The 144,179-nt window shown below is 35.3% G+C and overlaps 11 protein-coding genes across 22 annotated transcripts in view; 4 read left to right on the top strand and 7 right to left on the bottom strand.

Annotated features, from left to right (window-relative positions):
* Positions 1–1,134, bottom strand: part of LOC131939854 (glucose dehydrogenase [FAD, quinone]) — a 23,912-nt gene extending 22,778 nt beyond the window's left edge. The window contains exon 1 of the mRNA XM_059298360.1: positions 831–1,134. Within this exon, the coding sequence (XP_059154343.1) occupies positions 831–960 (130 nt within the window). The 5' untranslated portion in view covers positions 961–1,134. The remainder of the gene's footprint in view (positions 1–830) is intronic.
* An 8,701-nt stretch (positions 1,135–9,835) lies between these two features.
* On the bottom strand, positions 9,836–22,507 carry LOC131939866 (small ribosomal subunit protein mS31). Its single transcript, XM_059298386.1, has 10 exons — positions 22,316–22,507; positions 18,004–18,174; positions 17,506–17,667; positions 16,946–16,977; positions 13,222–13,261; positions 12,472–12,524; positions 12,287–12,311; positions 12,057–12,133; positions 11,451–11,606; positions 9,836–10,169 (listed from the first exon to the last, which is right to left on the bottom strand). Exons 1-10 carry the CDS (start codon positions 22,366–22,368, stop codon positions 9,910–9,912), a joined length of 1,029 nt encoding a protein of 342 aa, XP_059154369.1. The 5' UTR covers positions 22,369–22,507; the 3' UTR covers positions 9,836–9,909.
* A 3,040-nt stretch (positions 22,508–25,547) lies between these two features.
* Positions 25,548–28,553, top strand: LOC131939853 (toll-like receptor 4). The gene has a single exon (XM_059298359.1). It carries the CDS (start codon positions 25,548–25,550, stop codon positions 28,551–28,553), a length of 3,006 nt encoding a protein of 1,001 aa, XP_059154342.1.
* A 3,360-nt stretch (positions 28,554–31,913) lies between these two features.
* LOC131939851 (toll-like receptor 4) lies at positions 31,914–35,495 on the bottom strand. The gene is made up of 3 exons (XM_059298358.1): positions 35,425–35,495; positions 33,965–34,863; positions 31,914–33,826 (listed from the first exon to the last, which is right to left on the bottom strand). The coding sequence occupies exons 1-3, from the start codon at positions 35,463–35,465 to the stop codon at positions 31,914–31,916; spliced, it is 2,853 nt and encodes a 950-aa protein (XP_059154341.1). The 5' UTR covers positions 35,466–35,495.
* A 20,530-nt stretch (positions 35,496–56,025) lies between these two features.
* LOC131939855 (toll-like receptor 4) lies at positions 56,026–59,366 on the bottom strand. Its single transcript, XM_059298361.1, has 2 exons — positions 59,252–59,366; positions 56,026–59,026 (listed from the first exon to the last, which is right to left on the bottom strand). Exons 1-2 carry the CDS (start codon positions 59,290–59,292, stop codon positions 56,032–56,034), a joined length of 3,036 nt encoding a protein of 1,011 aa, XP_059154344.1. The 5' UTR covers positions 59,293–59,366; the 3' UTR covers positions 56,026–56,031.
* A 3,708-nt stretch (positions 59,367–63,074) lies between these two features.
* On the bottom strand, positions 63,075–80,551 carry LOC131939857 (AT-rich interactive domain-containing protein 2). Of its 4 annotated transcripts, XM_059298364.1 has the most exons (22): positions 79,755–80,551; positions 76,585–76,678; positions 76,189–76,286; positions 75,727–75,878; positions 75,303–75,521; positions 74,554–74,621; positions 74,239–74,311; positions 74,039–74,118; positions 73,874–73,950; positions 73,637–73,718; positions 73,438–73,534; positions 73,049–73,258; positions 72,661–72,828; positions 72,335–72,488; positions 72,106–72,240; positions 71,866–71,996; positions 70,433–70,573; positions 67,282–70,348; positions 66,857–66,992; positions 66,581–66,757; positions 66,313–66,404; positions 63,075–65,156 (listed from the first exon to the last, which is right to left on the bottom strand). In XM_059298364.1, the coding sequence occupies exons 1-22, from the start codon at positions 79,862–79,864 to the stop codon at positions 65,036–65,038; spliced, it is 5,682 nt and encodes a 1,893-aa protein (XP_059154347.1). In that variant the 5' UTR covers positions 79,865–80,551; the 3' UTR covers positions 63,075–65,035. The 4 variants fall into 4 exon arrangements, with proteins under 4 accessions (XP_059154347.1, XP_059154346.1, XP_059154348.1 ...); XM_059298363.1 differs by having other exon boundaries at positions 67,282–70,573; XM_059298365.1 differs by lacking the exon at positions 70,433–70,573 and having other exon boundaries at positions 67,282–70,432.
* Positions 80,552–80,679: 128 nt separating this feature from the next.
* Positions 80,680–96,767, top strand: LOC131939860 (periodic tryptophan protein 1 homolog). The gene is made up of 16 exons (XM_059298374.1): positions 80,680–80,698; positions 85,308–85,436; positions 86,137–86,186; positions 86,421–86,665; positions 87,704–87,786; positions 88,172–88,268; positions 88,620–88,727; positions 88,840–88,970; positions 89,461–89,525; positions 89,878–89,974; positions 90,100–90,161; positions 90,823–90,934; positions 95,262–95,352; positions 95,502–95,623; positions 95,912–96,014; positions 96,349–96,767. The coding sequence occupies exons 2-16, from the start codon at positions 85,359–85,361 to the stop codon at positions 96,621–96,623; spliced, it is 1,719 nt and encodes a 572-aa protein (XP_059154357.1). The 5' UTR covers positions 80,680–80,698; positions 85,308–85,358; the 3' UTR covers positions 96,624–96,767.
* Positions 96,768–97,447: 680 nt separating this feature from the next.
* Positions 97,448–102,931, bottom strand: LOC131939862 (hsp90 co-chaperone Cdc37-like). Its single transcript, XM_059298382.1, has 11 exons — positions 102,758–102,931; positions 101,828–101,961; positions 101,439–101,490; positions 100,924–101,028; positions 100,730–100,780; positions 100,530–100,592; positions 99,951–100,109; positions 99,661–99,776; positions 99,208–99,328; positions 98,790–98,858; positions 97,448–98,631 (listed from the first exon to the last, which is right to left on the bottom strand). Exons 1-11 carry the CDS (start codon positions 102,794–102,796, stop codon positions 98,434–98,436), a joined length of 1,107 nt encoding a protein of 368 aa, XP_059154365.1. The 5' UTR covers positions 102,797–102,931; the 3' UTR covers positions 97,448–98,433.
* Positions 102,932–103,349: 418 nt separating this feature from the next.
* LOC131939863 (GDP-L-fucose synthase) lies at positions 103,350–109,660 on the top strand. Its single transcript, XM_059298383.1, has 10 exons — positions 103,350–103,501; positions 105,849–105,996; positions 106,693–106,807; positions 106,984–107,112; positions 107,246–107,319; positions 107,451–107,584; positions 107,677–107,808; positions 107,931–108,010; positions 108,276–108,375; positions 108,488–109,660. Exons 2-10 carry the CDS (start codon positions 105,860–105,862, stop codon positions 108,541–108,543), a joined length of 957 nt encoding a protein of 318 aa, XP_059154366.1. The 5' UTR covers positions 103,350–103,501; positions 105,849–105,859; the 3' UTR covers positions 108,544–109,660.
* Positions 109,661–110,026: 366 nt separating this feature from the next.
* On the bottom strand, positions 110,027–118,678 carry LOC131939861 (isobutyryl-CoA dehydrogenase, mitochondrial). 6 transcript variants are annotated; one of them, XM_059298377.1, is made up of 13 exons: positions 118,456–118,483; positions 117,680–117,857; positions 114,624–114,758; positions 114,104–114,204; positions 113,628–113,797; positions 113,347–113,456; positions 112,967–113,043; positions 112,654–112,791; positions 111,972–112,107; positions 111,124–111,221; positions 110,840–110,992; positions 110,387–110,489; positions 110,027–110,189 (listed from the first exon to the last, which is right to left on the bottom strand). In XM_059298377.1, the coding sequence occupies exons 3-13, from the start codon at positions 114,730–114,732 to the stop codon at positions 110,134–110,136; spliced, it is 1,251 nt and encodes a 416-aa protein (XP_059154360.1). In that variant the 5' UTR covers positions 114,733–114,758; positions 117,680–117,857; positions 118,456–118,483; the 3' UTR covers positions 110,027–110,133. The 6 variants fall into 6 exon arrangements, with proteins under 6 accessions (XP_059154360.1, XP_059154358.1, XP_059154361.1 ...); XM_059298375.1 differs by lacking the exon at positions 118,456–118,483 and adding an exon at positions 118,260–118,445; XM_059298378.1 differs by lacking the exons at positions 117,680–117,857; positions 118,456–118,483 and adding an exon at positions 118,554–118,678.
* On the top strand, positions 118,576–133,623 carry LOC131939859 (zinc finger protein 271-like). 4 transcript variants are annotated; one of them, XM_059298372.1, is made up of 2 exons: positions 118,576–118,615; positions 130,803–133,623. In XM_059298372.1, the coding sequence occupies exon 2, from the start codon at positions 130,822–130,824 to the stop codon at positions 133,306–133,308; it is 2,487 nt and encodes an 828-aa protein (XP_059154355.1). In that variant the 5' UTR covers positions 118,576–118,615; positions 130,803–130,821; the 3' UTR covers positions 133,309–133,623. The 4 variants fall into 4 exon arrangements, with proteins under 4 accessions (XP_059154355.1, XP_059154353.1, XP_059154356.1 ...); XM_059298370.1 differs by having other exon boundaries at positions 118,583–118,722; XM_059298373.1 differs by lacking the exon at positions 118,576–118,615 and adding an exon at positions 125,036–128,851.
* Positions 133,624–144,179: the final 10,556 nt, after the last annotated feature.

Below are 144,179 nucleotides of genomic sequence, written 5' to 3'. Positions count from 1 at the left end.
TGGATGTCAGAAAAAAAACTTGCCATATCTGAGAAAAATCGGTAAAGCGGTCAAAACTGACCAGTCGTATTTCCCTATATAATCATTGTAATTTATGTAAAAACGGGGTATTTCAACAAAAGATTTTAGGGTACTTAACCTCTGTACATCTGGCTGATTTTTTGCATGGACTCTAAGCCCTGGTTGAGGGCTAAAAAATGACCGCAAGTGAAATTCTTCTGATATCATTTATATATTATAAACAAAATTGCCGATGACGTCAATGCTGCAGTACTTACTGACGTCATAGCTGCTGTACTTACTGACGTCATAGCTGCTGTACTTACTGACGTCATAGCTGCTGTACTTACTGACGTCATAGCTGCTGTACTTACTGACGTCATAGCTGCAGTACTTACTGACGTCATAGCTGCTGTACTTACTGACGTCATAGCTGCTGTACTTACTGACGTCATAGCTGCTGTACTTACTGACGTCATAGCTGCCGTACTTACTGACGTCATAGCGGCTGTACTTACTGACGTCATAGCTGCAGTACTTACTGACGTCATAGCTGCTGTACTTACTGACGTCATAGCTGCTGTACTTACTGACGTCATAGCTGCTGTACTTACTGACGTCATAGCTGCTGTACTTACTGACGTCATAGCTGTTGTACTTACTGACGACATAGCTGCTGTACTTACTGACGACATAGCTGCTGTACTTACTGACGTCATAGCTGCTGTACTTACTGACGTCATAGCTGCTGTACTTACTGACGTCATAGCTGCTGTACTTACTGACGTCATAGCTGCTGTACTTACTGACGTCATAGCTGCTGTACTTACTGACGATGTAATCATAGCTGGAGTTCATCTTCCCCGCCAGCCCAGCTCCCGGCTCCGGCTCCCCATTGAGGTACGTGTACAGCACATAGGCCACCACTCCGACCTGCACAGCCGTCAGAAGGTTGAACATGGCGTCACTCTCTGACACTCTGTAGTACTCACTTCGACACTCCTAGTACACACTTCGACACTCCTAGTACACACTTCGACACTCCTAGTACACACTTCGACACTCCTAGCACACACTCCGACACTCTGGCTACACACTTGAAGCTTTGTCGTGTCAACAAGAAAGGAACATATGACAGGCTGAGTTGCCAGATAAAAAAACTGGATTTCTAACTAAGAGTTGTGGATTTTTTTCCATTGAATTTGTTTATCCAAAATAAGTGGGTCAAGGTCTAGTGTCAAAGATAGTGGGGAAAATAAAAGGCAAATACTTTTACGTGGTAGACTATATAGATGTGTTGTACAGAGGGGTTGTTAGAGCGTAAAGCTGTACATGGTGCTGTTAGAGAGTAAAGCTGTACATGGTGCTGTTAGAGAGTAAAGCTGTACATGGTGCTGTTAGAGAGTAAAGCTGTACATGGTGCTGTTAGAGAGTAAAGCTGTACATGGGGCTGTGAAAGCATGAAGCTGTACCCTCTACTTTGTATTATTGTAATGCACGGTGTTGTAAACGAAGGGAACGACCTCAACCTGGTGTGAAAAAGACCTACAAGAAGACCTACTCATTGTAATGTAAACAAGAGGATCTACTCAACCCTAGTCAAACGGTGCCGTAATAGGCCTACATCATCTTTAGACGGGGCAATAACTCTTATAGATATAAAGACGGGGAGGTAACTTTTGAGGTTGTAATATAAACTAGAGCGTGAATCCACTTTACACAATTACATGGAGCTGATGAACTGAATTAAAGCTGTGAATAAAACGCCAGAACATGTTTAATTGATCTAAAATTGTCAGGCATCAAGCGCCTTTGTTTGTTTTTGTTTTGTTTTTTATACGGGGGAGTAGTCACTTTACATAACAATCATACAAGTAAAATACATCTATCAAATAGTAAGACAATATCTAGGTATTATCCAATCAATAAGTCAAGTATTAAAACGGAAAAAAAAACTAAAACGATCCCGTCTAAAGTTAAGCCATCTAAAATGTCTGTCCAAAAGCTAAAACTAGCCTATAAAACAAAAAGTAACGAAACAAAAAAAATCTCGATCACCATGTCTAGTCTGTCTGCTACTTACTGTAAGACAAGATTAGCCGTGTCGTTATACTTCTAATCTTATTTATTCCTGCTCTACTTCAGTATCACTGTGTCATTGTAGATTTACATTTTTTTTAAGGAATACAAATTTGAGCATACACTATCATGTGGTTTTTTTTTTCATGTCAGCACATTTTTCATACAAACGTGCGTTTCAAATTTACAACAAAAAATGCTTTAAGACTTGGTTAAATGTGCGGTTGTGTTTAACCTAGGACTGTATAGTGTCATTAATAGGCCCTCCATAGATGACGTCAGTTTGGTCAAGTTTTGAACCCCCCCCCCAACCACCCCACCCCCAAATCCTTATTGCTATTTGGTAACAAAGAGGGCCGCTGCCCCATAACTTAGTTCATAACACCGCCTTGTCCACAACACACCACCCCCACACCCACACCCTCCCCCACCGCTCATTCAATACCCATCATTCTTAACGAAAAAAAAATTTAACCCCCCCCCCCCCCTCATCGTTATGTTCAAGAAATACAAAAATACCACATTGTTTTTCTTGAACACTAGGCATGCTGCCCAGCTTCGCGTAGGCTTTCGAAAACATTGAGAATTTGAATTCTTAATTAATTCGCCCATATGTGACGCCGGTCAGTCGAGGTCAGTTTTGAACCCCTCATCGTAGACTTTTCGGCCAACCGGCCCCCGTGTTCTGTCGCCCCAAAGCAAGATCCTGTCAAATTTGAAGCGCCTGCGGCGCCGGGAAGTGCCCTGTCGGGAACCCGACAACTTGGCTTTATATATTATAGAGATTAGCAAATTGCATAGATAAACAAAGATTTCAATAAAGTAATTAAGGCCTGAAATAATTTAGTATAGAAATTTATTATTTGAATAGATTCTAGATCTAGGTAGGGTCTACATCTCTGTAAGTCTAGTTTTTCCGTAGATCTAGATCATCTAGATCTAGAATCTCTAGATCTAGATGATCTAGAATCTCTAGATCTAGAATCTCTAGATCTAGAATCCAGATAGATGAAATATTTTTTTTTAAGTTTAGGCCGAGAAAATCGTATTGTAAACATTTCATAGCGTACATAGCTCGAAATCATATTTAAATGAAATTATTATTTATTATTATTCTAAACTCGGAAGATGACGTCATCAGTTTCGTGCTCTTTTTTAGTGTAAACAATAAGCGACGTCATTGTTAAATGCGTTCTTGTCCCAAGTTTAAACACTTTTCCGGTTGCATTGAACATATGCAAAACGTCATCGTTTTCGTCTGGGAAATTCCTCCCCTCAAAATGCGTCTCATTAATCCAACTCAAGTCAACAATCATATTCAGAGCTTTTTTTTTTTTTACCTCGTCGATAATTTGTGATGAGCCATATTTTCAACTCTCGACATATGCCCGAGGCCTGATTTAAACAAATAAATTATTTAGTCACCGTATGATGGGCTATAAAGGGAAGTAACCTAATCGTGTAGCAATTACCTCCCCTGACCGCGCGTGTCAATGGCCGTCAAGCAGGAACTAAAACTTGTCAACAACTCTTGGACTCGCTTCATATTTATATAGGCTACACGTGTTTGGAGGTCGTCCATGAATGACGTCACGCACCACCAGAGGACCTATCACACTGACCCCTCCTCGGATACATCTCGTGACTATATGTATAGCGCCTATATCCACGTATCATCACCTTTTCCCGTCTGTGCCCATGAGGCTGATAAAGTAGATTTCATCTGTTTCAATCACCTCGGAATACAGAGGATAGTGTGCTCAGCCCAGCCGCCTATGTTTCCCTAACGTTAGACAGGTACCCATCAGAGCTGAGTGAACTCAGGGACGTCATACGTACTGGAGCCCGAGATCCGAACTCAAGATTTTCGCGGTAGCAGTTTAGCGCTATACCGCTCAGCCACACCGAGGATGCGACATCAAAATTATCCCCATTCTCATTCATGTGTATGAATAGGCCTAATATAATTGTAAAATAAAATCTAATAATGAGCGAAGAATTTTATGTCTTATGGTTTTGCCGTAACAAAAGTGTTTACACAACGCTACAGTTAGTCACGGTTCAGATTTATTTTTATTGTGAATAAAATGACTTGTATTGCACCAACAAAATAAAAACCCCACACAAACTATATCTTTAGTTCTCAGATACGGAAACCACTCCTAACACCTAACCAATCTGAAATCCACATGATGGACTTCTAATATATTATTACTCAGAGGCGTAGCGAGGGGGCGGGGGGTGCGGACCGCACCGGGTGACGCCATTTAGAGGGGTGACACCAAGGCAAAAAATAGCAAAATATATAGAGAAAAACTTGAGGGGGGGTGCAAATCGAAAACTTGAAAGTTTGTCCTCGGGAAGGGTCGCTACGCCTCTGGGGGTGACACCATTAAGTGCCGCACCGGGTGACACCCGACCTCGCTACGCCACTGTTATTACTATATAACTGGAAATGTTTGTCTTGGAATGATTCCAATGCTAGAAAATGAAAATACAAATAAGTACAGAAGTGTAACAGCTAGTTAGCATAGCAACCTTCCACCCCCATGACATGGTATCGTCCAACCAAAGTTCGTGGCCAGGTTTCATCCCATGTACTTCTCGGCTGTGAAAAGCTGTGAAAATTTGGTTCGAGGCTGCGAAACGAACATAACTTGCGAGATGGGAGGTTGAGATCTGTGTGGCACGGGGGGGAATGAGGGCAGATCTATTTCAAATTTCACGCAGATGATCTAAGAAATTGGCTCGTTATCTAGTTGGTTATTCGTCTGCTCGCTCTTTGCGTCTGCTAAATTTTGTCGTGGTTTTTTTGTTTACTTTACCAACCGGCATACTCTTTTTGTTCTTACACAAGTAAGCTTGAGTATTACTCTTCCAAGTCAAAATTCTGTCGTTACTTTGGTCAAATGAAAATGTGTCTGTAAACATAAGCCCTGTTTGATGCAATATCCGCGCAATAAGGTTATCGGAATCCAAAAGTTGAATTTTACACGACTGGGCATAAAGGGAGGTAAATGCCAGTGAATGGTAAAATTTGAAAACTAAGCACCCAAGGCTGTACCGCTCAATTAACCAAAATAAATTACCATTAGAACATTAAAAAAAATAATCTAATGAAACTATTACACCGGGAATTTTTCCTGGCGGCCCTCTGAGATTTTTCCCTGTGTCCCTGCGGCCTAGTCCATCCCCCGGTATTAAGGATCTGCAGAGATGTATTCAGGGTTTTGAGTAAGTGAAATAACTAATTTTTTTTTCACCTCAGACACGTAATTTATAGCGTCAGTTGTGTGTTCGCTTTAGTATTACAGTTTTCATCACCGGCTTGTGAGGACTTATACAGATTTACAATAGTAATATTTCTTTCTTACTTGTAGCCTACTTTCATTCATTTAAGATGATTTACTTATACATAGATCTAATACAAAACGTCTAAATATAAAGAAAAAATTAAAAATTTAAAAATTAAAAAAAAACAACCTGAAACTGAAAATGCAAATGTGTCATTAAATGATGATTCAATGGATTTCTTTTCCTCGGCGTGGTGGGCTGAGGGGACGGGGGGCGGGAGAGGGTGGAATTCGGGTTTTTAAGTAGAGCTGAAATAAATTTGGGATTACAGAGAATTAAAATGATACAAATTTTAAGCAATCGGAAAAGTTTAATTATTACAATGAGACACGTCAAAGCAAACACTCTTCCCTTTCAAACATCTATATCTATACAGTCCTCAAACAATTTTTTTTAATTAATTTAATTGTTTTTGCTCAATATAAAGCAATTGTAATCTTCAGATGCAGGTGCCGATGCCAATACAGCTAAAGCTACTGCGGCCCCTTCCATATTTAAACACAATGTTATGAAAGTATGGCGATCGGATGACTCGAGTAAAAAATTATACATATATATATATATATATATATATATATATATATATATATATATATATATATATATATATATATATATATATATATATAGTTTAAAAAACATTCCAGTTGTTGTTTTCAAACACAGTAAAAACATTTTGACTTTGTGACCTCCCTTGTCCAGAATGTCAAGATATATTTTAGAGGACTAAAAAAAACTGTTGAAATTCTATCACCGTAAAGTGAAACTTGTAATTTAGCCCAACTGACAAAAACTGACCTACTTTTATGTTGTCTGATGAGAGAAAGTGACAAAACGTCAGCCACCGGAAATGGGGCTCCATTGTTTTATTTGATTTTTTTTTATTTTTTTTATTTTATTTTCCACCGTGCGATCATTAAAAAGAATAAAAGAGTGATTGGTCGTCTGTTTTGGTGTCTAGCGGTGTCAACAATAGCATCAAACGGGTTAGATTCTCAAACCGGAGTTTGAATAGTTTAGAAATTATTTCGCAGTCGCACTGAAAATTTTAAGATTTTTTTTTAAAATGTGATTATGTATAGGTTTTTTTTATCTCTTGTACAAAGCATTGAATGTGTTTGTTGCTATTGATAGTGTACGGCTTCTTAGAAGTTGAAATTGACAAAAAAACGTTTTATATCAATGTCAGAAATAACTGTAATGTCCAGCTCAACCAGTCTGCCCTTTCTGGTTGCCTTTGGATACCACGGGAATCTTTGTTGCCAAGTATTTGCATAAAACAATTTGATTTCGTTTATCATAGAACTTCTATCATTATATATATATGTATATATGTTACGGTCAAAGCCCGAAGTCGGCCAATGCTAGGATTGGCCGGCCAATCCGCGCATTGGCCAATATCGCCTCCCATAGGTCGCCATATATATATATATATACTAGCCGTCCCGGCCAGGCCCTGCTCTGGCTTCTGTGAAAAACCTTTCTGTTAAAGACCATTACCTGTGTGTTTAGTAATCATCATAAACCCGGCATTGCCCACCCAAACCACAACCAACCAAAACCAAAACAACAAAACGCAAACATAATGCTAACACAATTACAAATACAAACGAAAACAAAAACTTAACAACAAACACAACCACACCCACAAACACCAATACAAACACAAAGAAAAAACAAACAAAAAAGCAAACGAAAACAAAAACCTAACAACAAACCCAACCACAAACACCAATACCAACAAAAAAAAAATCAACGAAAAAAGCAAACGAAAACAAACCAAATCCAAATGCAAAACCAACCAAAAACACAAATACAAACCCAAACAAAAAAAACACAAACAAAAACGAAAAAAGAAAGAACAAAAACGAACCAAATTAAAACGCAACCACTAACGCAAACCCACCTAAACACAAAGAAAACACTAACGCGAACATAAACGCCCGGGGCGGAATCACCTGTTTTAGCTTAATGAACGACTATAGTACCCCAACTTATTCACAGTCTTTTGCACTCACTTAAACGAACGCGCCTGTTTCAATTTAATAAACAATTTTAATACTCCAAGCTTATCCGTAAAATACCTACAACATTTGCACTTGATCAATCCCCGCTAATTATGTAATTATTTTTTTTCCCAACACCAAAACAAAGTAATTAAAAAGTAAATTATTTTCACGGAATGCAATGGTTTTATAAAGGGAAGTAATTGTGTTTTTCCTAATTTATCAAAGGGAAGTAAGTGCTATAGGACTAAATAAAGACATAATTAGAATTTTTGTAAAAGATGATATTTTTTTAAAACTTGTGTTGAATGAACATGCCGACAATTATTACTATAATTTGAAAAATGAAAATTATTTCCCAACACTTTCAATGGTAATTTTTTAGCTCATAAATTTAGACAAATGCGCACGCTAATTTTCTAACACTTAAATTCGTACAATTCCAACGACATACAAATGCATTACATACAGAACTGAGCTTTATATATTAGATATATATATATATATGAAAATAAATTCAATCCTAGCAAAATAGAATTAATTATAATCAATTCAAATAAAAAAATAGTACTAATATACTTTGCTCATTTTAAAGACGATAACTTATCACAGAACTTTTTTTTTTTTACGATGGACTGATCTTATGCCACACGAGTTTGTGTATGCTTCATGTGAGATAGAGCAGAAATGGCCACTGATCAACAAAGGTGAACAACCTTGAAAGAGCTAGACACCACCTATGTAAACTCCACGCCAGACATACCTTTCTATCAACTTATCCAGAGGTGACTTCTGGATTTTTGAGAGTACACGGAAGTCTTATCGGAAAAATAGTTCCAACACCAAAGCCTTTAAGTTAAAGGTTAATATATAACAACAAAAAACCACCGTAGCGAATATTTATGTTCAACTTTGCCAGCACTTAAGGGAAGCAGAAATGTTCATCTTTTATTCATTGTGTGTTACGTGCGTGAATTACATCCTCCAGTGCATTGATCTTTTAGGACCTGCTATTCTATATTAGAAGCACATTTGTGATTCATTCCGTAGGGGGTGCTTTCTTTCGGGAAAAAAATGCGCCCCTGAGTATTTACCCCTCCCCTCTTCAACTCCATAGTGCCGAAAATCTGGTTTTCTGCGTATTTTCATTAATTTTTCACTACAATCCACTTCTTATTTCTCTCATAAAGCTGAAACATTAAACCAAAATATAATCATAAACACACCCTAAAACTCAGACTAAAAGCTAAATGTAAAAAGGAACAAAGTAGGCATACAGAAGTTTTCAGCTAAACCTAGCTAGCAGCCATGTTATGCTGGTATTCAACCTACAAAGGGAAACAACCCATTATTATTATTTTGGGGCCAAATTGGCCTGGTTTTGTTGTCTACCCTGGGAAGGAGGGAAGGAAACAACGCAATAGTGTGACGTAGTACTTTGTAAGGTCAAAATTAGACAAAATAAGCATGACGTTATTTACGGACGACAAGTTTTGTTTTTCCAATCTACCCAAGTAAATTATCCATGGTGTCAGCCGTTTATCGATGATCGGTGAAATTAGCATTATTATAAATGTGTTTCCCCCTCCCCACTATCTTTTCTGTTTTTTTTTGTTGTTGTCTGGCATCAACATCTTGATTTAATCATTTGCGGAGCTCCCCTATGGAGCAGAGAGCTGCAATCACACACTTCCACCGGACTCAATTTTGGCTGCGGATGTTAAGGTGAGTAAAGTCAGTTCTAATGTAGGTGTCAGAAATTATTTTTTGTACATTTTTTGAAAAAGACGTATTTGTTTATTCAATAATTTTATCAAAAAGTGAATTGCAATCCAATTACTTTAAATAGTGATTTACTTTTTAAGTGGGAAAACAATTAGGCCTGTTCTCTGTGTATGTGTTTGTGTTGGATTCCAAAGATTGAGTATGTGCCATGTACTTAAACACTAAAACATGGCTTTTAAGGGTGTCGGGAAAAAAAAGTTAAAAACTGAAGTTTAAAACGTCATAACTTGCTTACTACCTGAGATATATTAACAAATTTGGTAACCACACTAAAGATGTATTAACAAATTCAGTATCCACTTTCCAAGAATTCAGAGTTCGTTGATATAACGACATTATGAAGAGCTGGGACAGTTTCTTAAAAATTGGTTTTAGTTTCAAGGTAGATAAATCGTGAAAATAATCTCATCATATTATTTAAAGGTTACCTTAAAATTTAAACGTAAATGGTAACTGATTGTTGTCAAAGATTGTAAAACAGTTTCATATATTTCCAAGTTGATCTGTCATGTGTTATCTCGACAGTATGTCATGTGACAGCAAGTTGGTTCTGCCAGTCTTTATGACAGTATACTAAAGACTGTCACATAAAAAAAAAACCAACACTCACATAGTGAAACCAACAGAATGATGATACATCTTTAATGTTTACAATGACACAACAACGTATAAAACACCAGTGAAATCATGCCAGTTTCCCTTCTTCCTTCAGCACCCCCAGCTCCCCTATGCAGCCCTTGAGTATGTCCTGTTTCTCAGCAAAATACTTCTCATACCAGCGTATGTGTTCCAGCTTCTCTGGCACTGTGATGTATGGGTTGAGGCTCAGACCCAGGGTGACCAGTTCCATGAACTTCCTCACTGGCCCCTTGTCTGGGAACTTGGACAAGTGCTGGTTCAGGAATATGTGGTCATGGAACTTGTATTTGCGTTCTTCATGGAAGTCTGAAAGTGATGGCGGTATGGTTTACTAACAGAGTTAAAGACAAATAATTTTTAAAATTTAGTTTTTAACTATTTTGTGCAATGTTTTCTCTAATGTTTAAACACAATATAACTCCACAGTAAAAGAACTGCTTAATGTTTAAAAGACACCAGATGAAGAAATAACCTGAATATTTTAAAGACAATTTTGCTCTAACAAGACAATTTTCCCATTGTATAGACCTAATGATATTCCTTCTATATAAACCTGACAATATTCCCTCTACACATCCCTGACAATATTCCCTCTATACAGACTTGAAAATATTCCCTCTATACACTTGACAATATTCCCTCTATACAGACTTGAAAATATTCCCTCTATACACTTGACAATATTCCCTCTATACAGAATTGACAATATTCCCTCTATACAGAATTGACAATATTCCCTCTATACAGACGACAATATTCCCTCTATACACTTGACAATATTCCCTCTATACAGAATTGACAATATTCCCTCTATACAGACGACAATATTCCCTCTATACACTTGACAATATTCCCTCTATACAGAATTGACAATGTCCCCTCTATACACCTGACAATATTCCCTCTATACAGACTTGAAAATATTCTGTCTATATAGACTTGACAATATTGCCTCTACACAGACAGTATAAACCTGACAATATTCCCTCTATACAGACTTGACAATATTCCCTGTATACAGACACTATAGACCTGACAATATTCCCTCTATAAAGACGACAATATTCCCTCTATACAGACCTGACAATATTCCCTCTATACAGACAGTATAAACCTGACAATATTCCCTCTATACAGACCTGACAATATTCCCTCTATACAGACGTGACAATATTCCCTCTATGCACTTGACAATATTCCCTCTATACAGACTTGACAATATTCCCTGTATACAGACACTATAGACCTGACAATATTCCCTCTATAAAGACGACAATATTCCCTCTATACAGACTTGACAATATTCCCTCTATACAGACACTATAGACCTGACAATATTCCCTCTATACAGGCTTGACAATATTCCCTCTACACAGACAGTATAAACCTGACAATATTCCCTCTATGCACTTGACAATATTCCCTCTATACAGGCTTGACAATATTCCCTCTATATAGACTTGACAATATTCCCTCTACACAGACAGTATAAACCTGACAATATTCCCTCTATACAGACTTGACAATATCCCCTCTATACACTTGACAATATTCCCTCTATACAGACAGTGTAGACCTGAGACCCACCTGCTTCATTATCTATGGGGAACGTCCAGAGCTTGCCTTCTTTGGTCCACTGAATCATTTCCTCAAAATGGTTTCTAGGAAGAGGTGCCTGAATTTTCCTCAGGTTTTCTTCATCAACCTGAGCCCACAGATCCTTGGCTGGTTTTGGCTCCTCCACTAAAAAATAAATTCTCATTTAATTCATTCACACACTTTCCAGGTTTACCTGAGCAAAAGGAAGCTTTCTCAAAAAAAAAAGGGGGAAGCTATTTAAAAAAAAAAAAAAAAACATTTTTGCACAAATAAATGACTAAAAATGTACAACACTTTTATCTAGCTCATCTACTCCAGTATCAGTTCTATTTTAAAAAAAAGTAATCACATGGATTCCTTCTGTCGTGTCAAATCATTGAAATTTCAGAATAATGTGTGATTTTCTCATTAAGTTGACAAGACAAACTATGTGGTAGGAACACCCTAGGACCATTGTGAAAAATTTAAGTTAAAAATGTATCAGTAGGCCTACAGTATAGCCCTAATTTTATGAATGTAGTAAAAGCATCAGTTTGAGTTCTGATCATCAGATAAAGTTTAAAAACTTCAGTTTAATCTGGACCCAAGACTTACCTTGTGATTTTATTTTTTCAGCATTGAATATTCCAAGTCTAGGTGCATTTTTCAACGAAGGTAAGTTCTCATTCAACCTAAAATCAATACAACAATTGATACAGTATTATAAGCAACTATTTATGAAATATCTACAAAAGTTAGAGCTTCCTGTGAAGGTAACTCTCTGGTTTATCAAAGGGTATTCAAAATATATTGGGGGGAAAAAGTAAAATATACTTCAAACTAACCTGGATAATCTTTTCCTGTAAGTAACTGAAAAAAAACCCCAATGAAAGTTTTTTACAAATGTATGTACAACCCCAGGTTGTGTTTAAAATACTACTCAAAAAAATGTCCACTATTTCAGGATGTTTCATTTATACAAAATTTTAAACAAGAAAAAAGTTTTACACAATCAAGTATTGTAACTCACCATTGGAAACAACACTAGAAGGCAGAATCTCCATGCTCCCATCCCTTGTCCTCCTTAATTGAGAAAAGAGAATTTTTTGTTTAATGTGTCATGGCATTTGAAAACAGCAGGACCTACATCAACTAGAGCATAAACTAAACAAACTCAACCACTACAGCAGGACCTACATTAACTAGAGCATAAATAAAAAAAAACTCAGCCACTACAGCAGGACCTACATCAACTTGAACATAAACTAAACAAAGCGACTACACAGGACCTACATCAACTAGAGCATAAACTAAACAAACTCAACCACTACAGTAGGACCTACATCAACTAGAGCATAAACTAAACAAAGCCAGCCACTACAGCAGGACCTACATCAACTAGAGCATAAACTAAACAAACTCAACCACTACAGTAGGACCTACATCAATTAGAGCATAAACTAAACAAAGCCAGCCACTACATCAGGACCTACATCAACTAGAGCATAAACTAAACAAAGCCACTACAACAGGACCTACATCAACTAGAGCATAAACTAAACAAAACCACTACAGCAGGACCTACATCAACTAGAGCATAAACTAAACAAACTCAGCCACTACAGCAGGACCTACATCAACTAGAGCATAAACTAAACAAACTCAGCCACTACATCAAGTCACTACAGGGAGCAGAACCTCACCACCCAGAAGAGGACCTGAAGTAACTCACCCACTATAGATTCTACCTATAACCAGGTGAACTTGTTAGTGATCTTACCTGTACATAGGTGATCTGCTCCCAGCTGGTTGGGTAAACCCTGCAGAAAAGAGAACCTTATTAATATATTAAATTGCAGAATTACAGTAAGTTGTCTGAACAAAAACAAACCTGAATGCACAAATCGTATAATTAAAAAATCTCTTACACTTTGAAATTACTCTAGGACTAGTTGTATGACTAGCAAGGACTAGACCAAGGTTTATGACTAGTAAGGACGAGACCAGGGGCGTTTGACAAGCAAGGACTAGACCAGGGGTGTATGACTGCAGTGACAAGGACTAGATCAGGGGTGTATGACTGCATTGACAAGGACTAGACCAGGGGTGTATGACTGCAGTGACAAGGACTAGACCAGGGGTGTATGACTGCAGTGACATGGACTAGACCAGGGGTGTATGACTGCATTGACAACGACTAGACCAGGAGTGTATGACTGCTGTGACAAGGACTAGACCAGGGGTGTATGACAAGCAAGGACTAGACCAGGGGTGTATGACTGCTGTGACAAGGACTAGATCAGGGGTGTATGACAAGCAAGGATTAGACCAGGGGTGTATGACTGCTGTGACAAGGACTAGACCAGGGGTGTATGACTGCAGTGACAAGGACTAGACCAGGGGTGTATGACAAGCAAGGACTAGACCAGGGGTGTATGACTGCAGTGACAACGACTAGACCAGGAGTGTATGACTTCTGTGACAAGGACTAGACCAGGGGTGTATGACAAGCAAGGACTAGACCAGGGGTGTATGACTGCAGTGACAACGACTAGACCAGGAGTGTATGACTTCTGTGACAAGGACTAGACCAGGGGTGTATGACTGCTGTGACAACGACTAGACCAGGGGTGTATGACTGCAGTGACAACGACTAGACCAGGGGTGTATGACTGCTGTGACAACGACTAGACCAGGGGTGTATGACTGCAGTGACAAGGACTAGACCAGGGGTGTATGACTGCAGTGACAACGACTAGACCAGGAGTGTATGACTGCAGTGACAACGACTAGACCAGGGGTGTATGACTGCAGTGACAAGGACTAGACCAGGAGTGTATGACTGCTGTGACAAGGACTAGACCAGGGGTGTATGACTGCAGTGACAAGGACTAGACCAGGGGTGTACGACTAGCAAGGACTAGACCAGGGGTGTATGACAAGCAAGGACTAGACCAGGGGTGTATGACTGCAGTGACAACGACTAGACCAGGGGTGTACGACTAGCAAGGACTAGACCAGGGGTGTATGACTGCAGTGACAAGGACTAGACCAGGGGTGTATGACTGCAGTGACAACGACTAGACCAGGGGTGTATGACTGCTGTGACAAGGACTAGACCAGGGGTGTATGACTAGCAAGGATTAGACCAGGGGTGTATGACTGCTGTGACAAGGACTAGACGGGTGTATGACTGCAGTGACAAGGACTAGACCAGGGGTGTACGACTAGCAAGGACTAGACCAGGGGTGTACGACTAGCAAGGACTAGACCAGGGGTGTATGACTGCTGTGACAAGGACTAGATCAGGGGTGTATGACTAGCAAGGACTAGACCAGGGGTGTATGACTGCTGTGACAAGGACTAGATCAGGGGTGTATGACAAGCAAGGATTAGACCAGGGGTGTATGACTGCTGTGACAAGGACTAGACCAGGGGTGTATGACTGCAGTGACAAGGACTAGACCAGGGGTGTATGACAAGCAAGGACTAGACCAGGGGTGTATGACTGCTGTGACAAGGACTAGACCAGGGGTGTACGACTAGCAAGGACTAGACCAGGGGTGTATGACTGCAGTGACAAGGACTAGACCAGGGGTGTACGACTAGCAAGGACTAGACCAGGGGTGTATGACAAGCAAGGACTAGACCAGGGGTGTATGACTGCAGTGACAACGACTAGACCAGGGGTGTATGACTGCTGTGACAAGGACTAGACGGGTGTATGACTGCAGTGACAAGGACTAGACCAGGGGTGTACGACTAGCAAGGACTAGACCAGGGGTGTATGACTAGCAAGGACTAGACCAGGGGTGTATGACTGCTGTGACAAGGACTAGATCAGGGGTGTATGACAAGCAAGGATTAGACCAGGGGTGTATGACTGCTGTGACAAGGACTAGACCAGGGGTGTATGACTGCAGTGACAAGGACTAGACCAGGGGTGTATGACAAGCAAGGACTAGACCAGGGGTGTATGACTGCAGTGACAAGGACTAGATCAGGGGTGTATGACTGCATTGACAAGGACTAGACCAGGGGTGTATGACTGCAGTGACAAGGACTAGATCAGGGGTGTATGACAAGCAAGGATTAGACCAGGGGTGTATGACTGCTGTGACAAGGACTAGACCAGGGGTGTATGACTGCAGTGACAAGGACTAGACCAGGGGTGTACGACTAGCAAGGACTAGACCAGGGGTGTATGACAAGCAAGGACTAGACCAGGGGTGTATGACTGCAGTGACAACGACTAGACCAGGAGTGTATGACTGCAGTGACAACGACTAGACCAGGGGTGTATGACTGCTGTGACAAGGACTAGACCAGGGGTGTATGACTGCAGTGACAACGACTAGACCAGGAGTGTATGACTGCTGTGACAAGGACTAGACCAGGGGTGTATGACTGCAGTGACAAGGACTAGACCAGGGGTGTACGACTAGCAAGGACTAGACCAGGGGTGTATGACTAGCAAGGACTAGACCAGGGGTGTATGACTGCTGTGACAAGGACTAGATCAGGGGTGTATGACAAGCAAGGATTAGACCAGGGGTGTATGACTGCTGTGACAAGGACTAGACCAGGGGTGTATGACTGCAGTGACAAGGACTAGACCAGGGGTGTATGACAAGCAAGGACTAGACCAGGGGTGTATGACTGCAGTGACAACGACTAGACCAGGAGTGTATGACTTCTGTGACAAGGACTAGACCAGGGGTGTATGACAAGCAAGGACTAGACCAGGGGTGTATGACTGCTGTGACAAGGACTAGACCAGGAGTGTATGACTGCTGTGACAAGGACTAGACCAGGGGTGTATGACTGCAGTGACAAGGACTAGACCAGGGGTGTACGACTAGCAAGGACTAGACCAGGGGTGTATGACTAGCAAGGACTAGACCAGGGGTGTATGACTGCAGTGACAAGGACTAGACCAGGGGTGTACGACTAGCAAGGACTAGACCAGGGGTGTATGACTGCTGTGACAAGGACTAGACCAGGGGTGTATGACTGCAGTGACAAGGACTAGACCAGGGGTGTATGACTGCTGTGACAAGGACTAGACCAGGAGTGTACGACTAGCAAGGACTAGACCAGGGGTGTATGACTAGCAAGGACTAGACCAGGGGTGTATGACTGCTGTGACAAGGACTAGACCAGGGGTGTATAACTGCTGTGATCCAAGATTATGAACAAATTAATTGAAGCATATGCCTCAATTTGGGTTGGCATGGAAAAGTGATAGAGTACGCAACCACTAGCCTAAAACTCTCCTGTCTGGTGCCTTGAGCCCACCAAGCTAAAGTCAGGGAAAGTAAAGATGGCTGGGCATAAAAATGACTTTACTGTTTCTTTATTATATGCTAAGATAATACAAACAAGCAAAAACTACATCTGCCTCAGGTCTATAACTATAAGAGTGCCTTCACTTTGACCTATTTATACCCCCCTCCCCTCATCTAAAATTGTGAAATGAGAAAGCAAATACTATTTGTACTTACCTCTTCCAACTTTCATGGTAGAAAGCAGGTTGCTGAAAAGATAAGAGAATTTCTCTGTACTGTATACAGTCATTAGGTGATGGTTTTGTTAATTTATCATTAGTTCATGTCTGCTGTCAGCTTATGATTGGCTTCCTGCTGGTTGCTAAAAGCTATTTAGGTAACTGACATTTAGGCAATCAGTATTTAGTCATGTGACTTAGGAAAGTTGCCCATCTCTACTATTTATAATGACCTAATATAAAAAGAATGGATCAGAGTGCTCTGATGATAGAGCACATGGCTGCTAACCCAAAAGTCTCCAGTTCAGATCCCTGGCTGAAGTCCATCCTAGAGTCAAGCAAGCTTTGATGGTTACCTGACTCATGTTAAGGAAAGTAAATGTGGCTAGGCATAGTGCTGCCCACACTATCCCTTCATATGCAGAGATCACAAAAATAGGTTGAACTCTATTTCTACCGCATGGATTCAAATATAAAAAGCAATTTTGTTAAAGAAACTAGAAGTTCCTCCTTCCTATACAGTGCAAAAATTCAAGAAAAACATAAAAAATGAATTACTTGACTTGTTGATTTTCCTGCTCCTGTTCATCAGGGCTGGCACTGGGCTGGGTGGACTGGAGGCGTGACAGCAGCTCCTCAGCTGTCCTGGTCCAGTCACGTGAGAATGACTTAGCTGCGGCCTCAGCTGCCATTTTCAGCTCCTCACTCACATGGACTTTCCTGCAACAGCACAGCATGCAAGTTCACATTGTCAGCATTAAGGGAATTCATTACATTAATACATTTACAATGTTTAATCAAATTCTACTTTAGATTACTGTAATAAATTACCAATCTTTAATTTGATTTAATGAGTACATGTTAAACAAACACACACAAACTTTGTTTTCTACTATGAAAGGGAGGATGACTATAGAGACAAAAGGCTACTTCACCAGCTCAATCACTTAACTCCCCTTTGCTGATGAAAATGCAATAACAAAAGGGCACAGATCTTTTTATTTCTTTTAAAAATAAAGCCTGTACTCTTGAAAGGTTAAAAACTGAAATTCTTACTTCTTATCTGAATTTGTATCCTCATTTTTCTTCAGAAGCTTAGCAGGGGTTTGCTTGGTAGGGGGTACTTTGCTTGATGGCTTCTTGATTTCTTTTTTCTCAGCTGAAATCTTTTTCTCTCTATCCTCAGTAATACATGTTGTGTGAAACAGCCTGAATGATGCTAGTATACTGAAAGATTAATAACACAATGATGATAAGTGCTATCACTAATAAAAATGTACCAGTTTCTTAACTATATGAGTAAAAATTTAAAGTTAAAGAGAAATTGTGCAGTTTAAAAATAATTAAATTGGTTTGGCTTCAAGAAAGCTTTCGAAGAATGGCCTGGTACACCTTGAGCCACCATGAGGAAAAGCTATGTTAATAATAATATAACAAAAGTAATCCAAAAACCAAGCAACAAGGGAAGTTTACTTTAAGAATGGTAAGCCTATAAAGATAGCAGACATAAGATCTACCATTGAACCATGACGTCCTCTAAGAGTACTAAGACAATATGGAAAGATAAAAACATAAACATCTACACACAAAAATCAGGCTGCTGTATTCCTGAATACAGACAGTTATACTTGCCAATCCTAAACACTTACATCAGAACTTAAAAATAAAAATCAAGTATAGGAAATTATGTGTTACAGAAAATTACTAGAAATTTCATATGTAAAAAAACAAGGTAATGGTGTTTGACAAGATCCAAAGATCAACTGGTGAACATGATCACTTGCTGACAATACATTTTAAAGATGAAAGATCAAATGGAACAGATATGTCCCAAGGTTCACTAGCAAAAACTTTAGTTGTTTAGGGACACTGCCAGGTATATGAAAAGAGGCAGAAAATATAAAAGTAAAAGATTTAATAATAATAACAGAACTGTTAAACTTCTAGTAATAATCTAGTGCTCCTAACAGCTAGTGAGAGACAGTTCAGTTTCAGGTGTCAGTCTAGAGCAGTGGTTCCCAACCTTTTTCGAGTGGCGACCCCCTTTTATAAAAAGTAAGTGACCCGCAACCCCCATAGAATTAAAAAGCCAAAATTAGTATGGAAATTAATAAGCACTAAAATAAGATTTTCTAGTAGACTTTCAATATGAACTACTCTTGATAACTGTTTTAATAGCATGAGTAAAATTGCACACTATTCACTAAACCTTCGTGGTTAAGTTTTTAATTTTAAAACATTTTGTTAACGCCAACCTATGTCATTATAATTATCTTAATTTTGTTTTTAATCGAAGAATAGTGTTGAAAATATATTCTCGAAAAGTCAATCAATTTTACGTTTGGGTATGAATGGTGAATACTACACCAAAATTGTGCCTGCAGTTTTTCATCTTGCTCGAAATCATTCTGCAAATCAAAGAATTCATTTTGTAATTCATCGGGAATGCTGGCAACATCAAGGGAAGAAGAGAATGGGTAATGCGTAAATGCAGATTCTTCTTTTTTCAGAAAAATAGCCATGCAGTTCGTTTTCAAGAGATTCAAGATGCCCAGAAATCGCTTCTTTCAAAATTTTAATTATCTCACAATCAGATTCATCTACCACACAGCAGAGTTTCTCAAATTTACAATATTTCCACGATTTGGTTTCTTTACCAATTTTGCAGCTTTGATAAAAATGCCCCGAGATTATCATGGAAAGTTATAATATTCGTTCATTTTCCCTGAAGCTTAAGGTTAAGCTTATCTTGATGTTCGAACACATCTGCTTGGTATGATACTCTCTCCAACCACTCTATGTCGTTTTAAGTATACCAAAAAGTCTTCTTTCCTTTGCACTCCCAAGAACAATTTGATTTCAGATTTCAATTCAAAAACACAATTTACAACATTTCGTTTGACAGCCAGCGTACTGTAGTGTAGAAGAGCAGAACCTCGTGATCTATATTAAAGTTTTTGCTCAGTTCTTTGAAGGCTCCAGATTTTATATAATTTACGACTTATACTAGCAATGGACGCTTGGTGTCGATTGGATAGGGCAGTGGTTAGGGAGCCTAATCTTTTCTGTTTTCTGAAAGCCCGATTTTGAGCTAAACATAGATAGCGCACCATCCGTACAAAACCCCACAGCCGTTTTAACCCATTTTAATCATCCAGTTTTTAAAAAAGGTATTTATTTTCTCCATGCTATCTTCACAAAATAGCGACTCTTCTTTGCTATCATCCGCATGAATATAGACACAGACCAGCAACTGCAACACGAACTCACGTCTGTTGATTTATTAACTTGAAAAGCAAACAATGGTGAAAGCTTAATTTCGATAAAAATGTGTTATTTAACATTTACGTACATGCAGCGTTTGATGAGATTTTCTCCTATTTTTTTTTTTTTTTTTTTTGCTTGGCATTTTCTATCGCGACTTTATTTGATGCTTGAACTAATGCTGGTGAAAACTTCCTGTTCGATCAAGTTTCTGGCGTTTGCAACTAGCTTCTTACCGACGAAAGAACTCCATATCTTTTTGGTGTGTTCCGGTGAAGATTTCATAGATTCGTGACTGAGAACAACTTTGTAAAGTGCGATTTGTTTCTTCTCTATTACATTTCCAGTGTTGTTAATGAAGTCGAATTTCAAAAATTCTTCTAAATATTTATGTTTTGTTTCAAATTACTAAAGTTTAGTATACCAGTTGGCGACCCCCCCAGAAAGAGCTTCGCGACCCCCAGGGAGGTCGCGACCCCCAGGTTGGGAACCCGTGGTCTAGAGATTACTAGATCTAGAGAATCTTGAAAGATCTAGAAATCTAGATTAGGGTTGTCAGTATCGGCAGAGTTCGCGGTAAACACATGACCCAAAATCTCCCATTACTTTCTGAAACCGGACGCACGAGATTTGGTTTTGCATACTAATAAGTTTTTAATTTATGGTAATTAATTAAGTTTAAAAGGTCATTTCCTAATGTTAAATGAAAAGTAGAATGGTTTTCCAGTTGTTTTGATGGCTTAGCGATCTGATTGCATGCTGTCTCTGCTTTGGTCTTACCGCTGTATAAAGGTTAACTTCAAATGCGTTAAAAACGCGATTTTTGAAGTTTCCTCTTAGATAATGAAAGTTTCCAAAGCAGATACATCCCATTTTTATAGAAATGATATTTATTTTTGGATATTTCTACTTTGACATTAGTAAATACTCATTTGAAAGTAGTCACCGTAAGTAGGTCACGTTGCCCCCATTGATGCCAATGTTATATTTCTTCATCCCGATCTGCCGGCTTTTAGTTTTGATACACTGACAACAGTATTCTTATGTAATGTACAAACAAATCTCCTACTTGTTGTTTTAAAAATATTTTAATATACCTGTCTTTCATTTTTTCAACTATGGTTCTAGTTTTGCTTGAAGTAAAATTTTGCTGAGTCAGACATAGGTTACCTGTCTGTTGCTAGAATACACTACACTAGCTATGTGCTAACTGTAATTTTAAGTTTTCAAGTTCTACTTACCCTTACTTATAGTTATATTTATATGCTGAAAATCAGAATTCATACACAATACACACATAAAAACATTGAACAGATAATTTCAGTTCACTTTTAACAAAATGGCTTAAAGATGGACTCTACTTCACCTGTCCAAAATAATAAGGCAATTATATGCACATTACAGTGTTCAAGTCATTTACTTTAGATTGCTAACTATGTAGTTCTTTCATTCACTGTATTTATATAAAGCACTGCTTTAGAAACATTTTCATATTTGCGCAGCACAGTTTTATAACAAAATGGCTTAAAGATGGACTCTACTTCACCTGCCAAAAATAATGGGGCAGTTATATGCACATTACAGTGTTCAAGTCATTTACTTTAGATTGCTAACTATGTAGTTCTTTCATTCACTGTAAAACATTGCTTTAGAAACATTTTCATATTTGCGCAGCACAGTTTTTTTGGGGTTATGGAAGGAAGCCAACACAAAAATATGCTTCTGTATTATTTTTATTCATTTCAACAGCATATACAAGTTCTATATATCATTCTAGCTAAACTCTGCAAATATGAACAAAATACAACTGCAAGTAAAATAACTATGCTCAATTTAATTTTATTCAGGCATACCATGACTTGTCACAATTGGCCAATGCAAAAGTAAGGGCATTCCACCCCTCACAAAAAAATTCGCAAAAAAAAAACTATTTGAGGTAGACAGAAAATCTTTTTTGTTTTGTTTTCATATAGTTGAGCTCTACAAGAATATGTAGGTAATTGTTATTTATTTTTATATGATGATTAGTGTTTTTTTACCAAAATCCCTACTAAGAGTAAGAGTAAGTAGAATCTATGAATATGAATCATTGAATGTTTCTTACCGGCCAGTTTCCTTGTGAGATGTAGTTAACGCTTGCAATAAACTTCGATGCATGCTTATTTGCTAGATCTAGAAGTCTAGATCCAGATCTAAATCTAGATCTAATTCTAATTATATTTCTAGATCTAGAATTATGATGTTGACTTCGCTACTGCAAAGTCAAACCTTTGATAACATATTATCTTTACTTTGTACTTTTCCCATCTAATTTTCCCATCGAACTGCTAGATCTAGAATCTACTTATTGATGGCAAAATAGCAGAACATTGATGCGCTCTAAGTTGTTTCACGCTAAAAAATAAAATAAAAGAAACTGTACTGTAGATCTATATTGTCTTATTGTATAAGTCTTAAACTCTTTATGTCGACATATCGGAAAATGTTGAAAATAAGGTTTATATTATAAGGCCAACTAAATGATCCAACTTGCTTTAGGTATCACAGTGTTTCTTTCAGACATTTTTCTCTGGGGGAGGAGTACTTGAAATAATCAGGGGGCGGACGCTGGTTTAAACTAGGCCATATATAGATAGTGATATAAATTATATTTGTTTCTGGGGGTTGGTAGACGTACTGAGGGGGTGGGGGTGAAAGAAATGCCTGAAAGAGACTCTGGCTTTGCGTGGTCGGGTGTCATGTCGTATCTATTTCCCAACGTAACTAACACCTACCGGTGTCTGAAAGTTTTGAAATGTTTTCGGAGAAACTTAGATTCGGCCCAGAGAAACGAGAAAATTCGGCAGAAAACACTCAAAACTGCTACGAAAAACTGACCTCCAAAAAAAAAAATTGCAACGACATATTGGCTCTAACATACAGAGTTTCTTCCAAGCGTCTCTTCGGGGGGCAGAGCCCCCCCCCCCCCCGAATGAGATGGAATTTATATAGTAAACATATACTTTTACAAAAATCTTGTTAGTAAAACGTTTTCATGCATTTTTAAAATATTTTTGTAAGTGCAGGGATTAATGTGTACAGAGTTTCTTCCAGGCATCTCTTCGGGGGGCGCAGCCCCCCCCCCCCCCCGAAAAAATTTTACAGCCCCCCAAACGAAATGAAATTTATATAATTTATATAGAAAATATATACTTTTAACAGTGTCCGCCACCCCCCCCCCCCCCCGAAGAAAGTCTACCGCCCCCCCCCCCCCCGGAGAAAAAGGTCTGGAAGAAACACTGCTACGGGGTATGGCAACTCGGGACTTAGACATTATTTTAAATCCATTTTTAATTACTTAAACTTTTTATAATAGAATAGAATCTCGTAAACAAGTTAATAAAAAGTCTAGTGACAATTTAAGCGCAATTTCCTTATGTTATCCATAACATTTTTTAATTTTTTGTGACCGAACGAAAGGATATTTTTGAAAACTTTCATCGGCAATATTTTTCTAAATTATGGCAGGAATAACCTATATCAACGGTAGGCCTACACGATGCTCAGTTTAAACAAGTAGACGTTAGCTCTCACTAGCGACTGCCTGAGCCGGTGTGATTGGTTTGGAACTTCACCGCTTCGCTTCTTCTAGTGGTGAAACGCGAAGGGATGAGGGTGGTAGAAATATTTGTATATTCTTAGTAATCTTAGCCAATACAAATTAGAAGAAATTATTTTTTTTGTGACCGAACAAAAGGATATTTTTGAAAACTTTCTTCGGCAATATTGTTCTAAATTATGACAGGAATCGATTGGTAAATGTTTCAAGTCGCTAAGTGGTCTGGTTGCCGAGATATGGGCCAAAAACTGCATTTTTTTGAGTTTTTTTTGGCTTTTCCGGGAAATCCAGGAAGGAATTCCGGGAATTTTTTTGGCCCACAATCATCCTCGGAACTTGCTTAACATATTTGCTTCGGAACTAGTCCTCGATATTGCTTCGTTGAGGAGGAGATACGACTTAAAGCTGCGGTAAAGCTGCGGACACGCATCTATTCATTCATTCATTCATTCATCCATCCATCCATCCATCCATCCAGAAATGACGAGTTAATAATCGCAATTGTCCGTATTGAAATTGCGCTAAAAAAAATAATTGCACACCAAGTGAACGCCAAATAAAATGTGCATAATACTGCGGGATATTAGTTATAAATTCACATGCGTTTTTTTTTGTTTTTTTTTTTTTGAGAAATCGGAAATAGCGTAAAATACTACTTCCGGTCGACAGAAATTACTCAAAAAACTTGAAAAAAAAAGATAGAGAATTAGAACTTTTACTTACATGTGAAATTTCATTTATCTATCTCAAATAGTACTTAAGTTAAAGGCTTTTGAAAAATTCAAAGTAGAAAAGTTCCATTTCCGGTTATCGGAAATCGCTCAAAAGTTGATACGGATCTACGATTTTGATATAATACTTATATATATGAAATTTTATCAACCTAGCTGTAACGGTACTCAAGTTATCGTGTTTACACACACACAGACAGACACACAGACATACGGAAAAGATTGCAAAATTATGTTTTTCCGTATCATTGAGGTGTAAAACGTCGAGATTTGTAAAAATCTCGATTTTTTTTGCACGATTACAAGACTTTCTCTATACTTTGTATATACCAGAAAGTAAAAAATAATAAAGAATAAAGACACACATCTGTTGACTAACAGAGCAATATTTGTTTGACTAGCGTTAAGTCAAAGTGTCTGACTGATCTTTGACAGTTTCGAAGGAAGTTCGTACTTAAGTACAAAGCATAAAGAAAGCAGCTTTTAGAAACTAGGGGGTATTACTTCGCAAAAATAGCTGGATAGTTTTATGTCTATTTGAACTTTTTTTAAAGATGGGAGTGAGCTCATCTAAACTTTCTCATATGTTCGCAGTTCGCATAAAACTAATGGTTAGGTTGGCACATTCAGTGGAATCGAACTACTGATGTGGTAGGTAAGTTTGTGACAAAACCACTTGTTTTATAGAAAGGGGTGGGGGGTCTTGAATGTGCAGCTCTATGGGAATTTCTTTTTAACTTTCAACTTTCGAAATATTTTTGAGAAACAGATAATAATTTCCGTTTACATTAAAGGTAAAAATTAATGGAAAAAAAATTAAACGGCACATTATTCAGTTAGATATAAACAAAGCATAAAGAGATTTTGTGTGCATATACCAACATATTTTGTAAAAAGTTAATTGGTTGTTTTTGTTTGTTTGTTTTTTTGCAATATGGTAACATGAGCTAATCTTTTTTAATCATTATTTGGATGCTGAAATGTTTTTAACGTTTATCTCCAGCAAAATGTATAACGTTTTTATGCTGTTATTGTTGATGATCAATCATTGTCGCTCACACGATGGCGTACATAGATACAAACATCTGAAAGACACATTTTTGGAAGATGGCGGCCGCACTGAGAACGTCACTACACTTGGAGATTACGACTCCTCAGAACATAAGACACACAGTGATTTTGTTGTTCGGGATGAGTATATCTGCGGAGTGTGTAGCTGTTGGGAGGAAAAATCTACCTCTAACACTCACATAAGCGCAAACTGCGAACACAAATGGCTGAAAGCATTTCCAAAAGGACTTCCTGTTGGTTTATGGTCTTTGCATTTGTCTAACAATAAAATTCTACCGTTATCCACCTCGCGTTTTCAAAGTTTTCCCAACTTGACGTACGTGTTCATGTCTTCCGGAACACTGAGCAACGTAACGTATGATGATACAGTTTCCAATATGACATCACAAATGTTACATTTAGACTTGTCGGCCAACTGGTTAAAATTGATTGAAGATGGCTGCTTTAGACTAATGACAAAGCTGAAAACACTTTTGCTAAACAAAAACAAATTGGGGCGGATCACCAACTACACGCTTCAAGGTCTTTCAGAACTAAGACGTTTAGACGTGTCGAAAAACTGGCTTCAACACATAGAGAGCGGCGCATTCCGGCACACAACACGGCTGACGTTCTTAAGCCTGAACTTAAACGGCCATCTTGATAACTCCTGGAACTTTCTACCACCAGCATTGGTTGCACCCTTGCAGGAACTGAAAGTCCTAGGTCTGATGCGCGTGGCGAGGGATGAAATAACTTACCCAAACAAGGCTTTGGCCACGCTGACCAATCTGGAGGAACTGTACATCGATGGCCTGAGAAATAGTGTAAAATTTGGTCCGGAACTTCAAAAACTACGTAACTTAACTCGCATCCATATTGGCGGAGGAGTTCACTGTTCGTTAAAAAACATCAGTTCAACGTTTTTTCAAAACATTCCTAACATAAAACACTTATATATTACCCATTGCCGACTTATGAATATTAGCTTGACAGTTTATTCCAAGTTAAATCTGACGTTGTTGTCGCTGGATAATTTAGTCAACTACGATCTCTACACGGCGTTCGATGACTTGAGAGCACTTCAGTATTCGGGTCTCAGAACTCTCCATCTCACCCATCTGTATCACTCCACTTATCCGTGTCGTTATCTCAACGCGGCACAAGCCAAATATATAAGAAACATCGCACTCGAAGAACTTGATCTCTCATCAAACAGACTGGCTCTGTTAGGTGATGATTTCTTACAACTACTGCCGAGAACCTTGAAGAAACTTGTTTTAAGAGAAAATCAGCTCTCTTTGATAAGTTTAATTCTTAACCGCACTGACTACCTGGAGAATCTGATAACCCTTGACCTTTCTACACAAAACACCAATGCTCCATGGAAAGGGCCTGAACAGTTAGAGAAATGTTTAGTGTCGCGGTTAGACTCTTCAACTTCTTCAGAAGGTCGCTTCCAGAACTTTGAAATAGTAAAACAAAATTTCAATGCAAGTTCTCCAAGTGAAACTGCTGGTGTTGATGTAAAAAAATGTTTTAAGCTTTTCACCCAAGCAAGCCTCAGTTTGACCACAGCATACGATGTGAATGAACCGCCTTTCAAAATTCCACCAAGCCTTCAAGTTCTTAATGCGTCCCAGTACAGCAGTTTCGGAACCATTTTATTTATTAACCGCCTTGATCCGAACAACAGCCTCACAGACATTGATTTTTCTGAAAGTTTCCTGACAACTTGGGGACAAGGTCTACTACCCACAACTTTTCAGAGAATTAATTTAAGCAATAATTTCTGCAAGCACATAAATCCTCACTTTTTTCCTGAAAATAATTCCGTAAAATTCCTTGACCTTTCGGACAACTCACTGGGATCAGATTTTGCGGTAGACATCAACGGCACAATTTTCTCGACCCTGACAAACGCCATTGAATTGGACATTTCTCGTAACCTGATTTACAAACTCTCTCGACAATTCTTTCGTGGCCTGAAGCATCTCGTCTCTCTGAGACTCTCAGAAAACAAACTCCAGACACTCAACTCGTCGTTTGCCCACATGAAACATCTCCGCCTTCTTGACCTCAGTAAAAACTCCATTGTTTGGATTGACAAGAGAGTTCGTGATGAACTAGATGAAATTGGCGAGACGCTTTCGATAGACTTGACCTCTAACCCCTTGTCCTGCACGTGCTCTTCCCTCGAGCAGATAGTTTGGATGATGAAGACGAAGATAACGTTGTTAAACGAAGATTATCTTCATTGCACATTCGACGACGGCGTTGACAGACCGATAGGAAACCTCCAGAAGCGAGTTCAGTCCGTCCAGAGAATGTGCGCCTCAAAAGCTTTAGTCATTGTGGTTTGTGTTGCTCTAATCTGCTTGCTTGGCACCGTGGCGGGATTTGTCGTCATCTACCGCAACAGATGGAAGCTCCGTTACATCAGGAACATCGCTGTGGCTAAACTGGTTGGGTTTGAACCAAAGCGCGCTAACGAGGAAGGCTTTCGTTTCGATGCTTATATTTTGTACACAGAAACCACACGTAACTTTGTGCTCAATGATTGCCTTAGAGAGCTAGAAGAGAAAAGGGGACATAAGCTCTGTATCGCAGACCGCAATTTTCTGCCTGGAACCCTCATCATCTCCGATATCGTCAGCGCCGTTCAAAACAGTTCAAAAACCGTGCCGGTCTCCGAGCCAGGCTTCTACGCGGATGACGAATATTCGGAATACTCGGTCAAGATGGCGATCATGGAGGAGGTATTCAAAACGAGGCAGGTTCTGCACGTGATTGTACTGGAACCAACACCGGCAGACGACATGCCTGTCGATTTACTTGTGGCTATGAAAAGAAATAGCTACACGGAGTTTCCACCAGCGGATGAAAGAAATGAAGAATTACTGGAGCATTTCTGGGACCAGCTTTCCCTGGCGATAGGCCACACGGCAAACAATCGGCAATAATTCCGACCTATATATATATATATATATATATATATATATATATATATATATATATATATATATATATATATATATATATATATATGAGAATATATATATATGAGAATATATATATATGAGAATATAGGTCTGGTTAAATTTCTATTTCTTTACTGTAATTTAAATAGTAGTATATTATATTATATTTAAAGTAAATCATTTTTTTCCCTTTTATTGCATTATTACATGAAAGCTTTTTATTAAAACGTTGTTTAAGCATTTTTTTTATTTAAGTTATATTTCGAAAGAATAAATACTTCAATGAAAATTTTTTAAAATAGGCTCGGGTAAAAAAATTTTTTTTTTAGAGAGCAGACCATTTTTTTTTCTACAGCTTTATTAAGGTGCAACTGAATATGCATTTCCAGCAAAAAAAAATTTAACTGTAGATCTTCAAACTAATTTGCTATGAATTTTCAAATTTTGAATCCAGTAAAAACACTAAATTTTTTTAGAGTTTTGGGGCATTAAATCTAGTGTTTTTGACGGACACACTATTTGAAAATTCATATTTCAATTAGTTTTAAGATCTTCACTTTAAATTTTTAGCTGAGTACCCCAAAATATGGTAGAAGATTATGAATTCATTCTTTGTTGGACCTAAAATGGAATATTTTATGAATGGTGGAAAGTCTACGAAGAGGTTAATTTTTCAATTTGGCCGCCGTTGTCATAGTTACCAAAAAAATTTACAAATGCAAATTCGGATGTATTTTTAAAAAAGATGTAGAGAAAAAAAAGTTGTTTTTTTTTTTTTTTTTTTACCGGCGCCTTCCCCCTTAACGTCTTAACGACACAGTTGCTTGTTCATTCGACTTCAACAATGTCCATGTCTTTGTTTTGGTAGTGGTAGACCTTGTAATGGATGTGTCATTATAGAGTTAGATCATGGAGTGGATATGATTTGTCATAGAGGTAGATCTTGTAGTGGTCAAATGTCATTATTAAGGTAGATCTTGTTTTGGACATATGTCATTATTAAAGTAGTTCTTGTAGTGTATGTAGGTCATTTTTAAGGTAGATCTTGTACTGAACATATGTCATTATTAAAGTAGATCTTGTGGTGGGCATGTGTCATTATTAAGGTAGATCTTGTAGTGGATATAGGTCATTATTAATGTAGATTTTGTGGTGGATATTATATGTCATTATAGATTTAGACCTTGTAAGGGATATTATTATGGTGTCATTATAGATGTAAATAGAGTAGTGTAGGTTGTGTTCCTTTGGTTTCAAGAATGCAGCGTACTAATTTATGGGATTATCAATTAGCAAGAAACACATTGTTTTAGCATAAACTCTTAAAATTTAAAACTGAAATCGTCCCAGGAATCAATCTTCTTATGAGAGATTTGTTTTTTTTTTTCAAATTTAAATTTCGAATCACTAAAAGTATCTAGAAATTAGATAAGCGTTTTATATTTGCTAAGTGTGTTCGTTTTTATTTTTATGTCATCTAGGGGTTTGCTGTGCCGCCGAACACCGGGGGGGGGTGGGCCAAGGGGATACCGGGTCAGTGCCATGAACGGTGCTGTTATAGACCTAGCAGTGCACACTTTTCCATGTTCCCTTCCTTCATGCCCGTTGGCGTAGACATGAACTTTTCAATTCCGTTCCACCAAGCCTAGTCGCGAGAATTTCCATCAAATTAGGGGTTATGTTTGGAAACACAAAGTATCATTGATATTTCACTTATTTAAAAGAGTTAGTCGACAATTCTTTCGGGTTGATGCGGATCAAACAGTTTAGTCAAATTAAATAAATAAATAATGTGTGAAGTTGGCTGATGATTATTCGGGCATTCATAGAATGAAAAGGTCTGCCTGAAAACTAGGTCTACAATTTATAGCCCGACTCGTATATTTATACTGAGTACATGGTTTCTCATATCGCTTCATGATGAGACTCTAGTCTTGGAGATCTTAGAAGATTGTGTGAGACCATCCTCTAAACAATTTGAATCCGGGTTCAAGTCTGTAGAACTTCCCTGAGTCCTGCCAGCTCTAATGGGTACCTAACTCACATTAAGTTGTGATGTTTTAGCTTATACTAAAAAAATTTAAAAGTTTTATGTACAATTAAAATTATACTTGCAATTTAATGTTTTGTTATTAATGTTTTTGCTCTAATTGTAAAATGTAATATTTGAAGTGACCCGTCAGTTTGTAGGTTTGGATGGGAAAATGCACAATTAAAATTATACTTGCAATTTAATCTTTTTGTTACAATTGTAAAATGTAATATGTGAAGTGACCCGTCAGTTTGTAGATTTGGATGGGAAACTGCACAATTAAAATTAAAGTCACAAGCCCAGCTTACTTTTTTCCCCTCGCCTCTAGGATACAGTCCACCCATGTTGGTATCAGTTACTCGAAGACCCCCATTGAAAGATTCCAAAAACTTTATTCTATTACATTGCATTATGCTGGGCATAAGGATTTCAAGTAAAATATATACATACAATCCATACACAGAATCAGAGGCGTAGCTACCCCTCCCGGCGCCTAGGACAAACTTTCAATATGGCGCCTCCCCCCCCCCCCCATATATTTTTTATTTGTATAATTCAAAACTGCAACTAAAATGAGCTTTTAATTTCTCTCCAACCCATTTTGGCGCCCATAGGATCGACGCCCGGGGACATATGTGCCCACCCGCCCCCACACACCCCCACACCCCGTCGCTACGCGTCTGTACAGAATCCAACACAAGGTAGTGTCTTAGTTTTTTTAAACCTTATATGATATAATTTTTTCGTTTTTACTTCCCGTTCACACCTTGAAAAATTATGATACCCTATGGATCTCCAAAACACAAATCTAACAGATTGATAATATCCTTCGAAGTGCACATGTCTCGTTGTACAAATACACGCAAGCTACTGGGACTCAGAGATTATGTCCAAACTGTAGTTGGAAGAAATGAGTTACAATTTACATACATTTAGAATTTCCTTTAAGCTTTTCGCCGTCACGCTTCCCCGAGCATGTCCACCGCTCCATTCGGGAAAAATAGAAAGCATTTAGTTGATGTCAGAAATGCATATATTATACAAGCTCTCCCCCAAGAATTTTCTAGTGCTTCCCTCGGAGAAAAATGTCTGAAACCCTGAACACATTCAAATGTAATCACACCAATTGCTAGTAAGCAAAAATAATCAATTTCTCACAGAAAGTATTAACATCCACATAAAGATTAAGATTCTTATTTCTACTTCAATGAGCCTATTTTTGTGGGTAACCCACATTTTTCCGAGATAATAAAAAACGTGAAACTCTAGTTATATGAAAGGGGGGGGGGTGGCATTTGCAAATTTGGAGGCTAGTTGTTTGCCGTGTGGCCTATCGCCAGTGAAAGCTGGTCCCAGAAATGCTCCAGTATTTCTTCGTTTCTTTCATCCGCTGGGGGAAACTCCGTGTAGCTATTTCTTTTCATGGCTACAAGTAAATCTACAGGCATATCCTCTGCTGGTGTTGGTTCAAGTACTAGCACGTGCAGAACCTGCCTCGTTTTGAACACCTCCTCCATGATCGCCATCTTGACCGAGTATTCCGAATATTCGTCATCCGCGTAGAAGCCTGGCTCGGAGACCGGCACGGTTTTTGAACTGTTTTGAACGGCGCTGACGATATCGGAGATGATGAGGGTTCCAGGCAGAAAATTGCGGTCTGCGATACAGAGCTTATGTCCCCTTTTCTGTTCTAGCTCTCTAAGGCAATCATTGACCACAAAGTTACGTGTGGTTTCTGTGTACAAAATATAAGCATCGAAACGAAAGCCTTCCTCGTTAGCGCCGTTTGGTTCAAACCCAACCAGTTTAGCCACAGCGATGTTCCTGATGTAACGGAGCTTCCATCTGTTGCGGTAGATGACGACAAATCCCGCCACGGTGCCAAGCAAGCAGATTAGAGCAACACAAACCACAATGACTAAAGCTTTTGAGGCGCACATTCTCTGGAGGGACTGAACTCGCTTCTGGAGGTTTCCTATCGGTCTGTCAACGCCGTCGTCGAATGTGCAATAAAGGTAGTCTTCGTTTAACAATGTTATCTTCGTCTTCATCATCCAAACTATCTGCTCCAAGGAAGAGCACGTGCAGGACAAGGGGTTAGAGGTCAAGTCTATCGAAAGCTTCTCGCCAATTCCATCTAGTTCATCACGAACTCTCTTGTCAATCCAAACAATGGAGTTTTTACTGAGGTCAAGAAGGCGGAGATGTTTCATGTGGGCAAATGACGAGTTGAGTGTCTGGAGTTTGTTTTCTGAGAGTCTCAGAGAGACGAGATGCTTCAGGCCACGAAAGAATTGTCGAGAGAGTTTGTAAATCAGGTTACGAGAAATGTCCAATTCAACGGCGTTTGTCAGGGTCGAAAAAAGGGTGCCGTTGACGTCTGCTGCAAAATCTGAACCCAAAGAGTTGTCTGATAGGTCAAGGAATCTTACTGAATTATTTTTGGGGAAAAATTGAGGTTTTATGTGCTTGCAGAAATTTTTGCTTAATTTAACTATTTGAATAGTTGCAGGTAGAAAACCATGTCCCCAGGTTGTTAGGAGACTATCAGAAAGATCAATTTCCCTCAGGCTATTTTTCAGATGGCGAATTAATATAACGGTTCCAAAACTGCTGTACTGGGAGGCATTAAGAACTTGAAGGCTTGATGGAATTTTGAGTAGGGGGACATTCACGTCGTATGTTGAGGTCAAACTGAAGCTTGTTGGCATTAAAGGTTTAGCACATATTTCAACATCACTAACTGCGGGACTAGTAGAAGAACTTGCATTGAATTTTGGTTTTTCTATTTCAAAGCTCTGGGTGCGTTCTTCCGAATAACTTGTTGAGTGTAAAACAGCCAACGTGTTTTGCTCAGAGAGATCAAGGTTTATCAAATTATGCAAGTTGACAATGTTGTTTAAATTGAAACCTTTTAATGTAAGCTGGTTTTGTCTCAACACAAGCTTCTTCAGCGAGGTCGGCAGAAGTTGCAGAAAATCTTCGCCTAACAGAGCAAGTCTATTAAATGACAGGTCAAGTTCATCGAGTGCGATGTTTCTTATATATTTGGCTTGTGCCGCGTTGAGATAACGACATGGATAAGTGTATTGATACAAATGGATGAAGTTGAGAGATTTAAGTGACGAATACTGAAGCCCTTGTAAGTCATCAAAAGCTGTGTACAGATCGTAGTTATCCAAAAACATAAGAGACAACAACGTGAGATTTAACTTTGAATAAGCTGTAAAATCAACACGCATGACTTTACAGCTGTAAATGTATAAATACTTTACGTAAGGGATGTTTTGGAAAAAAGTCGAACTGATGTTTTTTAACGAACAATGTGTCCCCCCACCTATATAGAGATGAGTTAAGTTACGTAATGTTTGTAACTGGGGTCCAAACTCCACGTCATTTCCCAGACCGTCAATGTAGAGCTGCTCCAGGTTAGTCAACATTCCCAAAGCCTTGTTCGGATAATTGAGCTCGCCACGGGCTATGTACTGAAGATCGATTACTTTCAACTCTCTTAAAGGCTCGAACAAATCTGGTGGTAAAACCTTCCAGGTGTAACCGTACACAATGTTGTGGCTTAGGTTTAAGAATGTCAGATGTGTTGTGTGTTGGAATGCGCCGTACTCGATGTATTTAATATTGTTGGTCGACACATCTAAGCGCGTTAGTTCTGTAAGACCCTGAAGTGTGTTGTTGGTGATCCTATCCAATTTGTTTTTGTTCAGTAAAAGTGTTCTGAGTTTTGGCAATAACTTGAAGCAGCCATCTTTAATGGATTGAATATTGTTTACGGACAGATCAACGAGTAGCAATGATGATGTCACATTGTGTACGGGTGTGTTACTAGTTACTTTATTAATTTCACAGTAAGACATAACAACATGCTCCATTTTCTGATAATATAGAATGTCAGACGTGGACAGTGAATTAATTTTATTGTACGATAAACGCAGAGACCACAAATCAACTGGAAGTTCTGCAGGAATTGCATGCAAGCTTTTGTTTTCACAGTTAGCGATGAGGTGGTCCTGTGAAGCTGGGTTTTCCTTAGAGCAGTTGCACACCCCACAGATAAACTCGTTGTGGTTGATGGCTGAAGAAACCTGGGCCTGATTAATTTCATCCCCGGGCAGCACTGTCTTACTAGCAGCTTTAATGTGGTCTACATTTTCTCTGGCGTGTATAAGCGGCTGGCTCCCAGCCTTGACCTTGTACGAATGGACACTGTTCACATCAGTCATCAATGCAAAGACTGGTAGAATGCTGAGGAGATAAGAGATAAACATATGTGCGTGTGAACATGAGTGTCTATTTATAATGCAAACAAAACGGTGAACTTTAACGAAGTTTGCTGAAAATAACGCCCAAGCCCTCAGACGAGGATTTAAACAATATAAAAAATGTATAAAATATTGTGAACAGTGACACATTCATGCAATCTAAAATCTGCTGACACAAAGAAATGCTTGAACCCAACTTGCCTGTTGTCACAAAGGTAATATTTGCTTAAATCTAACTGGTCTATATCTACAATTTGTTGACGGCTAGGTTGTATAACAAATACTTAGTTAAAATGAACATTTAAATAAAACAATGTTTACACCAACAAGAGCGCAATATTCACCACACACATCATGTTAAGTGAAGTACCCTTTCAAACCATCAAGGTCCATGGAGCAGGTGACCTCGGATAGTATGGGAAGAACTTTGCCTTATTTTCTAACGGGTGTAATCAGGGACGTGATGCGGGTTCGAAGTCGAGAAGTTCAGGTTAGCAGGGGTTTGCTCTACCATCCGACCACGCCGTCCCACAATAGGACTTACCCCAGAATCCAAAACCTAGCCTTCCAGGAGCACATAGACATGACTATGGCATATATTGTTGTTGAACACTTCCAAACGTAAAACAGCAATGCCTGCTGTGTTGATCTGTTTTCACGTTAGATTTAGAGGAAACGACTCACGCGGCTAAAAACGTAGCTTATCTTGAAAGTATTTCGTAGATTTGTCACCCAGATGTAGATACTGAGGCAGATAATAGCTAGGCACTATGTCTGACTGTTCAAACTTTCGATTTAACACAGGAAATCTTAATACATACTTGCCTTTGTTAGTCGATTACGTAATCCGCTACATATAGGGAAACAGTATTGTATGCATCGTTATCAGCGGCGGAACTAGAAAAAAGAGCAACTCGCAAAATAAAAATATGGCGAGAGATAGATTTGTTGAGCAACCGATTCTTTTACGCAATACTTTATTTTTAACTTAAATTATAAGAAGTTATATAATTGTGACATGAAATCTCCTAACTACGCGATTCTTATTTTTTTACAAGCTTTTATGTAACATGCTTTCTCTGTCCGTCTGTATTTCTATCTGTCTGTTGTCATGAATCAAAACTGCCGAGTAAAATTTCGATCACTTTTAGAAGTGAACGGAAGTAGTAATTTACGCTATTTCCGATTTCTCAAAAAAAAAACGCATGTAAATTTATAAAGTGCTCAGTACTATTCCGCACTATCATATACAAATTTTTAGTCGTTTACTTGATGCGCAATTCTTTTTTCTACGAGATTCTATTCTATTTTTAAAAATTTAAGTAATTAAAAATAGATTAAAAATCATGTGTATATCCCGAGTTGCTATCCCCCTTTTTTTACTTTCTCGTATATACGAAGTATAGAGAAGTGTCTTGCAATAGTGCAAAAAAAATCGAGATTTTTGCAAATCTCGCTGTTTTACAGCTCCCTGAGTCGGAAAAACATATTATTGCTATATTGTCCGTATGTCTGTGTGTATGTGTGTGTGTGTGTGTGTCTAAGATTATATTCTCTTTTAAAAAATTTAAGTATTTAAAATAGATTAAAAATCAATTCTATATCCCGAGTTGCCATCCCCTGTTGTTTCATATAAGAATATTCGAGAAAGTTTAGGAGAGATTACTCCCGTTTTTTTTTTATCATATATGACTGAGAGCGAGAAACTATAGAAGAGAAGAAAAACGTTACATTTGGTGTCAGCGAAAACGTTACATTTTCTATTGGATCTATTAGATACTTTTTCCAGTAGCGTAGCCAGGATCGTCTCATGGGGGTTGGGGAGGGTTAAATTTTTTCCATTATTACCTATAATATAAGTGGGCTGGTAGTGTGTCCGTCCTTCCTTCCTTCCTACCGTCATCGATATAGATTTTGGAACCATAAAAGTAAACATCGCACCATGCAGTGCTTTTCAGTGCATCGGATTGCCTTATGATAAGTTAAAGAGTAGGGTTTGTTTATAAAACGTTTAAATGTATTTTACAGTTGCCACTGTTTTTACTCTTTCGCATAACGTCAAGAAAATATTAAATACACTCACCCTGCTAAAACATATTAAAAGGATCAATGTCAAATATCATTTTCGTTTAGACTCTCAGAAAAAGTGGATACATTTTAATAACATAATAACAGTAGGGTAGAAAAATCTAATTAATTAAACTATTTTTTTCTAATTTTGACAAGGGAGGTAATTTAAAAATAAATTCAACTCACGCTAAAAATGTGAATGCAAAATCTCCAAGACGGAATAATTGTTGGAATAATATAATTATGCAAAATGTAAATGAAAATCATGCAGACGTGTAAGAGTAAATTATTGTTGGAATATTATAATTAGCATTTATTGATTTATTTATTTTATTCACTGAATGTACTGTTTACTAATTATAATTTTTAATCAACTATTCCCCATTATTATATAAAGTCATCACGTTCATTAGGTGCATAATGGTTTTAGTCATGAAACTTTATTGTAAATTTTAAAAAGTACTGAGAAAAATGCATGAATTTATAAAGTGCAATATGGTCGGTAAAACACGGATATTCTAAATACTGCCTTTTATTTATTTTATACACTGAACGTACTGTTTACTCATTATTATTCTATCTTTCGGTTTGCGGACAAGCTAGGGGTTTTATAGCAGAGGCGTAGCGAGGGGGTGGGGGGCTGGGTGGGACATATGTCCCCGGGCGCCGACCTTAGGGGGCGCCAAAATGGGTTTGAAAAACAAATAGAAATTTTCGGTGGGGGTTGCAAATCGAAAGTTTGAGGGCGGGGGGGGGGGGGGGGAATTGTAAATCAAAAGTTTGAGGGCGGGGTGCAAACCGAAAGTCTGAGGGGGGTGCAAATCGAAAGTTTAAGGGGTGGGGTGGAAATTGAAAGTTTGAGGGGAGGGGGTGCAAATCGGAAGTTTGAAGGCGGTGCAAATCGAAAGTTTGTCCCCGGACGCCGGGAAGAGTCGCTACGCCTCTTTTTATAGTCATTCACTGAGTCAGACGCGCCTGCCTGCGCTCGGAAAGGGCGCGATTTGGTGCTAAGGGCTAGACTGTGAGCAATATGCCTTTATAATTGCATTTAAATTGTGTTTATGTTATGAGTGTTGTGTTTGTTTTTTCGTTTGTGTTTTTTTTTTACGTTCGTTTGCGTTGTGTTTAGTTTTGTTCTGTTCCCAAGTTAGTACATTTAAAAAAGATTTACCGTGGCGGGGCACGGGTATGCAGCTAGTATATATTTAAAATTTTTTCATATATTTTTTATATAACAATAAGCGTTGGTATGTCACTCAGTGTTTCTTCCAGACTTTTTTCTCCGGGAGGGCACTTGAAATCTTCGGGGGGGGGGGGGTGGTAAACTTTCTTCGGGGGGGCGGACACTGTTAAAAGTATATATTTTCTATATAAATTATATAAATTTCATTTCGTTCGGGGGGGGGGGTAAAAAAATTTCGGGCCCCCCCCCCCCCGAAGAGATGCCTGGAAGAAACTCTAGTGTCACTTCCAGTGCACTTTGACTATAGAAATAGAGAAGTTTGTGACAAAAATGACAAACACATAAAGGCTAAAAGACATAAAAATATGCTTAATGAGAATATGATATTAAATTATCAAATTCTTATAATTTTTGAAAAATCGGTAATGGAGCAAAGTACCCATTCCGGCTACCGGAAATCGCAAAAAAGTTGATAGAAATCTATCTCTAGGAACTATAACATAGGCATATATGAAATTTCCTCGACTTAATTGAAGCGGTACTCAAGGTATCTGTATTTTAGAGGCCAGAAATGGAGTAAATTACCACTTCCTGATATCGGAGGCAGAGGCGTAGCGAGGGGAGGTGCGGACTGCACCGGGTGACACCATTTAGGAAGGTGACACCAAGGCAAATAAAATACTTAAAAAAAAACTTTTTAAAAAACCACGTTTTCCTTGTGGACTAAAAAGTAGAAAATAAATTTTCATACATTTGATGACAAAAAAACGTGGGTACGTTCACCATCAAATTTCCCGACCCATCTGCCCGACCCACGTTTTTTGTCATCAAATGTATGAAAATTTATTTTCTACTTTTTAGTCCACAAGAAAAACGTGTTTTTTTTTTAAGTTTTTTTTAAGTATTTTATTTTCTCCTTTTTAGTCCGTTGCTACACATGAAAAACGTGGTTTTTAAAAAAGTTTTTTATATAGTTTATTTTCTACTTTATCTAATGACTTGATTGGGGCCGAAGTAACTGTGTCAATAGGCCTCCAGTCTTGTCGCTATCTTTAGAAATCATGTCCTCAATTTTATGGTCCTTAGGGCGTAATTAAATTAAGCTAATTACGGTCTCTAATTGCTAGTTTTTATGATTGCATCTGAAATTGTTAGGCAAAAGTAGCCTGCATGCCAAATTTCAGATCTATAGAGCAATCAGAAGTGGGCTAATTTTCGATGTCAATTTTAACAACAAACACACGCGAAGCTGAGTTAATAAAAACGTGTTAAAAATAGCAAAATATATAGAGAAAAATTTGAGGGGGGGGTGCAAATCGAAAATTTGAAAGTTTGTCCCCGGGAAGGGTCGCTACGCCTCTCGGGGGTGACACCATTGAGTGTCGCACCGGGTGACACCCGAACTCGCTACGCCACTGATCGGAGGTTACTCAAAAGTAAAATGTAATCCAATCATAAGATGTTATACTTATATATGAAATTTCGTCTAATTAACTTCAACGGTAATCAACTGTTCAGAAACCGGAAGTAAAAAAGGTAATACTTCCTTTAAACACTTTAAACGATACATTTTTTTAAAAAACATTCCTATAAGTTTTGAGTCATTTAGACTTCATGCTCTAAACCAAGGGTCTCCAAACTGCGGTCCGCGGGCCGGATTCGGCCCGCAAGGTCCTCTCATCAGGCCCGCGGAGATCTTTTTGTCCACGGAAAAAAATGTCTGTTAGAGGTGGCTGAGGAACTTTGCCCAAAAAATTCAAAACTATTTGAAAATGTAGCTGTGGGTGCAAATACCTTTGCTCACCGTGTTGCAGGCATTGGTGAAAACATCGTGACTCAAATAGCGAAAAATGCAAGCACGTTTCACTATTTTTACAAGCTTTTATTTAACTTGCTTCCTCGTCGGTCTGTCTGTCTGTCTGTCTGTCTAGATCGAAACGGCCGTGCGAAATTGCAGGCACTTCTAACTAACAGATACGGTTTGTAATTGGTACGTGGGTCCAGACATGAAGACATCGTGACATTCAATTTGACTTAATTGGTCGCCTAATTAATTTTTTATGAATTAATTAAAATTTGGACCGAATTAGTAGGCAGTTCTATCCACACGCGTCATCACGGCCGTGTTGGGCGTGGATTAAAAGCGTGGGCCGCTATAATAATATTAATAAGTATTTAAACAAGCGGTCCACACCTTTAATTATAGTGATGTATAAAATATAAATATAATATATTTAAAGAAAGTATTTATATATAAATATATAAAGTAACCGCAGATTAATTATATTTTTAAAAATTATTTTATATTTAATAAAAATTGTATTATTTTCTTCTTTTTAGTGCATTTATAAAAGCTTGTAATTATAAACGTTTTTATGTATTTATTATTTAATTGCAATGGATGAATCGCTGGACAGCTGTTCCACCTCTCAACTGCTTGTGTTCATTAGGGGTGTGGATGAAGACATAAATTTAAAATTAACACAAGAGCTGGCTTCCCTACATAATATGTATGGCACTGTTACCGGAGAGGATATATTGAATGAGTTAAAGAAAACATTTGCTGATTATAACTTGGACAGAACTAACCTCAGTTACCTAACTGTTTGTGGGGAAAAGTACATAAGTGGCATAAAGAAAGGCTTGGTTGGACAAGCGAATGAAAAAATATTCTACAACCAATGCTCCTGCACTCTATTATTCATCAGCAAGCTTTCAGTGCTAAATATATGGACATTAGCAGAGTACTGAATCCTGTGGTGAAGATGGCGAATTTAATAAGGTCACATGGGCTCAACCATAGATATAGAATACGTGAAGAATAATTTGAGAGTAAACTTGGACCTCTAATGTGTTTCTTTCAGACTTTTTTTCTCTGGGGGGGGGGGGGCGGCACTTGAAATTTGTATATATTTCAATATATACAAGTGATCTTTGATAGTCAATGCGGCCCTCGGTCTGAAAAGTTTGGAGACCCCCTGGTCTAAACTGATGCCATTAGTCAAAACACTTAAAACATTGGTCTTTATTGACATTAGCATAAAAGTTTCAAGTGTTGAAGATTATGAGTTTCGCAAGCGATTCCTGATGTATCATCGTTTAGAGAATGGTCCCTTACAACATTCAATATACAGAGGCGTAGCGACCACTTCTGGGGCGGGTGAAATATCATTTCTGCGCCCCACCCATATAGCTACATGTATTGGTGTGTATATGTCGCTTCCCCAGAACCAGTATGCTCTGACTATTGTTACTTTCTCGTATACAGACTATAGAGGAAGTCTTGTAATCGTGCACAAAAATCACATTAAATTTTGACAGTTTTCACCGTTTTACACCTCTCAACTTCTTCACGCACGGAGTATACGGGGTTTATTTTAATAGGGCAAAAAATTATAAATCCAGAATAACAAAATTTTGGCGTTTTATGCGTATTCGAGTCGGAAAAACTGTGTGTAAACACGATAACTTGAGTACCGTTACAGCTAGGTTGATGAAATTTCATATATAAATATTATATCAAGTTTGTAGTTCTGTGTCAACTTTTCAGCTATTTCCAATAAACGGAAGTAGGACTTATTCTACTTTTTGTTTTTTTAAAGACTATAACTTGAGTACTGTTTTATATGGATAAACGAAATTTCACATATAAGTAAAAGATCTAATTTTTTGCCTTCTGTCAAATTTTGAGTAATTTTCGTTGACCGGATGTAGTAATTTAACCCTTTATCTACTGACGGTACTTATAAGTACCACTTTAATTAAGCGCCTGTATTATTTTTAATTTAAGACGAATTTTAAAAATTATTGATGTATTTGATAGTATGATCTCCCTTGAGTCACAGGTAGGTGGAGGGAACGATGTTTTTTGAAAATTTATGGTGTGGCGCCATTTTCAATCTCTACCTGTATCGGTAGTTCACAATTGTTCTGTACATATCTCACATGTGTTCCTGATTTCCCTTTGTTTAACCTTATTCTTCACGTTTTCAACACCGAATATTTTTTATTGGCATCTTCAATAGTCAGGCAAATGTATTTAATTTCTAGTTATACAATTTTTATCAAATTGTCTTTTTAATAGATCGATGTTTACAAGTGGACTTATAAGTACCGTCAGGGCACACGGACATGTTTTTAGGATTTCTTGGAAATTGCTGATTTTTTTATGTGGATTGACATAAATATTATTTTGATAATTAATTATCGAAATGTACTTAAAAACATATATTTATGCATTTATAAGAAGGTTAGCATAGGGTTTTCCGCAGAAATATTGTAATTAATTGCAGATTTCTACTAGTAATAACAAGAATAGAGATGGCAGTTGCAGGCTCGTTTACTAGGTTTAGTATACATTATTTGTATACCAAAATCTAGTTCTAGAAGTAAGATTTGTAAGTTATATTTGTTGCAAAAAACTGTCTTGCATACAATAGCTAGCGTGTACGTAATGTACACATGTAGACTAGTAATAGTCTATACATCTGCATGTAGTATAGATCGTTTTGTAATTTTGAATCAGTAAACACAAAACAGTAGGCCACTACGGCTCTTCCATACACATTGAGCTCACTTCTATTTATGAACTTTACAATGTAGTGTAGACTTGTCATAACATTCTAGTAGGCTACAATTAGTAGTAGTGTACTGAATGAATAGGCTTTCGTTTTCAAAATATGTGTTTATGCGGCTCATTGTATTGGCTATTGGAAGCCTCTAGCAAAAGCAGGTTCAGTCCGGCAACTGTCACCACACCAGAAAGACGACAGACAAGAATGTCTAAGGAATGAGGAATGAGGGAGCATGACATGTCGGCACCTTTTGCTGTGTTTCAGGTCTAAGATGTGTTCCGATAGAAAATCCATTAAGAATCGTACTCAAAATATACTTTTGTGCTGGGTTTATGTGTGAAAATTACAAAAAAATGATTGTTATAATGATTGCCATGTTATTATTAAATAAGTTGTATCGTTTTTTCCTGTTTTGTAAATTTTTTTAATTTTTGGAAAAAATGTCCTACATTCCTGACGGTACTTATAAGTACCAATACATGTTTGGGCCCTTAAAAATGTATGAAACAAAATTTCCTTCGACCTATGCTTTAAATGTGCCAAAAGCAATTTGATAACACATTGTTTAAGAAAAAATATCATTCGGAACATAATTCCGTAAATAAAGGGTTAAGCTATTTCCGATTTCTCAAAAAACGAAAATGAATGTATAAAGTACTAATAACATGCCGCACTATTATACACAGATTGTTTGGCGTTCATTTGGTGCGCAATTCTTTTTTTTTCTACGAGATTCTATTTTAAAAAGTTTAAGTAATCAATATTGATTAAAAATCATGTCTATATCCCGCGTTGCCGGTCCCCGTATTGTTATATAAGAATATTCGAGAACGTTTATGGGAGATCACTCCCGGTTTATTTTTTTAAATGTTCAAAATTGAACTTAAAAGTTTTGTTTTTCTTAAACATTTTTATATAAAGCACTAAGTAAAATAGAATTGTTGTGTAATAATTGTCATTGAATATTTGTACCATTTTTTTACCAAACATAATATTATGGAGAAAATCAAGGCAGGAGCCTATGACAGGGCAAATAAGAAGGAAAGGGACACACGCTGCGAAAGGCTCATCCAAATGTGACACGCCAAGCGCTTGAGTGGTGGAACCCCCAGGGAAAGCGGAAAAGAGGGCGCCCAAGACAGACCTGGAGGCGGAGTCTTCTTGAAGAACTGAAGCCAACAGGGATGTCTTGGGAGACGGCAAAATTAATAGCCGGGGATTGGATGAAATTGAATGAAATGGTGGAAGCCTTATGTTCCATAAGGAGCAAAGAGGACTAAGTAAGTAGGTAAGTAATAATTTTTACCACGAAATATTGGTAGATGTAGCACATAATGGTCTATACATATTACAGAGCTACTAAAATTGTTCACTAAATGTAATCAGGAATGTCCTCCGGCGCCCCGACAGGGGGCAATTTAGCGGTCCGGGCTCCCACTAGAACACTGTGCCGCCTACTATATTCTCAAACGTCAACACTTGCATTTAGACATTTATTTGGAAATTGTATATATTCTCAAAATCCAGACAGCGTCTGTTGTATAATAATTAATAAACACACAACTCACTGTCCTTTACAGATGTTTTTCACAAAAGCTTGTACAATGCCTGAACTGGATAGCTAATTTGGATATAATTTTAATTATACATAAAAACACATTAATGTATTTATTGAATTTATAAACCAAAATATTACGACTTAACTGTCTGAAACGGGCTGAAACTATACATATATATACATATATATGTTACGGTCAAAGCCCGAAGTGCGGCCAAAGCGCGGATTGGCCGGCCAATGCGCGCATTGGCCGGCTCTCTTGGCCAAAGCCCGAAGAACTTTGCATTCAGATCGTATTTCGTACATTGGCCGGCCAATGTGCGCACTGGCCGGGATGTCCTGGCCAATGTTCTATCTAGGTTAAGTTGTGATGGCGTTTTCATTATTCTGGGTGTGGTTTCATTGTGAGTAACGTATTGTTTAGCTCTTGTTTGTATAGCATTCTATATGCAAGGCGACATGGATCAAAACGGCCGTCAGACCATGAGACAGACATAGCAGATGGCTGTCAAAAGAAAAAAATGTAAATCCATGTTAGTTTCCATATATGGGCTACAACTGTATGTGACAGCCTCCTCCATGATGACGAGGTGAGACAATCATCAAAGAATTTGTGAATCAGGTTATTTCTGAACTAAAGAACATGTGGCCTGAACTTAAACTAGTTTACGGAAATCAAGGCATAGCCAAAGCCAAGGTTTTGTTGAACGTGCCAACCAAGATGTTCAAAACATGATGATGACATGGATGCAGACAGATGAATCAGCTCATTGGCCTGCGAGTCTCAAATTCATTCAATTTATGAAAAATCGTTCTTTTCACAAGGAATCCAACAATCGCCATACGAAGCCTTGTTTGGATGCAAAGCAAAAGTGGGACTTAGCACCGCAAATCTACCAAGAGAGGCTCTTGATAAAATAGTTACTGAGGAAGATCTTGAGAAAATTGAACAAGAAATGGAGGTTGCCATAAATGCAACGACATCCTCAGCTAACATATCTGCTGCCGTGGCGTAACGTCAAGACCAGTTGCGTGACAATAATGTGGCCAACAGATTCTGTATAGTTTGTGAAAAACATTGTAGTGCAGCTCATTCTTGTGGATCCTGTGGCAACGATGTCCATGCTATTTGTGGAATACCCAATGAAGTAGACGAAGGGTACGGAGGGAACATTACCTCCAGATTGTGTCACAACAAACAAGACATCATGGAACACAGGTCAGCAGCTCATACTGGCTTGCAAACTCAAGGTGCTAAGATGCTTAAAACATCAAATACAAAATTTAAAGATGGTAAAGTGGATGACAATGTACGCATCCGTGTTCCAGATGTTGACAGAGGTCGCTGTGATCCCCGAAGCGTGATTGCAGTTGTCATGAGCGTCGAGGGCGGTTTCTACAAATTAGGAACGCAACATGGTGTTCTAAAACAACTATATGCTAGAAGTGAGTTTTCAATTCTTCACGAAAAAATGCTCTTATTGTCTTCAGTTGGCACTGAGGAAAAAGCACTACGAACCATCGCATCTTCACAATCATTGACGGGGGGTCAATGCTACACTCGCTGCAATTGCACAACTAAGTGCACAACAAATCGCTGCAAGTGTAAAATTACAAGCTACTATGCAATTCTAAATGCCATAAAAGTTCAACTTGTTGTAACAAATGATAATATTGATTGATTGAGACTATAGTACAATAAAAAATTGAATGTTTCTGTCATTTACTTTAATTAATAATCAATAAAGACTTAATTTCATGATCCTTACTGTATAAAAAATAAAAACCAAAATCTGCTCATGATCTTCTTATTCGGACTTTGGCCGGTCGTCCCTAGCCAGATGATCTGCTAATTAAGTCTTTGGTCGGTCCACCATGGCCAGTCTGCGGATTGGCCAGCCAAAGGCCGAAATCAAGCAAAGTTTCGGACTTTGACCGACCTATGGGAGGCGATATTGGCCAATGCGCGGATTGGCCGGCCAATCCTAGCATTGGCCGACTTCGGGCTTTGACCGTAACATATATATATATATATATATATATATATATATATATATATATATATATATATATATATATATATATATATATATATATATATATATATGTTATATAATATATATATATATATATATATATATATATATTTATATATATATATATATATATATATATATATATATATATATATATATATATATATATATATAATTTATATATATATATATATATATATATATATATATATAATTATATATATATATATATATATATATATATATATATATATATATATATATATATATATATATATATATATATATATATATATATATAAAGATAGATAGATATATAGATATAAGTTAAATAAACGATTAAAGATACTAATGGATTATTATTACTTCGACACCGATATTTACAAACCAGCTTATTTAAAAAACCTATCAATTATTTCGAAATCATGCTCAATAAGGAGCACACAACTAGGGCAGCCAATGTGTACTCATTTTTTCTTTCAGCGAGATTATATGTAGCTCCAACTCCCACTACACCCCCCCCCACACACACACACACACATACACTTACAAAATACTGAGACAGTGGCAGATTAAGGGGAGGCTGAGAGGGCAACAGCCAGGGGGGCCTCCGATTTTTAGGGGCCCCAAAATTTCAGCGATAAAAGCCTTAAGTATTTTTTTGTTGTATTTTTCTTACACAAAAAGCAGCATATACCCGGCGCAGCACGGGTTTTGGGAAATATATGACCTTAACCACCACCACAGTTACAATCTAAGCCACAACCATTCCATTTTTTTTTATATTACAATCCCTATCCATTACATATTCCTGTACTTATCCCTTTTGTTTATCTTATCCCTATCGCTATCCCTATTTTAAATCCATCCGTTTTCCTATTTCTGTCCATATCACATTTCATTTTCCATTACATTATCCCTAAAGATTCCTCTATTTATTTCCCTGTCCAATTTCATTTTCCTTATTGCTATTCTGTTCGTTACCTATTCCTGTAACTATACCTATAACTGTAGCTGTACCCGTTACTTTACTTGTACCAATTACTATCTATCTCTTTATCTAGATGAAAGGTGGGGGCTTTACTGGGGTGGGTTTTTTTTATTTGTTTGTTTGTGGATTTGTGCAAATCTTGTAACTTACTTTTGACCCACTTATGATGCAACGTTTTTTTTTAAACTTTTCTGATCTCCAAATATTACGCTCCAAGTGAACGCCAAACAATCTGTGTATAATAGTGCGGAATATTATTAGTACTTTACTAGACCACCCGTCATCCTTTGGAAAACTGTGAGTTTCGGGGGTCATTCATAAATGACATCACGTCTGTCACTTATCGTCACACAAAAAACCAGATCCCACATTTAAAAAGACGTCACACCTCAGACGTTTTTGTCTTTTAAAAACACCGATTTCGCTTGAGCATGGGGCTGATCACACTATCCCTTCATATGCTGACGTCACAGGTGAACTCTACACCTAAACAAGTCTCAGACAACATGTTTGTATCTTTAAAAAAAGATTTCGGACGAGCATGGCTCTGACCACACTGTACCTTCATATGCTGAGGACACAGAGACAGGTGAACTCTACTTCACCTGCTCTGTGTCCAGCGCAGTCCCAATAGGCAACTTTATCATTCACATCTAAAAAAAATATATTGTAAAGGAAAAAATATTTTTGTCGTGATGGGTCTCGAACTCGTACCACCCGCGTGGTAACTATTATTACACTAACATCTTAGTGACACATTTGTTTAGAATTAGTCCTATAATTAACTGCAAAGTAATAAGCTATTTCAAATTAAATTAAACCCTAAATTAGCCAATTCCAAAGCTAAACAAACAAAGATGTATATTTTTAAAAAATTAAAGCCTGAAATAGTTTAGTATAGAAAAACATTATTGGCATAGATTCTAATAATTCTAGATTTAGATATAGCTAGATCTAGATTCTAGATATTAAGTCTTAATTCTAGTTTTTTCGTAAATTTAGCTCTAGATCTAGAATCTAGATAGATATATCCCATCTATTCTCGAATTTAGACGATCATTTAAGCTAAAAAGCAAAGATTTATATCAAATATTTAAGGACTAACACAGTTTAATATAAAAAAAAACAAGTTATTAAAAAGTCTAGTGACAATTTAAGCGCAATTTCCTTATGTAATCCATAACAATTTTAAATCGAGATAAGTCATATATTCAGCAAATAAATAATGCAACACAAGTAGTTTTAATAATTCAAAACAAAATAGAAAAAATATTTATTAGCGAGATTTTTTAAAAATCCTTTCGAACCTCCGCTCATTCGCTATGGTAAAATCCTTTCAAACCTCAGCTTACTAATAGGGTACAAAAATAACGTTTGAATTAATAAGTAAATTAAATCGAGATAAATCATATATTCAGCAAATAAATAATGCAACACAAGTAGTTTTAATAATTCAAAACAAAATAGAAAAAATATTTATTACGAGATTTTTTAAAAATCCTTTCGAACCTCCGCTCATTCGCTATGGTAAAATCCTTTCGAACCTCAGCTTTGCGCTAAAAACCTACACGACGCTCAGTTTAAATGTTCTTAATTAATTTTTTGTGACCGAACGAAAGGATATTTTTGAAAACTTTCTTCGGCAATATTGGTCTAAATTATGGCAGGAATCGATTGGTAAATGTTTCAAGTCGCTAAGTTGTCGGGTTGCCGAGATATGGAGCAAAAACTGCATTTGTTCGAGGTTCTTTGGCTTTTCCGGGAAATCCAGTAAGGAATTCCGGAATTTTTTTTGGCCCACAATCATCCTTGGAACTTGCTTAACATTTTTGCTTTTGGAACTAGTCCTCGATATTGCTTCGTTGAGGAGGAGATGCCACTTAAAGCTGCGGACACACATCCATCCATCCATCCATCCATCCATCCAGAAATGACGAGTTAATAATCGCAATTGTCCGTATGGAAATTGCGCTAAAAACAATAATTTATTGTGGTTTTATAATGGTTTTTTAACTAATTAATTTTGGTTTGATCTTGATTCTAGATTTTAGATCTAGTATTGACTTTCTCTTCGTTCGACAGCTGATCTATAGATCTAGAGAAATGTGTTGTATACTAGCCGTCCAGGCCAGGCCCTGCACTGGCCTCAGTGAAAAACCTATCTGTAAAGGACTATGACATGTCTGTTTAGTAATCAGAATATAACCTGCATTGCCCACCCTAACTACAACCAACCAAAACCAAAACACGCCAATAAAACGCAAACATAACACAAACACAAACGCAAACGCAAACCCAACCACAAGTGCAAACACACACACAAACAAAAAAGCAAATGAAAACAAACCAAACGAAAACACAAACCCAACCCAACAGTTTGGTCAAAAAGAACATTGTTATCTACCTAAATACGTATTTTACAGCTCTACACATAGTGCAGATTCTCTCCTGTAACCAAAAAGACAAACAAAAAAAAACAAATAAATATACAAACATGTAAAAAAAAAAACTTGAGTTTTCGTAGCATATAGATAGATAAATTCACATGCGTTTTTTGAGAAATCGGAAATAGTGTAAATTACTACTTGCGGTCAACGGAAATTACTAATAATTTTAGAGAAGGCAAGATATTAGATATTTTACTTATTTTTGAAATTTCGTTAATCCATCCGAAACAGTACTAAGTTATGGGCTTTTGAAAAACCAAAAGTAGAATTAGTCCCACTTCCGTTTATTGGAAATCGCTTAATAGTTGATACAGAGCTACAAATGTGATATAATACTTGTATATAAAATTTCTTCAACCTAACACCACGTTCCATGTTCCACGTCGACAGCCACACTACAACTAACTGATTCACACACTGGCACACGCTCTGACACCCGTCACCTGACACACCTCACGTGAACACCTCACGCTCCATGTAAACACACTCAACCAAGGGATACAACTATACACCAAAGGGAGGGTACCTGTCGTTCCAGCACACAACACACACACACACAAGCAGGGGACATGTAAGGGACGTAACATCCCTCCCCTCCACCTTCAGATCTCTTTTCCTTAAAGAGATCAAACATCTCTTGTTCCATTAGCCACTGTTGGTGCCCGAGCTCGACTATTTATTCTTCAGCCCTTAGGACGCCTCGCTTTGACCGGTGGGGACAGCGTTTGGCTTGTATCCAGCCTGGACAGTTCGGTCCAGAGTGTGGCTTGTATCCAGCCTGGACAGTTCGGTCCAGAGTGTGGCTTGTATCCAGCCTGGACAGTTCGGTCCAGAGTGTGGCTCGCATCCAGCTTTAACATTTCGGTCCTGAGTGTGGACTATGGTTTTCTCCGGCCGGGCACCAAGCTCGTGGTCTGACTATCTCAACCTATGAAGATACATGTGAGAAGCCACAATAAAAAATTTGATTTGCATAATCATTCTAAACTGCATCAGTAATATCTTTCTCAAACATTTCTCAATATAATTATATTATAATGCCTCAATAGTAAATTCCTTAACATAATCATACTATACTCCAACAATAATACATTTCTCAATATCATATACACTAGTTGGCGTAAAACACTCGTGATAGAATGTCTGCTACAAAGTTCTCAGTTCCCTTGATATGTTTCACAGTACAGGCTGTTTCCTGTAGTGTAAGGGCCCATCGGCAGATGCGTACGTCGCCATAGATGGTCATCTTTTCTTAAAGGCGATCAAACTGAGTTCCCTTCACAATAACCGTTTTAACTACAGTAATCATCTCCAGCCCGTAATTATCATACACAGCTTCTGTAAAAAAAAAAAACAAAGAAAAATTTACATTGATTGAATAAATTATCTTAACAAAAAACTTACCAAGGACACTACCTTTGTAAGGATACGCCTCCAAATTTCGTGCTTTACCTCACTCTCATATGCGAGTCTTTAAGCAGGGAAAAATTTCCTAACATATCACGCTGAGCTGTGGGACACGCCCTTGATATGTGACCAACACCACCGCAGCAATAACACTTGAGATCATCTGACCGTCGATGTACATTTTCAGTACGCCAGTTGCTCGCTCCACTGGTCCCGTTGGGACAGTTTCGTTGTATGTGGCTTGGCTTTCTACAGCTATAACAGGCGCCTGTATCTATATCCATACTGCACTCTTTGGCAATATGACCTTGTTCATTGCACTTGTAGCACCGATAAGGTCTTTTGTTGTTTCCATACTCCACAACAGCTCTTTTATCTGACCTATTTCTCCAAGTAAAGCCGCTATTACTATTGCTATGACAATCCCTGGCATAGTGTCCATAACGTCCACATGTGTAGCATTTACTGCTCAGACTGACCTTGCTGACACCATGCATCGGTTGTAAACCAGCTTGTCGTGCCTGTCGTTTACCTGATTCGCTCCTGTCTCGTCTAGAGGTGGGACAGACTCCCGCTATATGGTCAACTCCCCCGCATGAGTAGCACACAATTTCTTCTGTGGAAGGGCAAGTGTGGCGTCCTGGAGATCGCGGTGTCTTGTTTTGCCAGGGTATCCTCTCTGCTGTAGAACTTGCAGCGACGTACGGAGGGGTTTGATTTACTGGCCTCGCCACTCTAGCGTTTTGAGTGCTCTTATAGTTGTCAATAACTTTAAGATTATCTTCCACACTTACCTTAGCAGCACCATTCAGCCTCTCCAACAGATCACAAGTAACAACCGATTTTATCCGATCAACTATCAGGAGGTTCACCAAGTCCTCAAACGTTTCCTTTATTCCCGACTGCTGGACCAACGCTCTCAAAGCGGCTTCTGTGTTGATTGCGAAGCTTCTCATGTCGTCGTGTGTTGGTACTAGCTGGTGGAATCTGACCCTATACTTTTCCTCGTTGAAACCTGCGTGCGTCAATAACTTTACCTTTACTGACTCGAAGTCATGATGCAAGTTCAGTCCCGTCTCAACGAGGAAAGTCTTCAGTTGTCCACTCATCTTGTCCGTCAGAAGGAGCGACCAGTCCTTGGGGTCAATGCCTTGTCTCTTTGCTTGACTCTCAAAATGCCTCACGTACGCACCCAGGTCTTCGTCTACCGCCATCGCCGCCACGTCCCTCAAGCGGGGTACAGGGTTACATACCTTTGCTACAACCTCGACCTTCGCATCTTCTACCCTCCTCAACTCTTCCTTTACCCACTCCGCCAAACTGTCATCGGTCAGCCCGATTAGCTTTCCCTCCTCCTTCAAGACACTTATTAACTGTCTTCTGGCACTCCTGGTAGTCGCCATGCTAAACGGACGAGCCCCCAAATGTTGGGTTCTAGAATCTAGGGGTATATAAATAACAACAGACAAATACGACTTATACAACAATAACACTAACACTCTATAATAACAATAATAATAAGATATTTAATAATATATACAGTACTTTAATAATAAAAGGATCAAAAGGGATCTACAACATAAATACAATACTCAACACCACGTTCCATGTTCCACGTCGACAGCCACACTACAACTAACTGATTCACACACTGGCACACGCTCTGACACCCGTCACCTGACACACCTCACGTGAACACCTCTCGCTCCATGTAAACACACTCAACCAAGGGATACAACTATACACCAAAGGGAGGGTACCTGTAGTTCCAGCACACAACACACACACACACACAAGCAGGGGACATGTAAAGGACGTAACAAATTGCAAAGCCCAGTTTTCCCGACTCAATTACGCGTACAACGCCATCATTTTTTATAAGTCTGCATTTATTATTTTGTGTCCGATTAAAATAAGTCCCCTATACGCCGTATATTATTATGATGAAGTACTGAGGTGTAAAACGATGCAAACTGTCAAAATTGCATGTGATTTTTGTGCACGATTACAATACTTCCTCATACTCTGTATACGAAAAAGTAAAAACTTATGATCAGCTAATAGTAGTGCAAACCCTGCTTCAATAGTGTATTAAATTTATATTAAACTTTGATATAATTATCTCATAAGAAGATTGATTCTTGGAATAATTTCATTTTTAGTTTTTGGTAGTTAATACTAAAACAATGTGTGGTCTGCTAATTATTTTATTAGTAATCCCATAAATTAGTAAGACACATGCTTGAAACAAAAGGGACATAACCTCCACTACACGATTTACATCTATAATTACACATCATACCCATTACAAGATCTACCTCTTTAATGACACATCAAACCGACATCCATGATCTAATTCTATAATGATATATCCACTACAATATCTACCTCTATGTTGTCAACAAAACTATTCAAGTTGAATAAACAAGCAACGCTCGCATGTATCGTTAAATGTTTTCATCACCCATTTTTTAAATATCATATAGCCTACAGGTGTTTTAAAATAATGTATTTTAAGTATTCCTTTAAAATATAACTAAATAAAAATGTTGATATTTTGTATTGTCATCGAAGATATAAATGTACAAGATTAGAAAACAACCGCAACAGCTCAAGTGGGGGAAATTGGGATGGCATGATAGGGTGATAGAGCATACAACTCATCCAGTTCGGAATGCGGGGCTAGAGTCAACCAAGTTCTGATGGGCACCTGACTCACGTTAAGAAAAGTAAAGGCGGATAGTGCTGATCAGACTATCTCTTCATAGGCAGAGGTGGCAGAAACAGATGAGCTCTACTTCATTTGCCATATTGATCGTCAGACCAGGAAGGTAAAAGTTTCTTTTAAATGTGGCAGAAAAACTCATTACAAAATCCATCAAAACATACATACTAACAAAGCAGAGCAGACAGACAAATAAATTAAAGAAAAGCCGTAAAATTGCTTGCTAGACGAAAAACTTTCAAGTTTGATTAATGTAAAATCTTAGACAAAATTATAGGGACTATAATACCTATTTTGTATTCATAGATAATGCAGAGGATAAAAGACACAACGAACTAGGTAGTTATAAGTCGGTAAAGAAAACCCTGAACTCTCAAGTTGAAAGTTCACCATGATAAGAGCGGAAATTGCACTAAGTGACATGTTACTTTGTAAACAAGTATGCTGGTGCGGTAGGTCAAAACTACATTTATCGAAGGAAAAACCAGTATTTTGACCAGCCCCATTATATATATATATATATATATATATATATATATATATATATATATATATATATATATATATATATATATATATATATATAATATAAAGTTCAATTCTGTATGTTTAAGTGTTAGAGTATTATAGTGCTTATGGTCTAAATTTAGGAGTTAAAAAATTACTATTAAAAGTCTTTAAAAACAATTTTCATTTTATATACTTAGAATAATAATTTTCAATTATGAACATTACATAAAATTTTTAAAAAGTGTATCAACGTTTATAAAATTTCTAAAATTGTGTCTGAAATGTATTTGCATTTTGTCCTTTAGTTCTCATAACGTCCCTTGATTTGGAAAACACAATTACTTCCCTTTAAAAAACCATTAAATCGGGGGAAGAAAGAATTTACTTTTTATTATTTTGTTTTGGTGTTAAGAAAAAAAAATAACATGATGAGCGGGGATTGATTAAGTGCAATGTCGTTGGTATTTTTAATACTGCCTTTTATTTATTCTATACACTGAACATACTGTTTACTAATTATTTTTTTTAAATCAATAAGATTTAATAAGCCAGGTCCTACAAATCCTATATGTTTATATCTTTCCATTTACAGATAAGCTTGGAGTATTATAATTTTGTTCACTAAATTGAAACAGGCGCGACCGCCGGCGCCCCTGCACGGTTCGATTTGGTGCCCTGGGCTATCATGTGAGCGCTATGCTGTATAATTTTGTTTTAAACAGTGCGATAGACTATGGATAAGAAAGGTTACTATAGTCTTTAAGTGAATCAAATCCGGAGTCCTCCGGCACCCCGACAGGGTTCTATTTGACGCCCCGGGCCTTCCCGTGTACGCTATGGTACCTACGTTCGCGTAAGTGAGTTCAAAAGACTATGAATAAGTTGGGTACTATAGTCGTTTACTAAGTTGAATCAGGCGGTTACGCCGCACGTCGTCATGGTGCGATTTTACGCCCCGGGCTAGACTGTGGACACTTTGAGTTTATCTTTGCGTTTGTGTTTTCTTTGTGTTTGAGTTTGGGTTTGTGGTTGTGTTTGTATTTGCGTTTGGATTTTGGTTTGGGTTTGTTGTCGTTTGCTTTTTTTCTTTGCGTTTGTGTTTCGTTTGCTATTTTTTTGCGTTTGTGTTTTATTTGTGTTTGTGATTGCGTTTGTGTTTGTGATTGCGTTTGTGTTTGCGTTTGTTTTTGTGTTGTCGTTTGTGTTTGTATTTGCGTGTGTGTTATGTTTGCGTTGTTTGTTTGTCTTGGTGTGTTTTGGTTTTGGTTTTGTTTGGTTGTGGTTGGGTTTGTGTTTGCGTTTGATTTGTTTTCGTTTGCTTTTTTGTTTGCGTTAGTGTTTGTGTTTTCTTTGTGTTTGTGGTTGGGTTTGTCATTGCGTTTATTTTTGTGTTTTCGTTTGTGTTTGTTTTGTGTTAGTGTTATGTTTGCGTGTTTTGTGTGTTTTGGTTGGATGTGGTTAGGGTGGGCAATGCCGGATAAATGCTGATTACTAAACACACAAGTTACGGTCCTTATCAGATACGTTTTTCAGTGCAGGGCCTGGCCAGGACGGCTAGTATATATATATATATATATATATATATATATATATATATATATATATATATATATATATATATATATATATATATATATATCAGTATAGAAATTATTGACGGTTGTTTGCTGTATGGCCTATCGCCAGGGAAACCTGGTCCCAGAAATGCTCCAGTAATTCTTCATTTCTTTCATCCGCTGGTGGAAACTCCGTGTAGCTATTTCTTTTCATGGCCACAAGTAAATCTACAGGCATGTCGTCTGCCGGTGTTGGTTCCAGTACAATCACGTGCAGAACCTGCCTCGCTTTGAACACCTCCTCCATGATTGCCATCTTGACGGAGTATTCCGAATATTCGTCATCCGCGTATAAGCCTGGCTCGGAGACCGGCACAGTTTTTGAACTGTTTTGAACGGCGCTGACGATATCGGAGATGATGAGAGTTCCAGGCAGAAAGTTGCGGTCTGCGACACAGAGCTTATGTCCCCTTTTCTCTTCTAGCTCTCTAAGGCAATCATTGATCACAAAGTTACGTGTGTTTTCTGTGTACAAAATATAAGCATCGAAACGAAAGCCTTCATCGTTAGCGCCGTTTGGTTCAAACCCAACCAGTTTAGCCACGGCGATGTTCCTGATGTAACGAAGCTTCCATCTGTTGCGGTAGATGACGACAAATCCCGCCACGGTGCCAAGCAAGCAGATTAGAGCAACACAAACTACAATAACTAAAGCTTTTGAGGCGCACATTCTCTGGAGGGACTGAACTCGCTTCTGGAGGTTTCCTATCGGTCTGTCAATGCCGTCGTCGAATGTACAATAAAGGTAGTCTTCGTTTAACAATGTTATCTTCGTCTTCATCATCCAAACGATCTGTTCAAGGGAAGAGCACGTGCAGGACAAGGGGTTAGAGGTCAAGTCTATCGAAAGCTTCTCGCCAATTTCATCTAGTTCATCACGGACTCTCTTGTCAATCCAAACAATGGAGTTTTTACTGAGGTCAAGAAGGCGGAGATGTTTCATGTGGGCAAACGACGAGTTGAGTGTCTGGAGTTTGTTTTCTGAGAGTCTCAGAGAGACGAGATGCTTCAGGCCACGAAAGAATTGTCGAGAGAGTTTGTAAATCAGGTTACGAGAAATGTCCAATTCAATGGCGTTTGTCAGGGTCGAGAAAATTGTGCCGTTGATGTCTACCGCAAAATCTGACCCCAGTGAGTTGTCCGAAAGGTCAAGGAATTTTACTGAATTATTTTTGGGAAAAAATTGAGGATTAATGTGCTTGCAGAAATTTTTGCTTAATTTAATTATCTGAAACGTTGCGGGTAGAAAACCATGTCCCCAAGTTGTCAGGAAACTTTCAGAAAAATCAATGTCTGTAAGGCTGTTGTTCGGATCAAGGTGGTTAATAAATAAAATGGTTCCAAAACTGCTGTACTGGGAGGCTTTAAGAACTTGAAGGCTTGGTGGAATTTTGAGAGGCGGTGCATTTACATCGTATGCTGTGGTTAAACTGAGCCTTGCAGGGGTGAAAAGCTTAGAACATTTTTTTCTAACACCAACAGGTTCACTTGGAGAACTTGCATTGAAATTTTGTTTTACTATTTCAAAGTTCTGGAAGCGACCTTCTGAAGAACTTGTAGAGTGTAACCGCGACACTGGACATTTCTCTAACTGTTGAGGCACGTTCCAGGGCACGTCAGCGTTTTGTTCTGAAAGGTCAAGGGTTATCAGATCCTTCAAGTAATCGATGCGGTTAAGAATAAAACTTTTCAGAGAAAGCTGGTTTTCTCTTAACACAAGCCTCTTCAAGGTTCTCGGCAGTTTTTGTAAGAAATCATCACCTAACAGAGCCAACCTGTTTGATGAGAGATCAAGTTCATCGAGTGCGATGTTTCTTATATATTTGGCTTGTGCCGCGTTGAGATAACGACACGGATAAGTGGAATGATACAGATGGATAAAATGAAGAGATTTAAGCGACGAATACTGAAGCCCTTGTAAGTCATCAAAAGCTGTGTACAGATCGTAGTTATCCAATACCTTAAGAGACAACAATGTGAGATTTATTTTCGAAAAAGCCGTAAAATCAACATGCATGACTTTACAGCTATAAATGTATAAATACTTTATGTAAGGGATGTTTTGGAAAAAAGTCGAACTGATGTTTTTTAACGAACAATGTGTCCCTCCACCTATATGGAGGTGAGTTAAGTTACGTAATGTTTGCAACTGGGGTCCAAACTCCACGTCATTTCCCAGACCGTCAATGTAGAGCTGCTCCAGGTTAGTCAACATTCCCAAAGCCTTGTTCGGATAATTGAGCTCGCCACGGGCTATGTACTGAAGATCGATTACTTTCAACTCTCTTAAAGGCTCGAACAAATCTGATGGTAAAAACTTCCAGGTATAGCCGAACACTTTGTTGTGGCTTAAGTTTAAGAATGTCAGGTGTGTTGTGTGCTGGAATGCGCCGTACTCGATGCATTTAATACTATTGGTCGACACATCTAAGCGTGTTAGTTCTGTAAGACCCTCAAGCGTGTAGTTGGTGATTCTATCCAATTTGTTTTTGTTCAGTAAAAGTGTTTTCAGTTTTGGCAACAACCTGAAGCTGCCATCTGTAATAGATTTAATATTGTTTGCAGATAGATCTAAGAATAACAACGGTGACGTCAAATTATGGACGGTATTGTTACTTGTTACCCTGCTAATTTTGCAGGAAGACATAACAGCATGCTCCATTTTGGGATAATATAGAATGTCAGACGTAGGCAGTGAATTAATTTTATTGTACGATAAACGCAGAGACCATAATTCAACTGGAAGTCCTGCAGGGATTGCATGCAAGTTTTTGTTTTCACAGTTAGCGATGAGGTGGTGCTGTGAAGCTGGGTTTTCCTTAGAGCAGTTGCACACCCCACAGATAAACTCGTTGTGGTTGATGGCTGAAGGAACCTGGGCCTGATGATTTTCATCCCCGGGGAGCACTGTCTTACTGGTAGCTCTAATGTCGTCTACATTTTCGCTGGCGTATATCAGCGGCTGGCTCACAACCTTGTACGAGTGAACACTGTTCACAACAGTAATCAACGCAAAGACTGGTAGAAAGCTGAAGATAAATAAATAAATAAATACTCGCTGACATAAAGGTAAAATAAACGTACACCTAATTGCCCGCATGGCACATATCTGTTATATCCTGACACCAACATGGTATATTATTTATTACATCAACACTGAGTTTGAAAGACCATTTCAATTAAAGAATAACACAGAATATGTTCATCAACAAGTCCACAGTGACCGCACAATTTACCCCTCACTTCAGACTTACCCCATAATCCACAACCCAGCATACCAGGCGCACAAAGACATGCTTGTGACATGGATTTAAGTGTAATCACAGCGAAAAGGGAAACAATAATATACGTGGTCTGGGTTGGGTTTTCCCCCCTACACAGCGGGAAAAAGCAACACACACGGTCAGAAACGTAGCTGTTCGTTGAAGTGTTGTCGTGTACACAAGGTGGACAAAGTACAAGATTCGTCACCAACATGACAAAAACAAAAAATAAATAGCTAGATCTAGGTTGTCGGGTTCTCCAAACGTTCCATAACGTATGGCCTTATTGACAGGAAGTTTCATATTAAAAACACACGTACACACACACACACACACACACACACATATATATATATATATATATATATATATATATATATATATATATATACATTTGTGTGTGCGTCTGTCTGTGTGCGTGCGTGTGTGTAGATGTGTGTGTACTAGCAGACAAGTGCGTGGCCAAAATGTAACAATAATAACTTAAATCAATGTGCAAATAACATCATCGGAACGTTGTTTTGTGTGAGGTGCCGTTGAAAATATCAGCCCCGGGTTATCAGTTTGCGCTATCAGCTATTGCTAGAAAACAAATTTATAATTTCCGGCTGAACTCTAGTTATTTAAATGTAAACAAAGTCGGCACTACATTACTTGTAACTAAGTTGTTGAGCGCACGGGGCGTCGGCGCCTGTAAAAGTCACCTGTTAAATTACCGCCATGGGCAGAGGCGTAGCGACCCCTCCCGGCGCCCCGGGACAAACTTTCAATTTGGCTCCGCCCCCCCCCCCCTCCCTCCCCCCCCCCCCCCCCCCCATGTATTTTTAGCGCAATTTCCATTCTGGAGAATTGCGTTTATTAACCCGTCATTTCTGGATGGATGGATGGATGGATGAATGTATGGATGTGTGTCCGCAGCTTTAAGTCGTATCTCCTCCTCAACGAAGCAATATCGATGACTAGTTACAAAAACAATTATGTTAGGCAAGTTACGAGGATGAACATAGGCCATAAAAATTCCGGGTTTCTTTCATGGATTTCCCGGAAAAGCCAAAAAACCTCGAAAAAATGCAGTTTTTGGCCCATATCTCGGCAACCAGACCACTTAGCGACTTGAAACATGTACCAATAATTTAGAACAATATTGCCGAAGAAAGTTTTCAAAAATATCCTTTCGTTTGGTAATAAAAAAAAATTTTGAATTAATTAAAATTTGGACCGAATTAGTAGGCATTTTATGCAACCACACCACACGCGTCATCACGTTCAATAGCTGCGCCATCACGTTCAATGGCTGCGACATCACGTTCGGTAGCTAGGCGCGAAATGGTTTTTAGTCATGTTACTCTATTGTAAATAAAACATGTAAAATACTGAAAAAAAATTATTAAAAAACGTTTTAATAACTAACCAAAGGTTTTACTAACCCTGCTCTTGATTTACGCTACGGCAGAGCTATTTTTAGAAAACATAAGGAAATTGCGCTAAAATTGTCACTAGACTTTTTTTAATTACTTGTTTATGATTATAATTCAAAACTGCAGCTAAAATGAGCTTTTAATTTTTTTTTCTAACCCATTTTGGCGCCCCCCCCCCCTTCGCTACGTCTCTGGCCACGGTAGCCGCCTTGTTTCGGTTTAGACAGACTAGAAACCCACCGTATCCCCAGTGTAGGGCGCTCTTTAAAATGAATGTAGGTGTCAAAGTGCTCATGCGGTAGCCTCATCTGGCGACAATACGCACAAACTCACTTTCTCAAAACATGTGAATGAGAGAATCCACTTTTCCTAACACTGATTCTAAATGTAATATACAATTCTTTCATGCACATGTATGCACGGGTTGCAAATCACCTATAATGAACGGGAAAGAGGAAAAATTTAGTGGAACAAAAAGCCGCACTATGCAGCTTCTATTAATGGACACCAGCGAGAAAAGTCTCAAAGGTATTTGAGAGGTGTATAAATTCATTTAAAAATCATGCACAGCGTAGTTACAATTAATATGGTTATAAAATCCTGTCTATCTGGTTTTTTTCAGACTTTACTAAAGATTGGATGTATTTGATGTTTATAATATTTTCGGTAACTAAATAAAAAATTTTAAAAAAGCAAAAACAATTTGGTTTTCACGTGTAATGGCGACATAAACAATGGCATCCTGCTATTGGATAGGCCGCCATTGATTTTATTGTACACATTGTAAGCTAAAAATAGAAAACTAGGTCATGGGGTTTTAAATTTGCATTGTTATTTAAAAACTTGATCTGCAAAGTTTTGTAAACAAATAGTTATCGATCACTAAGTTACTGTACAGCCAATCAATATTTAGAAATAAATAGAAATGTAGCCTTAAACTCAACAAATTATTTTCAAGTTCTATGGATTTGCAACTTTTATAGCATTTAATCTAAAAATATAAAATTTCTAAATTAATTTTAGGCTTAAGTTTTTATTTTTTATTTTTTTTTACGGTCTAAATTTTAAAAAGCACGTTTTTATTCCATGTCAACAACATTGGGGACGGAATCTCGTCAACTCGCTCGCCTCCATTGTGAACTTTTTATTTTCATGCCATTCAAAATTTGCATGGCATAAAATGGATCTTTCTCTGGTTATATTGAAAATCAAACAGGAATACAGGGAGTGTCACCTGCTCGTACGCTCTAGCTACTGTAACAGATATAGCTAGGTCACTTGGTATCAGATTTCTACGCCACTAGACAGCTGTGGGGTAGAAGTTTTGAAACCAAAGAGGAGAGCTGATCTTTAGTTCCCAACCTTTTTTTTACTCTAGAGCACATTCTAAAATATCGGTAGGGTGGCGGGCACCACCTATTTTAAATCGACAAACTCCTTCCAGAGGCGTAGCGACCCTTCCCGTCACCCGGGGACAAAACTTTCGATTTGCACCCCCCCCCCCCCCACCTCGAATTTTCGATTTGCACCCACCCCCCCCTTCTCAAACTTTCAATTTGCACCCCCCCCCCCTTCTCAAGCTTTCAATTTGCACCACCCCCCCCTCAAACTTTCGATTTGCACCCCCCCCCCTCAAACTTTCGATTTCCATCCCCTTCAACCTTTCAATAATGTTATGAAAAAAATTCTGTCTCTGTCGAATAGTGAGAGGCGGGCACATACGAAACGTTCGGCGGGCGCCAAGGCGCCCGCGGGCACGGGGTTGGGAACCCCTGCTCTATTAAATGTATACAACTAGTCCTTCACCTTAGTTGAGAGCGACTGTTTTCAGTTCAAAATGCACATAACGATCCATCGTATTAAGGATTTAAAAAGCTATACTGTCAGTCAGCAGGTTGTACAGCTCTGCTGTGGGTTGTAATAACCTCTGAATCATTGACATAAAAAGTACACTAAAATCTAGTTTAAACGTTTTACCAAAAATATTGATCAGAAGTGTAACGAAGAGGGGAATCGGTCATGTTGACCCAGTGACTAAGTAAGGCTTTCTGAAACGTTTTTAGTATTTACGGGGAATTTTGCTTATTTTCCTATTTGTCCTCAGAATAGCTTTATCTACTCTTGTCTTAACCCTTCAGTATTGTGAATATTTGGTGTTCGAATTTTCACCTCCAAACATACTTTCAAGTTTAAAAAAAAATCCATCTAATTCGATTTGCATTACAATTATAAGCAAACATGCATCTAGTACTTTCTTGAGAAAACATCGTTACCATTAGGCAGGTTTGAAGGCTGTAGTATAAAGCTAATTTATTATCTTAGCAATTATAAGATTTTGTGTTTAATTTGGTGTGTAACAAACTTTCTTAACCCAGTAGAAAAGAACAAGTCAAGACTTCGAGTTAAACATGTGTAATTCATTGAAACCATGACATGATCATGGGGCATAACATGACATCAATGCAATACAAGAGTAGGAGACAACAGCTCTTACAAAAATAAAGAGCAATTACAAGTTACTTGAGCTATGCAATAAAAAATGTTTTTTTTTTAAATCAAATGAACCCGCTTTGTCATCAAGGTTGTCTCCCATGCAGGCAGGGAGAGTTGTGACACCTGGATTCTAACAACTATACATTCAACATACTTTACTAGAACATATTGACCCAGCTCTGGCAGACAATGAATGACAACACTGAAGATTTGTTCAGCTAACACAATGATAAGTTAGCAGCAATATTTACAAGTGCCAAGCTCACATTGTCACATAGATACCGCAATTAGTTAAAAAAAAAAAAAAACATCATTAAACTTTGAATAATACAGTGAGTACAATGAATTTTACTTACACCTTTCATTTCATTTGATATAAATAGTTAACATTTTGTCAGGACAGTACCACAGGTGTACATCAGTATGTACAGAGATTAAAAAATATTTCTTCAGGTAAAAAATAGACTCATGGAAGTGGACAGGTGAAGATAATAACAGTGATCCCTTGACTGCTTCAAGAGAACATACAACAATTTTAATGGGAGCGCTAACTGCTTCAAGTGAAAAACACAGCATTTCACCATAAGCTACAACTCGATGCTCTCAATGTATACATCTCTAATGACATGGGTGACTTAACAGTTAATAAGGATATATATTTTTTATTCTCGTCAGGTTCTATAAATTGTATTATGTTATTAAGCAATAAGGGGGACCAAGATACACAGATCATGTTTTTATCTTCAAGGCACATGTGCAACTCCATGAAACCATTTTTAATATATCAATACAATAAGATCTTCAGTATTCTGCAGACTTAAGTACATATATACACTTTCTATGTAAGCTATGCAATACTTTGAATAAATTTATTACCATAAATCAATGTGTTTTCATTTTGGTTATCTCAAGGCATCAAATTAACCCATATATTGGAAAATGTTTAAAACTAAGAGCAAGCATGTTTTTAAAAAAAAGTTCAATTCTTCTACACTGAAGGCACTACAATTAATTCAGTAAATATCCATTTATTAATTAACGTTTTAACAACATTACTTTTCTTACAATCAAGGTGGAAAAAAAATTGCTCTCCCATGTTAAAAATGTAAACTAACATAAAATATGTTGTCACTGTTGAACTGAGGAATGTACAGACAATCACATAGCCCATTCAACTCCATCTTTACATCACTGGTTCTATCATATTTACAATTGCCCTTTCTCAACCCATTTTTATGTACAACATACAAATGCAGCATTAGAAGATTCAAGTTTTAATTGTGGAAATAAATGTATCCAGCTAAGCACAGTTTCAATTGGTCCTTTTAATGTATAACTATTTAAACAGATTGTTAACTACATACAGGAATAGAAAAAAATAGTTAATGAGCTCATCAACATTCCTTAAAGTTGAATTCAACTTATTGTTACCATCCTAAAATCACCAACAACAATGTAACCTGGTTGGGGACAACCAGTTGTCAGCAGCACCTTTTAAATAACAATAAGCGAGAGACAAATAACTACTCACTTTACTTCAAAAAGTTACTTATATAAAATGTGAACTTTAGCAAGGTTCTGATTAAAAATTTAAGAGAACAAGTTGCTCATTTTAACAGCTTTATTTTTAAAATTGTGTTCAATTATTGAAAAAGTTTTAAATATATTAATAACATTTTTGGTTTAAATTGTGAGGAGAGGTAATAATACTGCCATGTGAAACTTCTTCATAGTGACCTCTAATACTTCTTTCTAAAACAAGTAATTTTTCATATAAGAGTTCTCTATTAGTATAAACTATTAATATTTTTTTAGTAAATACTTAATCTTTTTAGAAACATTCATTATTATTCAGCAGACACTGCTACAAGTTCTTTTGTTCAAAGCCTTGTACTATTTCCCATAAACAATGGGAAAGGGCTGTGGATGCTTCAACAGCATTCATTGTGTGGTAGTTCAACTGTTGTTCATGTCGACGTAATAATCTGAAACAATTTTGAAATGATTTTTTTATTTTTTGAAGAAAAAAAAATAAACTATACTCGTCTCTTTCTCTGTATTGTAATGCTCCACTTCTAATACTTCTTTTGATCATTGATGTCATTTTCTAGTATTGCTAGGGTGGTTGATTTATTTATGATACACACATTTTTATGCCATTACAACGATGAAGATTTTAAAATATTTATAAGCCATTACCAGGGGTCGGCAACCTTTTGGGAAGGAAGAGCCAAAAGTTACAATTTACCACATTTCACAGTTTTTAAAGAGCCACAATCATTTTTATTTCAATAATATGATATTTGATTAGGTATATATATATATATATATATATATATATATATATATATATATATATATATATATATATATATATATATATATATATATACATATATATATACATTACATTTAAAATAAATAGCATAAAATATGAAATAATATTTATTCATATAAAAACATACACATGTTTCGCACAAAACATATTAAAGTAGTTTAGCAAGCTCTGCTCGAAATTAGAAACTTTACATGGTTATTAAATCTATAACTTTAATTACCGAGTATTGCAGACTAATATTTTTATGAGTTTTAAAAATAAATTAAAATAATTATTAATATTCGTGCATGGAGCTGAAGAGCCGCATCGTGACATCAAAAGAGCCGCATGCGGCTCGCGAGCCGCAGGTTGCCGACCCCTGGCCATTACCATTATCTTTACTGGCACAATTTTGATGTAGGCCTATTTTCTTCTTAAGCTTTATTAATACATATTAAAGATCTATGTGTTTTCTACATTTATTTTGTATAAAGGGACAGTACGGTCAGATGGTTGAGTTTACAATTGCTAACCTGAAAGTTTTTAAGTTCAGACCCCGGGCTCAAGTCCAAAAGACTATCCAGCCCTAATTAGCTGGGCTTAGTCCTGAGCGCACTTTCTGTATACCAGAGTCATTGAAACAGATGAACTCTACTTCATGTGCCACATGTGACAGGAAAAGATATTGTCTGACCCAAAAAACTTCATGGATTGTCTTTTTAGCTAACACCAAAGTACTATCTTAAAACATACATGAATGCTTTCTTAGATGTTTTTACTTTAAAATACTTATTCAAAAACAAAAATGACAACAATACATTTACCTTCTTCCTGTTGATGAAAAGTGGCAGACATTTCTTAAAATAAGTGCAGCTGTTAACCTTATATGCTTTGATACAGGACCTTCTCTTTGCTCCTGGAAAAAATGTTTTAGCATTAATCAATATTACTTTTTGTGTCCATATAATGCCCTGGATGTATTTTATCATTTTTACTAATTAAGGTAGAAAATTATCAAATTTTATGAATTTAAAAGTGATTACAAAACAATACATAAAGTGCAACAATTTTGGCCAAGCACACGTGACTTACAGTAAATTCTGCATATGGCTGTTTTATTGAAAAGCGACGTATAGCTTGCATGGCAGCATCAGGGGGATAAATCATAGGTTGATGAGGTGCAGGTCCAGCAGAAGTTCCTTTATTTTGGTTCGCTGTAAACCTACGCTGACATGCTGTGCGCATAGCCGCTTCAGAACAATGGTGATCCTAAAAGCATTGCAATGTTTTTTTATTTCAAATTTAGAAATCCTGAGAAAATTATGTAATTTTAGTTTTTACTTATTAAGAATGACAATGTATCCCAACCTGGACATGGGAAACAAGTGACCATCTCTTCCGAATCAGCTTTTCACAAGATGTCCACTGACATGATGATTCTGTTACTTTGGGGATGTGATGTTTAAAAACATGCAAAAAAACTAGGCGTGCACTTGAAAAACACCTGCAATTTTAAAAATTGGGGGAAATTTTGACTAAAAGTTACAATGTGTTTCATTATAAATCTCCACAATCCAGTTACTTTATCACAAAAGTAAAATTAGATAGATTTAATAGTATATATTTTAGGTTCAAGAGTTGAAAATAAAAACTAATGCTCATTTGTTTTATTTAATACTTGCAATAACACTGCTTAAAAATAAAATCACTTCAAAACCAGAGAGCAATAGGCCTTATTTCTTTCTAAAAACTAGCCACACAAAATACACTTAATTTTAAAATGTAAAACGTACCTGCGACAGTTAGCCCATTCACACATATATTCTAGAGGAATCTGTACTGGCTTTTGAGCTGAAGTTTGTTGTCCAGCTATTGTTGTAGTATCTGTTTCACCTTTTTTCTTTCGCCTTGGTGGTAAAACTTCCGTTGTTTGAGGTGTTTCCGCTGCTTTAAGTTTTGCTTTAATATTTGGTGTGGTACCATTTACACCTCCCATCCTATCACCATCAGAGGCAGAAATGACACTGTCATTACTGTTATCACTGTCTCTTGAAAGATCTCTACTAAATAAAGGTTTGACAGTTGTGTTGCTCCCTTGGTTTGTTGTATTTGAGGGTGGGCAAGGAAGGGTGGAAATGCGAGGTTTGATTAGCAACTGAGACTGCACTGTTTGTGACGATTGCTGACTTGATTGTACAGATCTAGTAGAAATCACATGCATTTGTGACAAACTATTTTGGGGAGGTATACTCTGCTGTGTTGAAATATTTTGTTGTATAAAAATGTTTTGCTGTGGCTGCTGGACGCTGGTGTTGTGCTGTGGCTGGGCTTGTACAAGCGTATGCTGCTGAGATTGCAGCTGTATTGTTTGCTGCTGAGCCTGTGAGGCTAACTGTGGCAACTGGATGTTTAACTGCTGATTGGGCTGTATCTGCTGTACAGTAGCAACTACCTGTGGTCCAACATTACAAGTCACCTGTGTCAAGTTACCTTGAATTGGTGACTGGCTGGCAGCCCCATTAGAAATGTTGCTGTTGTTAGCTACTTGAGCTGATGGAATGTTAAACTGATGCAAGCCACCATTAACCAACACGCACCCTTGATTCTCAGTACTTGACCTACTTGCTTGAGATTCTGGTTCTATAATCTGATTGGATTTGTTCGAATCAAAACTGTCTACTGGATGTACAAAGCCATTGACTTTTGATGTTTTTTCCATTAACTTATTAATGTCACATCTTTTAGCTACATTGTCTTTTTCTCCATTTTGAATTTCTTTATCAATACTAATACCAGTGGAAAGTGGTGAAGGAGGAAAGTCACTACAAACAGACTCTGGAGAAGCTAAAACACCATTTATATCATGGCTCGTACCATTGCACTGTGTGGACAGTACATTTTGCTGCTGTACTGTATTGTCTGTCACAACCAGAGAAGAGTTCATAATTTGTTGCTGAGGCTGCTGATATATTACACTGGAGTCAGATATGACCAGAGATTCTGAGTGTTGTGAGATATTTGAATTTGGTAGTGCCGTGACATTATGAAGGCCAACTGTGGAGGTGGTGACTGACTGAGTTAAATTCTGATTTCCAGTGGATTGAATAACAAAACTAGGTTGCTGAGTGTGCTGCTGCTGTGTAAAAATGTTTGGTGTATTTCTAATAAAATTACCCGACAGTTGCACAACACCTGGAATTGTTGTTTGATTTGGGGCAAGAACAATTTGCCTGGGCCCAAGCTGATTGGTGATTGTGGGATTTGGAGAAGGATTTGCTGGGTTCTGTGTCACTTGAAGTATATTCTGATTTTGGGTAGATTGAATTAAATTTTGAGTTTGTGGTTGTGAATTTGTATTACCTATGGTCAGAGAAGGTACCATATTGACACTACCTTGTTGTATGATGTTGAGGCCTTGAACTGTAACTCCATGCCTATATTGAGAAGGTACAATAAACGAGACAGTACCTCCTTGGCTACTTTGCTGAATTTGTCCAAATGATGAGCCATTACCTTGTAGTACTAACTGCCGAGAGGGCATAACAATAGTACCAGGTGGCGTTTGTATAACAACAGTGGTAGGTGCTTGCCCAGAAACAGGCTGCTGAGCTTGCACAACAGAGCCACCTGCAATCACTGGAGATGAAATAATCATTTGAGATCCTTGTTGGTTGGTTGAACTGAGCAGAGCTGCAACAGCAGGTGAGGATATTGATTGAGTTACTGATGTGCCTTGCATTGTTGTCACTGAAGTCATAGTCACAGAGCTATTTGTGCTGCCTTGGGGATTGGTTACAAAAACGCTGGAGGGATTTCTGATCAAGTGATTAAATGTCACTGACGATGGCTGGGATGTAGTACCAACACCTACAGAAGAAATTTGTTGAAGGGTTGATGTTTTCGGCATGATAGCACATGGAATACTGGCCTGCTGAACCATCGATACTCCGTTGTTGAAATTCTGCTGTATCAATGGCATGCAAACAGGCTGTGTTACTATAGAAATATTACTGGCTTGACTTGCATCAGACACACGAGAATTTTGTTGCACAACAGAAAATTGATTGTTTTGTACACAAGGAACAGAGTTTCTCTGGAATAAAGTCACAGCTGAATTGTGTAAAGCAGTAGAAATGTTGCTCTGCTGCATAAAAACCGTGTTTTGATTAGTACTTGGCTGGATTACTAGACTAGCTGTACTGCTGTGCACAAGTGGTGCAGCCACATGCTGAGTAGCACTAGTTGATGCTGCTGTGGGGTTTAGGGTATGATTATGCATGCCTAATGTGGACTGCACTACCGTAGATGATGAAGAGACCAATGAGGGTGACATTACATGTGTGGTTGATGTCGTACTTGTAATTACTTGTGAGGGTGGACGGTATTGTTTGTTCAAGGTGGCTTGACTAGAGCTGACAGCCGTAGTGTTGACAATACCACCCAGACTTTGAGAATTTGATGATTGTGGGTGCAAGTTACCAGAATTAACAGTTATCTGAGGCTGACCTAACAGGTTGGATCCAGTATTTGTTATTGGCTCTTGATCAGAAATACCCTGAGACAACTTTTTAGCCAACAAGCTTTTGACAGATAAAGCATCAGAAATATCCATTTTATTGTTTACTTCAGTCTGCAGCGCTTGACTGATGGATGGAAATGACTGAGAAGCAACTGAGCTTGTAGCTTGTGAGGCTGAAATGTTTTTAATATTAATCTGGTTATTCTGATGAGTTTGAGTTGAATTGGTATTGTCGTTGGCCATGTATGCCAATCCTCTTTTAGCAAGTGGTGTTGATATCTGCTGTACTTTGCCATTCTTTATAATTTTACCATGAAGAGAAGTAGCTCCTTTTCCAGGACCTATTGGGGTAGAGGAATGATTTTGTTGATTATTTCTTGAGCTTCCTTGAGCAGAAGTAGTCGATGTGGATGTAGATGAAGTACCTGCATGAACATGTTCAGGGTGTAAAGAAACACGAGGCGGCTCCATGAGTCGCTGTCGTAACGTAGGCGTGTGAGCTAAAGAGTCTACCACCTGAGATTGGGTCTGTTTAGGGCTTACATTCACACTAAGGGGATTACGAACTGAAAGCAAGAAACGAAAAAGTGCTGCAATTTCACACTGTTACAATAATAAATTGAAATAGTAACTTTAAAGTGGTAAAGACAAAACAACAGCCTGTAACAATGTTAACTTTATAAATTAAAAACTCAAATTTTAAAGACAAAACATGTATATCACAATGTACTGGTATCTAAACATAAGGTTAAAACTGTTTAATATTAATTAATTTAAGCCACAGGGTTTCATTTTTTTTTTTCATTTTTTAGACAAATGATAGCACATAAGCAAATGCATGTTAAGGCTTTTCAAAGTTAAATGTTGATACATTAATATTACTATTTAAGACTTATAGATTCATATAGACAAACTTTGCATCTAGAAAAAAATATAGTTATAAACAATATCTGTATATTATAAGCTATGAATGTCAATACATAATTAATTTTAATAGCCAGTACGAAAGAGATTATCTTTTTAAAAATTTAACTAATGTACATGCAGGGTTTTGTTGTATATTTATCAAAATTGTAACAAAATCACAGAACAGAAAATAACTATACATGCAACAGGTAAATGCATTGCAACTTTAACATGAAGCATTAGTCACTTAAAAAAGCAAATATTGAAATTATTTATTTTGGCCAGAAATTATTCTATTGCCCTTCAGACCTTTAGTTCACAACGCCACTAATATTTTTAAGCAGTATGTATGTGAGCATAAGTCTATGCACACATACAATTACATCAAGTAAGAAACTTTACCAATTTGTATGTGTAAAAGCAATAAAATACTTAGTGATACTCTTTGTCTTGAATTTTTTTTTTATTTTGCTACACAAATGCAAAAATTAAGACTTAAGTATTATTAAGCTTTCAGATGAGTTCAGGACCCATGATTCACTTTTTTGTCAACCTAGAATCAACACTATTAAAAAGAGTTTTTAAAGCGATAAATATGCTGCAAGCATTAAACTAATGAACCATTCAATAATTTTATAGCTGTCTAATTAATTACTACAATAAGACCTCAAAGCCAGTGCAACGTTGTCACTATTACTTAACTTGCCATAATTGTTACTTATATATTAAGTTTCAGATGGATGTTCAAATAGATCAATGCCCCTATGTTGACTCAAAAACTTAATCCAACGGTAAATTAAGCATAGGATAAGTAGAAAACATAGTTTTAAACTCTGGTTACAGATAATTAAAATGGGTAAAGAAATTAAATAAAAGCAGGATTGCTTGGATGAAAGCATTCATGCACTAAAAGAATATGATAGTTATTTTTTTATTTAGGTATAGTACTTACCTTTATCAGATGGCATGGTTGTAACAGCAAATGGTCTTTGTGTTGGTCTCTTACATAACCCTTCCAGGAAAACATCTCGATCACCATTTTTTCTGTTGATGCTTAGGACTTCACATTGATGAAATATCACCCTGAAGAGCGATAAAATCAGTAACTAAACTTAAAAATCATTTCAATTATTAAAAGATTTTGCATAAATGATTACAACACAAGCAAAAGTTAATTATTTCAAAGACTTACTTGACCAAATGTAAAAACTCTGCAGAAGACATTGCATTGTTAATTTGAAATTTTCTACAAAACTGTAAGTAGTCTGAGAATAATTCCACTTGATTCACTTTGCTTTTCTTCTTCAGCTCATATGTAGCATTCAACCTAATTAAATTTTTCGAGAAAAAGAAAATGTTACTCTAATAGAAAAATTAAAATAAGACTTTTTACACAAAACAATATAAAAATATGTACACACCAACTTGATGTTGTTGCTTGTATATCAGTGATAGTTTCTTTTACAGGTGTTACCACTTTAGAAAGCTCACCACCACCTGGTCCACTACCTCCACCTCCACTGTCAGGAATAAGACCCAACTGATTTTGAGAATGAGCAGGGACTTGGTAGATATCTGGAAACATAGTAATATTAAAAATTGGAACATTTTTTGAAAATGAGTGGACAAAAGAACTATGAACCTTTTTTTAGAATAATAGAACACAAAAAGGCTACTATATTTTAAGAAATACAAGGAAAAAAACACTAGTCTAATTAAAAATAACATTAAAAAAACTTGCACTTACTGACAGAATCAGGATTAATTGATTGTATCACAGTAGTTGGTTTTCTCAAACTATCCCCATCTTCAGATGTAATGTGGGCAGGAGGTACATATTCCACTACTTTAATCCCAACCAATGAGCCTGGGCCAAAAGACTGGGCTTCAATTGTTATCAAGCTTACTAATGTATCTGAAGATTAAAAAATGCAGTTTATAGTATACATGATAAAAACATGTAGCCCTCTTGATCACTATAGCAAGTAAATACTTTAGATTATTGTTAAAACAAAATAATATAAAACAGTTATTCATAAAAAATACAGGCAGTGAATAAACTGGAGTATTAATAAGTTTTGCACATAAAAACAAAATGTCAAATGACATAAACAAGATGTTTAAAGCAAACTTACCTATAGCTTTGTGTACTTTTGCTATCCGAGTTGTAAAGGGCTCTCCAATTTTAGAGAGTTTATACAGGGCCTCAAGTGTGTGCACTATCAACTGTATATCCTGTACTGTTAGCAACGCAACCAGTCGTGAGTACAAGTCTTCCCTCAGATGATCCAACAACAAAGTTTCATTACACGACAACTGACTTACTTTACTAAGGATCTCCAAGCCTAAGAAATAATAACAATTATAAAAGTTTTGAAATTTCCACAATGAATCAAACTAAAAAATTCAAAATCATGTTAAAACAAGGTCATTATATGGAAAACCACACCAGTCTACGCTGTTTTAAGGACTAAAACAACAAAATAACAACCTACCTTTAACTGAAAAAAAAAAAATAACCTACCTCTAACTAAAAAAAATCTATCCTCTGAGAAGAGGGCATTGTTTAAAAGATCTAAAACCATTGAAGAATTTCGAGAGCCAAGTGATTCAAGTGCAAGCTGTGAAAACAAATCGCAATAACAGTTTAGACAAAACTAGATCAATGAATTGAATAAAATGTACTTAATTGTTAAACAATTAATAATTAAGAAAACACTGACCTCACAAGATAAATTAGCCAAAGTATCAAGTGCTAATTGTTTTAAGCCACCAAAAGAGCTATGCAAACTCAACATAAGAAATCTGGAAGATATAACAGGTTTATTAGTAATAACATTTGAGCAGTGTTTCCAAGCAAGAAAAAAAAATCACTACTTTATTCAGTTTTTTCTTTAAATTTTGGGAGTTACTGGTCTATACTTGTATATCTTATTTTTTTATTTTCAAATGATACTCACTTGTAAACTAAATAGCTGTTTGCAAGTATTTTTTGGTTAGCTTCCTCAAATGATAAATTATGCAGAAAAACAGCCAACTGAGGAAAAATTTAACAAAATTTTAAAAGTTTATATACATTTTGAGAAAGATTAAGATATATCTGTGAATAAAAGTAACAAACATACTTGTAAAACCCTTTGGCCTTCTACATCTAATGTTCCAAGATCTCGACCGACGTTTAATACTTCAATTCCAACTTGCTCTTCTGAAAATATATTTTACATTCATAAAATCGAATAGATATAGTCATTTTAATAAAAAAAATTTTGAGTTTATGAAATGGTTTATTTCTAGAAAAGTTTATTTGATTTAAAAAGGGAAATACTTTGAGAATACTGCTTTCCATTCCAAGTGATGAGAGCCTTGACATCTCTTTTACTGACAGTTTCAAACCAGAACTATTGAAATAAATACAGTAATTGGAATTTTACAAAAAAAAAAAAACTATGATCATTCTGGATAATAAAGCTAATCCAATACATTTTAAATAGTGTTTTATAAAGCAGCAAATTTTTTTGGCACATGAAACATAGTATAGGTGTACTTATGCAAAAAGTTTATTGTAAAAAGACATTTTAATTATTATAACTCTCACTTCACAAATAATTATACAAATATCAATGTCAAAAACAAAACCTACCCTCAGAAAATTTCTATTTGCTGAAGATGCCCAACAGTTTTGATATAAATTCTGCATGTCTTCAGAATCTGAAATGTATGCAAACTTGAAAGAGTCATTGTTTTCTACTCTGCAACTAAGGTAAATAACAAGACAAAAACTTGTCAGACTACAAAGAATTTTACTTACAATATAAAAAAAGGCAACAGGGAAGATGTAGTTATGGTAATCTACATGATCTACTAAAAATGTTATTTGGCCTGTCAAGGTGTTTGAGTTAATTAACTAAGCTTGACCCATAAACCGTTTTCAGATATACTGCCATTTAACAGTACACAGACATACCAGCTAATCAATAATTTTATTAAACATCATTTCTAAATACACTAATATAATGCATTTAAAAATTTGTTTGGTATGAAAATTTTAAAGTTTTTTTTCTTCAAATTTACCATAAAAATTAATTATGCAAAGGAATAGATGTGGCACATATTCTTTCTTTTCAATGGATAAAGGGCATTTGGGTTAGGTTTTTTTCTTTATGTTATATTGAGTATAAGAAGTGTGAATGTAATGAGAAAATAAAATGTGTTAGTGTGAGATTATATGCAGTATAATAAATGATGAGCTGGTTTAGATTTTTCAACAATGTAAGGAGCCAAATTTCAAAATTACATGATATAAATGTTTTAAAAATTGCATCATTATTGTGACATAGTTCTTGCATTCTAGTTACAAGGATTATTTACAACGTAACTATAAAAACTGACCTTCTTCAAATATTCCAATGTGAGCTAGAAGAAGGCGAATCATGTGAGAGGTCTTCTCTAGCCTCATACAATGCTTTCCTTCAGTAGAAAGCAACACACACACATTCACTGCCATATCCACTTCATTTGGTAATCCACTTCTCAAAGACAGTTCAAGCTTTTCATAATCCTTTTGATCGTACAAATCAGTCGACAGGTTATACTGTTGTCTCTGAGCATCTGCAAAGCAACACATGCATATTTAATTACAGAAAAAAGCTGTAGCAATCAGAATATTCATTTTTTCATAAGTTAAAGCATTAAATTTCTTGGTTATTTTAAGTTATATTGTTTAAAGAAAATAACATGATTAAAAACAAAAATTTAGTAAGCGGGGAGCATCAAAATATTTTGAATTTTTTATCAACAGTAATGTTTAAAATACCTGTAAGTCTATGTTGGTTATGGTTATAATGTAATGGAATCGTTTCTATAGGCAAACAAATTTTTTTCCTAGCAGGACCATCTTCTTCTTCATTATTTCGAGTATCTGGATCTTCACCAAGGAAGTTTACCTTCTCATACAGATTCAAATACCTATAAATAAAATAACCATTATTCAAAATTAAAAATGAGTACAATATACTAGAAAAAATATTAAGGCACAAATCCTCAACAATGAAACTGTTAATGATTTATAATTGGCTCAGATATTAGTGTAAGTTTAATAATTGCACACTGAAAACATTGCATATTTATGTCATCTATGATATCATGATAAACATAATTTGACAAGTGTAAAAATGTTATAAAATTCAAACATTGCTTTAGAAACTACTGCAATTACTAAATTAAACTTTTAACAAAAATATTTAATATTTATATTATAACCATTATCTTTTTTTACCTGAAATATATATTTTTTAATGCCTGAGCACCATTAACACATCCTTTTGGCAGACCAAATTCTTCTTGGAAATCTTCCCAATGTTGTTCATAATTTACCTATTTGAATGAATGAATGGAGAAAAAAATTAAACCTACTAACAGCAAAAAAGAATTATCAGTAACATCCCAGTAACATTTAACATGCATGCAGATTACTTAAAGGAATTGAAATAAAAGCAAGCATAGTGGCTGGTATTTTTTAACAACAGATGTAATTGTTTTGCTTTTTAAAATCCATTTTTTGTTTGTAACTTTTAATTACCTTAATTACATACATTGGCCAACATTTTGGCTTCAATCACAAATTTAAATAACTAAAACAAATATTCTTTTTAAATAAATATATTATGTTTACCTTCTGCCATCCTCCCCTTGATGTTACACGTTGATAAAGGTGATACAAATCAACTTCCTTGCTTCCAATTTTAGGGATTCTATAAAATGGTGTCCTAAAACAAAAAAAAAAAGAATAATCTAGAAGTGCACTACAACTGTTCATGAACAAAAAGTGACAACTATTAAATCTATTGTGAATATTATATATGCCCCTAATAGACCTTGACTATAAGATTTGCTTAGTTATAATGTATGCTGGTATTATTTTCCAGTCCTGGGTCTGTAAAAAAATTTTTTGCACAAGTAAGTTAAACAGTAAATGTATATCTTTTAGAACGCATATTGTAATGAATTATATTGATATGGTCAACATACTCAGAAAATATAATATGTGGACTTAATTGAATGAATACAGAAACTAGCTATGGCACAGTTTAATATTAATCTTGAACTTATTTTCCCTGTTTAAACATTAAAATTTGTCTCATAATGCTATAACCTGGGTAGTGAAAATACATACCTTTAAAATTATACCATACAATTAATCAATATCAAATTAAAACATGGTTTAAGTTTTAAACCTATCTAAAAATAGCTAAAATATTTTCTAGAGAACTTTTATTGTAATGAGAAGACCATTAATATTCACATATAAAAATCCTAAATGAAAATAAAATTGTAGTGAACTATTATTTTTGCAAGTAAAAGTCCACTAAATATTTTTTAAATTTCAGTCACATTTTTTTAAATCAAATCCAAAACAGCTGCAATTTGACAGAAACAATGAAAGATCTATATTATAGTGCATTTATATTATAAATTGTTATAAAAACATTAAGAAAAATAATCACTAAAATGCTAATTTAATTATTTATTAAATTTTCAATGCAAAATGTAATCTTCAATTTCCATAATAAGGTTGAAACAAAATTTTCTTTTTAATTTAGGTGAAGGCCATAGCTAATCAAAGGTAATCATGGTTTATTTATCAATGAATCTTTGTTACAGGTTCCAATATAAATCTTTTGACTTCATAACAACATTTACTGGCTAAATAACATGTTTATGTATACAATAATATTTTCAACTACAAAGTTTTTGAAAATTAATTAATTTCAACTATTTAACTAAATATTGAGCTAACTTTAATTTGAATGGTCATATTTATGTACTTCTATTAATAACATGGCTCACAGAAGCTATTTTAACTAGTATTACTATTCTGACTCAATTGCAGAAAAATCTGAATCAAAGCGTTCATATTGAATACTGTATAGCCCTAACAGCAATAAGGTAAATAGACTTAGGTCAGCATAATTTTTTTGTAAAAATAGCAAATATATAAAGTAGAGCCCCCCCCTCCACACAGCCCTATCCTTTTACCAAGAGGCAACAACCACTGATTCTAGACTAGTAGAAGATTCTTGTAATGTCAGTTATACTCTCATGGCCAAGCAAGAAAGATCAAAACAATTTATTACACTGCTCTCTTCTTAGAAGGTATCAGCTTTGTAAAAGCATATGCACCTATATCCCAGTAGGCACTACCTAGCCATTAACACATAACCACATAATATTTCTGAGGCCAATCTTTGTTCAAGTCTTCAATACATTGGTTGCAGTACATTTTGAACTTTTTTTTATAACTATGGTTAGATTAATTTCATTTTGGTTAATCTTTATTTGCATACTGCTTGGATCCATAGTTTTATACATGAAGAAAACTTCAGAAAAATGCTTGCAGTCTCAAAGATGCATTCAAACAAAAAGAAACTGGAGGAAGTAAACAGGTAGAGGAAACAGGCAATCATAAAGCCTGAGCCCCCAAATAAATATAATAAAATTTTCATTATTTAAAAGTGCAGACTAAGTACAATGTGAAATGTGTAAGCTGGTTTCACAAAGAATGTGTGGGCATAGTTCTAACTATTGGCTTATAATCAAAATTAGTCTTGATGAAATTTCATCATCTGCCCATTGGCTGGGTTCTTGATTTTTGGGTTGTGCTTGTCAATATTTAATTAGACTAGTTTAAAATAAATTCCACTACAACTATTGTTTTTATGTGTGAGAAGTGTCAGAATTGTATTGCTATATTTGCAATACTAGGAAATGCTTTGGTACTAACTTCTAAGACTGCAGGTGGGCCTCATCACAGTTATGTTTGTGGTATAGATCTAGTTAACCTAAACCTAAGTGTTTAACAGGCAGAAAATAATTCCATATTATTTGTATTTTGTTTGATCTACCGATACAGTAATAATCTGTACTCGTGTATTTAATTGCTATGGGGTGATAAAAGCTTTCCCAAATTTTAATAAGCCGCAGAAAGCAGAAAAAAAAGCATGGTGTTCTATTTATTACAGTAGCCGTGTGGACATGTAGCTGGACTCAAGGTTATACTGGGTCTAATGTCTAGTGATAAGCTTATTGGGGAGATGGTGATCATTTCTAACCAGTCCATTATAATTTTTTTTCGCTTTTCCATGATGATGGTGTAACACAGATCTAAATCTAGCTAGAATGATGGAATCTAGATTTAGTTAGATCTACTTTATAGTTTAGTCCTACAGAAAAGATTTGATCTGGAACTGAATGCTGACAAGTCGATCTAGATTTTGGATGATTTTATGTAGGCCTACTGAATGTCTGATAATAGACTCTTCCATAAAATAGGTGTGTTGGGTTGATAGTAGTATTGTAATCTCGACTAATTTTATAATTAGAAATTAGGGTAGGACCAGGGTTGGGGTTAGGGACAAGGTTAGCATTGACATTAGCCAGCAATGTGTGTATTTAGTCAACTACCAGTAACCTTACACCCCTTTTTTAAAGAAGATTGAAAGATTGAATTATCCTACACTGGTATAAAAATTCCCCCCCCCCCTTGACACTAAATCTCAAATTTAGATTCTAGCTCAAGCAGCCTATCTAGGGTTCTCTTAATTTGTCTATTAGATCTAGATCTAGAATCTAGCTAGATAGACTAGATCTAGAATTTCTAGACTAGCCTAGACGTCTATCTTTGCCTACTTTTTTTGCTAACTGTAACAGGAATTGTCCGATTTGTGGAAAAGAAAACTAGGCCATCATGAAGTCAAATGATACACAACATTATTTCTAATTGGCAGCGAACAGATCTAAACATATATTTTAGACTTTCAAACACAGACCACAACTATGACTTACCCTCTGTTTGCATTGAAACGCCGAAGGTCTGCAATAAAGCTTTGACGCTGTTTTTCATATTCACACGAGATGTTGTCGACAGGCTCCTCTTTGTTCGAAATGTTAGCCATCTTTTTTATTGAGTACAAATGAAAACTGACACAAGAAAAACGAAGTCCGAATCTGTACCTAGTGCGCCAACGCTTCTTGTTAGCGCAACATCAATATCAGCAGCTAAAACGCTGTCAGATTGGCAAAACCGCGTTATTTTGGGGGGGAATTCCACTCAGTCGGAGTATCCCGGCTAACAGAGAAGAGTGACCGCTTTCTCTGCATAAAATCACAACCAAGAAAACGCGTCACAAGCCTATATTTGACCCCAATTTTATTAAGATGAATAAGTTTATGAAATTTAGCACTGTATATTGCGGCCTTCTGGCCGTGTCCGGCACTCACATTTTGGTCCATGCATTGAAAAATTGACAAAAACCACAACAAAAACACATAATGATCATGCCAGTGAGAAATTCTTCCTAGAGGGATAGATGCAATTGATCAATAGACCTGGTGATAGCGTCAAAATGGCGGAGCCCATGCGTCCTTCGTACTTTTAGGGCACGCTATTAACAATTTAAAACTAACAAGAAAGAAATGATTACCGACTAGAATAAACACTTTTATGCATATATATTTCTGAATTGTTGTTAATATACTTTTACTTTGCTTATTATAACGGATAATTTCGAAATGGCGGGAAATGGACAGACAATAATGACTGACTCATGACCTCAAGAAGAACCGTAACTCGGAATTTTGGATCTCCTTGCTGAAAATTACATATAATGCACCGTTTACGTAGGCCATGTTTTTTGTACTTAGTGATCTAAGTTCTATGCATGAATAAACTTAAAGATCTACGTACGCCAATAAATATATCAACATATTATTATAGGCCAACATTTCGTGTATGTTGATGTGTACGCCTATAGTCACAAATTTAGTTGAACAAAAGTTGTCTCAACCTACAAAACTATATGAGGAAACACTATCTTGCGAATCAACTGCCCTTACTTATTTTATTGTTCATGCGACTACTAGATCTAGATCTACTACTATTTTTATTTTTAAAAGCCTAATATGTAAATATGGCTTTATTAAAAAAAACTTTCTGATTTAGAATTCTATATGTATATTATTATTATGCATAGCGTTTGTAAAATATGAGAATACTTTTGACCAATGAAACTGTGAAATAGCTTAATAGTTTTAAAGCATTATAATAATCTGCATAAAAATAAATAAATCTAACCCTCATCATATGTTCTCATAATTCAAAATTGACTAACCCGTAAACGTATTAATTACAATCACAATATTACCACATACGTATTTGTTTATTTACGGCGATTAGGTTAACAAATGGGATAAGCATTTAATTATTGCAAATTTCACCTCCATTCCCACCCTAAGCGATTTTTCTTTTGTTCTTGTTTCTCGGTTTCCAGGAATTGCGAGCACTCGTTTATTTGTGACCCCGATCAGCTGGTGGAAACGGCGATCGATATAACGATACGCTGGGACGATGACATGGGGGAAACCCCTCTTTTAGTAAGATGGCTACACATAGCAGACGAAAATAGCTTTTTTTTTTTCTTCACGCATTGGGAGCAGTGCGCAGGAGTTTTCCCTAGAACTAGGCGCTACAAACGCAGTCATCAGCGTGGGTCTACACTTGGTGACGCCTGATGTTACATGCGAAGGAGTTGTCTGGGACGCTTCGGCTCTCGACGTTCATTTTAAATTTCAAGCATACCCGCATATCTATTACTACGAGACTTAGAATCTAGTCCCAAATCGTTTTACCAGTATTCCTATGGATACAAAAACACAAGCAGATCTAAAATGCCAATAAATTGTGTTTCAATTGTCTGTGCAGATTAAAGTTTAAAGGCAATGTAATTTTCTTCAATAAGTTAGCGACAGTAAACTGCAGCACGTTTGAACCAGTGTTTCATTCAGACTTTTCTTGAAGGGAGGGGAGAGAATTGAAATTTCCGGAGTAGGGGGGATCAGACTAAAATTTCCCGGGTGCGGACACTGGTAAAAGTATAAATTTTCTATATGAATTATATTTCGTTGGGGGGGGGGGGGGTGGATGGGGAAGAGCGGAGTTTCTTTCAGGCATCCCCCTACCCGAAGAAAGACTACCCCCCCCCCCCCCCGAACGAAATGGAATTTATATAGAAAACATATACTTTTACCAGTGTCCGCCCCGCTCCCCTGAAAATTTTGACCGCCCCCCCCCCCCCCCCCCGGAGAAAAAGAGCGGGCGGTAGACGTGTTGGGGGGGGGGGCACTAGAGATGCCTGAAAGAAACTCTGCTTTGAACTGTATTGTAGCTGATTATCCTGGGTTGAAATCATCTTGTTGGATCATTATATAGGCTAAAACGGCATTTACGATTATAAAAAAAGTTAACCGTAAAGTCCAACAAACGCCTTAACCAAATATTACAAAATCATAACTTCATTTATCTTAGTCATCTAAATCAAATAGTCTGTAAGCTGAACTATCATTGAAAGCGATGTCTCGTTCAGTGGAGAAGAAAATTCATGAAAAAGTCGTATAAAATATGTGTTCACACATTCGCATGCATTCGTATAAACATATTAGGTAACCTTTACACATGGAGATGACAGAGCGAGTCCAAAGGCGTAGCGAGCTATTCCGGCGCCCGAGGTGGACTATCAATTTTGCGCCCCTCCCTCCCATTTCTATGTATAGTTATTCCTGTCTGTGAACCCCCCCCCCCCAACCCCACCCAGTTGGGAAGGCTTGTAGCGCTTCTTACCTGTTACTATCCCGTAACATGTTCTATTTCGGTGTCACATAATTTTTAAATTAGTGTGAAAAGCTTTGCAGTCGTTTATTTTCGTAACTGAGTATAATTCAATACTTCAGCTTGAAATGAGCTTTAAATTAATTTTTCTAGCCCTTTTGGCTCCCACTTGGGATCGGCGCCCGGGGCGGCTGCCCCGCCCACCCTCCCCTAGCTACGCCACTGAAGGAAAGTCCAGGCCCTGCGACTAAAGGACATAATATTAAATTGGTACTCTTAATGAAAGTGCGTCAAAACGTCTTTTGTCGCTAAAACTCGCGACAAAATGACACAAAATTCAGTGGCGTTACAAGACAGGGGTGCGGTCACTCCCAGGCGACACTATTTAGGTAAAATGTACTGTCAAAACAATGCTTTATCAGTTTAAAAAAACACTATATTAGTACTGGGAGAGAATGACACCAAACCGAAAATCTAAATTTGTTGGAAGGGGTTGGGTGATACTCCCAATTACTGCACGGGATGACGTCACCGCAATAATGTATTCAGAATGGGCACAGACAAAAGGACCCACAACAAATTAACTCTTGTCAAAAGGAGACACAACAGTGTTCTCCTAACGAAAAAAAATGACCCTGTCAAGAGGTGATCCATAAGAAAACGAATATTCATAATCATTGCGGGAAGACGTGTGGCACAGGGTAGGTTTAAATTGTGTGTCGTGCGTGGAGTTCGAATGCAATGATTATGATTATTGCTAAAACATAAATTGTCCAATTAAGCTGAAAGGTGAATGTACAAGACTTGATCAAAATGATTTTCCTTTAATCTATAATATTATATCAATTCATAGCATAATTCGTCTGATAATTACGTTTATAGGACAACAACACTAAGCAGCGGGAAGTCTCAAAATCACTTTCTTTTTCATCTTCTTCTTCGTTCTTAGATGTATTGTTAAACGGGATTACCCACCTCCACCCACCCACCCCCCTCACAACACAGTTAAGTATTACGCGTCAACAGGTTGGCGTTGTCAATGTTTCTTTCATGCATCGCTTCAGTGGGGGGGGGGGGGGGGTGTAATGGGCGACACGTTTACCCCCCCCCCCCTTCACGAATTAAATAGAATATATATAGAAAATATATACTTTTACCAGAGTCCGCCCCCGGAAAAAAAAGTCAGGGAACCTTTGTCTATACAAGCTAGAAAGAGGTAAAGTATAGCATACATTGAGATAAATTAAGTAATTTTAAGTAAAATTTACTTTTAATGTTTGTTTCAATACTAGCAATATTCCATGAACAAAACTTAAGACGATTGGTGTTTGCTTGATTTGAAAACGTTTACGTATTTTAACTCTGATTTGGGGATAAAAGTAATGTTTGGACCCACTTTTACCGGATTATTCCCCCCCCCCCCCCCCCCACTCCCCCCACATCCCAAAAAAGCTACACCCATCCTCATCTCTTATAATAACCTTTTTCTCTTTTTTAAAAAACAAATTCGTATTGTTTTGTGTTTAGGCCTACGTAGGTAAAATAACTAATAACTATAGTAATCATTTTGGCCCTATGGGTTGTTCAACTTTTAAAAGAATGTTGTAAAAATTGCTTGTTTTGGTCAATGGTAGACGAAAAAAGCAGCGCGCTTCTTTCCTGTATCGAGCTTTCGAGAAAAAAAAAACTGAGCTTACATCCTTTTAAGATTTGGAGTAAATAAACGCGTTGCTTATTTCCTCTACCTAAACAAAAAACAAATCTAATGTGAAAACAAAAACGCCTTTATAAAAGATATGCTTGAAAGAAACAGAATCAAATGATTTTTTTTTTTAAAATTTAGTGAGTGCTGCTGTTGTTTGGGCACTTCTTGCAAATATTTCTTGTTTCGCTCCCTCATTAGATAGTATGGCGCCAAGGGGGGGGGGGGGGGTCCCTACATTGTTTATTTCGTCTACCGTCGATCGAAATAAGCATAGAATCGTCAGATGCGTCATAAAGCGGTGGTGCTGTTTGCACCGGGTGACACCATTTAGAATTTAGGGGGTGACGGCTACTCGAAAAGTCGTAAATGTAATGTTAAAACAATGTTTTATTCAGGTAAATAATATATTATTAAAGTGAGACGGTGTCTCCGAATCGAACATGCTAAAATTGTTGGAGATGGTGGGGTGACACCCTCAGTTATACTGCACAGGGTGACAACCGACCTAGTGATCTCACAGAGACCAGTAGGCTAATTATCCCAGTAGTCTATTTTAGCTTACTTAATAATTATATAATAATAGTGTCGATAATTATTAAAAAAATTTCAGCGACATAAATCTACGTTTTCCAAATCGGGTGACATAGATTAGCAGTAGGTTACGAAATGGCAAGTGCAGTTTACTCGGGGTCCTATAATAAATTCCAGCTGCTTTGTCGTGTGTGGCAGTTTTGTCGGGCATTGTTGGACGGGATCCTTCCTGCCGTCGTTTTGTCGGCTTCTTTTTGTCACGGGAATATCTTTATGCCTATATGCTATATATTGACGGATTTACAGCTTCTAAACTATAGATGATTACGGAATAGACTATAGGGATTCTATGATGCTTGTATGTTCCGGGGTGGAACTTCATATTTCAGTGCGGAAAACGCAGTAGTTTACTTATATTGTAAACTGCTATACTGCTATGCAGTTTCCCCCCTCGGTTTTAGTCAAAGGGAGATCAGTCAATTATTTTATAATTTTTCAGCATGTTTTTCAGTGGTAGTGTGTCAGTGTACTAGTGGAGAGTATAGGAATAATGTCTATCAATAAAAAGAATATCGTTCCCTGTATAACCTGGGTGAAACGGGGTTGTGCTAAACAGAAACCAGATAAGGTAAGAAAGCCATGGATAACTAAATTTTACTACTTTTTAAAGTTTTACTGAGCTTTACTGTTTAAAAAATTGTAAACTGTGGAGTGTAGTGTGTAGAACTGTAGGTTAGAGTAGCAGACTGTGTAGAGAGCAGAGAGTGTTGTAGGGTCATTTTTAAATTTATTGTACATTGTAAAGTACTGTAAAGTCAAGCCATACTACTAGAATCTAACTACCCTAACTGCCTAACAGTCTCCATTAAAAACCACATTTAATTATCTAGCTTTTAAAAATTATCCAAAATAATCATAATGTAAACATCATGAAAGCCGAAAACCACATTTTACCTCCCAACCGGCATAACAGGACATTGTGAACTTGTGTACACAAGTTTTAAAATGCAATTGTGTCAACATAGGTTATTTTACTCACCGGAAAAAATCAAAACAACTTGTTAATAATAAACTAGATCTAGTCATTTATTAAATTCAAATTAAATTGGTAAAAGAAAATATTATTATAGGCCTACTCACTGTATACTACACTGTGACTCAGCTAAGGAGATTCTCATTATTATTTCAATTTCATTTTACTTCTTATAAATATAAGTCAAAGCCGACTCAAAGCAAAAGACCCCAGGTTAAAAGGTTTAGTCAGGCGATTAGGGATATGTTAACTGCTAAACTTAAATATTATAATAATAAACTTTCTTTTTCTGCAGATTACTTTAGATAAAGAAGAGCTAAAGAAAATTATAGAAAAAAATCAAGAGTAAGTATTCCATTGACACTAGGCATAAGTCGTTTTAAAGCTTCATTATGCCTAAAGAGTTTGTTGGTGTTGTTATTAAACTTCATTTACACCACTTAATTACTTAGCCTATTCTAAAGACTGAAGAGTAGTTACATTGTAATGTAATATTTTGTGCTTATTAAACTTAAGTAATGTTCAAATTTGTCAACATTTCAATTTTTGAAAATTTTGTTGTTTGATTTTTTTTTCTAGCATACTTGACAATAATGAAAAAGATTCAGATAGTGATGCGGAAGAAGCAGGGAGTGTTGATGAAGACAATGAAGAAGATTTTGCTTCTGCAATTAAAAAAGCGCAAAAAATGGCATCTACAATAAAAAAGAAGAAGAAAAAGAACCCTCCCGCAACAAAACATAAGCTGGATGCTGAAATGGAAGATGAAGATGATGACATTGTCAAAAGATATGGATTTGATGACTATGAAATGGATGACATGCGTTAGTAAAATTTTATTTAGACAATTAATTTCATATTTAAATAAAACACTATGAATGAAGGGCTCAGTGAAAAATATATCCCCAGTGCACTTTCACAGATCTCAGACAATATAATTTATAATTAAATTCAGTTGAAAAATGTTTTGTTGAACTATTTGTATCAGCATCTTGAGTTGTTCCTTAACACCCTAAAGACGGAGCGGTATTGGAGATGTTTCGTAATGCTCTTAAGTGACTTAAGACTGGGCTTTATCAGAGAAGCTGTGCCAAGAAGAGAGGGCCTATTTTTTACCCCCCCCCCCCCCCCCCCCTTCCCCCAAAATAGAAATTTAGTAAACTTTCAGTGGAAATCACTGCTTAAGTGACAGGACAGTATGAATCAAAATTTAAAGAAGCAATCTGATTGGCTATTTCTTCTTTCTTCTTCAGTCTTAATTGTAATGTTGGATGGTATTTCCTCCAACAATTAAGTATTATGTCTCAACCTGTTATGCTCCATATAGGCAGCTGACTTTGATTTCAGTCTAGTTTTCTTTTTGGATTTGGGTTGCTTCCATAGCTTTTGTCCATCCAAGAACAAACTACTATGCAGCTGTTGTTTGATTTTGGAGTCTTCTCCCCTGGATGGTTTGCTGTCCCCAGCTATCAAGCATCATCTGCCTGGTTGTTTGAACTTTTTGGTTTAGCAACCATGAGGTTAACCAACCATCATTGGTTGATATGATACAAGAAAGCCAATTGTTTGGCTTCTACTATGATGGCTGAAACCCAGCCGATAGATTGGCCATCGACTGCTTTGTCTTTTTGGTTATAAAACCTATAGTCGAAAGATAGGCTTACATTCTCAAGATGGTTTAACCTCTCTTAGAAGTAATCCAGTAATGTGCAGTTCTTAATTTTTGTAATTAAAAGCACTTTTTCAAGTCCTTCAAATAATAAAAAGATCTTAACAAATTCAGTTTACATCATTTTTGTTATTAAAAAATTTTAAATCGCCAAATTGATATTGTGTTGTCATTTTTAAAATAATCTCTATAGCCACAGACTTTATGCATGGCATTGGTGGACTCACTCCATTTGCTTCCAATGAAGAAGATCCCTACATAACATTGAAAAACGATGTAAGTTCTACTGCTCTTGTGAAGTTGTTGATGCTTTGGTAAAAAAAACGTATCACATTTTAGTTTGCTACAAAATAATCTCTCCTTTATTTTTCTTATCTCGTGAGGTAATTTTACTCTTTAAAAGCATTAATTATTCTTATGCTTTCTTTTAGTTGGCTTTGTTTTAAATACACTTTATTTTTCCAAATTATGTTTTAGCAAATAAAAATAGTAATAATGCAGTTTGTTTACATTTTGCAAAACTAATGACTGAAAAATTATTTTAAGTATTCAAAGCGGTTTAAAAAACTGTTTAATTGAAAAACTGTATAAGCAGAGCTAGTAATATTGCTGTGGCTTAGCTAATTACAGTAAGTTTTGTTGATGTTTACTAAATTTACAGGTAGACAGTGATGATGAAGATTTTGTACTGAAGCCAACAGATAATCTTATAGCTTTAGGCAGAATTACAGAAGAGGCTGCTGTTCTAGAAGTACATGGTAAAGTTTCTTTGATCTTTGTTAACCAGTTTTTTAATTTAAATTTGTTGATCCTGTTACATAAAACTCTAATTGTGGTAAATATGATACATTAACAGTTAAAGTAAATTGCTTATTTTATTGCCACCTTATTCTCTTATTTATAATTGATCTTATAATCATTAAGTTATGGATCTTTTCCTGAAGATATAAATGCTTTCAATAATTTTAACAACCATTTTGAAAATTGAGCTCAAAAACCAGGTTTAGATTAAACATGAATTGAAATATCTTGCATAGAAAATAGACCTTTTTTGGATAATTTTTAATTCATAAGGCTTTTTATTATATTCAATTTTAAAACTTCCTCAGTCTACAATGGTGACCTGAGCAATTTATTCATCCATCATGACTATATCCTCCCAACCTTCCCACTGGTGCTGGAGTGGCTGGATTTTGACGTTGCAGATGAAAGCAAAGGTATGTTTCATTCAAACATGTTAGGTTTGGTATTTCTCTTTATATTTTGTTTGCTTTTGTTGTAAACTAACTATGCAGTGAGTTTGAATTAAAAAGTGGTGTTTTTTTTTAGGAAACTTTGTAGCAATAGGTACAATGGAACCAGATATTGGCATTTGGGACTTAGATGTTGTAGACTCTTTAGAGCCAGTTTCAGTTTTAGAGGGAAATAAGCACAGAAGCAAGAAAAAGAAAATGAAGAAGGTATATAAGTCATCTTTAATTGTTTTCTTAGGTGTATAAATTTCAAAATGTTTCAAAACATAGACTTAGCTTTATGTACTGTTAGCCTCCTCACAGATAAAAGGCAGTTGCAGCTTCATCATTTTGATTGAAGACTAAACAAACAAATGGTGACTCAGTCTAGCACTTTTTTTGCTTGTCAGTAAAAACACATCAATCTTGTCTAATGGCCACAATATCCAAATAAAGAGACAAGTAGTGGAGAACACTAGAACTTTGTACTTCTAATTATCTTTTATTTGTGAGAAAACTAACATTGTGTTTTTATTATTACTAATTAAATGCAACTTACTGTAGTCATAGTTTTATCTAGTCTGTTAAATAAAAAAAAAATTAAGAAGGAAATTAAGAAGCAAAACTAAAATGAGGAATGTATATTCTCCCATTTAAAAAAAATTATCAATACACTTGACTGTACACATATTAAGAGAGATGAATTGTATGAAATTAGGTTGAAAGTTTGGTAGAAGGACACAGTGATTCTGTATTGGACCTGTCTTGGAATAAAAATGTTAGGTAAGTCTAACAAATTGAGTTTTCAGTGTCTTCCTGCACTTGTCAAGTGTTTTTATTTTTAAATTTTCTCCTCTTTGTCTGTAGTCTTTATTTTCTGAGATTTTCATTAGTTTAAAATTTTATAAATTATGTGTACATTCTCTGAACCATGAAATCAACTGCCTTGTTTTAGTGATAACAGTATTTTACATTGCTAGTGTAAAACAAAGGGTTGGCCTAATGACCAGTTGTTAACTTGGATTATAAATGAACGTATTCTCAAAGTTTTTATTCAAAGTTAAACATAATTTGTAATGTAGATGTTTTATTTCATTCGTATCAGTAGTTTTGATGGTAAATTTTAATATCTCAGGAATGTGTTAGCAAGTGCCTCAGCTGACAAGACAGTGTGTTTGTGGGATCTTACTCAGGGGAAAGTTGTTACAGCTTTGAAACACCACTCACAACAGGTAATTCAAGATTTTTTAAAAATGGTTAGCAGTTAACCTTTGTAACATGATAATTAAAGCTTTAAAAAGTTCTAAACTATTATCAAGTGTCTTTCAACATGAGAACACATCATTTTAAATTTCAGGTTCAGTGTGTGAGCTGGCATCCTGTAGAACCACAGTCTCTTCTTAGTGGATCCTTTGATAAGTAAGCTCTAAAGACTTACACATTTCTTTAAGATTTTTTTGTAAGATATTAAAAAACTCTGGCTTAAGTGGTTGGAACTAGCATCATTTGGTCATTGTGAAATTCTAGGGATATAATGATAGTTTATGAAGCTTTTCACATCATCTTGTTCAGTTATCTGAATTGGAGGCCTTAATAAATAGTGAAACTCACCCCAAACACATTACAAATTTGGATTGTTGCTTTTATCAAACGCTTTAAAATCCCCTTGTGGATGGTAGCCAAATGCCTCGTCATCTAATTAGTGACGCGCATGAATGGATTAACAAGATTCCCACTGTCCCTATCTACTATCACGGGTTTACGATACACTTCATTACGCCACCGATCTTGGTTTTAGATTTATTTATTTTTGGTCGGATTCGGTTTATTATTAATTTATCTAATACGCTATACATACTTTAATTCATTAATTACATTTATCTATGTATTCATTTAATTATTTAAGTATTTGTTCAACTAAAAATTATCAATTTAAGGCATAAGACTTACAGAAAACGATTGCACTTGAGTTTAAAACTTAAATTGAATAGCTTTTTATTTTTGCAACACATTTTGATCATAAAGTACTGTAGTAAAATAACTTGGTATTTTAAATGTTAAACTTATTGTTTTGTTTTAGTCTCGCAGCTGTAGTTGACTGTAGAAGCCCAGGAGAAAATGTAAAAACATGGAAATTGGATGGTGAAGTGGAGAGAGCCATATGGAATCATTTTTCTCCCTTTCAGTTTTTGGTAATTTCACATTGTTTATGTTGAGATAGAAAATATGATTTAATGACAGTGTCACAGACTGTATTATTATGTATCTTTATTATATTGTGTTTTGCATGAATGAAGAGTACCTGGCTAGCGATCGTCATGTGTTTTTTCATGTTTTTGGGTGAGATCGCTCATGTACGTAAGGGGAGAGAAAGTGGTGAATAAAAGAGGGAGCGAAAGGTGAACGGGTGTTGTGTGCTAGGACTTGGGACTGGAACGATGGCAGTGAATGTAAGATGTCTCCATGACTTGGAGTCGTGATTATTATTTGTACCTATATCAGTTGATCTTCAAATATGGATGTACCACGGATTTATCTGTACATAGTGTAAATAAAGTTGTCATTTGAAGTTGCCACTGTTGCTCGTGTTCCTGTATGAAAGCTAACCCACAACAACAAAGAATTCATGTTGTTACATATGGTGTCAGAAGTGGAGGCAATAAAGTGATGTTGCTACATTGTATTACTGTTACTTATGATGTCACAAGTGGTTGAAGAATTGGTGCTACATATGTCAGAAATGGAGATATTACAGTCTGTGGTCTTCCACTGTTTACCAAGTACGTCAAGTTCTTGAAAGTCATCTATCTACACTCAAGTCAGAAGGGTTGCTGTAGTCAAGTCAGACGTTTTGTTCAAGTCAAGTCATCAACGTGATAATTTTTATCACCTTATTTCGATATTGTCTCACCAATGTCGAGTAAATATCGTCTGTGTGTTTTTTCTGTTTGGATTTAGCCGATCAAGTCTTAGTGTTTCTTTTCTACTGTTTGGATTTAGCTGTTCAAGTTTTTTCTATATGGATTAGCTGTTCAAGTTCTTCTACTGTGGATGAGCAGATCTAGTTTATTAATTGTAAACTGTTCCTAAAAATGTCTTATCTAAAACTGGACAAATTTCTACTCTGTAACAGGCTACTAGAACTATTTTGAATTTTTTCAACTTTTTGGAATCAACAAAGTGAACTATTTTTGGACGTATATATGTACTATGAACTTTTCTTGGATTACCAGATGTCTGTAATCAACTAAAACAAGCCAGAAACCAAGAAAGGGTATTGTAAATTAATTAACATTTATCTATTGTCAACTAATGAATTTATATTTTATGTCATAAATAGAAAATATATCAAAATGTCAAGTCGTACATATTATAAAGAGCTAATGAAGGAGCTCGACATTCCGATGGTCAAGATGTCAAGACTAGAAGAATATATGGAAATGGCGAGGGATCTAGGCATTAAGAAGATGAAGAAGAAGATAGCCTGGGCAACCAATCGACTTGAACAAGACAGAGAAGGAGAAAAAGAAGCATTGGACAAAGAAACAGAACAACCCCGACTAGTTCATGAAGAAGTAATTAGAGAATTAGATGATGAGATAGAAATAATGCGTGATAGATTAAGAGATGCTACATACACACATGAACCAAAATTAGAAAGTCAACAGGCAGAACTTGAAGAAGTAAATATTGGCAACCTTTGGAATGAAGAACAGAGTAACATAGTCCAGGAAGAATTGAAACCCAAGGATAAAACAGAGGTTGAACTTAATAATGATTTAAAGGTGACAGATACATTAGAATGTCTTAAGATTGACTCTTTATTGACTCAAACGCAGGTACACGAGAATATTATTGAAAGTTGTATCATAAGTCCATCAGAGAATGGCAGTCAACAAGAAACAAGTCCATCAGAGAATGGTAGTCAAAATGATTTAATAAGCCCATCAGTCAATGGCAGTGATGATTTAATAAGTCCATCGGAGAATGGCAGGAATCATGATAAACTAATGATGATTAATGAATCAGTGAACTTAATAAGCCACAATGAAGAGAACGTACCTATTGAGGAGTTACTTAGAAATCTGGAGTCAAACTATAAAGAAGATATACTAGAACTCAAGAATAAATTTAACAAAGAAATGGAGAAATTAACACAGAAATTTATGTGTGAACTAGAATCAATAAAGAAGCACAAGGAAGTTAAGAAAGATGAAACAGTAACTAGAAACTACAATGTCATTGGTGCACAGAATGAAAGTAAAAGAAATTTAGCAAACTATGAATACAGTCAACATGTTAATAAGAATGTCATTAATGTCATTAATGCACAGAATGAAAGAAAAAGAAATTTAGCAAACTATGAATACAGTCACCATGTTTATAAGAAGCCAAAATCTAGATGTTTTTACTGCGGAAAAACAGGTCATTACCAAAATCAATGTTGGCATAGGTTGGCAAATCAGAGAAGAAACAATTATGTACACAGAAAGTCATGTGAGGAATACAGTAATTTAAGAAATAATGTATCAAGTTCAAATCAGAATAACAAAAGTGTGAATAGGTATACTAATGGAAGTTACCGACGCAACACATATTATGAGAGGCCAAAGCAATGCCATAATATTTATATTGAGTTGGTTGATGAACCAAACGAGCGTACACAAAGCAAGATAACTACTGACGTTGTTCAGAAACCAGAGGAGAATATTAAAACAAATGAAGTAACACAAGTTACACGAAATCTAGGAAATGATTATGGTAGCACAGCTAAAAGCTACAATTTGAGGGAGAGATGGCATACAGGTCATCGTCAACTGCACGAGAACGATTACTCATGCTATAGAGGATGCTAAGATAAATTATCAATTGACAGTTTATTAATATTATACAGTCTGTAACTGTAATATATAAATATCAAATAATGTGTTTGAGTAAACAGAAATTGTGTACTATATCTAAAGAATGTAAACTGTATTATGTTAAACCTATTCTATACTATTAATTAACAGGGAATAATGTATAAAGTAAAAGTTAGAGATTATTTATTCCGCATAACAATAAGACGGAAGTCTCAATGATGAATTGTATCAGTCGATACCTGTGAAAGGCAAGAATGTTGTGTTGTGACCTAGATATGACTGAAATGGGTCGACTAGGGGAGACAACAAAGTATATTACTCATGCGTGGTAATAACATACCTTGATGATAAGGAAGTTTTTTTTACCACATAGGATATAGTTATTTAAATTATGAGTTGAATTAAGTCTTTGATAATTTCAACTATGTATTATGTTTGGTAATAAGGTCATGTACCAGACTCGTTTGGTAATTTATTACACTCATTTGTCTTGTTTATACTACAGTTACTGGGTAATTGAAATGTTTTTTTTCTCCTATGTGAATGTATATTGATGCATTAAATATTACATATAATGCTTGTACATTTAAAGTTTTTGTTCAAAACACTGACATATTTTAATTATCACTGATATAGTCACTACATACTGTTGTATTTGTATGCACTATAAATTTATGACTACAAGTGCTTAGTCTAAAATGAATATATTTTACTCTACTTTGAGTTGTACACAATTTTTTGTTGTCTGGCACATGATCCTGCCCTACCAATACTGTATTTATAAATTTTGTTGTCTGGCACATGATCCTGCCCTACTAATATTGTATTTATAAATTTTGTTACACAAAATTTTATTCGAAGGGGGGACGTGTCACAGACTGTATTATTATGTATCTTTATTATATTGTGTTTTGCATGAATGAAGAGTACCTGGCTAGCGATCGTCATGTGTTTTTTCATGTTTTTGGGTGAGATCGCTCATGTACGTAAGGGGAGAGAAAGTGGTGAATAAAAGAGGGAGCGAAAGGTGAACGGGTGTTGTGTGCTAGGACTTGGGACTGGAACGATGGCAGTGAATGTAAGATGTCTCCATGACTTGGAGTCGTGATTATTATTTGTACCTATATCAGTTGATCTTCAAATATGGATGTACCACGGATTTATCTGTACATAGTGTAAATAAAGTTGTCATTTGAAGTTGCCACTGTTGCTCGTGTTCCTGTATGAAAGCTAACCCACAACAACAAAGAATTCATGTTGTTACAGACAGCATTTAAGATCTGGACGCTCATCACATCAACACTCATTAGAACTTATTAAATTGTATTAATTTTTTTTTAATGTGTGAAATATCTAGTTTTCTTACTGAAATAGACGTTTTAAAAATAATTTAAATAGTTATTAATTTTTTTATAATATTTGCTTAATTTTTTTTAATCTTGTTTTTCACAATAATATAAGTAAACACTTTAACATTTAGAAAATGCATGTTTGTTCTAATAATATACTACAACAGCAAGTTGATTATACACTACAATAGCATGTTGATTATGTAGTATTATTGTGTGGCTGATTCAAATCTAAATTTTATCTTCTTTTATTAGAGGCGTATGAATTGAACTTGATTTAATAATATACTTTATAATGTTTGTTCTAGGCTAGCACAGATAAAGGAATGTTGTATGAAGTAGATGTTAGGCAAGACAAACCATTATTTACACTTTCTGCTCATGGGGAAGCTGTAACAGGTCAGTTGTGTATATCAACACATTTTTTAAATCTATCAAATAAAAGCAGTTCTATCGTATGCTCCATTAAATAAATATTTCTGTAGGAAGGATTTTTTTTCAGATGAAGTTGATTTCTGCCCATTTTAAAAAGTAGTTTACTGTTTTAGGTGTAAGCTTAAGCTCACAAATACCTGGACTTCTTGTGACAACCTCACCTGACAAGCATTTGAAGGTCTGGGATATTCTCAACAGCAAACCATCACTCGTGCTCAGCCGCAATTTAAAGATGGTAGGTTGGGTTTTTCTAATTCACTAATGTTACGATCCACATTCTCCTCCCCATGTTTAAACTCAAAGGTATGCATAGAACCGGATTATTTAGCTTTCCACAATAATCTTAGGATTGATACAGGAGCTTCTTTAATTAATGGATATACTGAATTATTATTTTGGACACTCCACTTTTTCACATGTAATGCTTATCATCTACTTATGGGTGTTATTTTGCTTGTCTTAACAATTTAAAATAAGCTGTTGCAAAAAAAATAATACTGATCATATATGTGTATTTATTTAGGACATACTGCACTGTGTCACCTGTAATCCTGATCATCCGTTTGTGTATGCTGTTGGTGCAAACAGGGATTTTAAAGTATGGGACATAAGGGAGAGTGCTGCAGGTAGAAACAAATGTTCATTTGGTTTTTAGTAGTACCACAGCTCGTCCTACATTTTAGAGAACTTAAATCACTCACTGTGTTAATGCTTGACTAGAAACTAGACACAAATTTACCTGTTTGATGAAAATTGTGTAGTTTTCAGGCTAAATTAAAAATAAAATTACCTTTCTAGTCAGTATTTTTAATTTCTAACTATGAACAAGCTAATGTATTTGAACATACTTTTAAGTTCTTCATTAACCAGACAAAAATTAGATTTAAAATTTAATTTTAAAGCATCTTACTTTTCCCAATATATTTTAAATTAAAACTCTTTTGTCCTTACATCCAACAGTAAGACGCCACTTCTATGATCGAATGCCAGCCCCTCTTGCTGCTGAATGTGCAGATGATTATGAAGATCTACCAGAAGAAACAGCTACAGATGCTTTAGCAAACCTTAACATGGAAGATGATGAAGATGCTATTGAGGAAGAGGAGATGCTAGCTGGAGACAGGGGAAAAAAGAATTTGCATGAAGCTTCTGTAGATGATGGTGAGGGTAAGAAGAAAAAAAAGAAGAGAAAGAAGAAAAAGAAAAATGTGTCTATTGGAACGGTTATAGAATAAAAGAAAAGCTATCTCATCAAATGTGTGCCTTTTATGCTTTAATACAATTTAGATATTGTAAAAGTCTATTAACCCTTTGTTGTTAGGATAAAAATGATTTTACTTACGGACAGGCCAGGTGAAAGCACTGCGCATTTTTCAAATTTAAAAAAAAATTACACCTAAAACTATTATTTTGATAAAAATACGTAGAATTAATTTTTAGTTTTTTAAAGACACTGGAACTAGACCTTTCTTTTTCAAAATACATTTATTATTGTAATCCAAGACCTATTCATCAGCAGAAACATTATTATTTGGGTATCTTTGAAATCTCTTACTCAACAAGATTCGGTACGACACGTAAATAACATAGTTGAGGTGCACAAGTCAGTATCACAAATTAATATGATGATTGGCACACAGGTCTGTAAAGTGCTGTTAAACTGTGGTGGCAGTCAATTGTGAATCCTTGATAAATATGCTGCAAAATTGTGTTTAGTATTTGATGTGAATGGTATTTTGGTGTATTGAATGGGTATGAGGGTATGTGTATTAATAAAATATGTTGAATGTGATGATGCAAGGATGTGATGTGCGAGAAGAGGTTTTGGTTGTTATGGGAAATAGTTTAAGTTAGTCTTCGTTTTGGTCTTCTCACGTGAGGGTGTGGAAGTCTTCGTCATGTCGTCGTCGTGTCTATTATATGTAATTAAATGATGAAAATGAACAACGCCGTCCTGTGATACTTTAAATTGGATCGTTTGTGAATGTGGTATTTCAAGTCTTTCGACCCCATCCAGATCTCACATCATACAGTATTTTTTTCAAAGATGTCCCTGTGAAAATCTGTACAAATAAATGTATAAAAAGTAGGTGGACAAAGCTGGTGTAATTTTGATAGGATTATTTGATATCTTTGGCTATCCATTTTTAGTTTGCAAAAACAAATGTTTTTTGAGTTGTTTAGCTAATTGTCACAACTCAATAAACACTTTTAAAATGTGAAGTGGGAAGATACATTTTATTATTCTAAGATCTTTATAAACATGCACTTGCAGACAGGCCTTAGTTTAAAATTATGTAATAAATAACGAACAATTAAATTAGTCTTTTACAATTTTTGTTATTGTAAACTATTGGTCAATTTAATAGTACATGTAATGTGCCATTATTTACAAAATGAAATTAAACTCATTAAAAGTTAGATTGATGAGAAATTACACCTGAAAATTGTACACTATGCAATTTGATAATAGATGATTATAAAAACAGTTACAGAATTGCAGTTGACAACAAAGCTTTGGTACCCAAATATTCAAAAGTATTTAAGTACACTTCACAACGGGTACCAGAAAGTGAACACTAACCACTAAGGTTTTATTTTATGTATATAAATCTTTAAATAGGTTTGTTATTTTTTAAAAACACTACTAAACCTGTTAACTTGTAGTGCACTGTGGTAATTCATACAGTCTGTGTTAGTAGTTGAAATGATAGAACAATATATGATTATGCAACTGAAATACTGAACTGAAAAACAACAGTAGCTTATTAAAATATAAATGTAAAATAGCTCAATAGCAATGGCTATAGTTTTAATTACCAATGACCAATATGACTTTTTTATTTAGCAGCAATACAAAATTTAATAAAAATTCAGTTGAACAGTTTTATAAAACAATAATAAAATAAGTTATTTGTTAACAAATTACTTCATATTGATGGATAAAAAAACAAGTTAAACCAGAAATTACACGTTTAGAAATATATGAATTGTACAATTATTTCTGTCATATTATTAATAAAACATAATTTTCAGAAGAGACTATCAATCAACTTTTTCATAAACTTCCTCTTCCTTGGATTCCTGTACTCCACTAGCCTCTTCTTTGTCATCTCCCCCAGGGACCCATAGGCCTGAGTCAATGCAGCGCTTTATGTGGTATGCTGCTTCCTCTTGAGGCATTTCTGCCACTGTCTTTTGCAGCAATGCTATGTCTTGAGCCTCAAAGCAAGCCCGCAGTTTCTGTTTGAAAGTTTAAATAAGTGATTCAACTACTTAAACAGAAGCGAATTCAAAAAATACTTTAGTTAATTGAGAGAAATAATATAGAAAAAATAACTAAGGTATTTAAATCTTTTGTTTAATTTAAATGATGGGGAATTAATTAAAAATTAACTTACTTCTGGAAGTGATTGCATCACTTCTTCAGGGTCTAAGCCTCCAGGACCTAAACGTTTTTTACGCTCTTCCTGTATTTATAATAAAACAATTTTTTAAATTATAACAATTTACTAATTTATGAGTAGTCCTACCCATACGGGTAGGGGACACGTGGGAGATAAAAATAGAGTTCAACTGTTTCTTTGACCAAGGCTTATGAAGGGATAGTATGGTCATCACTACCCCAGCTGCGTGCCTGTAAACCCAACGCAAGACTCTTGGGTGTATTAATAGAGAGACTACTGCTTTAACAAGCTATCCCATAAATTTACAAGATAAATTTTTTGAGGCTAAACATACAAAGCAAACAAATATACAATCCCCAAGTGGAAAATATTATTTTGCCTAAAAATATAGGTTCATAAAGTTATAATTCACCTCTTCATATTCTTTCATGGCTTCTTCAATCCTTATTCTAGCCCTCTCCTGAATTCTTGATCTGAAAGCTTCAAGCTCATCATTAAAAGCATCAGTGTACTGTTTTTCTCCAAGTTTAATTCTGAAAACAAAATAAACAAGTTATAATAATAACTTTACACTTAAAAATAATGCAGAAGTAAAAAAAAAAGATTCACTTAAATTCCAATACTCAAAACTGATCTGTTTTATCAGATGCTGGCATAAATAAATGACAGCAATGTAAATTTTGTTTTTAATTTAAAAGATTGAATGATAATTCATATCAAGAAATGCTGTAGAGGAAAAAGCTCCAGCATAAAGAACCAACTTATCAATCTTAATGTGAGGTGACATGACTTTTCACAGGCCTAGTAAATTACATTAACACAACAAATAAAAAGGAATGTCCAAACCAAAAATAAGTAACCTTACCTGGAGAAGAAAGCCCCGACGCAACTGCGAGGATCAGTCTTTAGACTTTTGGCCAGTTCCAAAATAAATTGCATGACAATGCATTGATGACTGACATGTTTCATGAGATCATGTTTCTAAAAAAATTAAAACATAAATAAAGAAAAAGCATTAAAAAATACTTCTAATTCAAACTATCATGGTTAAGAAGCTTACAGACAATAGTTATATTCAATATTCAACCAAAAGTATAACTCCTCTGACCATGAGTTAAAAGCCTTTACTTAAGTAAAATACTTGTGTAAACTAACCTCTTCCACCTCTAGATCAATACACCAGATAACAAGATAGTTGGCAGTCTCCTCACACACAAGGTAGTTGTGTTCTGTTAGATACTGCTTGCTGTCATCCCACTTCTGAAGCATGCCATACTTGCGGATTTCACTCTTATATTTTTTAGTAAATTCTTGCTGTGGGTACAAGTTTATAATTTTAAAAAATATATTAAAAAGTGACAGACAGTTAAAAATAATAATAGAAAAATAAAACATTAACTAAACTAAGTTACATAGGAGACCGAAGGGAATTCATGTGGTATTACAGTTTGCAGACTAGACCTTTGCCAGTTTAATACAGAATAGATTAATTATTCAATGTAATTAAGCAGTACAAGGCATCATTTGTAACATATAAAACCTGATTTTGCTTCCACTCTGAAGTCCTGAAGGGCACTTAACAAACCTATTATAGAACCTGGCCTACTCCACTGTCAAAATGACTACCAGGTAAGTAAAGGTACTTCAGTGATGAACATTAGTCATGCTCAATGACTTTTTAAAAATCAGTAATCTTACAACACGTTAAAAATAGTAACTAGAATATCGACTAACCTGCTTGCTAATTTTTTCTTCTTCTGAAAGTTCTTTCGGTGGTGGTGCTGCTTTATTTATCAGCTTTAAAAAAAACAACAACAGGGCATTAACATACTAAAAGGAACTTCTTGAATAGAATATAAATAATTCCTTAAAACAATGTTTCTATTTGTATCTCAGTAATGACCAGGCAACTAGAGTAAACAATGCAAACTTACTGTTTTAGATTTTGCTTCTTTACAAATGGTGTCAATATTCAAAGGTGTCAACTGGGGAGAAACAGTGCTCAGTAGTGACTTAAATAATATCAATACAAACAACTAAAATCTAATTAGTATTGATAAAAAAGTAGCCTTAAATACAACAACTAATACAAATGGAATAATTTTGAAACATAAATAAATGATTTTACTTTTTCTTCTTTTTTGAGTTCCTCTTCCTTCTTCCTATATTCTTCTTCTTGTTTCTCTAGTTCTGAAAGTTCAATCTTGAGCTTTTGAAATTCAGTTGATGCAGACTGCAAGAAAAAAAATTAATAAGTTTTTACCAAAAAACAAAAAATATTTGATTATCAGAGATGACAATAAAAGTTTTAACTTTTTTATTTATCTACAAAACAAATAAGTTTAGAACCCATTGAGCCTTAACTATTTTTATTAAGGTACAACAAACACTCAGGTATTTTGAAGGGAAAATACTAAAAAAAAAAAAAAAAAAAAAAAACTGCAAAGGCCACCCAACAATACACAGACTTAATAGCCTTCTATACTATATGCATTATGTACATGCTTTGTGTCTGGATGTACTGTCAAACCACAAAAGACTATCTTGCAATCAACTTGCTTTAACTACATATTATAATTTGCTGTGGTATACAGGAACAACTTAATTTAGATTAATTTATACATTAAATACAAGATTACAAACCTCCTCAGCCTCTTTTACTTTCCTTTTCATCTCTGCTATTCTTTGTTGATAACTAATCAATGAAGAAAAAGAAACAAACATTATATGCCAAGACAATGAATCAATACAATAAACAGCAGCAATACTAAAAATGAGTAATCTATTTCAGTTAAAAATTACATGCTTTTTAGAGTGAGTTTCCCCATTCTAAAAAAAAGTAGGCCCTAATGTTTCACAACTATACAAGTAAATGAGAACATTTTGTTTTATGTCTAATTTACATGATTTTTTTTAAAATGATCTATTTGCACTGTCAGTCAATTGACAATTAGCAGAGTCACTAAAGTACTCTAATGCACTGCCCTTCATGATGTGACAATTTTGTTGGGGCAGCCATTAAAAAAAATTACCTTTGTTTATCTTGCTCAAACTTCTCTTTCTTCTTTTTTTGCTCCTCCATTCTTTCAACTCTTGCTTGATGACGCCATCTGAATAAACTGGGTGTGTCGATATTTGGATGGGTATCATCTTCATCATCAGAGATCTAAATGTTCAAGATTAAGCAAACAATTGCATATGGTCTCTTTATTTAAGAATAAATTAACTAATTGCCTATTCTTTAAGTATACTTAAGAAAGATGTAGTAATAAAGAATATCTATTAAGCGATGCCAGTTGTATATCTCAATCTATAATTTGATTAGTCCAGTAAGTACTGGTGGGTTGAGTATTTTGTAATTTTGTTAGCCCAGTAAGTGTGTTAGATATTGTGTTTACAATATTAATATGATAGCAATTATATTTACTATTTTAATATTTACTACTCACTATTTTGCAGCAAGCATTTTACCCCCACATCAGACACACATTGCTGCAAAATTGTTTTAGCGTTTTTCCCTAATGTGTTGAAATTTTAACTTTCTGAGCCCAACTCCAACATAAAAAAGTGCCCCCCCCCCTTCCCCGCATTGCCAATTATTTTAAAGTATTTCTTAGTTATAGCCTAATGTAATTAAATTAATTATTGCTGCTTTCTACTAGATCACTAGATCTATATTTAAAAATCATTTTTACTAGGTCTAGATCGAGACTAAATTGATTGTAGCATTGATTACTATTTACTAGATCTAGATCTAGATCTATGTAGATTTAGATCTCTATTATTTACTTGCTGTAAGAAAAAATATTACTTCACTGACAGTGACAAGCAAGCAGTCCAATGAATTTAAAATAAAATTTTAGGCCTTCTCATTTGACTGTCATTTAAAAATTTAACAACTAACAACATTTTATGATTTAGAATCTAATATAGATTATATAATAATGATAAACACATATTACCTCAATATGATCCCATTTGCTATAATTTATGGTAGACATTTTTAGGTTCAGATTTGATAAATCTCTTCTCTCAACCTGACTACTTTGTAACCTTTTTCTTTTTTAATTCTAAGAATCGAAAGCTCTGGATCTCCTCTGTTTATAGCGGATGTAGCAGTAGATCTAATAAAAAATAGCCTAATTTTAAACGAAACAAATGAATTATAAATAATTGTTTTAAATGTGTTCAGTTTAAAATTTATATAAAAATGATATGGCTCATTAATTAATATATATCATTGTTACTAAGCGTAAGTATCTGGCCTAATATTAAAACATTATAATTTGATATGCGATTCTCTTTTTATATGTAGGCCTAGGGCATAGATATATTTTGGTCTTTGGAAGCGTCTAAGTTTTAGATTATTAGGGGTGTCAGATTAAGTATAGATGACTTTACCCTAAACTATTACAGCAAAACAGAAATATTCTAAGATATTTTTTGACATACATAATTATAAGATATGTAACAATATAAATTCGTTACATTGTTTTTGATTCAATTATTTTTAGAGGATTATGAAAACCGGTGTACGTGTCAAAATGACACAAAGGTGTACTAGTGTGGAAACGAGGTCAGTAGCGTCCCTTATTTGCGGTTGTCAATGAGAGAAGACTGGTCGTATCTTAAAACTTTTTTGACGTTCGTATTAGATAGATCTACAAACAGTTTTACCTAGGCCTTGTTATTAAAACATATTTTTGGTGAGTGGTTTTGTGATTTTGATTGGACTTCATTTATTAATTGATACATGTTTTATTTTGCCATCTAAACTAAATATACACTAGAGTATTATGCTGCCTATGTCAACTCCACTTGTAGCCGGCAAACCGGTGCGACAGTGACTCTATTTCTAAACTAAAGACTACAGTTACACGGAAGGGCTTGAAACATTTTTTTTCAATGTTAAAGCAAGTTAAATCTCTAAATAACTGGTTTAACTCTAATATTTAAATAAAGTAGATCTATAATTCTTTACGGCTAGATCTACTCAGAAATAAAAAAAAGGACGTTTTTCTTCAATAATGTCATTGTCAATATCTTTTTTTCTGGTAATCTATCGTTTTGGGTTCGTAAAATCACCCGCGGCTATTAATGTACGAAAACGTTACCTCATTGTCAAGGCTTTAATAGAAGTATATTGTCATATGTTTGTGTCAAATATTATAGATAAATGAATAATAAACCTAAATCAATTGCTAAATATATCGATATAGGCCAGAAATTAACTTTAAACAGCAGTGTCTGAGAGCAAGAAATGCTATATTAATTATTATACTAGGCCATAACAAATATAAATTGTCTTTTTGTGATGACTGGGAGGGGGAGGAGGTAAAGATCATTTTAAAAAATTGGACATGATTTATGAATGACCCCTAATCTAGAATCTACTAGTTGCCACACTCAAATAAATAAATGACTCCATAGTTTGATAGATGGTTGGACAATTACACCTTTGAAATCAAGGCCTGGCAGTATATTGAGAACAGCCAGATGCTGCCCATATATCATGCATAGTTCCCAGATAAAATAAAATGCAAAACGGGGAAAAAGGCGCAAACAGATATTTGCGTTTCTGGTTGTGCTATTATCCATTGCGTTTATTTGTTGCACATCTTTCTGGTCACAATCATGTACCATGTCTGCACTAACTTGTGTAACGAAGGGAGAGCACAACTCCTGTTTGATTGTGGAAATTTCTCTGGTTTACATTTTTAAATGTAAGGGGTATGTGCATTTGGGCGCCCTGAGTTCCCCTGCTACTTTTCTCCCTGTGGTCTGCAGATTTGGGCATCCTACACAAGGGGTTAGGAGTTCTATGTGAATTTATTGGCAAACTGCACCCCAGCTTTCATGTTACCAGGATGGCTTGGGCTCTTCCACAAGGGTGGTCTAGGGTAATGTTATATATTATGTTCTAGGGGTAAAAAAAATGTTACGCATAATATATGCATTATCCCAAACATTACCCCCCAACCTAGCCCTAAACTTTGTGGGTTGGATAGCCCATTTATTATACACCAACTGCTGCATAAGATTAACATTGCAACATTCTGCCTTTTATTCCTAGCTTTCACGGTTGAGCAGTTTAACATGTGTTCAATTTTTAAAAAATCGTCCAATAAGTTATAAACCAAGACATGAGATCTATGGAAATTCTTTGATGTGCTCTATGTTAAAATTATAATCCTTGTTAAAACCTATTATTGTTCACTCCATTGGCATCGTAATTTGTAACTTGTATAACCATCCTGTTGACCTAAATTTACTTAGTTTGCCTAAGTTTCTTATCTACCTAGTGAAATTATTCCTTATTGTTACATTTTCCCCTAAGTGTTTACTAAAGACTAAAGATAAGATAAATTGTTATACTGTAATGGGATTACAGTTGGCAAATAATACTGATACTATGTTTTTAAATAGATTTAGCATTTCTTAGCTTTCTATCATTAACATTTAAGCAATGGTTAAATTGAGAAAGTTATTGTGATTTTTATAGATCTGTGTTTTTTTAAACAATTATAAAACTGTGTGTATATCAAGGCATTCTTTTATCATAACTTTTTAGCTCTTATGTTGTGTTCTTATCCATCATCATCTTGTTTTCCTGTATATGCCCAAAACACTTGGGGGAGATGAAGTAGAGTTTATTTGTTTTTAAAAACTTTGGCATACATATAACATAGTGATAGTGTGGTCAGCACTATGCCGAGCCACCTATCTTTCCCTAACATGAGCCAAGTACCTATAAGAGCTGGATGGATGTTCTATAGATTTAGCCTAGGATTCAAGCTCAAGGCTTTTGGCTTAGCAGTGGTAACCAGTACCATCTGACCACGTCATGTTTTTACATATGCTATCACACACAAATTAGCAACGTAATTTTAAGATGATTAATGAAATAAAACTTTTATCTTGCTGTAATAAACAATATTACCATACTTATGTCAAATAGTTTAAAATTAAGCATCTCATTGGTTTCAAAAGTTTTAAAATACTACAATTTCTAGGAAGTTAACTTTAATTAACATTAAGTTTTTGTAATTTCAGATTTTAAAAAAATGGAAGATCAAAAGGTTATTTTGGTTACTGGTGGAACTGGGTTAGTTGGTAGAGGTATTAGAGCAGCTATGGAGAGAGAAGGAAAGAGGAGTGATGAAGAATGGCACTTTGTTTCTTCAAAAGATGCAGACCTTACGTATGTAACAGTTCATTACCAGAACATTTGATAACACTTAATATTTATATAGTATTAATGGAACATTGCTACATAATAGAATTGGTGTATTGAGGTTTTCTTAGTTTACTTCATGCTTAGTTGCAGACAATGGGATGGTATGGTATACAAAGCTTTACTATATTTGGGAGGAATTTTAAATTTAATAACAAGAAGATACACCATGCTTTTCCCCTGTGGTGTAGTTTACCATTAACTATAACCTCAACATAACTGTATTTCTGGAGCTTAATTACATGTACATATATTTTAAAAATGTGTATTTAAACTAAGTAGATAGTGAGTTTTAAAAAAGGTTTTTAGAATTTAAGCTTAAGGGACTGATCAATTTTGAGACAGCTGTTGCAAATTCATATTTATCAAATAAAATGCCTATGAAGTAAAATAATCAATTGTGTGATTGGGCATTTATAGTCTTCACTTTGGTTGTTGGTATATACACACTATTGAATTTTTTTAAATTGAAGATGGCTTATTGCATCAGTTGGATGATATTGATTATCCAAAAAGTGCTAGTTAAGTAAAACTGAGATTGCCAATGTCTTGCTTAGGGTTATAAGCTGACATGAATTATTCACAAAGAACATCTTCTGTTTATTATTCAAAGAATTTGATCTTGTCTTTTTTATTAATTTTGTTTGGTCTTTGATCTTCCAGAGACAGAGCTGCTACAGAAGCCTTGTTTGATAAGATTAAACCAACTCATGTGATACACCTTGCTGCAATGGTTGGGGGGCTCTTTAGAAATCTGAAATATAACCTAGATTTTTTTGTAAGTTCCAATAAAAAATATGAGTCTTTTTTTTTATCGGTTAAATAGACTAATTATTCTATAATAAATTTAATATGAAATTGAATTAGTATGATTTTTAAAAAAAATAGTTAAGAATAGTCTGAAATATCTTAGATGTAATTTATTTTATACATTTGAACATATTACTTTTTCAGAGAATAAATTCCCAAATCAATGACAATGTTCTAAGCATTAGTCACCAAAAGGGTGTTAAGAAAGTTGTGTCTTGTCTGTCAACCTGTATTTTCCCAGACAAAACAACTTACCCAATTGATGAAACTATGGTAAGTTTAAACCTGATTGAAAGAGAAGTTATACATTTTAATTATAAGTTATGGCCCTAATTTCAGAGCCTATCTACACAGTAATAATGGACAAATATCAAACACCTTTTTTAGCTTGAATTTATATTTACAGGTACACAATGGTCCCCCACATGACAGTAATTTTGGATATTCTTTTGCTAAACGTATGATTGATGTACAAAACAAGTAAGCGCCAGTGTTTTTTTTAAACATAGTCTGTTTTACAAAAATACTAACATAAAATTGTAATGAACACTATCACTTGTGATTTATGCTGCAGTCATCACCAAATAACTTTTGTAAAATTTTTTATTTAGGGGCTATCACATGCAGCATGGTTGTAACTTCACTTCAGTCATCCCCACCAATGTTTTTGGAGCGTATGACAACTTCAACCTTGAAGATGGGCATGTCTTGCCTGGTCTAATACGCAAAGTTCATGAAGCTAAAAGTGAGAGGCATTTTTTTTTCAGTTAAGCCACATTATTTGACCATTTGATAATAACTTTTGTAAATTTGTCTTAAAATGTTTTTCCCCATCAGGCAACAACACACCTTTTGTTATTTGGGGCACTGGGTCACCTCGACGACAATTTATTTATTCCCTTGATCTTGGACGTCTATTTCTGTGGGTCCTTAGAGAATATAAGGAAGTAGCTCCAATTATACTTTCAGGTAAATGGCCATTTTGTTTACCTCACTTTGTTTTTAATGTTACTTAAAGTTTTTGCTGTAAAATTTTGATACTCAAGTTAATTAAGACAGAATAACAATCTCATGCAAATTCTTTAATTTAGTTGGAGAGGAAGATGAAATATCCATTAAAGAAGCAGCAGACTTGGTTGTTGAAGCTATGGGCTTCACAGGAGAGGTTATTGTATCCTTTTCAATAATGATATAAACATGTTTAAATAGGAATACATTGGGTTTGAATTCTGGCTTTGTATTACACCAGGCATAAGTTAAGTATGTTACTGAAAATGTTGAATAGAACCAATCCAATAAGATTTTTCTGTGCAGTAGTATATCATAGTGAACCTTTAAAGCAAATTTGATTTTGTTTAGTATCTACCTTTATAGAAAAGTCTATGCACTACAGTTCGCGGAAAAAAAAATCTGAATTCCCTTAACACAATCTTTAGCTGGATACAACCAAATCAGATGGGCAATTTAAAAAAACGGCTAGCAATGCCAAGCTAAGAAAATATTTGCCTGATTTTAAATTTACTCCAATCAAACAAGGTATTGTAAAGTTATTACAGATGCAGTTGTTTCTTAATGTTTGATATATTTTAACTAGTTATCAGAGATTTTGTTCATTTAAGTATCTCATGTTAACCATTATTTCTTGCAGCAATCAAGGAAACATGTGACTGGTACATGGCTAATGTTGGTACAGCTCGCCACTAAATTTTACAGACTGTTTGCAGTGGTTGATTAATTCCAACTTGAATTACAGTTTCATTCTTTCAATGATAGCTGTTTTATCAATAACTGGCTACACTACATCAGTCTAAAATGTTAACCCTTATTGGCATAGGAATTAAAGATGGGTATATAGTATATTAAAAATAAAATGTGATTATTGCTAAACCTGTTTGTACTAATGCCACTTATGAAATAATTTAAGCAATGCTGATGTACCCTAGAAGAAAAAGAAACCCAACTTTAGTATGTGATAATTTATTCACATGTATAATTTGCAACTTTTTTTCCTGTTTTCTCCAAGACTTACATAAAAAAGTATTATAAAACTCATCTTTTTCTCTGCCAGTAAAGGGTTTATAGACATTCATTGAAAATAGAAACTGCCTTTTTTGTTTTAAGCTTGCTATATTTTTTTAAACGCCTTTAATAGTTACTGTCTGTCTGCATTGTTAAAATTATATAATTAGTAGATATAAAAATGTATATTTATAAGGATTATTAATTTTTAAGTAAAGTTATGATTTTGTTGTTTAAAAAATAAACGTTAATCCTTTTATAAATATAGATTAAATATCTATTCTGCAGTTTGTCTAAAAAATGCTTAGCTTGAAGATATTATGTTTGAAGGATTTTTATATTATTTTCTCATTTAATTTATATTTCCATATTATTTTGTGTTGATAATATGTATTACAAACTACACCATATATTTTCTGGTATCCATTAATTTCATTGTTTCATGCAATCATTACAGTAATTTTTTTCATAGTGACTAATCCACATTAATGTGCTTTGCTCAAAAAAGTATACCCAATATTGGGCTTATTATTTGTGATACATGGAAGCAAATTTTTTTTTTTTTTGTTATGGTTATTCAGATGTTTTGTAAAAGTTGTTCATAGGATATGCAATAGTTTGTTTTGATGCAGTTCCAAGTATTTGGCATTTCATAACTTCAAAAAAAAATCTGCAAATTGTTCAGTTCTATTTTGCAGTTGGTGTATTTGTTATTGGGATGTACATACTTTTGATGTGATCTTATGATGGGTTATATATTTTTATACAATTATTTGGGTAAATAAACTAGTGACAATATAAATGTGTACTTGTTCAACACTTAATTGAAAGTTTGTATAATTCTCACACCTTCCATTCCAACTTGTATGTTATTTGTGAGCCATATTACCACCAAAGTTAGCGATCATTAAGTCTTTCAGACAAGTTAATTAATATTCCCCCATATGACCTTCCATATAGTAATAATTATAATGTTAATGAACCAATTTTTTTATGTCAAGTTAAGCTGCTGTTGCAAAAAAAAAAAAATTATGTAACTTTTGATGTTCCCATTAATATTCTTGTTACACTGACAGTAATAAATTGCCAACAGTAACATTATGGACACAAATCTATTTAATTTCGGGTACAGAATAAGTTGTAATTTCTGAAATAAACTTAAGGCCTATGAATCCATTAAACAAAACATTAACATAGATTACTTTTTTCTTGACTATTTCTTTAATGTATACATTTATAAGTAATATTTGAACGATGGCTAAAATAAATACTGTCTTATTTCTCTGCTAATAGATCTCTGGATACCAGTAATCTCATTATCTCATTGGTTCCTGAAACAAAAAGAAATTCCATTTTAAAAAATGTCCAACATATTTGTAGATAAAGATAGATCTATCTACGGAATTATTCCTTTAGAGATATAGTAATAAACCCTACCCCTTTCCATGTATATCATTATCAGTTGTAGTTCTTCATTTCTTCATTAACAACACTACTATTAATAACGTGGGTAATGTGACATTCTTACCTTCTAATATACAATGAACTCTGGTATCTCGCATATATTGCTGTACAGGGTAGTCCTTCAAATAACCATAGCCACCAAAAATTTGCATTGCATCATTACAAATCTGAAATTAGAAGTATTTTGACTGGTAAATTTGCAACTACAGATGCTACATTTAGTTTTAATGACAGAAAGCATACAAGTTGACCCAACCAATGGAAATCAACCACATGGAAGTTAAAAATCCTTGTTTCCTAAAATGCATTAGTCTTGGTTGCAACCATAATTTGTTTTTTGTGAGCTTTAGAAGACCAATCAAAGTTTGCAATAAATGTTTATTTTTTCAAAGATAAATCACAAGTAAAATATTACTTGGTGTGTCAGTTTATAGGAATTTTGATATCTGTTTTAAAATTTGTAAAGAAGCAGAAAGTTAACAAATAGGTCAATGCATTTTTAAAAACTTAAACATACCTTGAAACATTCTTCTGTAGCAAAAAGCTTTGCCATGGAGCACAGTGCTACTGCACTGACATCTTTATTATCTAAAGCTTTAGCAGCGTTTCTAACTATCAACCGTGACGCCACTAGCTGCGTGGCCATTTCGGCTAGACGAAATTGCAAATACTGCAAAAATAAATGATTGGGAAAATTTTACCATCTTAAATTTTGAGAACTGTGTGCTGGTCGATTGTGTTATTAAAACAAATGACTCGCTTCACCAACTATAATCACATGAAAGTAAGTTAAACGCTAACCTGAAAACTGTCCAAAGTCTTGCCAAATTGTTTTCTCACTTTCATATGGTCACGGGCCTTTGATAAAGCTGAGTGGGCTGCACCTAGAGAACTTGATGCTAAAGGTAAACATTTTAATTAATCAGCTACATAAAAACAACTTGCTGATAAAATAATGAATTCAATAATTAAACTTGATAAAAAAAACTTTGATGCTAAAGGTAAACATTTTAATTAATTAGCTACATAAAACAAATTGCTGATAAAATGAATTCAATAATTAAGCTTAGAAATAACTTTAACCCTTTGATCCCTGGCCTAATTTCTCCCATTTCCTGAGCTCCCAGGCCCAAACCAAATTTCACTTATCTGCTTCTAACTTTGCACTGATAAAATAATTATATACCGATGATTTTTTTATATACTACAAAAAATATTGACAAAACTAGAGTAACTTACCTATTTACTGTTATTATAATATTATTGACAATGTATTTTACGAAATGCAAACACTTTCACCTTTCCCCACAATCTATTTTTAGAATCATAATCCTGCACTAAAAAGACATGTGCATCGTTTTATTCAGTCCGCCGCTAATTATATTTAATAAGACGGTCTATCAGCCCCTACGACTACGATGCTAGATAAGCAGGCCGAAAAACTTGCTTTTCGGACATATATGCTTAATTTTGAAGCCGGTTTTCTGGCTTGCCTGGCTCAAAGGGCTAATGCTCAAGATACTGACTTACTTGAGTGCAAAAGAATGATAGAATTTGATACTTAATGAGAAATTGTTGTGTATTGGAAGACAGATTTAAGAACAAATTTAATTACGCCTATCTACTAAGGAAGGTAGTTGTCACCTCACCTACATTTAGCCTTCCTCCATTAAGACCTTTCATAGCAATGTTAAATCCTTGGCCTTCAGCTCCCACCAAATTGCTCTGAGGGACTCGGCAGTCATCAAAAGAGACGATACTAGCAGGGTGCGAGTTCCACCCAACCTTTAAATTTTTAAGAAGATAGGATAACATTTTAAAACATGATCATCCGGTATACTGTTATTATAGTGCAATAGCCTGCTCTAGCTATCAATGGGAGGTTGTGGTTTAGCGCATAATTCATAACCTAAATTATTGCTGACAAGTTAAGGTAAATAATGGCATTAATGGTGGCTGGGCAAAGTCTGAGATACAACCATTCCATAAGCTGATTTGAAAGAAACAAACTCTACTTCATCTACCATAATGATCATAAGGTACATTCTGTTCAATTGAGGGACTGTTTATTATTTATGTTGTGTAACGTGAGGTTGTAAAAATCAATGCTATTTGTGTGTTTAAAGTGGATCACCAAAAATGATGTTAAAAAACAACCTTAGGTTTCTTGAAAGAACCTTGTTTTCAATGGGACTTTATTGATACATTAAAAATATAAAGAGAAACCATTCGTGACATCTTCATGGGAGGCAGATGCTTAGAGGATAAATCAGCAAAATAAGAGCCATGTTAAATTTTTTTAATAAATTGTTAATTTTAGGTAATATTTACTTTTTTTTCTTTCTTGCCAAATGAAAGTCCTTGTGTACCATTCTCTACAAGAATACAAGACACACCTTTGGCACCAAGCTCCCCAGTTCGACACATCACAAGATATATATTGGATCTACCACTACCACTAATAAATGCCTGCAAAAAATATCATTTAATGAAATGTTAACTTCATTTTTCCAATTCTGTCTAATGTTCAGAAGCAGGAAATGGGCTTGTAAATTGTGAGTAGCTGATAAGAAATTATAAAGTTGTACAATAAATAAATGAAATGTCTCACAATTAATTGGTTGTCAAAGAAGCAATAGTTTACCTTAGCACCATTTATAATATAATCAGAGCCAACTTTCTTGGCGGAGGTTGTCAAAGAAGCTGCATCACTTCCAGCACCTGTGTGACATTTCTTGTATTAGGCAGAAATAGTGCAAAGTAATTATACATTGTTTACAACTTAAAATGTATTTAAGCTTGTTTATGAACAGTAATCTCTTAAATTTACTTGGCAGAGTTCAGGCATTTAGATTTCCATTCTGGAAAAACATACCCGTATTTTTATTTATAAAGTTATATGTGATAAACTTAGTAAAATGATTTTAATAAAATAGCACAGAAACTTGAAAGCTTCATTTAAGTACATTTGTGACGCTCCACAACAGTATGAGTCACTAAGCACCGTGGCTAATTTTTGTTTACCTGGTTCAGTAAGACAGTAAGAAGCAAAATGTTCCATTGTGGCTAGTGAAGGTATCCACTTTTTACGCAGTTCCTCATTTGCAAATTCATCTATCATCCAGGCACACATACTGTGATAAGAAATTAATTGGAACATTGACAACTGTGAACAAATCTTTCGGAAATTATCTAAATTTAAATTACTATGTGTTAGTACAAATTGATTTTTTATATGTGATAGTTTTGATAAAGTTGTTTCTCAGATAAAATTTTAAAATTATAAGGGTGTTTACCCATCTTACTTGTGTATGCTAATATAAGCTGTAGTGCTGCAGCATCCAGTGGCCAGAGCCTCAAATATAACAGAGGCATCAAGGCGAGTCAGCCCTGTACCTCCATACTTTTCATCACAATAAACAGCGCCAAACCCAAGTGTTGCAGCCTTACGCATTGTATCAACTGGGAAAATTTCCTGAAAATAGTAGATTTTTTTTACTATAAAATAAATTTCCTATCAGCTTAAAAAATTAATTTTAAGTGCTGGAGACAAATGCAAACTATATTTAAATTTTGAAGAGACAGTTTGAATTTTATATATATTAAGTTTCAAATGTGAAGATGCTGGCTATGTGCTGTCATTTTTTAAATTATAAAAGGCATTGCATTTGTGTTTGATTTATTAAAAAACTAAATTGTGTATATAGGCTAACATAAACAAGCCATTTTATAATCATGTTTTAAATGCATAAAGGCTATCTTGATTTCAAAGTTTACAAACCTCTTCATCCCATTTTTGCATGTTGGGGGCAAGCTCATTTTTAGCAAAGTCCAATGCAACCTGTTGTATTTGTTTCTGTTCCTCTTCCAACCCATGAGAAACTTAAAATTTTGTGAAAATATGATAATTAATATGCTATTAATAAAAACATACTAAATATGTAAGTCTAAATTTTTTTAAAAATTTCATTAAATGCAATAGAGACACTCATTTGTGCAACAATATCCCACCTAAAATGTAACTAAAAAAACTATTGGAAAATAGAAATTTAAAAATGCAGTCAATAAGATTTAGTTAATTATCTAGAAAAAAAAACGCTATCAAAAGTAATGATCATGGTAGGTTCCAGGAGTCCCCATAATCATTAAAATTATTTATTTTCAGTTTTTATAATAAATAAGAATTGAAATTTAATAGCTAATAGCAAAATGTACATACACACACAAGCCTCTCACATCCCCCTCCTCCGTCCCCCCAACAAAAGACTATACTTGAATACTTGCCAATTTTTAACACTTACTATCAACACAGCTGCCTGTTAAAAGAAGTCGTTTTTGGCAGAGTGGAATTTTTTGCAAGTTGTTTATTAATCTCAAAACTACATTGGCTTTTTTAAAAAACATTTTCATTGGCTTTCATTTACTGTGCAGATAATCTGGAATAAATTATTAATTATTAAATGTTAAACTGTAACAATAAAACTATATGTGTGGTGGGCCCTATAATTGTATTGATTTAATTCCTTTTTTATTACTGATAACCCAAAGTTCCCGGGTCAGCCTGGTTGGATGGTAAAGCTTACGACTTCTAACATGAAAGTCTTGAGTTCGAATCCCAGGTTTGAGTATGTAGAACCTCTCTGAGTCCACCGAGCTTTGATGAGAAACTAAGGCGGTTTGGCATTGTGCTGACCACACTATCCCTTTATATGCCAAGGTAATTGAAACAAATGAACTCCACTCACCTGCCCTATGTGTCTTAAGCACGGACAGAAATAGGGTAATGAGATGATGAGGAATCTAAAAATCTAAACCCAATTAAAGTCTGGAAATGCAAGGGCCTATCACAAGCCTAACGAAGTTCTAAGTTATTACTAGGCGTGCCGGCCCTGCAATGATATTTGAGGAAAGTGCTGTTTGTAAACATCATAAGCATCATATACCCTGCACATGTGCTCATTAAGCATCATATACCCTGCACTGTCTGGTGTTTGGGAATTTATAAAGCTTTCAATTAAGACATTCTTAATGTAAAATAAACCGGGAGTGATCTCCCCTAAACTTTCTCGAATATTCTTATATAAAATAACAGGGGATGGGAACTCAGGCTATAGACATGATTTTTAATCCATTTTAAATACTTAAACTTTTATAAATAGAATAAAATCTCGCAGACAAATTAATTGCACACCAAGTGAACGCCAAATAAAAAAGCGCATAATAGTGCGCAATATTATTAGTACTTTTAAAATTTACATTAGTTTTTTGAGAAATCGGAAGTAGCGTAAATTACTACTTCCAGTCAACGGAAATTACTCAAAATTTAACAAAAGGTGGAGAATTAGATCTTTTACTTACATGTCAAATTTCATTTATCTATCTGAAATAGTACTCAAGTTATAGGCTTTTGAAAAATTCAAAGTAGGAAAAGTACCACTTCCGGTTATCGGAAATCGCTCAAAAGTTGATACGGATCTACGATTTTGATAAAATACTTATATATGAAATTTCATCAACCTAGCTGTAACGGTACTCAAGTTATCGTGTTTAGACACGGACAGACAGACAGACACACAGACAGACACACAGACATACGGACAAGATTGCAAAATTATGTTTTTCCGTATCAGTGAGGTGTAAAACGTCGAGATTTGTAAAAATCTCGATTTTTTTTTTTTGCACGATTACAAGACTTTCTCTATACTTCGTATATACGAGAAAGTAAAAAGATGTTTGTTTGATCATAATAGTGGGGATTCAATTAACTTACATGATATGAATGTAGGCTGACTGCTTTAATGTATACCTTTCTGAACAAAATTAGTAATGTGCTTAAATTACCACTATAAAAAAGAAAACTATAAGAGCAACATATTTTTTTCAGAAAGTGGACTTGGTAGGTTTTGCAAGTGGCCTCTTCAAATATCAGTGATAACAGATGGTTTAATTTTTACACCTATTTGAAAATTGTGTAGTATAAATTCAAAGGATCTTTTGTTTTATCCACATGTTATTATCGTTTATTTTTTATGTAATCAAAGAAATGGGGAAATAAAAAGTTGAAATTCCTGATACAGTTATATCCCTTTAAATAGACTTAATTGAGAGGTAAAACTTAATAATTTGTATTGATTTTCACTCCTATTTGAAAACACGCTTAGTATAAATTTTAAATGAATTTTTCTTTTATCTAAAGGTTTTCGATTATTTTTGTGTGTAGTCAAAGAACGGGGGAAATTAAAAGATTAAATTCCTGACGCTTTTACATCCCTTTAATATTTAAAATTGAGGAGTAAAGGCATTCAATTATTAACCCATTGATAAGACATTTCTGAAAAACTGGTATTTTCCCACGTTTTCTTTAACTTGCTTTCTCTGTTTGTTTATTTGTTTGTCTTTCCAATCAAATCTTGCGATCGAAATTTCTGGCACTTCCCAGTTAGCTAGCGCGCTGAAATTTTCAGGGAAGCTTTCTTTTGGATGACCATAGAATATGCAATTGTTATTATTACTAAATTGATCAATGGAAACATTTTATTGAGCATTTTAGACCGCTTTATAATCTATATATATAATTCTCCTCTGCGAGCCATTAGAAAAAAACCAGCGACGCGTAGCTAGCCTCTCTCTTGCCGCGCGCAGTGAAGCGAACGATCCCACTTCGCGACAGGCTTAGGGGCAGATAATTTAGTTTTAACCGACTTTAAAGTTACAGGAGATAACTATTACCACTGGTGGCCAGTTTGGGGGAGACGATATGGTCGAGTGGTTGGGCACACGATTGCTATCCCACTCGACACGGGTTCAAATCTATGTGTTCTAGTCAGTAACGTATTCACACAACGTGTTTTTTACGAGTTGTCTTTTTACGAGTTGTCTTCGCTTACCCAAAAAAAAGTGAAAAGATAAAATCGATAGCAAGATTTTAATGCAAACAAACAGACAAAGGCTAAAAAGTAGAAAATAATAATCATTAAAAAAGTTTTAAAAAACCCACGTTTTCTGATTGAACTAAAAAGCAGAAAATAAATGCTATACATCACAATAATGCAAGCGATCACTCTACTATAAGCGATCAAAAACGTGGGGCGCCGAAGTAAAAGTTATATTACTATTGATTAGATAATACTATTGACTTTTATTAGGGAGCTTGTAGAGAGTCAACAGTATTAGAAACTTTAAGAAAATCACGGCGCCCCACGTTTTTGATCGCTTATAGTAGAGTGATCGCTTGCATTATTGTGATGTATAGCATTTATTTTCTACTTTTTAGTTCAATCAGAAAACGTGGGTTTTTTAAAACTTTTTTAATGATTATTATTTCCAGGTGCTTACGTCACCAGAACTATCTCCTTACCAAATAATAACTTTATGTTGCATCTGAAAGTGGTCGATCTAATTCAAGCGCTTTTAAAATGTATACTTTATATAAGGCCGCGGTCACTCTAGGTCAGTTCTCGGTCACTTAAAACTCAATTATTGAAATTACTCTAATTTTCCCAGTAAAAAGAGAGTGAACAGCAAACTTCGACAATCTAATAGATGTAAGAAAGAAACAAACCAAACATCACCCACTTTGCTTTTATAGATATAGATTAGCATTAAATATTTTTATTATGTGGGGACTGTCCATATATAGAATAATTAGAATAGATCTATAGCAGATTTTTACTTATCTCCCCTCCTGCTATCACATACCACTAAAAGCCAGACCCCCCCATCCCCTCACCCCAATGTCAAAACTTGAGTACTGTCAGTGAGTTACAGTAGGCCTATATTAGTACAGTTTCAGTTGTGTAAGTAGTAGATATAGATCTAAGTAAAAGTTAAACTACTGTTAAAGAGACTAACAACTAAAGTTAAAGTAAAGACTAAAGTTACAGTAGTAGATCTAGATCTAGATCTAGTACTAGTCAGTGGAGTAGGTTACACATTACACATTGGTTGCCTGCCACAGTTCATATTGAACTACGTAGCCGAGCCCTTGATTCGTTCTGCTGGAGTTTTTTTTTAAAGGGATGGCTCAAAATATCAAGTCAAATTAATAATTATGAGGATAATAGCCAGATCTATAGCCAGATCTGATATATCTAGGATCAAGTAGATTTAATACTAAGAGTAAAGTCGACCTACGAGTGCTGCTAGATCAACACATCAATATGGGAGATTACTCTCAAAATTATTCTAGATCTAGACTGGACCTCTCTAGGCTAATATGCATGAGTACGAACCTCCTTGTGATCTACTTTTCCCCTGTGGTCACCTGTCCCTGCTCGTGATCACTAGCGTACTTGTACGTTTTGATCCTATTTTAATAATTGAAATAAACATCTTAGATCTAGTCTTGCAACAAGAAAGATTGAAAACTGAATAAGTAGATCTAGGTCTAGAGATCTACGGGTTTGTTTGATTATTAAAATTATATTTGTATTTTTTTTTATCTCACGGCCTAAGCTCTCGAAGCAATTTACAAAGATGGCGGCGCGGTTTCGTTTTTATTAGCCTATATTAGTAGCGAGGCTCACTAACTTGAAAGCGTCTCTGGTTGCTAACAACAACATGGCGTCCTACACCGGACGCTTAGTTTCGGACATTTTTCTTGTCTGCCCAAGTGACTTTCTAGGAATTCGTTTTTAAAATGTTTACCTCGTGAAAAATGGCGGTTTTTTCACATAATGTAAACAAACTATAAATGGCAGTGCTAAATATTAGGGAGGCTCACTAACTTAAAAGCGTCCTTGGTTGCTAACCAGAACATGGCGTAAGGATCGGACCATGACTTCCGGCGAGTTTTTCGACTTAGTTCCAGAGACCTTCTTAGAATTACTTTTAAAAATGTTTATCACGAGTAAAATGGCGGGTTTTCACGTTATAAAAACATGCTATAGGTGGCAAGGCTAAATATGCCAGAAAAGCATTTTCAGAAATTGCTTTGGGGAATGTAGGCTAAATTTAAAGTCGGTGTCATTCAAAATAATATAACTTTTTAAATATAGATCTCCCTATCACAAAATTGATTTCCCTAGTAAAGCATTATTAGTTTTATCATTCTATGAAAAAATAAATCAAATATCTTCAACCCTTTTTTTAAAGAGTGGCCAAAAAATGACAACCAAAATTTTTTTTTATTTTTTTGACCACGTGACCGCTATTTGATGATCACTAGTGGGGAACTCTGGGTACATGGCCACTTAAAAAGTCTAACCGCATAGGTGGTTCTCTTTAGCTTCAAGTGCCTTCAGGGGTAAGAAGAGTTGTCATGGAGAGATGTGTTGTCCATGGCAGTGAGTGACAATAAATATTAAATTAAGTAATTTAGTTTAAAACGAACTAAAAACCTCAAAATTAGTCCCTAATGGATTAAATATGGATGTCTATCATTCAGTAGTCATGTTTAATTTGAAATTTGGGTAAATTCTAGATTTAGTAAGAAAAGCTACTAAATATGCCAGAGAAACGCTATAAATTGCTTTGGATAATGAAGACCGAAGCTCAAAAAGTGGTGCCGACAAACATTCGTAGATCTTTTTAAATATTAGCTACTACGATGTAGATCGGAAACCGAAAGTACATCAATATTAGATTTAGCAGTCTGTGTAAAAATAAATCGAATATTACATGCGCTAATTTTTTAAAAAATTCTCCAAAATGGTCACCACCAAAAGTAAAAATTCCATAACCCACGTGACCGCTATTGGGCGGGAGACGTTTGCCTAGGTGGCTCTATTGACTCTTTACTACGTTTGTGTTGTTATTTATGTTGACAAGCGTTAAGTGAATATTTTCCAATTTTGATTTTTACATTGCTGGACAAATTAATTAAGTATTTCGATCTGAACATGGGAAGATAGGAGTTAGTTGGTATTTCTGTAAAAGCCCGTAAACCGGTGATCTCGTGGTGAAACGCGATCTCGATACGTCTAGTAAAGTCTAGGTGCTAAATTATTTACTTGCTTTTATTATTACTAATTACGACTTGATCGAATTATAGTTAATATTATTTTCATTTGCTTTCATTTTTTATATAATTGATTATTATGATTTAGATCCAGAAGGACTAGGCTAATAAATTATAATAATCATATTAGAGGACAGCCTGCATAAACAAAAGTTGATCTAGATCTAGTTGACACAGTACTTGGACTTGCGCACACGCTCGCGTGACGAAAGAACGCAAGCGGGCTCGTGACGAATTTGCATAATTTTTCACTCACAAGTGATCAACGTTAATGTGATAGGCGTAGCCTAACAATCTTTAAATAGATCTAGACACCAGCTCTAGATACAAATTTAAGTATTAAAACTCCGCCTGGATATGTCTAGCTTCGGACGGGCGATGTTTCTCTCGTTGACAAAACAACGCGAGCGAGCCGTCACTACGCACAGCCTATGAGTGGCGATGTTTGGAATGCATTTCTCGCTCACATGTGATGAAATTTAATGCAACGGCAGTTTTAAAAATAAAAACAGATATTTTATTATGTCTATATAGATCTACTTTTTTTTAATATTTAAAACTCAGCCTGGACAAAGCTTCCATGCTGGATAAGGGAGGAGGGTTAGATTCCGCCGTTAACTCAATCTATTATTATTAGGCCTAATTGTCCTAATTAAACATTCCTATTTACACTGATTAATCAAGACTGAATAAAAGTGAAAATGAATACCTTTAAAAAGTTTAGATCTATATATTTTTAAACATTTATACGTGATTTTTTTGGTTCATTCCTTTGGCGTTTACTAGAAATACTGTAAATAGATTACATAACCAAGTTACGAGTATCCTTTCGATTTCGTTTTTTTGCAGCATACCTCCACTTCCCCCTCCCCACACATGATCCTTACGAACCTCCTTGGTCGTTTTCAGGTCAACTTTAGGAACCAGATCTTTGAATGGTTGTCATGGAAAAATCTTTCCCAGCTAAGCTGTATGGCACCAATAATTAAAATCATGTATTTTAGTTCAAAATGAGCTAAAATCATCAAATGTAGTGCCTGGTTAGTTAGAGAAATATCTCTAGCTTTTATTGGTATTGGTTAAAAAAATAAATAATTAAAATTAAGATTTAGTGAGCCTCGCTATATATTAGGACTTAGAATGACTTAGATCTAGAATTAGTCTAGATCTAGATCTAGATCTTACATCTTATTAGATCTAAAATTAGGCTTTTTGGGTAAAACTCCAGGTATACCATTCGAATCGTCCCTAGAGGATTTCATAGTGTCAGCCGCCAACCAATCAAACGCGCGCTTTCTCCGCGTTTTGGTTGGCGGCTGACGTCACGGTGACGTCACGCGACGCGTTTTTGGAGCTAAAAAGGGCCGAAAAAGCCATTTTTTTCTACGTGTAGTTCGGATTTTTTTACGTTTTTTAAAATGGGCCCGAAAATGACACTTTTTAAAATTGGACTTAGCCATTTTTTCAAACAATTTGTTCGAAAAAAGGCCATTTTGGGTGATTTTTGGATGTAAACAACGGCCTAGGTCAGCACGTGTCAAACCACGTGAAGGCACCCAATCGACGATTTCGGTCACGTATGAGTGGTTTTTATACTTTCTCGTGAACTAAATACCAGTTTCTTGACAACAAAATGGAAAACGACAATTTCGTGAAAATAACGACCCTAGAGGAATGGCTTTTGAAGATTATTAAATAAAAATCGGTGTATTGGCCACATGTATTGATTCTATCGTTGTCTATAATTGACTAGAAGGGCATGCTGAAACAACGGCCTGAGGGCGCCGTGTAGTGTGTAGTTTCGCTAAATGTAAATTAATCAGCCCGGCCGCAGATCTATCGCAAACTGTTAAAATGGTTGAATGTGAAAAGCATACTACTTACAAATTACTTTTGAATATTCACATCACACAAAATAATCCCAAAGAAAGCACAAAATAAAATCCTTTATAAAAGCATCACCGTGAAATTTAAAAATCACTGTTTGTCAACCTTAACCAGCCATGTTTGGCTCGATCTAGAGGTCATTCTTTAGCCTACACATGTGTCTTGTCAACCAATTTAGTTTCTGATGGTACACGACATTTAGATCAATAAAATGTAACAAACTAACTGAATTCCAACATTATATCCATCTAATCCCAATATTGAAACAGAATTTGAAGCACAATGATCTAACAAATAAATCCAACTCTATGCGAGTGTCGCAGCTTTAGTCCTGGATACCACCATAGTGTGTAGTCGTGTTGTGAGTAAATTTGCACGAGATACAACACCGACCTAGACCTTCCTGGTGTGTATGTCCTGTTACCTACAAAGAGATTAGAAGTTTTATGGTTGGTTAGAAACAGGTGGGGGCTGAGTCGGCTGTATAGCCCCTTAGGGGTAATAAGTATGTGTACCATTTTAAAAATTACCTGGCTAACATCAGATGGCTGAATTTTTACTTTTTAGCAGGTTAGAATTGTATTTCTATCATTTAGACACAAGTCTGTTTAACAATTAATACATTTTGTGTTAATTATTCCTAAACCAGTGTCATATTCAGTGGTCTAATCAATGAGAAACTTGCACATAGGGTATCAAGAGCCACATAACAGTATCTGTTATAACTTTTCTGAACAGGCAAGCTAGTGGACAAAATTAATGTATTCATGTAGATTTAGTTATTATCTAACAAATAAAACCATTATGGTAATGATCAGTCAAGTTTTACTCTGATAATGATAAAAACTTTATAGCATGGTAAAATGGGACAAATGTCGGCCATTTTGTTTTGGCACCAATAATCACTGTGCAAAATAAAATTCACCAAAATAAAACTATTCTAGCCATAGCTATAAAAATAGTGTTAAAATGTACAACAACCAATGCTCTAATACAGGAACAAAGAATGGGCTTGAAAAACTCATTTGGTTTATTACAAAGTGAAGTTTCCCAAGTTATGTCTATTTGGAAAAAAAAAGTTCACAAAATGGTTTTATGGAGATGAGAAATTTTAGGGAAAGAGCAGTGGGATTAAATCCTGTCTCGTCCTCTCCCTATTGGACCAAGTGGGTCATAAATTACATAAAATGAATCCTCTGCTTCTCTGTTATCAAAGAACAGCAGTGGTTGTTACCTCAGAAGTAGATTAGCAGTGTTATTGGGGGTTTTGTGGGGGTGGGGTGTTGTTTGGGGCTTAATACCACACGGCTCGTAACGCCCTCCTTTACCCTATCTCTAACTACTAACTACATTTGATGGTTTTAGCTAATTTGTAAATTTGGGGCTAAAATACAGAATTTTAATTATTGGTGCTTTTTAGCTTAGCTGGGACAGCTTTTTCCGTGACAATCATTCTTAAATCTGGTCCACAAAATTGACAGGAGAGGGACCTTGGAAGTTAGTAAGGATCAAGTGAGGGGAGGGTGGAGTGTCGGTATGTGTCAATAAAACATAATTGCAAGGATGCTCGTAACTTGGTTATGTCATGTAACATATTTACTATTTTTTTAATATAGGCTAATGAATGATCCAAAAATAATCACGTTTTAAATGTTTAAGAATATTTAATATAGATCTAGATCTAAACTTTTAAAAGATATTCATATGCATGTTTATTTCAGTTTAGATTAGGCTTAATTAGTGTGTTTTAGTAATGTTTAATCAGGGCAATTTATAAATGATAGCTATGTCATTGTAAAATGAATCTATCCCTCCTCCCTTACTGGACTTGAAACCTGTGTGTTATTCACAAAGCTTTGTCCATGCTGAGTTTAAAATATTGTTAAGATTTGTATCTATTTTTTTTAACTGTAATCACATTAAAATTGATCAAATTATCGAGAAACGCATTCTAATCAGCATCACTGGCAGTGCCCATGACATGCATCTCGCTTGCGTAGTGACAGACAGATGCTCACTCAAGTAGTTTTGTCAACTAGAAAAGTTAACCTATCAAATACAATTCATCAGGCCTATAAAATTAAGAGGCCTATCACATTAAAATGATCGCCTGTGACCGAAAGATATAGGCAAATTACAAACATTGCAGCCCACCTGTGTTCTTTTGTAAACTGGTGAGAGAAAACTCAAAGCACAGTATGAGCGTGTTCCAAATCTAGTCCAAGTACTTTGTTAGCCCAAGTTCTAATTAATAATTCTAATTAGTAATGTAAGCCTAGACCCAACACTAAAATCATTTAATTTTTCAGACCTCTTAAATCTTAATAATATAAACATTATTTAGCCTAATAAAAGAATATCAACAAAGAACAGTGAGAATAATATTATATTAAACTTAAACTAATTAAAATCTATGAAATCAATAAGAATTAACAAAAATTAATTAAGGGCATGGGCGGGTGATGAGTACCAACTTCCTTTTTTCCGAGTCTAAAGATGTAATACTTGGCTAATAGTTATAACTCAAAGAGTTAAGCATAAAAATATTTTTTAAATCTTCCGTTGCCATGGTGACGGTGGCCATATTGGATTTTATTGACAATTTTTAAATGGAAATAACTCAAAAATGGTTTGTACAAATTTCATGAAAACTTAATATAGTCTGCAGACACATGTGTTTAAGACTTCTGATATATTACATTTTCAAAAAAGAAAATAGTTTTTTTTAAACTTTTTTTTTTCAAACATCACTGTAAAAAATTACATTATTTCGTCCAATTTTTTCACTATTTCAACAAAAAAATTTTTTTTTTTTTTACCAAATATCCAAAAGTGTTCTATCAGTTTTATTTGAATATATATAAAGAGTAACTCGAGCAAATTTAGTTCAGTTCTTTTAATTATTAACAAAGTTATTTCAACAATTGTACAAATAAACACCAAACTGAGAAAAACGCAAAAAACTAACAAAAAGTTGCAAAAAATTAAAATTTATCGCTGTATGTCACTAAAATCGACCACATTTATAGCCTGAAGTATGGTGCTGCTGAATATATTCCTTCTGAGCTTTTTCAGCTGCTAGTTTTCTTTTTTTCTGGCGCTGTTTGTTTTACCTAAAGCTGTAGTAAAGCTGGGTCTTCGACTATGGTTTCCTTCTTTTGACAGCAATGCCATAGCATGCCTGGGCCCAAAATTGAATTATTCTATCGCAGAAACAGCAGTATATTTTGCATGGTCTCATGTCTAAAGCCAATTATGATAAGATGATGTCTTTGTTTATTGTGAAAGGCCTTGTTCTGGATTCTTTTGCAGTTGTATGCTTACGGTTTACAACATTTTTATTACTGCCACACCATGCTTGAAGCAAACCCTTTACACTTTTTTCATCAATAGTAGCCACTACATCACAGTGGGCGAGGAAATATATTGATAACATCAAGAAGCAAATCACATTCGACAATAATTCTGCATGGCTGTGGTTTACAATTAGCACTACCAGTACTAGATGTAACAGTGCTTTCTTCTGTCTGTAAAAACTGTGTCTTACATTGCCGCAGTTTCTTAGTAAATGTGCATATTACATCTGCACCAGTGCTTGTCTGAATAGTGCTAGATTGAGTAGAGGTAGCTGCAATCAGTTGCATTCGGACGTGCTCTAGCTTTAGTAAATTAGTTAGATGTGTGTATCTATTTTTAGCGAGTGTTTTGTTCTACCCATTATCGAAAGAGAAACAAATTAAATCGTCTCTCTGCTTATGATAATTCACACAAACTAGTCTAAACTGTTAATAGTATATGTAATTGCAATAATTATATGTTAAAATAATGTAAGTATTTCATAGAAGCTTAGAGAAACAAAACTAGATCAAACTTAGCAACGTGCTGAAACTAAGGGAATGTTTATTTCCGAAGCGAAACGACCAATCGCTAACTAGCTTCCGCAGTTGTATGCCAATGAAAAAATTGAGGTCAAAAATTTGCATACCGGAAAAACCCGACTGAGTAAAATAAACAACTTTATGACGTAGAAAAATAATCACATTAAAATAGGTATTTTGATTGGTCATTTAATTTTAGAACAAATAAAGAAAGGAGGTCACAGCCTTTCCATTGATATGAAACACATTAGGTTTCCGCGAAGCCTAATAGTACTTTTCTAGGTCGAAAAATTGCTATTTTTACCAAAAAATTAAACAAAAGACCCTGTACACACTACATTGAACCCGGTTTTTCATAAATAAATACTGTTTTTAGGGTCATAACAATGCCATTTTTAGATTCAACGATGGTTATTCTGTATAGATCAAGTAAAAGTGGGAAATCGATGATTTAGTGGATTTATGACGAAAAGTACACCCGCCCATGTCCTTAAGCTATAACACATTTTTCTTCTTCTTCTTTGTTCTTAATTATTAGTGTTGAAGGGGATCGAGATTTATCTGCCAGTGGGTTTGAACTTGAGACTTTGTTCGAATTTATCAACCATGAACTTTTTGCCGACTCGACCACGCCTCCAACACAATTAAGCGTTACGTGTCAACTGGTTATGCGCCATTGAGGCCATTGACTCCGATTTCAGCCTGCTTTTCTTTTTGGATTTGCTTCCATAGCCTTTGTCCAACCAAGAACAAAGTACAAGGCAGCAGTTGTTTAATTTTGGAGTTGTCTCTCCTAGAAGGGTGGCTGTCCCCAGCTAACGAGCCTTATCTGCCTGAGGGTTCGAACTCGAGACTTTTCGGTTTAGCAACCATGGGCTTTACTGACTCTACCACGCCAACCCCTTATAACACATTTGAAAACAACAAATAATTAGGCATAAATAAGCACACAAAGGCCAACTCGCAATAATTTCAAGGATTAACACAAATTAAAAAACAAAATAATAGATCATTGTGGTTTAGGGGCTTTTAGAGTCATAGTATAATCAAAAAGCCAGGTGAAAGATCCATAATGAGACTTAATTAGCCTAATTACGCTAGCAAAATAGGTAAAAAAAAAGTGTCTAGTAAAAAGAACACTTACTTAAGCAGTGACAGAGGATAGCAATGACGTCCCTCACAAAAAAATATTGTTTACGTGACATGTGGGTGATTTTTTTTCTCAAAATGAGTACAGAATATTTACAGTTTTAATTCAGAAACAGATCAATCTAATAATACCCTACCTAACAGTGCAAGTTTGGAACCTTACAGATAGATATTTTAAGTTTTTAAGCAACTTAAAACTTTACCCATGTTTATGTTTGATAAATTTTTTTCTGGCAAAAATAGCTTTGTCATCTTCAGGTAGCATAAAAATACGCTTAAAATCTGCCATTTTTCACGTGATAATCATTTTTTAAAAACCAAATTCTAAGAAAGTCACTTTACTGTTAAGCAAAATTTTGAAAAAACGTGTCTGGTTTTGGGCCTTCAAACAAAATATGTAGGCCTGCTATAATTTTTTTTACACGATCTATCTATAGTTGTTTTTTAAGTTGTAAAAGGTCCTTGAAATTTTTAAAAAACCTTGAAATGCAGTGTTTGTGAAAATTGCTGCTGTCACTGCACTCATCCTATTTTCTCCTCCCACCACTTGTAAAAAAAATCAGCTATTTGCTTTGGGGGGAGGTGGGGCGCTACATCTCTGACATTAGTATTAGCATAGTTACTTCTGAAATCTTCTTCTTCATAATGAAATATACATGTCAACTGGTTATGCGCCATTGAGGCCATTGACTCAGATTTCTTCCTGCTTTTCTTTTTGGATTTGCTTCCATAGCTTTTGTCCACCCAAGAACAAACTACAAGGCAGAAGTTGTTTGATTTTGGAGTAGTCTCTCCTAGAAGAGTGGCTGTCCTCTGCTAACGAGCCTCATCTGCCAGAGTGTTCAAACTCGAGACATATCGGTTTAGCAACCATGAGCTTTACCGACTCGACCATACCAACCCCACTTCTGAAGTGATTTCTTAGTAAAAATGTTTCTGTAATCCTGCGATGTTACTTACGAATTTCCACAATATTTTTTTTTATGTCATCGCGCATATCAAGGTGGGGGACATTGGTGGTGAAATGGTGCAACATAAGGTTTTAGATTTTGATGTGGAAATTAGCCATATACCTGGGTATGTTGTAAAAGCAGGCATACGACAGTGTACATTTGTGTTGTACGCCTACCACTTGTTATAGTTCAGGCCTGCTAAAAAAAAATTCTTAGATATTTCTACACATTTCTGTATTACCAACAGTAGAAAAAGTGACCACTGCCACTACAGAGTTGTTTGTATTGTGGTTTACATGCATGGGGGTAGGCCTAGAGATTGTACTAACATTTTAAACTAATTATGTTGTATTATATATTGGATATATTTTTTAATAGACTGATAAACCTAATAGTTCTTCAATCTTCAATTCATTTTTCTACTTCCCGGGCTAATATTTTAAAAGTTCTATCATTTTTAATGGTACCAACTTTTAAATATACCTTCCTTCTTCAAAGCAAATTTTAAAATGTTTTTCTGGCATATTTTGCCCTGCCACCTATAGCTTGTTTGTATACCGTGAAAAACCAACATTTTTGCTCTTGGTAAACGTTTTAAAAACTAATTGTAAGAAGGTCACTGGAGCTAAGATGAAAAAATCTTTGAAAGTCATGCATCTGGTGTGGACATCATATTGATGTTAGCAACGATCCACACCTCCAAGGTAGCGAGTAATACTAATAGTTTTGTGTCAAATATAATAGTAATAGATAATTGAATAATAAACCAAAATCAATGTCCAAATATATCAATATAAGCCAGAAATTAACTTTAAACAGCCTATTTTGCGAGCAAGATTTGCTATATAAACAGCTGCCAACTGTAAATTAGGGTGGTTTCCCTTGAATCTCTAGCTTAAACAAGATGGCTGCTTTAGTAAATGAGCTTGGTTGCATCAAGTAAAAACATCGTTAATCTTTATTTATTACTGAAATGTTTTACTACTGATGTTTTAAAACACGCACATCAATAAAATTTTGTAACATTTTTGTAGCTTTCAAAATGTGAATCCTTCTAAAAATGCCAACTAATTACAAAAATTTGATATGTCACCCTTTTTTTCTTTCTCGTATACAGGGTATAGAGAAAGTATTCTGATAGTGCACAAAAATCGCATGAAATTGTGACGGTTTTCAGTTTTTCACCTCAGTCCTTCATCTGGAGTATAGAAGACTTACTTTAATCGGGCAAAAATTATAAACCCACATTTATCAAATTTTTGACGTTTTATGCATAATCGAGTCTGAGAAACTGGCCTTTGCAATTCTTTCAGTGTATGTGTGTCTGTGATCACGATAACTGGAGTACAGTTGATAAAATTTCATATATAAGTATATCAAATTTCTAGTTCTGTATCAACTTTTCAGCGATTTCTGATTAACCGGAAGTGGAACTTATTCTACTTTAAATTTTTCAAAAGCCTATAACTTGAGTTCTGTTTCAGATAGCCAAATGAAATTTCATATGTAAGTAAAAGATCTAATTTTCCACCTTCTTTCAAATTTAGAGTAATTTCCGTTGACCAGAAGTAGTAATGGAGGCTATTTCCAATTTCTCAAAAATGCATGTGAATATATAAAGTACTAATAATATTCCGCACTATTATACACATTTTGTTTCGCGTTTCCTTGGTGCGCAATTCTTTTTTCTACAAGATTCTATTCTATTTTAAAAAGTTTAAGTACTTAAACATGGATTTAAAAATCATGTCTATATATTGTATATCCCGAGTTGCCAATCCCCCGTAGTGTTATATAAGAAAATTCAAGAAAGCTTAGGGGAGATCACTACTGGCTTTTTAACATTACTAGCCTCTGCAGATTTTATGTACATAAAACCATAGATTACCTTAGTCTGTTAATTAAGAATAGTAAGGTGTACTTTTGACCTAATTTCTTTATTTATCTCGCGACACTTTAGTAAAAGTAGCTTTGTATATTCTTGTTTTAAAATGATCTTACAATCAAATAAACTTCTAAACTATGATTCTAATGTTATGCCGTGTGTGATTAAACAACGGTTAGGGAATAATTCTCATGTCCTTATTTGTGGTCACTATGCCAGTCATATATACCCCCCCCCCCCCTCCCCATTAATGCCATTTTATTATAATCTTGTGAAAAACAAGGCGCGTTTAGATGTGTACTGCGCCCAAAGCCAATCATTTGGCCAGATTTATTATTTGTCATGTCGCCCCATATTTTAAAAACGTAAAGCGTTGCGCTTTCCTCATTGACGATTGTTTTATTTCTTTTCATTTTTTAAAGTGAAAATATGAATTGTTATGATTGCAGTTTTTGTAACATGGTATACTTACCTTCTGTCAATTTAAAAAGCATGGCATGTTAATTTTGTACAAATATTGTATAAAACAAAAAAAATTTTTAAGTTTGATTTTATTTTCTACCATAATCCGCCACTCTTAGGCATATACAATACATTAATTATTTTATTTTTAAAATTGTTTATTGATTGTGTTAACTTTAAGCTATCTAAATTCATTTCTAAGATGTTTTAATATGCTTCTGAGAAGTTTTATTGAAAAAACTTTGTTTTGACTATAGTTACTAGATCTATATAATCACCACTTTAACATTTAAATATCTAATCCTCAGTTTATTTATAAGAAGCAGCATGGGAGAGGCAACTGCTGATTTAGATTTACAGTCTGATGAGTTTAAAGAATTTTCAAATTCTGAAGATGTGAAGCCACTTCTATCTACAGTATTTTCATCTTCTTCTGGCATAAAAACAGAATTATCATTTTTAACTTTCCCTGATATCAAACCAAACTTGACATTTATAGCTTCACAGGATGATAAAACCGTTGTTACGCCAGATTTTTCATCTTCTACAGACACAAAGTCAGAATGTACATCATTTTCCTCTTTTGATGATGTAAAACACCATATGACATTTCTAACATCTCAGGATAAAACAACAGGATTTTTAATTTTTAAAGATATGGAACCTGCTGTATCAGCAGTATGTACAAGATCTGAAGATATAAAACCAGAATTAGAAACTTTATCAACCAACACAGAATTAGAAATTGTATCAACTACTGAAGATATAAATCCAGAATTAGAAAATAAATCAACTAGTGAAGATCTAAAACGAGAATTAGAAACTTTATCAACTAGCGAAGATATAATACCAGAATTAGAAACTTTATCAACCAACAAAGATTTAAAACCAGATTTATGGACAAAATTTTTAGATTCTGAGGACAAACAACAAAATGGACTTGAAGAAAAGCTAAAACTCCCTGAAGATGAAACATATCTGTCTGTTGATCCTCATAATTGTCATGAACAGTTTTTTCAAAGATCTAACTTGAATAAACAAGCTCAAGTAGGGGAGAGGCCACTTGAATGTGATGCTTGCCATAAAAGGTTTTCAGATAGTTCTAGGTTAAATGAACATAAAAAAGTTCATTCAGGAGATAAGCCATATGAATGTGATGTTTGTCATAAAAAGTTTTCTAAGAGTTATTATTTATATAGACACAAAACAGTTCATTCAGGAGATAAACCATTTGAATGTGTTGTTTGTCATAAAAGGTTTTCATATAGTTCTAGGTTAAATGAACATAAAAAAGTTCATTCAGGAGATAAGCCATATGAATGTGATGTTTGTCATAAAAAGTTTTCTAAGAGTTCTAATTTATATAGACACAAAACAGTTCATTCAGGAGATAAACCATTTGAATGTGATGTTTGTCACAAAAGGTTTTCATATAGTCCTATTTTATATGAACACAAAAGCGTTCATTCAGAAGATAAACCATATGAATGTGATGTTTGTCATAAAAAGTTTTCACATAGTGCTAATTTATATGCACACAAACAAGTTCATTCAGAAGATAAACAATTTGAATGTGATGTTTGTCATAAAAAGTTTTCTCAGAGTTCTAGTTTATATAGACACAAAAGAGTTCATTCAGGAGATAAACCATTTGAATGTGATGTTTGTCATAAAAAGTTTTCTAAGAGTTATTATTTATATAGACACAAAAGAGTTCATTCAGAAGATAAACCATTTGAATGTGATGTTTGTCATAAAAAGTTTTCATATAGTGTTAATTTATATACACACAAAAGAGTTCATTCAGGAGATAAACCATTTGAATGTGATGTTTGTCATAAAAAGTTTTCTCATAGTTCTAATTTAAGGACACATAGAAAAGTTCATACTGGAGATAAACCATTTGAATGTGATGTTTGTCATAAAAAGTTTTCATATAGTGTTAATTTATATGAACACAAACAAGTTCATTCAGAAGATAAACCATTTGAATGTGATGTTTGTCATAAAAAGTTTTCATATAGTGCTAATTTATATGAACACAAACAAGTTCATTCAGAAGATAAACCATTTGAATGTGATGTTTGTCATAAAAAGTTTTCATATAGTGTTAATTTATATGAACACAAACAAGTTCATTCAGAAGATAAACCATTTGAATGTGATGTTTGTCATAAAAAGTTTTCATATAGTGCTAATTTATATGAACACAAACAAGTTCATTCAGAAGATAAACCATTTGAATGTGATGTTTGTCATAAAAAGTTTTCTTGGAGTACTAGTTTATATAAACACAAAAGAGTTCATTCAGAAGATAAACTATTTGAATGTGATGTTTGTCATAAAAAGTTTTCTCGGAGTTCTAGTTTATATAGACACAAAAGAGTTCATTCAGGAGATAAACCATTTGAATGTGATGTTTGTCATAAAAAGTTTTCTCAGAGTTCTAGTTTAAATACACACAAAAAAGTTCATTCAGAAGATAAACCATTTGAATGTGATGTTTGTCATAAAAAGTTTACATATAGTTGTAATTTATATACACACAAAAGAGTTCATTCAGGAGATAAACCATTTGAATGTGATGTTTGTCATAAAAAGTTTTCTCAGAGTTCTAGTTTAAATACACACAAAAAAGTTCATTTAGAAGATAAACCATTTGAATGTGATGTTTGTCATAAAAAGTTTTCTCTGAGTTCTAATTTAAGGAAACATAGAAAAGTTCATACTGGAGATAAGCCAGATGAATGTGTTGATTGCCATAAATATGTTTCTAAAATAAAGCGGCTCCCGACATATTGGCTCCCGATATAAGTGCTCAAGACAAAATAAATGCATTAACTGGGTGTTTACCAAGTTTTATTTTTAGTGTAAAATTAATGTTGTATTTGTTTAGATGTTAATTAGTTTTGCTCAGCTCTATTAGACTCCTTTGTCACCACGCAAAGGTGCACGGATTTGAGAGAATAATGGTCAATACCATCTTACCATGTATTAAGAATTCGAGGGATGTTTCCTTGATTATGAAAACTGGCTAGGTCTTATTTGTATCCTTTTGTTTTTTGCTTGTGTAAAATACATTTTTGTGAAGTAGGATGAAGTTAAATAAATGCATTAACTGGGTGTTTACCAAGTTTTATTTTTAGTGTAAAATTAATGTTGTATTTGTTTAGATGTTAATTAGTTTTGCTCAGGTCTATTCGACTCCTTTGTCACCACGCAAAGGTGCACGGATTTGAGAGAATAATGGTCAATAACATCTTACCATGTCTCTCTTTTAATCGGTTAACAAAAACAACCGTCCCCTTACATTTTGGTGTCAGAAGTGCGATCGCAGATGATCCCTCTTTCTCGAACAACTAAATCCCCCTAACATATATATATATATTTATATATATATATAAATAATTATAAACTAGCCGGCCAGGCACCAGAATTTTTTCCATGCATCTACCGCCCCCCCCCCCCCCTATGACCTGTGTGTTGTGTTCAGCATATACCCGGCATAGCCCGGATTTAATATATATATTACCTTTTTAATTAACCCTAACCACAAACAAAAACGCAAACATAACTTGAGTAGGCCTACTGTTTCACATAGAGAAACGAAATTTCACTTAAACGTAAAAGATCTAATTCTCTGCTTTCTTTCAAATTTTGAGTAATTTTCATTGACCGGAAGTAGAACTTTACGCTATTTCCGATTTCTAAAAAAACGCATATGAATTAATGAAGTACTAGTTTTCCGCACTATTATTTAAATATTTTTTTCCGTTCACTTGCTGTGCAATTCTTTTTTCTTTTATGCACTCTTGGTATTTTAAAATCTTGAGGCGAGACCTAGAAACAAATAACCCCATTTTTTGTTTGTTTGTTAATAATGGTAACCATGATCACAAGAGAAAATTCAGTTTGAAAATTCACACCTCTCCCTGGCTAGCGAGATATCAAATAACAGTGAGAGAGAACATGTCTTACAAGCCATACACTCGGCAGCATTTGTAAAAGTAGTTACTATAAGTCCATAGTAACGATGAAAACAGTTCTATAGAATACAAGGCATCACTATAACATGACAACACAACTGCAAACAATGGATGGTTGCAATGTTTTTATTGAATACAATGTTTGTATATAAAGTTAGGTGTGTTTATATTCATAGTTATTAAATTTTAATGTTTTATTGACGTTAATATCTAAACTACAAAAGATTGCATTTATTATTATCTATTTTTATCATTGAATGCATTACAATTATTAATGTAGGTTATTGTTTCTTTTGCTTAAATCAACAGACAGTTGTATAATGAATATTATTACAAAACAGTCTTATTTTAATAAAATATTTCCTAAAAAATAATGTGATTCTTGTAATTCATTTATATGGTCACATAAATTGCAAAGCACTGAGTTTACATTTTGTTCGTGATGAGGCGGGGGGGGGGGGGGGGGGGGGTTATGAACATATTTGTTCTGTAACGTCCTGTGGAGTATGGGGTAGGTTTCAAATGTCTTGTAGGTATGTAATGAAACATACACGTCTGGACGATCGTTACTATAGGGCTGGTAAGTAGGTCACCAACCAGTTCTACAGCTCAATAAAACCTGCATGAGCCATAGAACTATTTATTGACCTACTTACCAGCCCTATACTTGTCAGCATGTCTAATACTTGTGTCAACAAAAACATTTTGCACGAGATCACTGCGAAGAATGATTTGATTCGTTTTTAAATCGACTTTCTCGGGTTTTAAAAAAAAAAGTTATCTGCAAAATCCAAGTAAGTTATGTAACATCCGGGATCTCTTAGGTGACTTCAACTGTCAGTTAATATAACCCAGTCATTCTACTATAACTTATCTATTATGTCTGCACTCAGCCAGCATTATATCTTATTTCTTCTCATCCAGCCAACTTTATATCCTATTTCTTCTCAAGCAACCAGCTTTATGTCCTACAACTTCTCATCCAAACAGCTTTATATCCTATAACTTCTCAATCAACCAGCTTTATGTCCGATATCTTTTCATCCAACCAGCTTTATATCCTATAACTTCTCAATCAACCAGCTTTATATCCTATAACTTCTCATCCAACCAGCTTTATAAATTATATCCTATTACTTTTCAATCAACCAGCTTTATGTCCTATAACTTCTCAATCAACCAGCTTTATGTCCTATAACTTCTCATTTATGTCATATCTTCTCATCCAACCAGCTTTATGTCCTATATCTTCTAATCCAACCAGCTTTATGCCCTATATCTTCTCATTTATGTCCTATATCTTCTCATACAACCAGCTTTATGTCCTATATCTTCTCATCCAACCAGCTTTATGTCCTATAACTTCTCATCCAATATGTCCGCATCCAGACAAGCGTACTGTTCGCTCTGGAATAGTTCCAGATTGATGTAATCTTTTTCTTTTTCCAGCAGAGTCTCGAACCTGCGATACAGGGCATCAAACGTTGGACGGTTCTCTGGGAGGAAGGACCAGCAGCTGCACATGAGCTCGTATCTGGGGACAGGGAGGGTTAGGGTTAGTTGGTTGGTTATGGGGGAGTTGGGGTGGCGTTTTGTGTGGGATTGTGGGAGGTGAGTTGTAGGATTGTGTGGGGGTGGGAGATTGTGTGGGATTGTTGGAGTTGAGTTGTAGGATTGTGTGGGGGTGGGAGATTGTGTGGGGGTGGGATTTATTGTGGGAGTTGAGTTGTGTGGGAGTTGAGTTGTGTGGGGTTGTGAATGGTTGGGATTATGTATGGGGGTGAGTTGTGTGGGATTGTGGGGGTGGGTTTGTTTTGATGGAATTGTGTGGGGTGGTTGTTACCTCAGAAGTAGATTAGCAGTGTTATTGGGGGTTTTGTGGGGGTGGGGTGTTGTTTGGGGCTTAATACCACACGGCTCTTAACGCCCTCCTTTACCCTATCTCTAACTACTAACTACATTTGATGGTTTTAGCTAATTTGTAAATTTGGGGCTAAAATACAGGATTTTAATTATTGGTGCTTTTTAGCTTAGCTGGGACAGCTTTTTCCGTGACAATCATTCTTAGATCTGGTCCACAAAATTGACAGGAGAGGGACCTTGGAAGTTAGTAAAGATCAAGTGAGGGGAGGGTGGAGTGTCGGTATGTGTCAATAAAACATAATTGAAAGGATGCTCGTAACTTGGTTATGTCATGTAACATATTTACTATTTTTTTAATATAGGCTAAAGAATGATCCAAAAATAATCACGTTTTAAATGTTTAAGAATATATAATATAGATCTAGATCTAAACTTTTAAAAGATATTCATATGCATGTTTATTTCAGTTTTGATTAGGCTTAATTAGTGTGTTTTAGTAATGTTTAATCAGGGCAATTTATAAATGATAGCTATGGCATTGTAAAATGAATCTATCCCTCCTCCCTTACTGGACTTGAAACCTGTGTGTTATTCACAAAGCTTTGTCCATGCTGAGTTTAAAATATTGTTAAGATTTGTATCTATTTTTTTTAACTGTAATCACATTAAAATTGATCAAGTTATCGAGAAACGCATTCTAAACAGCATCACTGGCAGTGCCCATGACATGCATCTCGCTTGCGTAGTGACAGACAGATGCTCACTCAAGTAGTTTTGTCAACTAGAAAAGTTAACCTATCAAATACAATTCATCAGGCCTATAAAATTAAGAGGCCTATCACATTAAAATGATCGCCTGTGACCGAAAGATATAGGCAAATTACAAACATTGCAGCCCACCTGAGTTCTTTTGTAAACTGGTGAGAGAAAACTCAAAGCATAGTATGAGCGTGTTCCAAATCTAGTCCAAGTACTTTGTTAGCCCAAGTTCTAATTAATAATTCTAATTACTAAGTACTAATTAGTAATGTAAGCCTAGACCCAACACTAAAATCATTTAATTTTTCAGACCTCTTCTTAATAATATAAACATTATTTAGCCTTATAATAGATTGACGATAGAAGCATGTGGTTGTATATAACGTTTATTGGGTCTAACTACATGACGGTACCACACAGAGAGGAAGGAAGTACAATGCACCAGGGACATCACTCAAGATAACCATATAAATATAATACTAATACAGAAGAGTGAGTTCCCTTGACCTCACAATTATCTCAATCTATTACATCCCTTTACCCTTAGAACACAATAACACATCTCTCAATAGAACAATTGATAGTATCCTAAAATCACCAGTTATATTGTAACATGAACGTTATGGTAGATTACATCCTTACAAACAATGCACAATATGTTACAACATAATTAAAATACAAAACAATAATGTCAAAGTCCTCTTGACCTTTAAAATCATAGGTCTAACTTATTTGGGACTTTGATTGTCCTGCTTGACCTTCTCAGTGGCTTTTGATTTGGTGACTCAAGATTCTGACCATCTGGATTCTCTATCTCAGGAGGTCTAGGATTTAAATCATTAACTCCAGAATTTACATTTTCTGACTCCAGACAACTTGGTTCACTCATATCAACAGAACTTGGTTGTGGAACAAACTGAGTTGGTGTGAACTGATCAGATTTGGTGGGATTGACAGATTCACACTTATTATCTGCACAAGTTATTTTTAACTTTATAAGGCACAGGTCCTGTACATTGAACAATTTGACCTGGTATCCATTTTTCCTTTCTCCCATAGTTTCTTAGATACACATTCTCATTAACACCAAATTCTCTTTCAATGAATGTTTTGTCATGATTTAATGGAACTATTTTTGAATTGGCATCTGGAAGTATTATGCTGTTATTCAGATCCTTAACTGACATAGATTTCTTTGATTGATCAATTTTCTCAGGTAATCTGATAGTGCTTTCCTGGTAACCAAAAATACTGTTTATGAGTAATATTCTGGACCATATCACTTTGCAACTGTGATCCAGTATTTGAAGTGGGTGTATTAAATGGCCAAAAATCGTTTTTTCTTTTCTTTTGATGTTACCCTTTTAGTTTCTGTAAGTGCTAATGATGTTAGCAAAGTTGTTTGATGATCACATTCCTTCTTACTAATGTATTCTCTTTAAAACATTTGAAATTGCCATATCACCATAATCATTTATTAAGTTACAAATATTTTGTTTAGGCAACTCTGACTGATAATGGACTGCATCTTCTCCATCTTTTAGACTTAATTCCATTTCTCTTATTGTATATGGCCTTAAGTCATCATTCACAGACTCTTTAGGCCAATCATTCTTACAGTACTCATATACTTTTATTAAGCACTCATCTTTTTGTGTTTCTCTCTTAATATCATTCACATTTATATTGGAGTTATCCATGATAGTGAAGAGAACAAATACATCTTCTGGTACATAGCTCAGGCTTTGGTTTTTTAAAGGTAATCTACTAAGGCTATCTGCACTATTCTCAGATCCAGGTTTGTATTTCAATTCATAATTGTATGCAGTTAGTGTGATAGCCCATCTTTGAATTCTTGGTGAGGCATGCTCAGGTAGGGTTTTGTTTTCTCCAAATAAACCTAGCAATGGTTTATGATCTGTAAAGATGGTGAACTTCCTACCAAACAGAAACTTATGAAATTTCTTAACACCAAAAATGATGCCTAAGCCTTCCCTATCTAACTGAGAATAATTTTTCTCAGCCTGGTTCAAAGATCTACTGGCAAAAGCAATGGGTCTGTCACCCTTCTCATCCATGTGGGACAAGACTGCTCCTACACCATCTGGTGAAGCATCACATGTTAATATAAGTCTTTTCCCTGGGTCATAGTGAGTTAGTAAGGTGTCAGAAGACAAAGCCTCTTTTGCTGTATTAAAAGCAGTATCTTGTTGTTTACCCCAGTGCCAAGTTGCATTTTTCTGTAGCAGCTTGTACAGTGGTGATAGTTTACCAGACAGATTTCCTATGAACTTTGCATAGTAATTTATTAAGCCCAAAAAAGCTCTTAGTTGTTGGGTATTTTCAGGTTTGGGTGCTTCTTTAATGGCTTTTGTTTTCTCAGGTTGAGGTCTGATGCCTTGTTTGCTCAATATATAACCAAGAAAACTAATTTCTGTCAACATGAATTGACATTTATCTTTGTTTATCTTTAAACCTTTTTCACCAACAATTTTCAATACTTTATCAAGTGTTTTAAGATGTTCAGTGTCATTCTTACCAGTTATGTACACATTGTCAAAGTACACACAAACATTTGGAATATCCTTAAAAATACTGTCCATGACAGCTTGGAAAATTCCAGGGCTAGATGATATGCCAAAACATAGTCTTTCATATTGGTAGAGTCCTTTATGTGTGTTTATTGTCGTATAGACTTTTGAATCTGGATGCAGTTCTAGTTGAGTGTAAGCATGACTAAAGTCTAATTCAGTGAATTTGTCTCCTCCTGCCAAATTCAAAGAGATTTCCTCAATGTTAGGTATAGGGTACCTATTTAGCTCTATTTGCTTATTCAGTGTAGTTTTATAATCTCCACAAATTCTTATAGAACCATCCTTCTTTAACACTGGCACAATGGGCGTTGCCCAATCGGAATAGTCTACCTTCTTTATGATGCCATTAGATTCCAATCTACTTAGCTCATTTTCAATTTTATTCCTCATTGCATAAGGTGGAACTCTAGCTTTGCAGTATCTTGGATTTGTGTCTTTAATGCTTATCTTCACTGTTCTATCCTTTAGTAATCCAGAGTTACCAAAAACACATTTATTTTCAGATATAACTCTATCTAGTGAAGTAAGACTAGATTCTTTTACATTCTTCAATGAACAAATACTCTCCCAATTTAACTTAAGATCACTTAACCAGTTCCTACCTAGTAATGGTGGTCCATTTCCTTCAACCACAAGAAGAGGAAGTTTAACACTTTGACCATTATAACTTACATGAACCATACACTCTCCTATTACCGGAACATTGTCACCAGTGTATGTTGTTAGACACTTGTGACATGGTTGTAGAGGCACTGATCCTCCTGAGACAGCGTCAAAGTCCTTCTTTGTTATGACTGTTAGAGATGCTCCAGTGTCAAGTTGGAAGCTGATGCTCTTACCGTTGATATAAACTGGTACATTGATGGGAGCATGACTTATTGATTTCACAGAGAATAGGTTGAAATCCGGCTGCGAATCAGTTTGAGCATTTTCACAGGTAGAGTGGTTCATTGGTTGGGTTAGGTAGTCTTGGTGAGAGTTAACATAGTGCTGCCTTTGGTTGCGGTACTGTCTTGACTGACTAGATTTAGCAACAGACGAAGACTTTGCAAAGCAGGCCTTGGCAATGTGACCTTGCTTACTGCACTTATAACAAGTTGCAGACTTGAACTTGCACCGATGAGATGCATGGGGACCTTTGCATCGATGACATTTTTGATAATTATTACTAGATTTAGATCTAGGATTTGAACGAGCAGGCTGTTTAGCATAAGTTGGAATGCTCTGATGGGGTTGATGTTTATTGACTAACCTGCTGTTTACTGCATGGATCTCTGAAGGCGTTAGAGATTTCGCCGCATCGGATGACTGCTGGAATGAAGTTGCAAGTTGTATTGCTGTTTCCAATGTTAGATCTGACTCGAGCAGCAACTTTCTTTGAACATCAGGGCTGTTTACACCTGTCACAAACTTTTCACATAGTCTGTCAGACAGCGTGTCTCCGAATTCACAAAATCTACTTAAATGACGTAAAGCAGCAACATATTCTGATATTGACTCGTTTGGTTGACGAGTCCTACTGTCAAATCTAGCTCGACATAGAAACTTTGATGGTACAGGCGCATGGTGGTCTGTTAGCAATTTGCTCAGCTCGTTAAAGCTCTTGGTAGTTAGACTAGCTGGTGCGCATAAGTCCTTTAGTAGCCTAAATTGTTGAGGCCCTATGACTGTTAACAAAACAGCTCTCTTTTTGGCTTCTATCGTCACGTTGTTAGCTTCTAGGTAAAAGCTTTTCATATAGTGTTAATTTATATGAACACAAACAAGTTCATTCAGAAGATAAACCATTTGAATGTGATGTTTTTCATAAAAAGTTTTCATATAGTGCTAATTTATATGAACACAAACAAGTTCATTCAGAAGATAAACCATTTGAATGTGATGTTTGTCATAAAAAGTTTTCATTTAGTGCTAATTTATATGAACACAAACAAGTTCATTCAGAAGATAAACCATTTGAATGTGATGTTTGTCATAAAAAGTTTTCATATAGTGTTAATTTATATGAACACAAACAAGTTCATTCAGAAGATAAACCATTTGAATGTGATGTTTGTCATAAAAAGTTTTCTTGGAGTACTAGTTTATATAAACACAAAAGAGTTCATTCAGAAGATAAACTATTTGAATGTGATGTTTGTCATAAAAAGTTTTCACATGGTGCTAATTTATATGCACACAAACAAGTTCATTCAGAAGATAAACCATTTGAATGTGATGTTTGTCATAAAAAGTTTTCATTAAGTTCTAATTTATATACACACAAAAGAGTTCATTCAGGAGATAAACCATTTGAATGTGATGTTTGTCATAAAAAGTTTTCACATGGTGCTAATTTATATGCACACAAACAAGTTCATTCAGAAGATAAACAATTTGAATGTGATGTTTGTCATAAAAAGTTTTCTCGGAGTTCTAGTTTATATAGACACAAAAGAGTTCATTCAGAAGATAAACAATTTGAATGTGATGTTTGTCATAAAAAGTTTTCACATGGTGCTAATTTATATGCACACAAACAAGTTCATTCAGAAGATAAACCATTTGAATGTGATGTTTGTCATAAAAAGTTTTCATTAAGTTCTAATTTATATACACACAAAAGAGTTCATTCAGGAGATAAACCATTTGAATGTGATGTTTGTCATAAAAAGTTTTCTCAGAGTTCTAATTTAAATACACACAAAAAAGTTCATTCAGAAGATAAACCATTTGAATGTGATGTTTGTCATAAAAAGTTTTCATTAAGTTCTAATTTATATACACACAAAAGAGTTCATTCAGGAGATAAACCATTTGAATGTGATGTTTGTCATAAAAAGTTTTCTCAGAGTTCTAGTTTAAATACACACAAAAAAGTTCATTTAGAAGATAAACCATTTGAATGTGATGTTTGTCATAAAAAGTTTTCTCAGAGTTGTAATTTAAGGAAACATAGAAAAGTTCATACTGGAGATAAGCCACATGAATCATGTGATTATTGCCATAAATATGTTTCTAGAAAAAATAAAACAGTTCATACTGGAGATAAGCCAGATGAATGTGATGATTGCCATAAATATGTTTCTAAAATAAAGCGGCTCCCGACATATTGGCTCCCGATATAAGTGCTCAAGACAAAATAAATGCATTAACTGGGTGTTTACCAAGTTTTATTTTTAGTGTAAAATTAATGTTGTATTTGTTTAGATGTTAATTAGTTTTGCTCAGCTCTATTAGACTCCTTTGTCACCACGCAAAGGTGCACGGATTTGAGAGAATAATGGTCAATACCATCTTACCATGTATTAAGAATTCGAGGGATGTTTCCTTGATTATGAAAACTGGCCAGGTCTTATTTGTATCCTTTTGTTTTTTGCTTGTAAAATACATTTTTGTGAAGTAGGATGAAGTTAAATAAATTTAAATGCATTAACTGGGTGTTTACCAAGTTTTATTTTTAGTGTAAAATTAATGTTGTATTTGTTTAGATGTTAATTAGTTTTGCTCAGGTCTATTAGACTCCTTTGTCACCACGCAAAGGTGCACGGATTTGAGAGAATAATGGTCAATACCATCTTACCATGTCTCTCTTTTAATCGGTTAACAAAAACAACCCTCCCCTTACATTTTGGTGTCAGAAGTGCGATCGCAGATGATCCCTCTTTCTCGAACAACTAAATCCTTCTAACATATATATTTATATATATATATAAATAATTATAAACTAGCCGGCCAGGCACCAGAATTTTTTCCATGCATCTACCGCCCCCCCCCCTATGACCTGTGTGTTGTGTTCAGCATATACCCGGCATAGCCCGGTTTAATAGATATATTACCTTTTTAATTAACCCTAACCACAAACAAAAACGCAAACATAACTTGAGTAGGCCTACTGTTTCACATAGAGAAACGAAATTTCACTTAAACGTAAAAGATCTAATTCTCTGCTTTCTTTCAAATTTTGAGTAATTTTCATTGACCGGAAGTAAAACTTTACGCTATTTCCGATTTCTAAAAAAACGCATATGAATTAATGAAGTACTAGTTTTCCGCACTATTATTTAAATATTTTTTTCCGTTCACTTGCTGCGCAATTCTTTTTTCTTTTATGCACTCTTGGTATTTTAAAATCTTGAGGCGAGACCTAGAAACAAATAACCCCATTTTTTTTTTTTTGTTAATAATGGTAACCATGATCACAAGAGAAAATTCAGTTCGAAAATTCACACCTCTCCCTGGCTAGCGAGATATCAAATAACAGTGAGAGAGAACATGTCTTACAAGCCATACACTCGGCAGCATTTGTAAAAGTAGTTACTATAAGTCCATAGTAACGATGAAAACAGTTCTATAGAATACAAGGCATCACTATAACATGACAACACAACTGCAAACAATGGATGGTTGCAATGTTTTTATTGAATACGATGTTTGTATATAAAGTTAGGTGTGTTTATATTCATAGTTATTAAATTTTAATGTTTTATTGACGTTAATATCT

Source organism: Physella acuta, unplaced genomic scaffold, assembly GCF_028476545.2.
Source record: "Physella acuta isolate Inbredline_101_S28 unplaced genomic scaffold, ASM2847654v3 ptg000297l, whole genome shotgun sequence".
NCBI lineage: Eukaryota > Metazoa > Mollusca > Gastropoda > Physidae > Physella > Physella acuta.
The sequence above is the reverse complement of the archived record's forward strand: the minus strand, read 5'-3'. Positions and strand labels throughout refer to the sequence as shown.

Bases quoted from the DNA above. Each gene is read 5' to 3' on its own strand.
- LOC131939855 (XM_059298361.1), bottom strand. From the start codon at position 59,292: ATGTCTTTGTGCGCCTGGTATGCTGGGTTGTGGATTATGGG. The intron at 59,027-59,251 runs GTAAGTCTGAAG...ATTTATCTTCAG, and splicing joins GCTGGGTTGTGGATTATGGG to CTTTCTACCAGTCTTTGCGT.
- LOC131939861 (XM_059298378.1), bottom strand. From the start codon at position 114,732: ATGAAAATGTTTTTTAAAAAAGCCAATGTAGTTTTGAGATTAATAAAC. The intron at 112,108-112,653 runs GTAAATATTACC...AAAAATTTAAAG, and splicing joins TTGGCAAGAAAGAAAAAAAA to GTTGGGTGGAACTCGCACCC. The intron at 110,993-111,123 runs GTTAGCGTTTAA...TTATTTTTGCAG, and splicing joins AGACTTTGGACAGTTTTCAG to TATTTGCAATTTCGTCTAGC.
- LOC131939857 (XM_059298363.1), bottom strand. From the start codon at position 79,864: ATGGCTAACATTTCGAACAAAGAGGAGCCTGTCGACAACATCTCGTGT. The intron at 76,679-79,754 runs GTAAGTCATAGT...TTTTTGTTTTAG, and splicing joins CGTTTCAATGCAAACAGAGG to GACACCATTTTATAGAATCC. The intron at 66,405-66,580 runs GTAAGTCACGTG...CATTTTTTCCAG, and splicing joins AGCCATATGCAGAATTTACT to GAGCAAAGAGAAGGTCCTGT.
- LOC131939859 (XM_059298369.1), top strand. From the start codon at position 129,052: ATGGCTGCTTTAGTAAATGAGCTTGGTTGCATCAA. The intron at 129,087-130,802 runs GTAAAAACATCG...TCTAATCCTCAG, and splicing joins AATGAGCTTGGTTGCATCAA to TTTATTTATAAGAAGCAGCA.
- LOC131939853 (XM_059298359.1), top strand. From the start codon at position 25,548: ATGTATAACGTTTTTATGCTGTTATTGTTGATGATCAATCATTGTCGC.
- LOC131939866 (XM_059298386.1), bottom strand. From the start codon at position 22,368: ATGCATCGAAGTTTATTGCAAGCGTTAACTACATCTCACAAGGAAACT. The intron at 18,175-22,315 runs GTAAGAAACATT...TTAATCTTTCAG, and splicing joins TCTCACAAGGAAACTGGCCG to TATACTAGCATCATTCAGGC. The intron at 11,607-12,056 runs GTAAGTCTTGGG...TTTATTTTTTAG, and splicing joins TGAAAAAATAAAATCACAAG to TGGAGGAGCCAAAACCAGCC.
- LOC131939862 (XM_059298382.1), bottom strand. From the start codon at position 102,796: ATGTCTACCATAAATTATAGCAAATGGGATCATATTGAG. The intron at 99,329-99,660 runs GTAAGGTTACTT...TTTTGTTTTCAG, and splicing joins GTCGGGGCTTTCTTCTCCAG to AATTAAACTTGGAGAAAAAC. The intron at 98,632-98,789 runs GTAAGTTAATTT...ACTTTCAAACAG, and splicing joins TGATGCAATCACTTCCAGAA to AAACTGCGGGCTTGCTTTGA.
- LOC131939851 (XM_059298358.1), bottom strand. From the start codon at position 35,465: ATGTCTATGTGCTCCTGGAAGGCTAGGTTTTGGATTCTGGG. The intron at 34,864-35,424 runs GTAAGTCCTATT...TTATCTCCTCAG, and splicing joins GCTAGGTTTTGGATTCTGGG to CATTCTACCAGTCTTTGCAT. The intron at 33,827-33,964 runs GTAACTTAACTC...TTGATTTTACAG, and splicing joins ACCCCAGTTACAAACATTAC to CTTATTCAAAGTTAAATCTC.
- LOC131939863 (XM_059298383.1), top strand. From the start codon at position 105,860: ATGGAAGATCAAAAGGTTATTTTGGTTACTGGTGGAACTGGGTTAGTT. The intron at 106,808-106,983 runs GTAAGTTCCAAT...TTACTTTTTCAG, and splicing joins AATATAACCTAGATTTTTTT to AGAATAAATTCCCAAATCAA. The intron at 108,011-108,275 runs GTATCCTTTTCA...CACAATCTTTAG, and splicing joins GCTTCACAGGAGAGGTTATT to CTGGATACAACCAAATCAGA.
- LOC131939860 (XM_059298374.1), top strand. From the start codon at position 85,359: ATGTCTATCAATAAAAAGAATATCGTTCCCTGTATAACCTGGGTGAAA. The intron at 88,269-88,619 runs GTAAAGTTTCTT...AAACTTCCTCAG, and splicing joins TGCTGTTCTAGAAGTACATG to TCTACAATGGTGACCTGAGC. The intron at 90,935-95,261 runs GTAATTTCACAT...TGTTTGTTCTAG, and splicing joins TTTCTCCCTTTCAGTTTTTG to GCTAGCACAGATAAAGGAAT.